A 144,179-nucleotide genomic window follows, 5' to 3' on the forward strand; every position below is an offset into this window, starting at 1 on the left:
TCCACCACATTAAAGGAAGCTTCGGTGCTGTCCTCTCTGACTCTCTCAAATCCATCAGTCAATAGCACCTCCGGCATATAGGCTAATGGAACGCCTATATGGCAATTGAAATGGCAATACTGTGTCCTTCAGGGGAAAGTGATGGAACCAGGATAATTATGCCTAAGTGACTTGAAGACAGTTTAGCTCAAAAGTGGAATATAGAGACTGGAAACACATTAAGTTAAAAAAAATAGCCAGCCTGTCTGGGATATCTTCTGAGAACTATGATGGGTATCGTAGCGGGACAGAGTGGTGAATGCAGTATGGAACTACACCCTGTAGCCATATTTTAAAGCCGATTTTAATTATTAATCACTATTAAAAAGAGAGGGAAGTTAAAAATAAGTTTTCAATGGGTACACAGTAAAATATATGCATAGTGACCAGAAACCCAATTTTTAAAAGTACATTTTAGCATCACACTTTTAATTTTGTTATATATGTTTATTGTTACTAGTGATTTACAAGATTGGAAGATTACAGAAGCACAGCTCCACACTGCACCCACCACCAACGTTCTGTGCCCCCTCCCCAAATAGATATTCTTGTCTCCAGGGTCAGCACTGAGGCTCTGTGCCTGCAGGATTCCTCTACTCCCGAGGTTTCATTTTAGAGCGAGAGAGAAAGATGGGGGGCAGACCGCAGCCCTGCCTGTGACCCTTCCTAGATGCAGGACTGTCACACTGGGGGGGAGGCTGGAGGGCTGAGTGCTTTACCAGGTGAGCCATTCTCCCTCCCCCCCCCCCCCAACACCACATTTTAGAAAAGACCAAGTCTGGGGTGGAGCAGTTAGCATAATGGTTATGCAAATGCAAGTAGATGCTGATGCCTGAGGCTCTCAAGTCCCTGGCTCAGTGCCTCACGCCACCGAAGGGTAGTGCTGAGCAGACTGGGGAGAACACCAGTGAAAAAATAAAATAGAGTAAGAGGTCAGTTTGTTTTTGCAGGCGGTGAGGGAACATATTAAAATAAAAGAAGAAAGTAGATTTTAAAATCCGCAAGGAGCGCTGGTGAAATGCCTCACTTGAATGGTGTGTGGCTTTGCTGTGCATATAACCCCACAACATTGAAGAAAGCGCCAGTGCTGTGCTGTGGTCTCTCTCTCTCTCTGCCTGTCTTTATTGAGCTAAAAATAAAATCAGCAAAGAAACAATGGAATACAACCCTGCAATTTCAGAAGATGAGACGCATCATTTGGAACAAAAATGGACAGAGCTGGAGAAGTGAGAGGCAAACTCGACAGCCCTGCTCGTGGGGACTTACGTGAGCAGAGCACACACATCGACAACAGAAAGCCACGCAGACCGTCTCTTAAAGCTTGTGAGTTTTAACTAGAGGGGGTAGGCACAGGACAGTGGTGGAGGGTATGGGACCATATACCCTTGACTTATCATCCTGTAACCCACCCTTAAATCAATAGCAATAAAAACTATCAACATAATAAGCAACATCACTCAGCAAGGAACAGGAGCCTCCCAGTAGCAGCCCCAACACACCCAGGAGCGCCAGGCCCGGAGACCTGAGTAGCCAGCCCCTCAGCTGTCATTCTCACCCACTTGCTGGGTCGGGGCCCCCAGACCACCACACGGCAGAAACACCCCCACGGCGCTGTGCAGACCCAGAAGCCCACCCAGACCCGACTCTGACCTGCCGGTGCTGCTGGTCGAGGCTGCAGACGCGTCAGGGAGGCCCCGCAGCTGGATGCCCTGGTGGATGCTCAGTCCCGCAGCTCACAAGACCCTCAGCGGTGCAGGTGGCCCAGGAGGGAAGTTCTGAGTCTCTCAGGCTGCAGGCTCCTGGGGCAAGGCCGCCTCTCACCCTGCCATGTGTCTGTGTCCTGGGAGCAGGTCCTCCTGGGGGCAGCTGTTTCAGAGCCCTCTGTGCTAAAGTAGACCAGAGCCTCACCTCCCTCTCCTGGGAAAGACCCCGGAAGCAGATACCAGTCAGAGGACCCCACTCACCTCCCAATTCCAAACACCTGGACTCCTGACCTGGTGTTCCAATGCAGGAGCGGTGGGTGTAAGGTGTGTGGGGGGTTGTGTTCTTAACCCTGCAGCTGCTCAGAAGCCAGCCTGTCTGCTTCCTGGTGAGTCTTTTGCAGAACCTGTTGCTGTCTCCACAGCCCAATGACACCTACCGGCTCTATCTCATCAGGCACTTTGCCCCACTGTCACAAAAGGAAGCAGTACATCCAGCCCAGAATCACTTTATGGACAATTGGCATTAGCATCTTTGAACGTCTGTTGAGTTTCTGAGATATTCCTTTAACCTTTTTGTCTTATCTACCTTCCCCTAGTGTCAGCTCTAAAGAGAGAAGACAGCCAATACGTATTTGTTCAATAACAAGGAAAAATAGTTTCTAGAGGATCAAAATCTCTCTCTCTCTCTTTCTCTCTCTCTCTCTCACCAGAGCAGTGGGCAGCTCTGGCTTATGTTGGTGAGGAGGGATTGAACCTGGGACTTTGAAGCCTCTGGCATGAGAGTTTCTTTGCAGGTGTCTCTCTGTCTCTCTTCTTTATCTTGACTCCTCTCAATTTCTGTCTTTATCCAATAATAAATAAATAAAATTTTTTAAAAATTAAGCCCAGTCTCTGAATTCATTCAGTCTGCAAACTTGAGACATTGAGTGCTTAGACTAAAGGAATATATAGTCTGAACTGGACTTCCTAGCTTCTTCCCACACAATGACCCCTAGATTCATTTGCTCTAGTCCTACATTTGAGTTCTTGTTGATTGAACAATTTGCTTTATATCTTACTTACTTTCAGCCACCAAGTTGCAGACACTAATGTGACACCATCCTGACTTCCCCAGGCAGACAACCTCACCAATATGTCCTGGAACTTCACCTCCCCAGAGGTCTACCCCACTACGGAAAGATAGAAACAGGCTAGGGGCTATGGATCAAACAGCAGGGAAGCAATTACAGAAGCCAGACCTCCCACCTTCTGCACCCCATGAAGAATTTTGGCCAGGAGCGGGGTAGATAGCATAATGGTTATGCACAGAGATTCTCATACCTGAGGCTCCAAAGTCAAAGATTTAATCCCCTGCACCACCATAAGCCAGAGCTGAGCAGTGCTCTGGTAAAAAAGAAAAAAGAAAAGAATTTTGACCAGGCAACCTAAGCCTCAGCCCGTGAACTCTTGTCTCCTGCCTCTCTAGCTCCCGGGAAGGCAGCTTCCAAGAACAGATCCTGTGAACAGACTGGAGACACCCTCCAGAAATAAATAGTCTGGCCACCTTGAAGAAAATCAAGTGGGAAAGGCGCCTTGCCTGTCCAAGGGGGCCAATGTTGTGTTGCTACCTTGTGGACACAGAGTAGAATGCACCTTCCTGGAGCCGAGTCAACCAAATGTCCCCTGTATTTCTCCGAAAATCAACTTCATTTTCTCTTCCTGATACAGATCCAATGAGGAAAACACACAGAGAAACACCACAACACTGCTCAGCTCAAGCTAAAGGTGGTGCCCGGAACTGAACCTGGGGTCCTGAAGCCACAGGCATGAAAGTCATTGGCAGAACATTATAGATAGCTCCTATGCCCAAGGTCTTTTTATGTTAAACATTTGTATTTTATTGTATTATTATATTTAGCTATTAAGAGACAGCAAGTGAGAGAGACAGAAGGACAATGGTGCTAGCTAATAACTTGTCTCCCAACCCATGGAGTTGTTTTTTTAAGTATTTGTATTTTACTCTACTTTGTTAATATTTTCAGTCATGAGAGATAAGTTTAGAGAGAGAAAGATGATAACTACTAGGCAGTCTTTTCTGACCAAGCTCTCCTTTTTCTTTTTTTTCCAAGCTCTCCTTTTTTTACTATTTTATTATAATTTATTTTATTGTTATCTTTAGTAATGAGAGCTAGAGATATACAGTGAGATGGGCAGGGACAGGTATCATAATGGTGATGCAGAGAGACTCTCCTACCTGAAGCTCTGAGGTGCCCTCAACACTGTCACGGAGGGCTGAGCACTGCTCTGGAAAAAGACATCAGAGTGAGAACACGCAGCTCAGACTTACGATGGAGTGTTGGGAACTGAACCTGAAGCCTTGGAAACTCAGGCAGAAAGTCATTCCATAACCATTATTTATCTTCCCACACACCAAGGTTTCTTTGCATCATGAGCTCACAGATTGTGGACTCACACCAAGAATGGAGCAACACTGAGCCACCTCCTCACAGTCCCTCACACCAGGGACTTTTGTTTCAATGAGAGGAACAGCTCAGCGTCTTCCTGAGTCAACAGCTGGAAGGCCAGGCACCCCCTGAAGCAAGGCTGCTTGTGTGACCTCCACCTGGACCCCAGACACTTTGTACAACTTTGAAACTTTGATGCAGTTTCCAATTGCTGGCCCAATCACAATCACCAGCCCTGTTCTTCATTCTACCAGATCAATACCCAGCATCACCTGTTGGGGGGTGTAATTTGTGCTTTGCCCCCCGTTTTGTCTCTGTCCTTCCCTTTTTAAAAAAAATCTTTTTCTCTGTACATTTTTCCCTTTCCATTTCTTATTTTTATTTGCTTATTATTTATAAAAAGGAAACATTGACAAAACCATAGGATAAGAGGGGGACAACTCCACACAATTCCCACCACCAGATCTCCGTATCCCGTTGCCTCCCCTGATAGCTTTCCTATTATTTATCCCTCTGGGAGTATGGACCCAAGGTCATTGTGGGATGCAGAAGGTGGAAGGTCTGGCTTCTGTAATTGCTTCCCTACTGAACATGGGCATTGAAAGGTCGATCCACACTCCCAGCCTGTCTCTCTCTTTCATTCCCTAATGGGAAAGGGCTCTGGGGAAGCAGAGCTCCAGGCCACATTGGTGGGGTTGTCTGTCCAGGGAAGTCTGGTTGGCATCATGGTGGCATCTGGAACCTGGTGGCTGAAAAGAGAGTTAACATACAAAGCCAAACAAATTGTTGAACAATCATGAACTTAAAAGGCTGGAATAATGCAGATGAGGAGTTGGGATTCTCTATTTTGTAGATAGCTAGTAGGCATATTTTAGTTATATTCCAAAGGGCCTGTGGCTATACTAGTTGTTTTTGTTTTTTTTTTCCTGAGCCTGAAATCTGATATGCCGGTGGACCCAAGTTATTGTCTGGGGAGATGGTGTCATGGCTGGAAAAGGACCAGAAAGCTGGATCTGCTTCTTCTTATTATTATTATTTTACCAGAGCATTCATGAGTTCTGGCTAATGGTAATGGTGGGGTGCAGACACTGAAACTGGGACCTCAGAGCCTCAGGCGTGAGAGGGTCTTTGCAGAAGCACTATGGCGGACTCTGCCCCCTTTTCTAGTTTGGACACCACCAGGTTGATTGCTGAGGCTCTGTGCTGGCACCCGGAATCCAGAAATGCAGGTGCCTTATCTTCCCCAACCCCTCCACTTTATTCTTTCTCTTTGATTGTGAAGTACAATGGGAAATTGAGAGGGGAGAGTGAGCTAGAGACACAGAAAAAGAGGACACCCCCACACGAACACACACACACCTGCTTCACCTCTCCTCTCCCTGCATGTGGGGAATGGGCCTCAAACCCTGATCCTTGTGCATGGAAATCTGAGAATATCACCAGGTTCATCACCATCACCACCCAGCACAAAGCATAAGTTTTCAAATCTCCTTTTTCTGAACAAATCTCCTTGTTTGAACAGTGCAGGAGACAGACAGGGACTGACGCAACGGACAGACAGAGGGGAGCAAAGCCAGAGCTCCAGGCCCGTCTGTCTCTGGCCGCCCCAGCAGACCAGGCAGTAGCCTGGTGCCTCCGCCAAGCAAGCCTCCTGCTCTGCTTAGTGAACCCTGTCTCCTGCCTCTCTCCAGCTCCTGGGAAGGAAACCTCCAAGAACAGATCCTGTGAACAGACTGGAAACACCGTCCCCCAAATGAACAAGGAGGCCTCCCCAGGAAGACAACCTCACCAACGTGTCCCAGAACCTCCCCAGAGCCCTACCCCACTAGGGAAAGATAGAAACAGGCTGGGGGTATGGATCCACCTGCCAATGTCCATGTCCAGTGGAGAAGCAATGACAGAAGCCTGAACTCCTACTTTCTGCTTCCCAGAAAGGATGTTGGTCCACACTCCAGATAAAGAATAGGGAAGCTTCCAATGGACAGGATGGGATATGGAACTCTGGTGGTGGGAACTGTGTGGGACTGTACCCCTGTTATCTTACAATCTTGTTCATCATGATTAAATCACTAATAGAAAAAGAAAAAGAAAGGAGAATCAAAGAACATAACAAGCTTAACCCTAGGCACACAGTCAGTGAATGGAGAACAGTAAACAGAAGCACCAAAATTCGAATCCATGGGCATCTGGTAACAAATTCCACACTACACTACAGTACGCTGCTTTTTTTTCTGAGGCTCTACATACATGACTGTTTTAAACGGCTAATCACTGCCAGTGTGTTAAATCTATCTAAGAGTCTACAGTTTCTACCTTTGTATAGAAGTTCTTCATTTTGATAATGGATGAGGAAAGGTAAAAGTCACACAGATAATCTTTGAGAGATTTTTTTTTATTTTAAACATTCATTTTACATGAAAATAAAGTAGAACCACAGTGTACATTATACGTGTGTGGACATCATCAGTACATGTTGCCCCCGCTGCTGTGGAACTTAAACTTCTTATCATGCTCCCTGTGAAAACACCATCCAGGAGGTGTCCTTTCACTCTTAGGCAAGCTCCTTTTCTTCCTTTGCCCCATGTGTCCACAAAGATAAATTATCTGAAACCACTAAACTGAGTGACATGTGACATACGCCTTCTTAGTCGCTGTCTACCCTGTGTCAGTATATTTCAGTCATAAAAGTTAGAAATGTATTGGCTTCACTATATATGTCTCCATGTGCATATATTTCTGTGTAGTATTTCATGATACAGATCTCATTTACAAAACTCTATGTTCTTTACTGAAGCAGCTGAGTTGATTTTAATCTTCCTGAACAGTAAATGCAGCATCTCATTTCCACTTTTGTCCTTTTCATTGTTTGCTCTATACTCACACCATAACAGTCTACTTGAAAACGCTAATATAAATAAAACAGGACATGGTTGTTCAGCTGATTGGCATTTTGCCTAAGATATTTTATAGCACTTGAAAGATGATCCTATTGGTTCTTTCTGTATAAATAAAACAGGACATGGTTGTTCAGCTGATTGGCATTTTGCCTAAGACATTTTACAGCACTTGAAAGATGATCCTATTGGTTCTTTCTGTAGATGACCTACTTACTGTGAATCAACTAGTCTATAGAGTTAAGTCACTTTGTTGTCTCAAGTATAGAAGGCCTAGGACAGAGGCATAACAAGAAAGTGCCAAGATAATTAAAGTAGCTGCACATGAAAATATATTAGCCATAGAGTGTTTTATACCTAACGGGAAAAAGGTGTGCTTATTTTTTTGCGTTTAGCAATAATATCTTAAAGGCAGTCTGCCACTTCTGAAATCACTGTTGGATAGGTTTTACATTGGGGGAAGGATTTATAAAACATCACTGTCCTCATCCAAATTAAAAAAAATAAATGAGCCACTGAAGTATATTATTATGAATGATGGTGACTAAAAAGAGTCCCATTGTCCAACGAGAGACAGAACTAGCTGGATGAAAATGCCATTGTTGGAGTTGTACCCCTCCTACCCTATGGTTTTGTTAATTAATCCTTTCTTAAATAAAAAAAAATGCCATTGTCTCATTCAAGATCCAGACTCTTAAAATCTCATTTGATAAATCAAACTGTATTCTTTTCTGATTGTTTATTCTTCAAATTTGAAAGTGTACCATCTTTTACCTGGATATTAAAAGAAGAACCACTAAATTCTATAGAGATTAATAAACTCTTAAGGTTAGACTGATAGTGGAAAGCATTTGATTGGGTAAATAAATTTCTAAGGATTCAAAATAGTATATAGTAAGGTTTTAAAAATACCTAACTTGAAATGATAAAAAAAAAAGTTATTGAAAAGCTTAAAGATGAGCTTAATAGACATGTGGTTACAAAAAAAAATTGTGAAATTCCATAGAGAAAATGAGATTTTGATCAGTATCAGTATCTTAAAGTGTCTCACATAAAACATTAATCTATTCTAAGTGGTTTGTAGAGTTCAGGTTGGTACATTCTGGCACTAGAGGAAATTGGAAGCAATTCTTAGTCGGATACAAAAGAACTAACACATCTTTGACTTTACTGTTCTTTTCTACACATTTTCCGCAAAACTCAAAATGAACATTTGGTTGTGTAATATAAAAAATGATTTAATCGTTTATATGAGAAGCTTACAAGACTGACTTTTAATGGAAAACAACGAAGTGATTTACCTTATACAGTAATCAGCAAAACTTAAAATCATTTTATTATCTTTGTAAAGATCTCTTATGAATGTAAAGCCCAAAGCGATTGCTTTCTGTGCACTTGTTTGCAGCCGCTGCTCATTTTCAGTTGACCTTCAATACTCTGTACAAGCTGTTCTGAAACACTGTGGTGAAGTAAGGCCTGGCGTCACTGAGTAACATGCTGCACAGGGGGGGATTCGCTGCATTGGAAGGGTCTTCCACGTCCCAAATTTCAAGCATACTACAACCGGGCCTGGAGAAAACAGGTACAGAGACAGCTATTTAAAATACCCATATGGAAGGAAAAACATGCATATTTAAGAGTGCCACCTAGAGTGTTGGAGACCACTGAATACACTACAATTCTTCAAGCATTATTAAGACCGTCAGCATTTATAAAGAATACAATGAAATATCCTTGTTGGATTTTTTTTTTATAATGAGACATAAACAAGGATGCATTCACAAATATTTTCAAAATGAAATATAAACACACATATTTCTACATAAGATCATGACCCAAATGTGAGACAAGTCTCCATTGTTGGTCAGTCTGTGTTGTGTCTTGCCATGTTTTTACCTAGGGTTTGTCCTCACTGTCTTTGTTAAACTTCTCAGATATCGAAGTTACTGATTTACAAAGTTCAGATATTTTGGGCAGTATTTTTACAAAGGTTTTGGATTTTTTTTTCCATCTTAATTTTCTTTATTTCTGGTACTAAGTTCACATACCAATGCTACTAACGTTTCCTCCAGTAATTTCCTACAGTAACATTTCCTCCGTAATTTCACTAAATATCAATGAACCAAAATTTTTTTTACACTTTTTTCTTCATTGGGGGGATTAATGGTTTACAGTCCACAGTAAACTACAGTAGTTGGTACACGTGTAGCATTTCTCAGTTTTCCACATAACACTCTAACCCCCCCCCCCAAGTCCTCCTTTTCCATCACGTTCCAGGACCTGAACACTCGCCCCACCCCAACCACAGAGTCTTTTACTTTGGTGCAACTGTGCTGTAAGCCATTAACCCACCAATAAAATGACAAAAGAATAAACAAATTAGTAAACCAAAACAACATTAGATCAATGAAACTAAGCACAGTTCTTCAAAAGGGTAAAGAAATTGACACACTCTTAGAGGCATACAAGGAAAAAAAAGGGGGGGAGGAGATATCAAATAAATAGAATTATCAATAAAATTATCGTAAAACTATGATTAAAACTATACTAAAGATAATGTGAAGAATCAATATGTTCCTAGTATCATATGGTATATATAAAATTCATCTATCTACAAAAATGGACTCTACCTACATGATAGTATACGTAATTTTACTTTCCTAGATGAGATCGGCCTAAATAAAACATGATGTCAATTTCTTTTCTGAGCTGGAAATGCACCCATTTATTATTTAACTACGCCTAGATGACTTTTCATTCAGACAACAAGGCTAGAAGAGAAACAAAGAGAGAAATGGAGAGACACCACAGAGTCAGTCTCCTCCAGCACTGTGGCCTCTTCCATCTGATGCCAGTGTTCAAATCTGAGCTGTGTGTGTGGTGAAGATATACCCTACAGAGTGAGCTACCTCTCTAGTTCCCTAGGGGTCTAATTTTTATTATTTCTTTTTTAAATAAAATTTCTTCAAAAACCAGATGTACTGTCATCAAGACAATTAGCCTTTAGCAATACATCATGTAAGACAGCACAAGTCTCCTACTCACTTAGATCTCACAACGCACCACGCCTCTTCTAGAACGTAATAATTCACGTGCAACTCCAACAATTTATCTCTGACTTCTTTGGCGGATTTTCGACTATATGTGGAATAAACTATCTTTGTCCGAGCCCTTCAAATTCAAGCAAAAGGTTACATGTTTTAAAAGATAAATTACAATAGAATGGACTAAAGAAATTTGGCTAGCAAATTAAAAAATTTTTTGAAATATTTATCTATTCCCTTTTGTTGCTCTTGTTTTATTGTTGTAGTTATTGATGTCATCGTTGTTGGATAGGACAGAAATGGAGAGAGGAGGGGAAGACAGAGGGGGAGAAAAAGATAGACACCTGCAGACCTGCTTCACTGCTTGTGAAGCGACTCCCCTGCAAGTGGGGAGCTGGGGCTCGAACCAAGATCCTTACGCTGGTCCTTGCGCTTTGCGCCACCTGTGCTTAACCCGTTGTGCTACTGATGGACTCCCGCAAATTAAAATCTTAATGTCCACTGGGTGAAGCACTGACACATATGATCTCAAACAGCAGGAATTGTTTTCTGCATCCTTACTTATATTGTGCATATACCAGAGCTTAAAATAATGTGAATTGTGCACACACGTGTGCGTGCATGCATGCATGTAAAGGCGTATCCTTATTCCTAAGAGTCAGTATAAGTTGTGAAATATGCCTGGCTGAAGTGTCCGGTCAGCTACCAACCTCAAGTCTGCATCCTCATAATGCGGGTGGTTCACAATAGGATGGTGAGTAGAAAGCTTCACACTTGCCATTGTAGGCATGGCGCCTGCAAAAACAGCATCTGAAAAACAAGATGATATTCCACGGTGTTGAATTTTTTTTAAAAGCTGAACGCTGTATATACAGTATTTTGTTGCAAAATGGAAATGAGTTTAGTTTTTTAAAAATGACATCATTCTTTTTATTCCATCATCTTCTACTGTCTACTAAATAGCCAACTTTCGCCATCCCTTGTCTTGGCAGGAATTGTGACAATATTTTATGATCATTAGACTCTTTAATTTGCATTTAATTCAGGAGATGTGTTTTATGCTCTTCATCTTTTGTAGATAAGGATGTTGGTTGACAATGAAATTAAGTGGCCTGATTAATACTGCACAGGTAGGAAGTGTCAGGACCTACCACCTGCCACCTCACTCCAGCTTCCTGCCATACTCAAACACTATGCCAAGAGGAGGCTAAGACACAAGAGAGGCCAAAATAAACAGGAAAAAGTCAGCTCTTGTTCCAGTTCAAAATGATAGGGACTGAGAGACAGCTATAAAGGACAACTCTTATGGTACTTCTTTTAAAATATCTTTTGTAGATTGTGAACTATTGTCTTTCCTCAAACCATCTATAAATATACACAATTAAGATTTTTAGTTTTTGTTGACTTTATATGATTTATATACTTCATCAAATCATTTCAGTACTTGCTAAGTCATACTTTAGGATCTACAGTATGTATAAATTTACTGCCTTTTAGGTATGCTTAGGGATGTATCAAAATCTACTATCCATTTTGTCTCTTAGGAAACAAAAAAGAACAAATATTTATTTGGTGTTTATTTATGCTCTTAGGGTTATTTCTAGGCCACTCCTGGTTGTCTCTTTCCCCTTTCTTTTTTGATTGGTACAGTGAGTAACAGAGAGGAGTGGGGGAAAGAGGGAGAGAGAAAAGAGGGGTAGCTGCAGCACTGCTCCGCCGCATGTAACGTTTCCCTCACGCAGATGGAGGTCATAACTGTTTTCATGATTCACTATGAAAAATGCTTAAGCTAGATTTTCAAGCAAGGGTAAATCTGTTTCCTATGGACATTTTTTACTTGATTCCAGGAGTTATTTTTGGCTGACCCTACAATGGAATGAGAACAGGAGTCTATTGGTAGCTGGCAAAGAGAGAGAGAGAGAGAGAGAGAGAGAGAGAGAGAGAGAGAGTAAGAAGTGTTGCTAAATATTCAGCAAAGTCCAAGACAAGTCCAAGCCTTAACCCTACTAACGGGGATGGTGGGGTAAGTTTGAAAAACCTGATTTTGGAAAAATCCAAAGTCCATGGCCAATGTCAAACAGAAGAAACTAGCTCTTCTGTTCAGAAATAGCTAGAAACACCAAGGAGAAACACTATATAAGTGTGTGGGAAAGACTAAGATTTTAGGGAAAGACTAAGATTTTATCCTACGTATATATGGCACCTTAACTTAGTTAACTGCTTAGTTTATATGTTTTAGGAAAACATATACCTTCTAACTTGACAGAGTAACTACACACGACATGTTAGGCTGAATTTCAGTTCCTAGTTGTCATCTCAACCGAGCATCTTTGTGCAATGTCGCAACTATCAAATACATAGCAGAAAGCGTCTGTGGATAATGTAGGTGTTTCATATGTCTGCTTTTCCACATTTTCTAAAATAAAATTCTTTTCTAATTGCAGACTCTTAAAAGAGGATGAGGAGAAGGAGGAAGAGGAAGAAAAGATTGACAGAACACTTCATGGCCTATGAATCCAAAAAAAAAAAAAAAAGCCTTCAAGGATTCAAATCAAACAGCAGAGAAAATAAAAGTGAAAATAAAGCAATGGTGGTACACCAAAATGAAAAGCTTCTGCACAGCAAAGGACACCACCACCCACACAGAAAGACCCCCAACGGCATGGGAGAAGATCTTCACACAACACGCATCAGACAAAGGGCTAATAAGCAAAACATATAAAGACTTCAGTAACTAAGGACATGGTCAGAAATTTCACTGAGGAAGAGATTCAGAAGGTCAATATATATTTATATGAAGGTGCTCAAAGTCACTGATCATCAGAGAAATGCAAATAAAGACAACCACGTGATACTACTTTACATCTGTGAGAATGTCATTCATCAGAAAGGACAGAAATGACAAATGTTGGAGAGGATACGGAGAAAAAGGGGGACAACTCTTCACTGCTGGTGGGAGTGTACAATGGTCCAACCATTGTGGAAAGCAATTTGCAGACTTACTGAGGCACTAAGAACGGCCCAGCAATTCCTCTCCTGGGGATTTACCCAAAGGAAACAGAAACACGTATCAGAAGAGATCTGTGTCTACCTATGTTCATAGCAGCACAATCTGTAATTGCCAGAACCTGAAAGCAACCCAGATGTCCAACATCAGATGAGTGGCTAAAAATTTATGGTATATATACACAAAGGAATATTACTCAGCTATTAAAAAATGATGAGGTTGTCTCCTTTGCATCCTCTTGGATGAAACTTGAGGACATCGTGTTGAGTGAGATAAGCCAAAAAGAGAAGGACAAATACCAAATGATCTCATTTATTAGAGGGACTTAACAAAGTAGAGAAAGAAGAGTTAGCACAAAGTGAAACATGGACTGGAAATGGTGTATTGCACCAAAGCAAAGGATTTTGGGGAAAGAGGGTCAGGGAAGAGAGAGAGAAAACTTTGGGGACCTGGTAGATAATAGATTGCGTGCATACATCAATGAATCCACTGCAAAGCATTAACGCTCCCCCCTCCAATTAATTTTGGTTTTGTTTTTTAAAGGAAGAAATCAGTGTCAGGTGGTGGCTGGCACACATGGTTGAGCACACGTTGCAATGTGCAAGGACCTGGGTTCAAGCCCCCAGTTCACCACCTTTAGGACATATGCTTCATGAGTGGTGAAACAGTGCTGCAGGTGTCTCTCCCTCCCCTGCTCCACATTCCCCATCCCTCTCAGCTTGTTTCTATCCAATAAACAAATAAACAATAAAACAAAACCAGAAGTTGAAAACTAAAGGGCTGGGTGGTGGCACACCTGACTAAATGAACTAAAAAGATCAATCACCAGACATAGGTTCTCACATCAGCAGCGGCCCAACACTGGAATGAAACAGAAGGAAAGATAAAAACAGCTACTGCATTCGAAATTATTCGTTTGTTTAAGAGAGAGGGCGGTTTCAGAGCATGGCTCCAGAATAGGTACTGCCAGAGAGGAACAGGGGTTGTCCCGCATTTATGTCCTGCTCAATGCAGGTGAGGCAAACTCCCTGGCTGCTAGCCAACGCAACGGAGCCAAAGAGACGGAAGGAAAGAGGAAGGGAGTGTCTACTCTGTACTGCTAAGGGGGAAAAGTCAGTACAGAATGAGCTAAAAACTTCTGACTAAACAGACCAGGCAGATTCGTGATGAAGCACTGTTATATAAAGACATACACCTGGGTATACATGGCCGTGTGTGTTTTGAATCTACATACACGCAGGCATGAGATGACGACTAGTCGGACACAGAGCTTGACTGTGACATACCTGGTCTGGTGTTGTACTTGATCCATTGTATCAGTTCTTCCTGAGGCAGATTATTAAATTCTCCTATGATGCTCCACTGATAATGGAGATTTGCACACCCTTGTATTGACATCACTGTTAAGATGCCAAAGATTAAGTTCTCAAAACGAATTTTGTTAAAAAGCCATCCAAAGAGCTGGAGTAAAAAAAATATTTAGGAGTTTTATGAAGAGTGCTATAGTGTCGATAACAAAATTTCAACTAATTTGATAACAATACACTAATATTATTCAGAAATGTCATTGCCTAGTGTTTAAAAACAGAAACTATCAACACTTTGGCACTAGTGAATCCAGCTAGAGATGGGGTTTTCTTTTGTCTCAAAAAAACAGTAAAGAAGAGCTGATCCTCCCACCACCAATTTGTTAATAACTAGGGTTAAGATGAGCAAATCAAACTTTTGAAGCAATCTATAACTAAGTCCTTTAGTATCTTGTCTGCTTTTATGGATATACTGAATAAGTGAAGGAACCCCACAAGTTTGTATAATCTTCTCAGAAAAATAATCATGGCATTTTAATATAAGACACTGTAATAAAAATTAAACAAGGTATTTCTAGAAGTACAAGCTACTTTGTCTAACTTCTTTTTAATTATTATTACCTTTATTTATTTATCGATAGAGACAGCCAGAAATCAAGAAGGCCGAGGGTGATAGAGAGGGAGAGAGACAGAGACACCTGCAGCACTGCTTCTCTGCTTGCAAAGCTTTCCCCCTGCAGGTGGGGACGGGGGAGGGTCAAACCCAGATCCTTGCACATTATATAACATGCACTCAACCAGGTGTGCTACCACTGACTCCCCTTTTATTCTTTTTTTTTTTTTTGCCTCCAGGGTTATCACTGGGGCTCATTGCCTGCACTACGAATCCACTTCTCCTGGAGGTCATTTTTTTCCCATTTTGTTGTTCTTGTTACTGTGATTGTTGGTATTGCTGTTGTTGTTGTTGGATAAGACAGAGAGAAATTGAGAGAGGAGGGAAGAGAAAGATAGACACCTGCAGACCTGCTTCACTGCTTGTGAAGTGACTCCCTTGCAGATGGGGAGCTGGAGGCTCAAACCGGGATCTTTATGCCAGTCTTTGCACCATGTGCACTTAACCTGCTACGCTACTACCAGGCCCCCTTTGTCTAACTTTTTAGTATATTAAACACTGTAATGATACCTCAGAACTATTGCCAAGAACTAAGAGCCAAAAGGCACAAGTACAATGCATCTACTCTAATAATAAAGGTTCAGGATAGTTCTGATGGGTCAGAATCTCTTATACTGCATGGAGGGTAGATAGCATAACGATTATGCAAAGACTCTCATGCCTGAGGCTCCAATGTCACAGGTGCAATCCCTCACATCACCACCAGCCAGAGCTGAGCAGTGCTCTGTTAAAAATATAATAATAATGACAATAATGATAATGATAAGAAGAAGAAGGAGAAGGAGAAAGTAACAGTGATAATCTCTTGCACGGGCCCAAAATCCATTAAAAAGTACTATGTTATTTCCAACTCTGACACCATCTCCCCAAATAACACCATTTGGCCCACCTGCATGTTAGTTGTTATTGGGCTCAGGCAAAAATTAGTAAAGTCATGGGCCCTTTGGAATAGACCTAAAGTAGACCTACTAGCTTTTTCCAAAATGGAGAGCACAAATCATCTCATCTGCTATATTCTTGCCTTTAGGTTCCTGATTATTAAACAATTTGTTCTGCTTTATATCTTAATGCTTTTCCAGCCATTATGGAAAGACAGAAACAGGTTGGGGTTATGGATCAACCTGCCAATGCCCATGTTCAGTAGAGAACCAGTTACAGAAGCCAGACCTTCCACCTTCTGCTCCCCATAATGTTCCTGGAGCCATAATGCCACAGGGATAAAGAATAGGGAAGCTTCTAATAGAGGAGATGGGACACAGAACTCTGGTGGTGGGGGCTGTGTAGAACTGTATCCTTCTTACCCTCTGGTCTTGTCGACATTTTTATTTTATAAATTAAAAAGTACGTTTGTGGATAGGGCATTAACAGTGAGGAAAGCATGCCTTACCAGTCAGTCATCAGAGAAATGTTACTTAAAACATCAAATACGGGAGTCAGGCAGTAGCGCAGTTGGTTAAGCTCATATGGCGCAAAGCGCAAGGACCGGCGTAAGGATCCCAGTTTGAGCCCCCGGCTCCCCACCTGCAGGGGAGTCGCTTCACAGGCGGTGAAGCAGGTCTGCAGGTGTCTTTCTCTCCCTCTCTCTGTATTCCCCTCCTCTCTCCATTTCTCTCTGTCCTACCCAACAATGAACGGCATCGACAATAATGATAATAACCACAACAAGGCTACAACAACAAGGGCAACAAAAGGGGGGGGGGAATGGCCTCCAGGAGCAGTGGATTCATGGTGCAGGCACTGAGCCCCAGCAGTAACCCTGGAGGCAAAAAAAAAAAAAATCAAATACTTTCCAAAGCACTTGGGAGTTGCTTTTTAAATTTATAGTGCATAATTAACATTTTAAATATTTTATTTTAAAAATCAGCTGCTTTTATGCTTTGGATTACTCAGCAAAGCCATGGCAAGTACCCTCCACCTGCTACAGCTGTCATAGTGTAGTCACACAAGAAGCAGCAAGCACCTTACCCGTCGGGAACAGATCAAGGAAGCCATAATGCACATGTGAGGTGTCAAAAACAGCTTCAGTTTCAAAATCAAAATGGCTAGGATAGTAAATGCGACCAGCTGCAGTGTGTGAAAGATCAGCTACAAAACACAAACAAAATGACAGTGTCATTATACATATTAAATTAATAGACGTGACGTATTACTAAGACCAGATAGTTCATTAGGACAAGTGTCTCTTAATTGAGTAAGATTTAACATCCACTCAATGCGGATTTACCACATGCTTTCTGTGTGCTTCTGTCTGCTATGGGGACTTCTTGGATTACAGTGAGCCATTTCTGAAGTTGTTCAGTTTATGCTGAGCGAGCAAAGATAAGCAAATATGTATATCCATAGCATGGCTTAGTGGGAAGTGGCGTATGTGAGGCTTCAGAAGCAAATGGACTGGGGAAAGGAGAGTGGGGGAGCAGGAAGTGGACTGAGGTCACAAGTGGGTGTTGCAACAACAAATAGAATCACTTGGGGAGGGCACCTCAATGAAAAGGGGGTGTCTGGCCATGTTGCAGATGTCACAATAATGCATAAGGGTCCAGGTTCAAGCCCCGGCTCCCCACCTGCCGGAGGAAAGCTTCCCAAGAGGTGAAGCAGGGCTGCAGGTGTGTCTTTCTCACTCCCTCTCTAGCGCCCCTGCTTCCCTCTGGTTTCTGTCTGTCTCTGTCTAGTAAATAAAATTTAAACAGTGGTATTTGAGCATGACCTGTGCAAAGCAAGGAAATAAGCCTTGAAAATTAAAAAAAAAAAAGAAGATCTATGTCATCAATTTTTATGTAACTCAACCATTAAGAAACTCATAAAAAACCATAAACTAGCTTATTTTGCATGTATTGGAATTATTCAGATGTTTGTACTGATTAGTACCTCAGTTTTATTTTTTAACTTGTTAATTTTTTAATTATCTTTATTAATTGGATAGAGACAGAGAGAAATTGAGAAAGGAGGGGGAGATAGAGAAGAAAGCGACAGAGTGACACCTGCAGCCTTGCTTCACCACTTGCAACGTTTGACTCCAGGTGAGGACCTGGGGCTCCAACCCTGGTCCTTGCAGACTGTATGTGCCACCACCTGGCTCCGAGTATTTTCAGTTTTATCAAGCCGAAGTGTATCGAGCCAATGTTTCAAGCAAAACTTTATTCATAAAATGGCAACCAATTCCTCACTAAGAAACAGATGAGGTCAATGAACAAATAACGCAACCCAAAGTAACAAACACCTAAATAGTCATGTTCTAATAACACACTTATATTCTAATAAATCAAATGTCAAATTTACCATTTTCATTTGTAAGGCTGATAAATATGAATTCATGCTGTTAGAAAAAGGGTGCAGTGGATGTGAGGACGATCTGGCGGCGACATCTGTCACCCCATTGATTGCCAGGGTTGACTCGCTGATCTGGCTGGCTAGGCGGGCGTCCCCTCCCACCCTCCCTCACCACTCCATGTGCGTCCCTCCCTCTGGAAGCTGCGCACTCGCTCAGTGTAAAAGGACGGCCTTCCCTGAATAAAGGTGGACTGGTCTTCTGTCCAGGGTATATGAGCAGCTGTGCTCCCATGCTAGAACCTCCAAACAAGCTCTCAAGAAAAAGGGTGCAGTAAAACACTGTTACATTTACCAGGTATTAAAAATGAAAGCTTTACCTCACCATGTTCAAGGAGATGCTTTCTGGAATAAAACAAGCAAAAAAGGTCCCTGTTTATTGAATGTCCAGTATACTACAATTACATAAAATTAAAGATGTATTTTGTTCTTAAAAAATAATCCTCTATAAAGTACAGAATATAAATGAAATATTAGCTATATCACTAGAAATCATAGCAACTTAAAAGGCATCATTTATAGTCACCCCATTTAAGTTTTATTAAAAAGGCCATTCTTTAAATTTTTATAAAAGAAATCTCTTTGATAGCCAGCAATTCTATCTCCAAAAGGCTGAATTAACAAAAATATATTTGATTAAATATTCAATGATATACAGAATATATATAATACTTTAGAATAGTGATGAATTTTTGAGTCTCTTTTATTTTTCACAACTATAAATAACTTGAAAACCCATGTACAGAAAACTCTGTCAGCATGTCCGAATATTTCTTTAGGATAAATTTCTAAAAGAGATATCATACATAAAACACATATATGTTTTTGTACCTGGAGAGTTACCTAACACATTTATGAAATACTTATGTCTCAAATCTACTTCACTTGTCTGGCACACCAGTTGCCTTCTAGGCACTGTGTCGGGAATACAGTGTGAATAGTCCAGATTTTATTTGTCCTTATAGGGTATATATTAAATTCATTCAAGAGTGTGAGATAACCTATTTTGCTGTTACAATGGAAAAGTTGGATAGCTCTGATTTATTTGAAAAAAAAAACAACCTAAATTTCACAGAATTTTACAGAAAGCATAAGCTTTCTTTTAAATATTTATTTATTGCCACCAGGGTTATTGTTGGGGTTCAGTGTCATGACAAATCCACCACTCCTGATGGTCATTTTTCTTCCCCTCCCCCCTTTATTTGATAGAACAGAGAGAAACTGAGAAGGCAGGGGAGACAGAAGAGAAGAGAGAGACAGAGAGACACCTGCAGTACTTGCTTCACTGCTCCTGAAGCTTCCTTCCTGCAGGAGAGGAGTGAGGGCTGGAGCCCAGGACTGTGAGCATGGTAACCTGGGCACTTAACCAGGTGCACTTCCTCCCAGACACCCCCTCCACGAGAATATATAAGCTATTTAATATAGATTTTGCTATTGAAAAGCAAAGGTAGCCAAAATAAGAAAGTGAGAAATAAAGAAGTTAGAGTACAGACAGAACCACAGATTTTTTTTTTTTCTTTTGAGGAGGAGTGTCCTGTGGAAAACGATCAAGGTTCCTCATAACACTAGACGGGGATCTACCCTATTCACCCAACAGTTATCCAAAGAGATCTATCTGTGTACACCTTTGTCAATAGCAGCACAATTTATAATAGTCCAAACTGGGAAGTAACCCAAATGTCCAACAATAAATCAGTGGTCAAGAAAACCAAAGCAAGAAACTCTGGGAAAAGTGGGGAAGATGGGGGCTTGAAGGGGGGAGAGAGTGGAGTACTAGGTTGGGGGTGAGAGTATTTTGCAGACACTTTTATGATGTGGAGCTGGGAAATGGAGCCCATGTGTAGACGACTGTGCTGTAAGCCATTAACTTCCAAATAAAATGGAATTTCTTTCTTTCTTTTTTAGTAAGTGTAGAGACACCTCTCAAACAACCCAAGAAAAGAAAACAAAAGTTGTGGTAGAGTTGAGGAGACACATAGTGCTGCATGTCTGCGGCTCTGAAGACCCAGGCTCAATCCCCAGCAAAACTGACCAGTGCTTTAGTGTGTCTGTTTCTCCACCCCCACCCCTACCCCTCTCATCTTTCTCTCCTTTTCTCTGCATCTTTCTCTCTCTCATTAACATAAATAACTAAGTTATGAAGCAGCTCCACTTCAGCTAAAATTTGATTTAAATACTGAATGTTCTAGGCAGTAAATAAGACGCACAACGTGTGGACAAGGATGCCACTACTTATAGCGCTGACCGCTGTGAGGAAAGTCAAATAACTACCCACTGATGTGTGGATATGGACGTATCTAGCGGTCAAACCATCTGGCGAGCAATCCCACACGGCCATTATCAAGTATGAGGAAGCTCTGAGCAGTGACAAGAAATACTGTTAAAAATAAGAAGCTACATAATAATACTAGTTCCAGTTTTCAAAAGTTCTTGAATATTTTCTACAGTGATACATATAATGGAATCAAAATTAATTTGGAATACTTCTAAGAGTGGAAAAAATTCCAGCTTCTCTTCTGAATACACTGTTTTGTCTGGGTGTACTGTTCAAAGTACATATTATTATTACTATTATTTTTAAGTAAAGGACACTTCTGCCCATGGAAACACGCATACATTGAATACAGCATTCCCTGTTAGGTATGTAGTTACTAACAAAGCCTTCCTTATGTTGATCTAAGTATCTTCTACCTACTGGTCTCCTCAAGTCTGGCTTCTCCAGATATTTGAAGACAGTTGCCATGCAATTCTCAGTCCTCTACTCCTAAGTAAACATCCAGATGTCTCCAGACATCCCTTATGTAAACAGTCTTCAGAACTCAAAATATATCATTTATAGAATATCAACAGACATGTCCTGGGCTCTAGATGACCAGAGAAAAGTACAGTGCATCTAGTAACATCAGCAGTTTGGAAACAAGATAATCAGATTCACGTCTTACACACAATACTGCTTGCTGAAAATATCACCAGGAGGTACAGTGGTCATGGAGACTTGCATCCACAAATCTACAACTGTCTTAAAGCTTAATTAAGTGCAACAAATGTAATATGCAGTCAAAAAAAAATGGCTTGGGATTTTCCTCAGAATTTTTCTTCATTCCCTGAAGCAATGTGTGATTTGAATCAAGTTCTACTTTTCTCATACATTTTGGTCCTTAGTTCTGATTACTTGACTAAAACAAACAAACAAACAAAAGTGATACAACAAAGATTTTAACAATATTTAGAAAACCAATTTCACCATCATTCAGAGACAAACATCTATGCTTTATCTGAAAATAAAAATTATAAAATTACCAGAATAAAACTTTAGCTTGATTTCTACTGATACATTAAAATTAAAATCAAGTCATTTTATACTTTGAAATAAAAATATAAATATCTCTTAAATAATTTCAGAGAAAAGTAATCCATAAAAATAATGTGACCATCGTCTTTTTAAGAAAACATCTATTGATAATTTTCACTCACACTCACCCTTTCTAATCATGCTTATTTACTTTAAAACAACATTCATTTGAAATTGATATTACTTTAAGTTATTTAGTAACTGAGTATACATACTAGTGCTTTAAAAATATCTATGGTATAATTACCTTAGATAAGTGTTTGCAGATAAGACACATAAAACATCATGTATAGTCTGCAAAAAGAATTAAGTCAAAAACAAACAAAAAAAAGAATTATGTCAATGAAACTTTTCAAGAGAATTATATAACTTTTATGCTATCCTTACTCAATAACATAACAGACTGCAAAGATACATTTTACTGTCAAAATTAGTCCTGTGGGGCAGCTTCGTGGCAGCTTGGTCCCAGACAAATGACTTCTTTAAATATAACTACTTCTCCAATAAATACGAAAGTGTTCCTGGAGCAGGGAGGGTTGCTCGATTGCTCAGTAGCAGAATGTGCATCCTGGGTTTGATCTCCGAATGCCACATGACAGAGCAACAGAGAAAAAAGTAGGTAGCTCTAGTTGTGCCCTTGTTATAATGCACGAGGATCCAGATTTGAACCCCGGTCCTTACCTGCAGGGGGAAAGCTTTGTGAATGGTGAAGCAGGGCTGCAGGTGTCTGTCTTTCTCCCTGTCTCCCCGACCCTCTCAATTTCTTATGGTCTCTATCTAATGAATAAACAATTTTTAAACAAATTTAAAAAGGTAGCTCTTAATGTATGCAGTTCCTTGGTTCTCTCCTATTCTTATAAATAAGTAAAAAAAAATGTTGAAGATTCTGACTCTCATAATAAAAAGTAGTAGTAGGGGCAGGGGTAGATAGCATAATGGTTATGCAAACAGACTCCCATGCCTGAGGCTCTAAAGTCCCAGGTTCAATCTCCTGCACCACCATAAACCAGAGCTGAGCAGTGCTCTGGTAAAAAAATAAAAATAAAAATAAAATAATAATGGTAGGTCTGATTCCCCTTTCTACTGTCTTGGATGTCTTCTCATTGAATCATCAATTCCTACATGAGACCCTTTAACTGATGTCCTGTAAGAATGCCCCACTCCCCCATTCTTTCAACATGAAATAGAAAACAGGTGCCCTGGAGAAATCCTGCCAAGAGGAATCAGCCAGGGAAGTAGATAAGCACACTTGGTTCAAGCTCCTGGCTCCCCACCTGCAGGGGAGTCGCTTCACAGGCGGTGGAGCAGGTCTGCAGGTGTCTGTCTTTCTCTCCCCCTCTGTCTTCCCCTCCTCTCTTGATTTCTCTTTGTCCTATCCAACAATAGCAGCAATAATAATAATAATAATAACCACAACAATGATGGAACAAGGGCAACAAAAGGGGAAAAAACCGTCTCCAGGAGCAGTGGATTCGTGGTATAAGCACCGAGCCCCGGCAATAACCCTGGGGGCCAAAAAAAAAAAAAAAAAAAAGCACACTTGTGCAGCTTTTACTCATTATTATTCTCATTCTATCCATTCTAAAGTTTCCAAGTGGCCACTAGGAAACTGAATCAAGGGCAGGATAAGAGACCTGGAGTAGGAGACATGGTTCCAGGCCGAGAGCAGTCCTTGTCCCAGTCAGTATACCCGCAATGCTAACATAGTTCTTGGTGCATCACAGGTGACTGATTTCTTTTCTAAAATAAGAACGTTACTTAAAGGTCTTATTTTCTAATATGGCTATCTACAAAAATCATAGAATATTAGGTAAGTAATATATGAATGAATATATGTGTATTTGTCAGTAGGATTAACACTGGGACTAAGCGCCTGCATGACAGCTCCACTGCTCACAGCGACCATCTTTTCTTTTTGCTTTCTCCTACAGACAGGGAAAAATAAAGAGGGGGTGAGAGAGGAAGAGAGAATGAAAAATGCCTGCAGGGAGTCGGGCAGTAGCGCAGCAGGTTAAGCGCACGTGGTGCAAAGTGCAAGGACCGGTTAGGATCCCGGTTCAAGCCCCCGGCACCCCACCTGCAGGGGAGTCGCTTCACAGGCAGTGAAGCAGGTCTGCAGGTGTCATCTCTCTGTCTCTCTTCCTCTCTGTCTCCCCCTTCTCTATCAGTTTCTCTCTGTCTCTATCCAATAACAAATAAATAAAAAATTTAAAAAAAAAAGAAAAACGGGGCAGGGGAGACAGCATAATGGTTATGCAAACAGACTCTCATGCCTGAGGCTCCTAAGTCCCAGGTTCAATCCCCCGCACCAACATAAACCAGAGCTGAGCAGTGCTCTGGTGGTTCTCTCTCTGTGTACCTTTCTCTCTCTGAATCTCTCTCAAAAGTAAAATAAATAAAATATTTTTTTTAAAAAACCAACGCCTGCAACACCACTGTACTGCTCACGCAGCTTCCCTCTCCCCACCCCACAGATGGGGACCAGAGAGTTGTAGCAGAGTCTTTGCACATGGTAATGTTTTCACTTACTGGGCATGCCAATTCCAAGCCCCTAAAGAAATACTTAATAAAAACCAAGGTTTTAAGAATAATTCATACCAAAAGGTGGAATTATGAGTTATCTGGATTATATATAACAGTTCTAATCTTAAACCCAAAAGCAAATGAAAAAAATGCAATACCTTTTTACAGATAAAATAGGTAATCATCATAACAACCGGAAGCAAGAATGTCTTTGTATATCTCAACAGAGTCTGAAATACAACAAATTATTGAGAATAGTCTATGTCAAATTGGATGCTACAATAACATTTCTTAAAGGTAAAACTATCTCATTTTATATGTTTTTTCTACCAACTTTCATATTCTGCTAGAGGAATCAAAATTAACTAAAGAAATATCAAAAATTTTAATGAAAACTATTAAGCTAAAAAATAAGGCATGTCTGTGTTTTTTTTCCTCTCACTTGAGTTTACCTTTATTTATATAACACTATATAAATACCAATGTAAATTTATTTACAGGAACCTAATCTCTACAACTGCAAAGTTCTCATTCTAATAAAGAAGAAAGCCCGTCTAAGTAACTGCTGTAAGTATAAATAAGCAACAAAATAAGGCAAGATAAGGAATTCCCGTGACCTATTATTGAGACAGGGCCTGGTCAACCATGCAACTAACTAATGTATTTCTTGAAAGCAAGAACCAAGTCAGTCTTCTCTCTAGTCTCACAGGTAATTAAAGGTCAGGGACACTTTCTGAATAAATGGTAACTGGCTGGGTAGATAAGAGAATGATGTATGGTCACAAGCTTGTCTTTCTTAGCAATACTTTATTAAAAATTACTGGTAATATCTGGGGCAATAAAACTGAATTAATTTTTTTCAAATCATTTAATTGAGTTAATGATCTACAGGATAGTTGGCACATGGCTACAGGCTCAATTTCTTCATACACACACACACACACACATATACACATATATGAATATACAAACACACTTTTTTTTTCTTCTTCCTGAGTGGTTCCAGACCTCCCGTGTCACCTTGACTACTAAAATAATTGAACTTTAAGGTATTTATTTACTATGGATGACAATAAAGTCGGCTAAGCATTCTCCTCAGGTTATCTCCTGTAAGCCATGGCTGAAACCTCTTAAAGGTAGGGACTACTGTTTACTGATTTTACACGTGAGCAAAACAGACAAGGAAAGCCATATGATTAGCCAGTCACAGCACAAAAGATGATAAAGACGGTGTTTCTGCAAAGAGATTCTGAGTTTCCTATTAAAATAAAGAACAAAACGCTGTTATATTTATACAGGGGAAAAAAAAACAAAGAAATATTCATACCGCTTTTTCCATGAAGTCAAATTCGGGAGCACATGTATATATTAAGGTATCGAAGTCTGAATACCTCAAGATTCTGGCTGCTATAAGGTCACTCAAGCGAATCTGGAGGAAAGAGTAAAATACATTGAGACAACACCAACTGCAGCTTGTGAAAGCTGAACAGCCGTAACAGTGACACAGTATATAAATGTAAGGCAAATAAGTGACTCAATAAGACAAAACCAAAATACAGCGAACCGTGTTGTAGGTGCCGAGTCATGGAGAAGACTGACATCTGAGAGGAATCAACAGCAGGGAGTGGTCAGGAGAAAACATGCAGAGACGCTAAGGGAAAGCCTCAGCCCAGAGCAATCCTTTCTGGGTAGAAGCCACCAGGTAGCTCACCACAATTTTACATTTATCAAGAAAAAAACAATTTCGTGTTTCACCCTTTAACCACTGTGAATCACGAATATACTTCCTATATACACATTTGTTTTCACAGAGCTCCCTTCACATGTTGATTATAATTTGTGGTATATTAAACATTAAATATGAGAGCTATACTTCATAAAAAATTACAATGAATATATATTTACTTGCACTTAGTTAATTTATCTCCAAACCTTAAGAGCAAGCAAGCATCACCAACCAAGTGTGATGTGGAGCTCTTATTATCTTGTTCATTATCTATTGTCATTTTTTAAAATATTTTTTTAATATTTATTTATTTATTCCCTTTTGTTGCCCTTGTTGTTTTTCATTGTTGTTGTAGTTATTATTGTTGTCATCATTGTTGGATAGGACAGAGAGAAGTGGAGAGAGGAGGGGAAGACAGAGAGGGGGAGAGAAAGATAAGGCACCTGCAGACCTGCTTCACCACCTGTGAAGTGACTCCCCTGCAGGTGGGAAGCCGGGGCTTGAACTGGGCCAGTCCTTGCGCTTTGCACCACCTGCACTTAACCCGCTGCATTATAGCCCAACTCCCTATTGTCATTTTTCTACTGCATCCTCAGACATACAGAAACAGGAAAATATTTGGTATGATAAAACATCAATTCAACATTCTTTTGTAGAAGCAGAAGTTCTTTTATAAAAAGTTTGATGGTTAACCGGTGGCTTTCACTTACACATGGTTCTCCTTGTCGACAAGTGTCAAGGATAATTTAGAGTGGATTTTATTTCTCTGACTTAGAGTCGATTTGGTGACTAAGGGTACTTTAACAAAACGACAAGTTGAGAACCAAGTGTGGGTTTAAGATTCTGAGGAGAAAAATAATTTTAGAGTGCGGCTGGAGACAAAAATCATAGACCATCTTAGTAGATACATAGCTTAGGAGATCCAAATGTTTATCATAACAAAACAAAAAAGTTCAGGATAATAAAAAGGTTAGGAGCCAAATTAAAATGTATCAGACACATCAATAAACAGCAGCATGAAAGAAGCTAATAAAACTCTACGCAGAACTAATAGTAACTAGTACTAGCAAATAAATGATTAATACTTTGAAATTTTATGTAAGGTGATCATCCAAATATGCAGGCACTCCCTTATTTAACAGTGTGATAGCACTAGACGTAATGAAAAGAAAGTACTGCTGTCTTTTGCTAAAGTTGAGATGATTTCATCAGCATTAAATAAGGACCATTATAGATAGCAGTAGATAAGGTAAATTTCATAGTGACAGAGTATGACACACTAACCCATACTTCTATTTAAGCAGAAAGTGCTCACAAGAAAGAGAACTCTTTTCTATTCACGAAATGATTAAGCATAAAGTTGTGATTTTATGCATTAGACTTAAATACCACATAAAAGTAGTCTCTATATATTTTTGTTGTTGTTGCTATTTTTTTATTTCTTTATTGAGGAATTAATGTTTTACATACAACAGTAAATGCAATAGTTTGTACATGCATAAAATTTCTGTTTTCCATATAACAATACAACCCCCTAATAGGTCTTCTGTCATCCTTCTTGGATCTATATTCTCCCCACCACCCACCCAGAGTCTTACTTTGGTGCAATATGCCAATTCCAGTTCAGGTTCTACTTGTGTTTTCTTTTCTGATCTTGTTTTTCAACTTGTGCCTGAGAGTGAGATCATCTTTGTTGCTATTTCTTACCCTTTTGTTGCCACTGTTTTTTTTTAAGGATTTTCTTTTTTATAATTATTTTCCCTTTTGTTGCTCTTGTTTTTTATTGTTGTAGTTATTATTGTTGTTGTTGTTGATGTCGTCCTTGTTGCATAGGACAGAGAGAAATGGAGAGGGGAGAGGATGACAGAGAGGGGGAGAGAAAGAGAGACACCTGCAGACCTGCTTCACTGCCTTTGAAGTGACCCCTTGCAGGTGGGGAGCCAGGGCCCTTGTTGTTTTTTTTATCATTGTTGTGTTTATTATTGTTGTTGTTACTGATGTTGTCACTGTTGGATAGGACATAGAGAAATGGAGAGAGGAAAGGAAGACAGAGAGGGGGAGACAAAGATAGATACCTGCAGACTTGCTTCACCATTTGTGAAGCAACGCCCCTGCAGGTGGGGAGCCATGGCTTGAACTGGGACTCTGGAACCAGGATCCTTAATGCCAGTCTTGGCGATTTGTGCCATGTGCACTTAACCCACTGAGCTATTGCCCGGCCCCCATCCATGTACTTTCTAGAAGATGAAATGCAAGAGAATTTTAGCAATTTCTTTTTCACATTACGAGCACAGACTAAAAATATCAAGTAGCATCACCAAGCAAACGCAAGGACCCAGGTTCAAGCCCCCCCACACACACACACCTGCAGGGGGAAGATCAGGGCAGCAGGAGGTCTCTCCTTCTCTCTACTTCTTTTTCCGTCTTCTTTAATATTTTATTTATTCATTTATTCATGAGAAAGATAGGAAGAGAGAGAGAACAAACCAGACATCACTCTGGTACAGGTGGTGCTGGGAATTGAACTCAGGACCTCATGCTTGAGAGTCCAATGCTTTATCCACTGTACTACCTTAATTTTACACTTTCATTATAAAAATACTATTATACCTTACTTAGAAAAAATACTATTGAGTTCTATATTTTAATGCTAATGATAATTCATATACTAACATCTACAGTAAGTGAATGATATCAAATAGTTGTATTTTTAAATAAAATTAAATAGTGATAGAAAAACGTGTTATTTTTCCTACAGTGCTAAGGCAGTTCTCATTCACAAACTTTTTTTTTGACTTGTGGAAAAGATAATTGAATTATAGGGTTTTAGTACTAATTTTAAGCAGGTACTTAGATTCTATGGAGTGAAAAGCAAAAGTAGACAGTTTCAAAGTCTTATATTTAACGATTTATATTTATATAAATGTTCCTGTTTTCACTAAAAAATACTTACATGGTCTGAAACACCTAACATTTTAGATGTCAGAAGTTTCAAAATGATTGTTCCACAGAACCAAGCAAAACACTGAATCAGCTAGAAAAACAAGACAAATAAGACATTTAAAAAATTACAAATTCCATAAATGCTCAATTACATAATTAATGAGATGAAAATTTTAATTATCTGAAGTATATTAGTGGTAATATTTACAAAAGGAAGTAACTAGTGAGGAAGTGATACCTTCACTTTCCCTATTGTCATTTTTCTACTGCATCCTCAGACATACAGAAACAGGAAAATATTTGGTATGATAAAACATCAATTCAACATTCTTTTGTAGAAGCAGAAGTTCTTTTATAAAAAGTTTGATGATTAACCAGTGGCTTTCACTTACACATGGTTCTCCTTGTCAACAAGTGTCAAGGATAATTTAGAGTGGGGGAAAAAAAGGGAAAGCTTACTCCCTAGGACTTGAAATGAGACAATGATGTTTACTCTCACTACCACTATTGTTCAACTTAGTTTTGTACATCTTTGTCATGTAATTCAGGCAGGGAAAACACATTAAAAGAATCCATATTGTAATGGATGAAGTGAAGTTGTGACTATATGCAGATGGTAAGACAGTGTGCACAGAACCATAAAGACATGACCAAAACATGCTATAAATCATCAAAAAATTCTGTAAAGTAGCAGATACAGAGTCAATATAAAGAGGCCGGATGGTGATGCACCAGGTTGAGCACATGTCTCAGTCAGTGTGCAAGGACCGGGTTCCAGCATCCAGGCTCCACCTGCAGGGGGAAAACTTTGCAGGTGGTGAAGTAGGGTTGCAGGTGTCTCTCTGTCTCTCTCTCTTTCTCCCTCTCTATCCCCCTCTCTCTATCTCCCCCCTACCCTCTGGATTTCTGGATGTCTCTATCCAATCAACAAAAAATAATAAAAATAAATAAATAAAAACAATCTTTTAATAAAAATAGGGGCTAGATGGTAGTGTACTTGGTAGGGTACACATATTACTATTTGTAAGAACCCTGGTCCAAGCATCCAATCCCAGAAGAGTCCCACTAGGTTCCACTTGGTTCAAACGGGAAAAGATTGATGAGCAGTGAAGCAGTGCTGCATGTGACTCTGCTTCTCCCTCCCTACCTCTCCATTCCTTATTGATTCCTCTACCTGATTCTACCCAATAAATAATTTTAAATTTTTTAGGGAGTCCGGCAGTGGAGCGGGTTAAGCGCACGTGGCACAAAGCTCAAGGACTGGCAAGAGGATCCTGGTTCAAGCCCCCAGCTTCCCACCTACAGGGGAGTCGTTTCACAGGCGGTGAAGCAGGTCTGCAGGTGTCTATCTTTCTCTCCCTCTCTCTCTGTCTTCCCCTCCTCTCTCCATTTCTCTCTGTCCTATCCAACAACGGTGACATCAATAACAACAATAATAATAACTACAATAACAACAAAAAAAAAACAAGGGTAACAAAAGGGAAAACAAATATATACAAAATTTAAAACTGTTAAAAATTATCTCTATTTATTGGACAGAGACAGCCATAAATCAATATGGAAGGGGGAAGTAGAGAGGAAGAGAGACAGAGAGACACCTGCAGACCTGCTTCACCACTTGTGAAGCTTCTCCCCTACAGGTGGGGCCTGGGAGCTCGAACCCAGGTCCTGATGCATTGTAACAAACAGGTGTGCCACTACCCGGTCCCCTATTATCATTTTACTCCTGTGAGCTCAAAGGTCTGTCTCCAGAGTATCTCTTCTCTACTTGTTCTTGTTTCAGATTCATTGTCTTCAGGAGGAGACAATCTTTTTGTATATTCCTTTAAGTCCCTGGGTCCCAAGCCAGACTATCTTCTTAAAAGAACTGGACTAAAACAGCAAGGACAGTTCTGATGCCGTGACTTTATATGTATGTAGAAACATACATGAATGTGAGCGCACACATACTTTCATACAATCAAGAGGACCGGTGTCAAGACCTCGCTCATGATAGTGAGGATACTTAGGTCCCAGATCTCTTTAATTTTTTTTTTTTTTTTTGGTTTTAAGGTTACAGGAGTATAGTTCTCTACCACACACACAACCAAAGTTCTCTGCTCCTCCTCCCCCCCAAAATGAGCATATTTCTCAGAAAATCTTAAGGACTTGGTCCGTCAGCAGTGGATAAAACATTGTACCCTGGAGCACGAGGTCCCGAATTCAATCCCCAGCAGCACTTGAACCAGAGTGATTCTCTGCATCTCTTTCCCTCCTTTTATGTCTCTTATTATTAAGTAAATAATATCTTTTAAAAGCTTATAAAAATCTTATAAACAGTTTTTCAGCTATTTTTTTTTTTTTTTTTTTTTGCAAATTCATGTGTTTTAGTTATATGAGTGAAGTCACCCTAGAGGTGTCTTTGACCTCCTTACTTACTCTGCAGAGATTGCATATCATTTTCATATCTATCATTTCAGGACCCGGGTATTATTTTGTAGATACTCATTCTATACTAAAACTAATTGTAGCTTCTTGAGAATGGCTGATTCTAAGAATGGGGTAAGGGGATACAAAGTGAGCCTGCAGCACCTGGCTAGAATGCAACATTGACTTTCTTGTGAAGTCAACTGGTAAATGAAAATCTCGTAATTGATAATATTTTTTTTGGCTTAAGCGTTTACAAAGAAAAAAAGCAGCTGCCCAAGTTCTCAGAAGTTAAACATCCATGTGTGGAGGCTCACAGAATCTAGTCCTGTCTGTGCATGACGGCGTCCATGACTCTCCTCTAGATGCAGGGAAATGCCTCCCGTGTGAGAAGTGAAGACTCACTCCATTTTTTCTCTTCTGTATTCTAAGTAGAAATCTAACTTATTATTTTACTCTAACTGTTCCACTATATATTATGTAAACGCAGAGATCTTCACCACAGTAGTTTTTGGGTTTTTTTTTTTTTTTTTTTTGCCTCCAGGGTTATCACTGAGGCTCAGTGCCTGCACTATGAATCACTGCTTCTGGAGGCCATTTTTTCCCTCCATTTTGTTGTCCTTGTTATTGTTATTGTTGTTGTTGTCGGATAGGACAGAGAGAAATCGAGAGAGGAGGGGAAGAGAGGGAGAGAGTAAGACAGACATCTGCAAACCTGTATAAACGCCTGTGAAGCGACTGCCCTGCAGGGGCTTGAACCAGGTTTCTTATGCAGGTCCTCTCGCTTCGTGCCATGTGCGTTTAACCCGCTGCGCTACTGCCCAGCCCCCAACAGAGTAGACTTTATGTTTTAATAGAAGAATATATCAAACACCCAAAGAAAACTGAATCTCACCTGCCTGATATTGCCTGATATTATTGTGAGAATTAGTAATGGCAGTATCTATTTACTTTGCCAGGATATAAAACACACATATTAGTAACACAAGTCATCAAACCATGTGTCGAGAAATAAGTTAAAGACTAGTTAGTAGCAAGTTCAATTAGAGGGAACTAGATGATTCTAGAGAAAACAGTAACAAGACAAAAAGGAGTCCAAAGTTGGAAGCAAGATCTATCGACAGATGTGAAAAAAACAAAAGGAAAAAAAATGGGTGAAGAACTAGGAGACTTTTTTGATGGAATGTTTAGTAAATATAAAGAGAGAAACTCAATGAAAGTAGAAATGTAAAAATGCAAGATAGTGTGAGGATAGCACTGTGACAAAAGATTCAGATTAGTGCCAAAATGAATTAATTTATTGAAATTATTTGCTACTAAATACTGTTATTATTTAGTTACTATGTGCTGCTTACTCCCTGATGAAACTAGCTATCCATAAAACTTATAAATTACAAGTCATTCAAAAATTAAGTGTAATCAATATTCAATTTAAAGAAATAAAGAGATTGACAATACTGTCTTTTAAAATGTGAGCCTTACCCAAAAGTTGAGTTCAGATACTCCCATTCTGTGAATTTTATTTCTTTTTAGAATTATCACCTAGAATGCATATGATACAGAATGAAACAATTAAATAAACATCTAGATGTAATAAGTATATTGTTATCAATAGCTATTTTCCTACTTAACTTGATTTTCAAAGTCTGCAATGGCAAATTTCCTTAGGATGAGACCAAAATGCTTTGTCTACCAAAAAGTGCTTCTAAAATCACATTCATTCTGAGTGACCTTATGTGTTTTCTGTAGGGTGAGCCTTCTGAGAAGGGACGTATGTATGGAAGTTCACACAAGTACACATGCAAGTTTCTCAGGGAAACCAGAGAGCCAAATTTTTATGAATATCTTTCCTCTCTGAATTTCCAGATGAAAGACCTTAAAGTTGAAACTCATTTTAAACTGACTGAAGTTGTAAGAAGAAGAGGGACGTGTCACATTCCAGAGGAAAGATGACTTTCACTGGGTGAGAACATCCGGCAATGTGGAAGGGAGACTGGAAGAAAGTGGCAGCCATGCAGTAGTACTAAAAGGGGCAAGAGCGAGAGAAGAATTGAGATGAGGAAAGGTAAGAGCTTGTAACTGGGACTCAGGCAGCTGGGAACTTCAGATGCCTCGATTTTCAAAATCAAAATTTGAAAGTTGGACCCCAAAGTGCTATATTTAAGGTGGGGGCCTTTGTGAAGTACTGCTGGTTTATTGTGTTCTATGCAAACACGCACCATGATTTTTCTGACAGCCCAGAAGGCCGTGAGGGTGAAGCCCTCGTGAATGATATGAGTGTCCTTATACAAAGATAGACTAGAGAGACGATAATCTTCTCCACCATGTGAGCATACAGAATAAACCAAGAATAAAACCACCACTAAGAACAATGTGACTGGTACCTTGATCTTAAACTTACTAGCCTCAAGAAATGTAAGAAAGAAATGTCTGTGCATGTCACCTGCCTTTGTTACTGAACTGACAAAACATTCAATGACTCCCTCGAGGCAAGAAGGTGTTTACTCCCAAATTTAGAAAAGGAAAAAAATTTTTTTTTTCTCAGAGAAACTGAAATATTAAGACCTGCTTATTATTTTGAGTTGATTTAGAATTTTGTAACATCTACCTAGTATAAGAGTGTCCAACATAAACCAGAATCTCTGAGATTCTAAGATAAGAGAAAAAAACAAAACATAGATACACCAGCTTGCACACTGAAACATTGCTGATAAGTGTAAAATGCAGGAAGCAACATAAACTTTCCCAGACACAGGTTCCAACACAGTGGCTAAATTTTATGTGAGCCAGACATCAAGAAATAAGATAAACTATGAAAAAGAATTTTAAAAGCTCTAGAAAATGATGGGGGGGATAGGCAGAAAAATCAACATGCAAAATACTGTCTATAATATGATACCTATCATATAAGTAAGCATTGGTATATTAAATATGGTTTAATATTTATTATCATAAAAGTGAAAAAACAAGGGGGCCAGGCAGCAGCACACCCAGAAAGTACACAAACTACCATGCGAAAAGACCAAGGTTCAAGCCCCTGCTCCCCACCTGCAGGAGGGTACGCTTCATGAGCAGTAAAGCAGGTCTGCAGATGTCTCCCTTCCTCTCTTATCTTTCCCTCTCATCTCAACTACTCTGTGCTGTTAAATGAAACAGGAAGGGGGAAAAATAAGAAGGAAATGGCATCTGGGAGCTGTGGATTCTGTGGGTTCCATCACCAAGCCCCGGCGATAACCCTGGTGGCAATAAAGTAAAATTATAAGACAAATAGCTAAAAAAAAAAAAAAGACTAATTAAAATTTCAAGATACAACAAATAAGGAGGACTGTGTGAAAAGTCAAGTATAGATAATGGGGAGGAGGGGTAGGAGGAAGTGACAACTTCCAAGTATAACTCTTTTGTGTACTTCTTGTTCTTAGAAACATAGTAATATTCACCAAAACATTACTTGTTACTTCAGCCAGGATGGAATTCTGCCCAGGATCATGCTAAATAAGGAAGAACATTTACAGCAACATTGAAGCAAAATAGACTATAGGAGATTTTATTAACAACCACATGCCAATAAATAAAGAAATGGATCCATTATTGGAATCATTAGAAAATTTTTTAAAATCTATTAGATCTACAACTAGTAAAGAAACTAAATCAATGGGGGTAAAAAAAGTTCCTGGCAAAGATAAGAAGAATGGCTTCACTGATAAAAATCAACTGAAAATTTAAAGAGTTACAGTCAACACTTCTGAAATCTTTCTAAAAGCTGGAAAGAAGGGAATTGTTCCAAATATGTTTTAGGGAGCCCAGCATGACACTGAATCCAAATCCAAGAAAGGACACACTGAGTGAACTATAGGCCAGTGTCTCTGGTGAACACGAATGTCAAATTTTCGACAAAACACGAGCAAACTGCATCCAAGAGCAAGTACGATTTGTTTTCGTGATGCTAGGATTTTGACGTAAGTAGATCAATGCACCGTATCTGGGAAGGTGCTGCACTGATTAGCCCTGTGGTTATGATGTTTCTGACTACTGTGGAGAGGGACATCACCAACAGAAAAGAACATTTCAGGTTCTAGTTTATGAACATCACAAGTGTGACCATAAAGTAATAAAACTCAGTTACTTCACCACCATACCAAATCTATGTCCAAACGAGTGTTATTCAAAATGTAAGTCATATGAGGAGGCTATATACCCTTACTCTAGTTATGCAGGTGCTGCTCAAGATGATTTGGAACTCCTTTCTAAACTGCCTTCAGAGGTAATTTCATTAAAGATGTAATAAAAATCAGTAAGATCAGTCTTATTACTTTATTGTCACACCAGATTTTGATCAAATCTAAATTACCCAGTCCAATAACCCACCTTATTCACAAGACTTTGCTCGTCTCCAAAAATCAAATCCACCCTTGAATGATGAAGATTTGTCACCACGGAGGATATTCAAAAGAACGTGACACAGTCTGTGAAGGCAATTCAGAGGAGTTCCAAACACGCTTTGAGCGGGGCAGTGTCACTGCGATAAGCAGTCGGCTTACTCAAGTGACTCAGAAGGGGGAGAAGAGCTCATTCTTACAATACACTATGGATATTTAAAAGTCTTACTGGTAGTTGATTATTTTTAAAAAAATGTTTACTAGAGAAACATGCTTAAAATGTAAATTATAATTCTTGCTTCAGCAGCACATATGCTGAAATCAGGATGAGACAGAGGATTCGTGTAGCCCTTGTGCAAGGATGACACACAGATCTGTAAAGTGGTTCATATTTTTAAGGCAATGGCTTGGTTTACAACATACCATATCTATCTTGATGAAATGTATCCTTAAGGCAAACAGCAATCTTATAAAGCAGTATTTCCTCAACAAAGTGAAACTGGAAAGAAAGAAAAAAGAAAAGAAAAGAAAGGAAGGAAGGATGGATGGATGGATGGAAGGAAGGAAGGAAAAAAGAAAGAAGAGTGATCTGGGAGGTAGTGCAGTGATAGAGCTTTGGACTCTCAAGCATGAGGTCTTGAGTTCGATCCCCGGCAGCACATGTGCCAGAGTGACATCTGGTTCTTTCTCTCTCCTCCTATCTTTCTCATTAGTAAATAAAATCTTAGAAAGAAAGAAAGAAAGAAAGAAAGAAAGAAAGAAAGAAAGAAAGAAAGGGAAAGAAAAATTGTGTGATACTACACACTTTGTCAAGACTGAAATAGAAAAAGAATATTACTTGGGAAAAATTTTTCCAGATAAGTTATGATCAGGAGAGGGCCCTACTTACAGTCTTTATAATTACTTATAGTCCTTATAATTACTTATAGTCCTTATAATTACTTGTAGTACTTATAAATGAGGAAACCTATTTGACAGATAATTTTTTTTTCATGAGCTTAACAAATACTTACCAATGTCGTCAACAAAGATGAAAAATAATAGGAAGACAAATACATTGGGTTTCCAAACATTAAGACAAAACAAAGGAGAATTGAAATCTAAAAATTGAAGACAAGAAACACAGGTTTAATAGTTGTTAGACATATACCATAACACATCAAGCATATATTTCTCTGTATCATTTCTAATATATACTTACAGGCATACGGAATATTAATAAATAGGCCTTATGCCATATACATATTAAAAATGTGAGAATAACATATTAAAATATTGGGAAAGGGGCCAGGAAGTGACTCACCCAGTAGAGTACATGTTACCATCCACAAGTACCTGGGTTCAACCCCCCCCCCCCGTCCCTACCTGCAATGGGAAGCTTCATGAAAGATGAAACAATGCTGTGTATCTCTCTCTCACACACTCTCTCTCTCCTATTTCCCTCCCCTTTCCTTCTCAAATTCTCTGTGTCTATAATAAATAAGTTATAACTAAATAAATAATTTAAGATGATTGTGAAAAAGTACTGGCAAGGATATATATAGAGAAAAAGGAACACTGGAACTCAACAGGACTGCAAACTGGTGAAGTTTTGATGAAAAATAGTATGAAGACCCTAAAAAATAAAAATGGCAATAATTTGCATCCCTTCAATACCACTTACAGGCACACAACCAAAGGACATAATAACACTAAGTTATTCATATATCTAAAGATACATGAATCCCCATGATAGTAGCTGCACTACTGAGTCAACCTAAATGCCTTTCAACTAATGACTAAATAAACAAACTATGGGCCAGGTGGCTGTGCATCTGGTTAAACACACACATCACAGTGTGAAAGGACCCACGTTCAAGCCCCTGGTCCTCACCTGCGGGGGCAAAGCTTCACAAGTGGTGAAGTAGGGCTGCAGGTGTCTCTCTGTCTCTTTCCCTCTCTATCTTTCTCTGTCCCCTCTTAACTTCTCTGTCTCTATCCAATAATAAACATAAATAAATATATATAATAAAGAAATTATGGAAAATACATTCAATGAAATACCACTCACATTAAAAAGATGACATTGGGGGGTCGGGCTGTAGTGCAGCGGGTTAAGCGCATGTGGAGCAAAGTGCAAGGACCGGTGTAAGGACCCCGGTTCAAGGCCCTGGCTCCCCACCTGCAGGGGAGTCGCTTCACAGGCGGTGAAGCAGGTCTGCAGGTGTCTTTCTCTCCACCTCTCTGTCTAATCCTCCTCTCTCTGTCCTATCCAACAAGGAACGACACCAGCAACAATGGGAACCGCAGCGGGGCTACAACAACAAGGTCAACAAAGGGAGAAAAAGATGGCCTCCAGGAGCAGTGGATTCATGATGCAAGCACTGAGCCCAGCAATAACCCTGGAGGCAAAGAAAAAAAAGACAACACTGTAATGCCTGGGACAAAATGGATGGAACCGATCATAGGAGGAGATGGCTATGCTAGACGAAACTAAGTCAGAAAAATGAAAGATCACTCCTAGATGTGGATTATGGATAACTAAAGCAAACCTGCAAATAGCAACCCAACTGATACCCTGAGTCTACGAAAATCACCATGGTGGTTAGAGGGAAGAGGACAGGATAAGAGGAGGGAAAGGAAGAAAGTATTATTTGGTGTAATGCTACAAGAACTTAATTCTAATTGTAATTGTGTGTGGGGTAGGGGGGAGGGTGAGAGAGAGAGAAGAAACTATGCTAACTATGCTCCTAAATTCTTATATGATTCGTAAACCAATGTTAAATCAGTAAGGGGTCAGGTGGTACCACACCTGGAAGAACGTACATGTTACCATGTATGAGATCCTGGCTCCCACCTTCTGGGGGGAAGCTTCACAAGTGGCAAAGCAGTACAGCAGGTGTGTCTCTCTGTTTCTCTCTGCCTCACCCTCTATCACAGAAAAGAAATGAATGGCCGCCTAGAGTGGCAGAGTCATCGTGTAAGTATCTCCCCCCAGTGATAAACTCGGGGGCAAAAACAACAGAAATACATTTTTGAAGGAAAAAGATCTTATCAAGTCCTATGCATTTTAACACAAGAAATTTTGTATATAATAATTTTTCTCTTTCTTTTACTTGACACAATACAACAAAAAATAACCAATTAATCATTAGGAGCAGTATGAAAGAGAAATTTAGTTATAAGCAATAGTCCCTAATTTTATCTTGCTAGATGATTTTATCATTAATGTTATCTTATCTAAAAGACATTTGTTTTTATTTTCTTACAGAAGCTATGTTTTAAATTAAGATAAAAACAAAAAAAATGCAAACATTAGAGTGATGTGTTCATGAAAAGTGTTAAGAATCAGAGGCCAGATGGTGGTGCACCTGGTTGAGTGCACATGTTACAGTGTGTAAGGACCCAGGTTCAAGCCCTGAGTCCCCACCTGTAGGGCACCAGTGGTGAAGCAGGTGTTGCAGGTGTCTCTGTCTCTCTTCCTCGCTATCTTCCTCTTCCCCTCTTGATTTCTATCTGTCTCTAGCCAATAAATAAATAAAATGTTTTTTAAAAAAGAAAAGAAAAATGTTAAGAATCTTAGGACTTATAAAATAGTTTCAAACATAGTGGCAATAATAACAAATCAAACGCTAAAAAAATCCAAAGTTTTAGAGGATGCATAATATTTGTGATTGAATTTAAAGTACGTTTACCATAAAATGGCATTTATAGTGTACATTTCTCATCCTCTTTCTGAATATTAGCAACATCACATCTATTAAACACTACTACAGAGAGGTCATTCTATAAGACAGAATTATTCAATTTACAAACCTTAGCTTTACAAACCCTGAACTCTTATTTTAATATTTTACTGATATGTATTCAAAATGTTACCATGTTCATATAAATGATCTTCTGAAATTTGCTTGGCTCAATGTAACCCACAACATACATGGGAAATAATGAAGCTATCTGAAATTTAAAAAAAATGAAAGAGCAAAAGTGAAAAGATAGTCATTACTCATAAGCAAAGTAAATCTAAGAGAATGCTTTACCTACAATAATGGTAATCAAACTAATTTGAAACAATCTAGTCAGCAAGAAACAGAACAAGGAAAAAACAAATACCTATAAGAAAGTCATAGATTACTAACAAGGTAAAGAGAAAAAAAAGTAAGAGAAAGAATCAACTGTTTGCGATCACTAGAGAACGAACAGAAATCTTCAATAGTGAACACGACATTTTGGATCACTTTGCTTTTTATTTCTGTTACACACTCCCTAATGTTTAGTATCATTACCCACAGACTTCACACTTGGCATACATAAAGAAATTATAAAAGACTGGAAAAAAAATCCTAGCAGAGTCTTAGAAGCCATGATAAAACCAAATGGAAAATTCCTAACTATTATTCATTCCGATAATCAGTATTAATAAGTCAGAAATGAATTTGAAAGCAGGTTAAGTACAGTCAAAGACTCTACTAATTGGGAGATAGGTTAGGACAAAACAAAATAACAAAGGAAGGATAAAAAAAAGGATATAAATGATATACAGCATATGATACAATAATCCAACATGAAACTGTATGTGTCAGAAGATGAAAACATTGGTTAAAAGCTATATTTATAAGTATATAAACTACTTGAAACTGGCCAGGTGGTGGCGCACCTGGTTGAGCGCATTACAATGCATATTACAATGTGCAAGGACCAGGTTCAAGCCCCCGGTCCCCACCTGCAGGAGGAAAGCTTTGTGAATGGTGAAGCAGTGCTGCAGCTGTCTCTCTGTCTCTCTCCTTCTCTATCACCCTCTTGATTTCTGGCTGTCTCTATCCAATAAATAAAGATAATAAAAATAATTTTTAAAAAAGATTACTTGTAACTGAAATAAGCAAATAAAACAGTTAAATAATTTTAAATTTAGGTAAAAATTAATCATGAAGGAAAATTAATTTTTATACTGGTCATGAAAAATGTATCAACTAGATTTTTATTTTATTATTTTATTTTATTTTTGCCACCAGTGTTATCACTGAATTCAGTACCACTGTTCCCAGCGGCACACTTGTGCCACCCCTTCCCCTTCCTCTTTCTTGACAGGACAGAGATAAATTGGGGGAGCGGAGTGAAAGGGAGTAAAAAGGACAGCTTCATATACTCTGGTTTCTCTTCAGATCGTACAAATGTTTCGCCTTTTACTAAAAAGACGGCTTCAGATGCTTCCCCCCCTGCAGGTGAGGACCGGGAGCCTGAACTCATGTCCTTGTCATAGTAACATGTGCGTTCAACTGAGTGTGTCATGACCGGGCCCCTCATATATAGAGTCCTATGTAGGGAAAAACAAACCAGGACAATAGAACAGAAAAATTATACTTCTTTAGACTGTGCAGAAAGAAGTATTCTCCCAGTATGTAGTTCTTTCATTAATGTTACATAAAAGTTAATGTCATTTCAAGAAGTAAATAATACAGCCAAATATGTAAACAACAGAGAAGAGATAAGGCTCCCTAGAGATGCAGTAGAATACTATGGAAAGTATTCTTGCTTTGAAGCTGGAAAAAGCTATTTATTTTTGGGAGAACTTAAGTTTAACATAATCTTTGAGGCACACTGTCTTTTTTTTCTTTCTTTTTTTTTTTTTTTTTTTGTCTCCAGAGTTATTGCTAGGGCTTGGTGCCTACACCACAAATCTTCTGTTTCTGGAGGCCATTTTTTCCCATTTTTGTTGTCCTTGTTGTTGGGTTGTTTTTTTTTTAATTGTTGTATAGCTCTTGTTGTTGGATAGTACAGAGAGAAAAGGAGAGAGGAGGGGAAGACAGAGAGGGGAAGAGACAGATAGACACCTGCAGACTTGCTTCAGCGCTTGTGAAGTGAACCCTCCTGCAGGTGGGGAGCCGGGGGCTTGAACCAGGATTTTTACGTTGGTCCTTGAGTTTTGCACTATGTGCATTTAACCTACTGCGCTACCGCCCAGCCCCCAAGGCACAATGTCTTAATCTATAAGGGGAGTTCAGTAGCATCCACTTGATGGGACTCCTTCAGAATAAAGTTTCTTATACCTTCTTCCCAAAGAACACTATTGTTAAGATAGGAAGATCTACACCACTTTTTTTCTAAAATATCACAATTAAACTTTGGTTAAGAAAAAAAACTTCACAGGTGAAAATGTTTCCCATATTGCTACTTGAATTGCTGAAGAGAGCATTCTCATACAGCTTCCAGCAACAGAGAGACACTCTGTTGTGAAAAATGAAGACAACTAACTTCTATTCTTGCCATCAGAAAGATTTCATCAGCTTATACAGACCGCTTGAGGTTAGTAGGTCTGAGGGTAGATTAACATTTGTTTCCAGGAGACAAAAATAGGGTTCTAAGTTTTTCAAGCCCTTAGATCATTTTTTTTGCTCTTGAAATCAAGGATGAATATATGCATCTTAAAGAAATGTACATTAAGGGCATTAAAGCTATAAAATTATTATATAAGCAGTTTTATTCTCTATTATTTAATTCATGTGTAGATAAAATTTAAACAGTGCTTTAACTAGTGTAGCAACAATCAAACTAACCAGGAAAGGCCAACTGGTAGACAATATTTATTTATTTTTCCAGGGAGATGTGCACTTATTGAGACAAAGTAGGGATAGAAAAGAGAGGAAAATAGGGGCTGGGCAGTAGCACAGTAGGCTAAGCACACATGGGCATGAAGCGCAAGGACCGGCATAAGGATCCTGGTTCAAACCCCCAGCTTCCCACCTTCGGGGGGGGGGGTCACTTCACGGGTGGTGAAGCAGGTCTGCAGGTGTCTATCTTTGTCTCCCCCTCTGTCTTCCCCTCCTCTCTCCATTTCTCTCTGTCTTATCCAACAACAACAAAGGCAACAAAATGGGGGGGGAGTGGCCTCTAGGAGCAGTGGATTCATAGCGTAGGCACCAAGCCCAAGTGTTAATGCTGAAGGAAAACAAAATAAAACAAAACAGAGAGAAGAATGGTGGTTACCAGGTCCTGGGGAAGGGGGCCAAAGTTATAAGACCAGTGTTGGAGAAAGGATACAGACTTGCAACTAAAACATGAATAAAATTTGGAAGTCCAATGCACAGTACAGTGATTACAGTGAATAATCTACTATATACTTGACAGTTGCCAAGAGACTAAACCTTAAGTGTTCTAACCAGAAAAAAAGAGAGAGAGAGAGAGGGAGAGAGAAATACTTGATCTTTGCAGAGGAAGGAACAATGGCAATTATACTGCCATCTGATAATATACAAAACCAGCTCTTTGTATACCTTCTATTTACATAACTTGCCAATTATATCTCTACAAAAGACAAATAGAAAAATAGAATCTTTGTACTTCTTTCGAGTAGACTCTATCTGTAAATCACTTTCAGGTCACCTTCAGAACCAAAAAAAAAAAAAAAAGTTTCATCAGCATCACTGGGTCAAGAGATTTGTTTGAAAAAAAGTAATATGCAGTAGAAATATATTCTACTCTGTTGGCATATGCACATATTGAGATTCATGAAAGCGTTTTTTTTTTTTTTCTTTATTGTAGCCTGAAAACGGAGAGAGTGCTCTCAACTAAGAAGAGGTTGTGAAATTGTTCTGTGAGGCAACTGGCAGCACAACACTTCTTAGGAGGTTTTTCTTTTTAAAAAAAGGTTTATTTTATTTATTTATTCTTGAGAAAGATAGGAGGATAGGAGGAAAGAGAGAAAGAAACAGACATCACTCTGGTCCATGTGCTGCCAGGGACTGAACTCAGGACCTCATGCTTGAGAGTCCAAAGCTTTATCCACTGCGCCACCTCCCGGACCACTGGGAAGTTTTTCTTGCTGCTAATGTAAGTTGATGTCGGTGTTTGTTAGGTAAAATGGAGTGATGATGATAAAAACCTCAGTATCACAACATTTCATCAAAACTGCCCTTTTTAACTCTGTGTTCCCAAGTAAGTTTCTTATTAGTTACTCATTCACTGTCTAAGGAAATGGAATATGGCCTCAGTTCACTCAGGTGATAAACGTCATGATAAGAACTTGCAATGGGATATCCTGTAAGACCTTGCTCTTCAGATAAGTGGAAAACACTTAGCTGGTTAAGAGGCATAATGGGGGTGGGGGTGGGGTGGGGTCAAACAGCATAATGGTTACGCAAATAAGCTCTCATGCCTGAGGCTCAGTCTCAAATTAAACCCCCTGCTCCCCCGTCACATACACACACACACCACCACCACCACCACCACCACCACCACCACCACCACCACAAGCAGGGAAGAAGGGAGAGGAAGCAGCAGCGAAACAAAAGCCAACAAAACCTACAGTAAAGAGTAACAACAGCTCTTAGCATTCTGTGTAGCTTGACACAAAAATTGACTGCGAAGGTTAAAGGAGAAGTCTATACACAGGTTTACAGATCTGATCTCCAACAAGAAGAACACTATGAATTAAAATAATAGGGTGAGAAAGTCAAACGTTGACCATTAATAGCTCTCTCATCGATGTGTCAACAAATCTTACTTTTATGACTTTTCAGAATAATGTATTTCCTCATGCAGGTCTTTGAGCTTTGCGCCACCAGCACTTAACCTGCTGCGCTACTGCCCGACTCCCAATGTATTTCCATACATTTTATTTTGCATTTTGAAAAATCTTTGCAGGGGGGGGCACAAATATCTGAAATTTTTGTAGAAGCAGCCTAGCATGTCTAGCATTTAACTTACATTAGTTTAAAATCATCTTACCTGTGTAAAAAGTATAAACTGAGCAAACTGCCAGGGAAGCATAAAAGCAACGTTGGACAGACAGAGTGAAATAAAAAGCTTCCTATTGATGCTTGAAGTCCTTCATGGAGAGAATTGAGACAAGTAAGTTTTGTTTTGAAAACAGCCTATCACCAAACAGAAAGATAGTTGCAAAATAATAAAATGTCATGATCCCTACCTTCCGCTCAGCCATACTCCCTCCTCTACATCCGAGGTAACACAACAAAATACAGGTGATTTTCAAAGGTTCATTTGAAAATCTAAAATATTTGTGCTATAAAAATGCTCCACAATTAACATTAGAGGTTAAAATAAAAGGTTATATCTAGTTTATCAGTAAATAAAATAGTTTAAACACAAACTTAATTTTCGTCTTAACTATGTATGACATTAAAAATATTTCAGTAAGGTCAAAAACAGACTGTTAACTGAACATGAATACCTCAAGATATTTACTCTAAATAAGTAGCAGTGTATTAAAAAATAAACAGATTTTGTTGTTGCTGCCACCTGAGCACGGTGCCTGCACAGCAACCCCGCTACTGCAGGCGGCCATTTCTTTTCCTTTCTGATAGAAACAAATCAAATGAGAGAGGGGGAGAGACAGAGACACCTGCTGCACGGCTCCACACCCGCCCCCTCTCCAAAGGTGAGGACTGGGGGCTTGAACCCAAATCTTCACGCACGCACAGTGATGTGTGTATTCTGCCTGGAGACCCCCAGCTGGCTCCACAGGAACAACTTTCATAAACCACCATCACTTTCATGTTTACAGACCAAGAAAGAAGACTGGGGAGATAGCACAGTGGTTCTACAGAAAGATTTTGGTCCTTGAGGCACCAATGGTTCTGGGTTCAGTCCCCAGCACCATTAGAAGTCAGGGTTTAGCTGTTTCCTAATAGAAACAAACTAAAAAGGATAAGGAGGAAAACATATATGTTCACATGGTAATTTAATGACTATGAGAAAAACTAAGGAAACAATTTAAAAACAAAAACCCAATAAAGAAAAATTCTTGGATATACTTAAGTAACTATATATTGCTGTATAAAGAAATGGTGCGTGTGCAATATACTGTAGCAGCAGCCATGACTTTGACCATAAAAATGCACCAGTACTTCTTAGTACAAGCAAAATATTTTGGGTAAGTAATAAGACTTCAACTGTTGTGTTTATATGGGTCACAACAAAATTTGATGAATCTTTGTACAGTGGCATATGCATTTTAGAAGAAAAAATTTAAAACGTGCATTTTGTTAAGTGCTAGTAATTATAAATACATCCACTGATTACTCAGATGTCTGTATTATATCAAATAAAAATACTTTTGGCTTGTTACAAAATTTAGCACATGGACTCACAAATATAGTTCTGAATGTTCTCAGTTAGCACATTTCATTCTCTGAAGTCTTGACGAGTTGACTAATATAATATATTTAAAAAATAACAAATAATTGCAAATAAACCATTCTTCTGGAGAATTTAGCTTGGTATGAAGTGGGTTAAATGGGCAACTTCTCCTACCACAATCTTCAAGAGTAGGCAGTATACAGAGTGAAGACATTGACATGGAGAAGATACATAAACTTACAAGCTTTTTTTTTTTTCCTTTCTTTCTATTTCATTCAGCAAGACAGAGAGAAATGGAGAGAGGAGGGAGAGTCAGAGAGGGAGAAAGACAGACACCTGCAGACCTGCTTCACTGCTCGTGAAGTGTCCCCTCCTGCAAGTCAATCCCAAAATGAACTTGTTGTGTAAATATCAAAAATAGGTGCGAGTCTGCCTTTCTCATGATCAGTGGTCACACACACTTTAACACTACTTATACTCTCTAAGCAAATATATAAAAGCTTTCAATATTTGCATAGCAGTACACTAACTGGTCTGTAATTAAAGAGAAAGATATGACTGGTTCCTATTACCAGTGATGTTTTAGTATGTGTGTATACAGAGACATTTGCTCGATTAACCGCACAGTTTTAACAAAGACAGAAGTGATATTATGTTATTTTAATATAGTCAGAATCTAACAGTTATAAGTAAGTTAAACAGGATATGCTCTGGGAACAGGGATGGAAGAAATATTGATATTATTTCCTTATTAAGTTAAACATTGATAGTATTTCACTCAAAAGTCATGAGCATTCTATCAAACATACTCCTACAATAAAGTTTATAGTATTCTGACATCAATGCTTTTTTTGGTTGTTTCTTTGGCATGTTCAATTGCTGAAATGCTTCTAAAATTTCAACAGAAATTTTGTTCACAAAACAACTGATGTAACTGTCATTGAACTCTTAAGAGAATTCAGTTAATTTCAAAAATATTCATAAATAATTGTACATAATTCTTGCACACTGAAACTTATAATTGTAAAATTCATTAGTACAGAATAATCAGAGTCAGATTCCATAAACTCTGAGGGGAAAAGCTAGTAGTATCCTAAAGCCTTTGAGTCCTTGCCATATATATACATGTACATTCACAAGTATTAAGATACAATGCAAGGGAGCTGGGTGTGGTGGCTTAGTGGGTTAAGCACACATGTTGGAAAACCCACAGACCTGCATCAGGATCCTGGTTCGAGTCCCTGGCTCACCATCTGCAGCGGAGTCGCTTCACAGGCGGTGAAGCCGGTCTGCAGGTGTCTGTCTTTCTCTTCCCCTCCTCTCTCTATTTTTCTCTGTCCCATCCAACGACAATGACAGCAATAACAATAATAACAGCAATAACATAGATAAACAACTCGGCAACAAAAGTGAAAAATTAAAAAATAATAATAAATTTAAAAAAATAAGATATCCTGCACTTAGCTAAAATCTGGAACCTAGACTTACAAGTAGAAAGCAGTTTTTACGTAATTGTTTTGGACCTCTTCTTAACATGACAGTCTGTCTTAAAGTTACTTAAACAAGAGTCTACATTTAGTAATATAGTCAAAGTACATTTTAAGAAATTTACATGTGATTCACTTTATCCGTCTTTAATTTATAAATAATAATTACCTGAGGATCAAAGTTAAAATATACATCTCAAGGACAAGAAATGGGTATGAAAAGCTTTCCCGGAGAGGCGGGGTCCACATCACACGTGTAGCCTGAAATCAACAAAACGTTTATTCCACTTGGTGTTTCATAATATGCACTTTTAATACGAAGACAAGGGTGGTTTGGCTTTAATCATCCTATAATGGGCATGTTTATTCTGGAACTTCTGATATAGCTTGTCAGCTTTGGGCACTAGCAGGGATGAAATTATAAGCAGAGTGACGTTAAGTGCAGGTCTAACTATTTAGGGGCCTATCACAGAAAACAAGACAAATCTGAAGCAGACAATTTAATCTCACACCTAGTAAAGGAAACCTCAAAGTCACTAAGTGACGAGAATGATAAAAATTAGATAATGTGGGGGGTCGGGTTAGTTGTAGGTGGCGCAAAGCGCAGGGACCGGCGTAAGGATCCTGGTTCGAGGTCCCGGCTCCCCACCTGTAGGGGAGTCGCTTCACAGGTGGTGAAGCAGGTCTGCAGGTGTCTGTCTTTCTCTTCCCGTCTCTGTCTTCCCCTCCTCTCTCCATTTCTGTCCTATCCAACAATGATGACAACAATAATAATAACTACAACAATAAAACAACAAGGGCAACAAAAGGGAATAGATATTTTTTTTAAAATCTTTAAAAATTTTAAATAATGTGAAAAAGATGAAGAGCTAAAGGCCATAGTAGCTGAACTGATGAACAACACTGAGGGACTCAAACACAGAATGACAGGAGCTGAAGGTCAAGAAACTGTGCTTGAGAATAAGAGAACAAACACCAAGACAAAAAAAAAAAAAGAAGAAGAAGAAGAAGAAAAAGAAACTAAGAGATAAGAAGAAACAGTAAAGACAACATTAGTGATTTATGGGACAGCCTTGAAAGTACTGTTTGCATCAAAGTTTACCCAAGAGAACAGGGTGCGAAGAAAGGACACACATCAATAACACAGAATGTCCTCAAACCTTATGAGGAAAATAGAGATGCAATGAACATGAACACTGTCCAGCAAAATCAATCACGTACACACGTTAAAACACACCATAACTGGAAGGGAGAGAAAGCACAATAGCTAGACAAAAGACGTTCGTGTCTGAGGTTCTGAAGTCAGAGGTTCAAACCCCAGCATGACCATAAGTAGAACTGTGTAGTGCTCTGGTAAAACAAAAACAAACATGAAAACGTAACATGATTCAGTTGACAATCTCTAAAGATTAAGGACCCTGAGGGCAACAAGATTAACAGTCACTTACTGGAGAAACTCCATGTGACGGGGTTTATTCTTTTACTGAAAAGAAACTCTCAAGGAAAGAAGTGAAATGAAAGAGATACTTTTTTTTTTTTTTTTTTTTACAGAATGCTCAATGAAAAAGGATTCCAACCAAGGATACTCTATGCTGCTACATTTTATTTGGATTTGATAGAGAATAAAAAGATTCACAGGCAACCAATGGAATCCACTGAAGAAATCTATCATCACAGACATGCTCCACACAAAGTTCTAAAGGGATTCATATATTTAAAAAATAAAAAACTCCTTAAAAACATTCAATAGCCATATAAAATAAAGGCAATGAAATCTCTTAAATTTATGAATTTCACCAAATCTCAATAGACTGAAATCATCCATCAAACAGCACAGAGCAGATACCCCAAAATGTGGGGTCTTCAGGAGACCCATGTAACTCAGTAAGACGAACATACTATCAATGTGACATGTTGGAAAGCAATCATACAAGCTATCAGGCCACAGAGGAAGGCAGGGCAGTCAGACTTATATCTGACAAAGTAGACTTTAAGGAAGTAAAGCAATAAAAAAATATAAATATGGGAGTCGGGCGGTAGTGCAGTGGGCTAAGTGCACACGGTGCGAGGCGCAAGGACCGACTTAAGGATCCCAGTTCAAGCCCCCGGCTCCCCACCTGCAGGGGAGTTGCTTTACAAGCAGTGAAGCAGGTCTGCAGGTGTCTGTCTTTCCTCCTCCCTGTCTCCCCCCTTCCATGTCTCCCCCCCCTCCATTTCTCTCTCTCCTATCCAACAGTGATGATATCAATAACAATAACAACCACAACAAGGATAAAAAAAACAACAAGGGCAACAAAGGGAGAGAAATAGCCTCCAGGAGCAGTAGATTCATTGTGCAGGCATCAAGCTCCCAAAAATAACCCTGGAGGAAAAAAAATGAAAACATATATATATACTTACTATTGCTAGACTCAAAGAAGTTCAGTTCTATAGCAGGACGGTAATAGTTGAGGATTTTAACATCTTATTTTTCCAAAGAGATCAACTAGACAAAAATTATTACAGAAGGAAACAAGAGCCTAAAATGAGGAAATAGAGATGGTAAGCCTACTAGCCATCGACAGGACTCTTCACTGCAAAGATGTGAAAGCTACATCCTACTGGAGTCCAAGTAGAACACTCTGGAGGACAGACCATACACTGGGTCAGGGAACTAGTAACTCAGTGTCCCAAGTAGAACACTCTGGAGGACAGACCATACACTGGGTCAGGGAACTAGTAAATCAGTGTATCTGGGAGAACTGAGATTATTCTGGGCATTTTCTCAGACCACAGTGGAATTAAACTAATAGTCCATGACAAAAAATAAAGTAAGAAAGACCTCAGGAATACGGAGATTCGAGAATATAACTGTATACAACTTGGGGATCAAGGGGAATGTCAAAGTGGTAAGCAAAAAATTATTGGGAAAGAAGCAAAAATAAAGACACAAGTAATCAGACAGGAAACAATGAAAACAGTAGTAAGAAAATTCGTAGCAATGCAGGCCTACATCAGAAGACTGGGAAAATTCAAATAAATAATCTAGCCTCACATTTGATATATTTAGGAAAAAAAGAGTCTTAAAGTAAGGGGGGCTGGGCAGTAGCGCAGTGAGGTTAAGCTCACATGGTGCAAAGCACAAGAACTAGAGGATTCCAGTTCGAGCCCCCAGCTCCCCACCTGCAAGCAGGGTCACTTCACAAGCACTGAAGAAAGTCTGCAGGTATCTGTCTTTCTTTCCTCCTCTCTGTCTTCCCCTCCTCCCTCGATCTCTCTGTCTTATTCAACAACTACAGCTATAACAGTAACAATAATAAATAAAGATTAAAAAAAAACAAGAGCAACGACAAGGGCAACAAAATGGAAAAAATGGCCTCCAGAAGCACTGGATTCATAATGCAGGCACTGAGCCCCAGCAATAACCCTGGAGGTAAAAAAAAAAAAAAAAAAAAAAGTAAGAGGAGGGAAATAATAACTAGAGCAGAAGTCAATGGCATTAAAAGTAAGAGCCAACAATACAAAGGATCATTGAAACTGACACCTGGCTATTCAAAAAGGTCATCAAAACTAACTCTTAGCCATGTTCACAATGGAAAAACAGAACAAAGACCCTAATAAATACAATGATGATTGAAAGGGGGAGAAAGTACAATGGGTATCAAAAAGAATTCAAAGGATAACACACGAAGTAGAAGTCGCTAACTTGGAGAATCTCGAAAAGATGGATCAGTTCTTAGACTCATGTAACCTCTTAAGATTGAACCAAGCAGAACTAGAAAATTGGACAGGCCAATGACAAGGAAACTGAAACTGTAAGTAGAAGGATTCCTAAAAACAAATTCAGATAGTTCTACCAATGAGTTTTATAAAACTTTCATGGAAGGCTTATTATCTACACTTCTCATACTTCTCCAAAAAATTAAGATACAGGAATATTCCCTAACACTTTCTAAGACATCACCATTACCCTAGTACCAAAAGGTGGCAGAGGCATCGTAAAAAGTAAATTACAACCCGTAATTCTGATGAATACAGATGCTAAAGTTCTCAGCAAACCCGATTCATTATGGAAAATGCTCATAGGATAAATGCACAACGAGACAATCAGGAGATATCATTTCACCTCTTGAGAATGGACAAAATGGGCAAGTGCTGCCTCAAAAAATATGGAAAGAAGGGCCCAGGAAGCGGCACACCCAGAAGAGTGCACACCTCACCATGCTCTAGGACCCAGGTTCAAGACCCCAACCCCTTCTGTAGGGGGGAAGCTTCACAAGCAGTGGTACAGTGGAGCAGTGGCTCTCCTTCTCTCTCTCTCTCTCTCTCTCTCTCCATTTCTATCAGGGGAAAAAAAAAAAAGATGTGGAGAGAAAGGAATACTTTAACACTGTTAGTAAAAACGTTAATTTGTCCAAAACATGTGGAGTACTATTTAAAGATTCTACAAAACATTCAGAACGGACTCACCATATGATCTTACAATTCTTCTTCTAGGTATCTATGCAAAGAATATAAAAACCCTTATCTGAAGAGATATGTGTACAACTATGCTCATGGCAGCACTGTTGGCAACAGCCAAAACTGGACACAATCCAAGTGTCCAATGAAAGATGAGCGGTTAAGGAAGTAGTGGTATCTGAACACTAGGAATCCCACATATCTGTTAGAAATAATGAAATCATCTCCTTTACTCTAAATGGACGGAGTTGGAAGGAATCCTATGGAGTTGAATAAGCCAGAAAGAAGATGATGAGTACTGGATAATCTCACTCATTAGTGGGCCCTATAAAGCAAAGCAAAGGGAAGCTGAACTGTGGTCTACTGCAGCAGACCTGGGGTGAAGCAGGCTGAGGTGTACTGACACCGATGTTGGAGAAATATGGAAATATACCCCTGAGATAACAACCCTGCAAATCAAGTTTCTCAGAAAGTGATACTGAAATTTAATAAAAATCAATGAACCCAATAGTGAGCTCTTCGATAGAATAAACAATACCTTAGCTGAAGTCATAGAAAAATAAAAGAAGGGAGAGAGAGAAACAAACAAAAAAAAAATAGAATCAGAAAATAATATAGTAGAAATTATCACTGACATTACACAGATACAAGGGGTACCTAGCTGAACAACCTAGAGGAAATAGACAATTTCTTAGAATCTATTTCATGACCGAACCAAGAGAAACAGAACACCTGAACAGACCAGTAACAAGTCAGGTAACAGAAGCTGTAACCCAAAGTTTTCTCAAGAGCAAAATGACAGGACAAGATGGTATTATTAAATTCACCAAACATTCACAAACAACCTAATACCTTTTCTTATGAATTTTTAAAAAGTGAAGAAAAGAGAATTCTAAATACCTTTTTTTTAGATCAACATCATCTTGATGACAAAATCAGATAAGAACAACAAAAACACAAAAAGAAAACTATAGACCAAAACTCCCAAAGAACAAAGATCTTTAAAAACATTGTAGAAAATCAAATTATACAATATATTGAAAGGATAGAACATTACAATCAAGTGAGATTTATTCCATGACTGCAAGAATGGTTCAACATACAAAAATTAATTAATGTAACAGACCAACCACATCAACAATGGGACTAATTGATTATATATGATCAAATAATAATTTATAATAAAAGATCTCAATAAAATGAAGAGAGAAAAAAATATATATATATATTCCAACATTATAAAGTTTACACAGGACAAACCCACAGCAAACACTATACTCAATGGTGTAAAAGTGAAAGCTTTCCTTTAATTTTAGGAACGAAATAAAAATGTCTACTCTCACCACTATAATGTAACATTTGTATTGGAAGCCTTGGGAATAGCAATAAACAAGAAAAAATAAATAAAAGAGATCCAAATAGGAAAAGAAGAAGTCAAACTATCATTTCATACAAACAGCATGACAACATACAAGGAAAGCAGCAGAAAATTCCACTAAAATCATCTAGGAAAGCTTCAAGGCTGCAGGTGTCTGTCTCTTTCCCATTCTATTTCCCCCTACTTTCTTGATTTCCGGTTGTCTCCATCCAATAATAAAGATGATAGGGAATTAAATAAAAATCAAAAAGCACTCAAAAATATGCTGTATGTATACCAACTGTACGCTACAGCATGGATGAACTGAAGAATATATTACAAGAAACATCTCAGAAGGAGAAATGCAAATACTCTATGAACTCACTGCTATGTGGGGACTAGGAAACAAAGAAAAGAAGGCATAGAGCAAAACCTGAGCCCTTAGCCAGGGTCTTCAGACCTGAGTAAACTATGGGGGTAGGAATGAGAGGGGGAGGGGCCCAGTGTCTGCAGTGGTAGGAGATTGACGCTGTGTTGGTAAGAAATAGCCACTAGGCTCCCCTCCTGCAGGGGAGTCACTTCACAGGCACTGAAGCAGGTCTGCAGGTGTCTGTCTTTCTCTCCCCCTCTCTGTCTTCCCCTCCTCTCTCCATTTATCTCTGTCCTGTTCAACAACGAACGACATCAACAATAACGACAATAACCACAACAAGGCTACAACAAGAGCAACAAAAAAGGGGGGAGAAATAGCCTCTAGGAGCAGTGGATTCATGGTGCAGACACTGAACCCCAGCAATAACCCTGGAGGCAAAAAAAAAAAAAAAGAAGAAGAAGAAGAACTATATATACATTAGGGGCCAGGTGGTGGCACACCTGGTTGAGTGCACACATTACAGTGCACAAGGACCCAGGTTCAAGACCCCAGCCTTGAAGCTTTCACCCTGTAGGTGGGCACCAGGGGCTTGAACCCAGGTCCTTGCATACTGTAACATGTGCGCTCAACCAGGTGTGCCACCACCTGGCCCCATCTTTTTTTAATCCTCTCACCTGCAGGGGGAAAGCTTCATGAGTGGCGAAGCAGGGCTGCAAGTGTCTTTCTGTCTCTCTCCCTCTCTATCTCCCCCTGCCCTGTCAATTTCTCTCTGTCACTATCTAGTTAAGAAAAAAGAAAAAAAAAAAACTATCCACTAACGCACATTTTGAAGAGGCATAGAATTGTAATCTCTAATTGTATAAGCAGTCTTGTAAGTCAACATTATGTCAGTCTTTTAAAAAGTAAGCAGCCCAAGCCAAGCAAAAGAAAACCAAAAGACAAGATGGTAAGTACAGGAAAAATGAGGATTCTAAGACTGAAAAAAAAAAAATCTACATTCCAGTCTCACATTCAGGTTTCCCTGGACTTTGAGATGTATACATGCCCAGAAAAAAACTTAAGAAATGTCAACTAGGGCGCTCATAAACACCACAAGTGGTTATAAATAATGACTTTTGTGAGTAAGGAAACACACTGTAAGTAATTAACATCTGGGGTCAGGTGGTGGCGCACCTGGTTGAGCGCACATATTGCAACGCTCAAGGACCTACGTTCAAGCCCCTGGTCCCCACCTGCAAGGGGAAAGCTTTGCAAGTGGTGAAGCGGTGCTGTAGGTGTCTGTCTGTCTCTCTCCCTTCTCTCTCTCTTTTAAGATTTATTTATTCATGAGAAAGACAGGAGGAAGTAAGAGAAAGAACTAGACATCACTGGCACATGTGCTCTGGGGAACTGAACTCGGGACCTCTTGCTTGAAGGTCCAATGCTCTATCCACTGCACCGGCTCTAAGACCATTGTCTCTTTTCTTTCTCTATCACCCCCTTCCTTCTCAATTTCTGTCTGTCCAATAAATAAGTAAAGATAATTAAATAATTTGAAGTACTTAGTGTCTTAATTTTAATTTATACATTAATTTATAAATGTGAAATTACTAAATACACCATTAAAAGTGTTAGCCATATTACTGTTGAATGTAAAACATTAATTCCCCAATAAATTAAAATAAATTTTAAAAAGTGTTAAACATAACTACAAACTGGGAACATTAATCAACAGTGTCCTGCATATAATGAAAGCATTAATTAAATTATTATATAGACTACAACCATTTCTTAGGCGTATGAATAAAAACATTAGAGTTTTTTTAATTTTTTATATTTATTTATTAATTTTCCTTTTTGTTGCCCTTGTTGGTTTTTATTGTTGTTGTAGTTATGATTGTTGTTGTTACTGATGTCACCATTGTTGGATAGGACAGAGAGAAATGGAGAGAGATAGGGAAGACAGAGAGGGGGAGAGAAAGACAGACACCTGCAGACCTGCTTCACCACCTATGAAGCGACTCCCCTACAGATGGGGAGCTGGGGGCTCGAACCGGGATCCTTATGCCAGTCCTTATGCTTTGTGCGATGTGCGCTTAACCTACTGAGCTACCGCCCGACTCCCTAGAGAAGTTTTATCTCAAGAATTCTGAGATACTAGAAAGAATCTAACTTTTTTTTTCCACCCTGGTTATCACTGGGGCTGGATACCTTCATAGCAACTCCCCAACTCCACCATTCCCAGCAGGATCTTTCCAAGGATCTTAAAAATGCTTCTCCTCTAAGTTAATAAAATTGTAAACCTTAAAAAGGTAATACATTATTACAAAGTTAACCCAATACATTATTACAAATTTAACATAAAATTTAACCTCAAAGGCCAATCATAACAAGCTTATACCATTACATTAGTGAATGATAATACATGTATTTACTTTAAGTCAGTATATTTAACATATCTACATATCATTTTTATGACTTCTTCATCAAACATATTTGAAATATTAATACCTTTCCCAACAGTAGTGGATAAAGACTTCTACTTTTCATAACCTGTGGCGAAATAGACTACATATTTTGCTTTCAAAAACTAGCATTTAAGTTCTCTTAACTTTGTACCACTATATCTTTAGTATCTAACACAAAATCTGGCATATTTTAGGTATTTAAAACTTTGTTGAATTTACCTATCAAATCATAAGTACATATCTATGATCTCTTTTTAAATTTTGACTTCATAACTTCCACAGTGAGGAAAGCAACTACTTCTAATAAAGTTTGGTAGGAAGAAATGAAATAAATGTCAACTCAACAAATAACAGTATATCTGTTCTATTGTTGTTGTTTTTTTAAGATTTTTTTAAAAATACATTTTATTTTAATGTGAAGAGAGAGACAGAGAGATTGACATACAAAGACCAGAGCACTACACAGCTCAGGTTTATGGTGGTGCAGGGAATTGAACTTGGGACATCAGAGCCTCAGGAATGAAAGTCTATGCGTAACCACTGTGCTATCTCCCCAGTCCTAGTCACTTCTATTTCTTAAAAAAAAAAATGTTCTAGAAACAAACCTCTCCATGGTTGAAAAAGAAGCATAAAACTGTAACTAGACCTCCAAGTTGAGTCCCACTGTAAAAAAAAAGAAGCACACAATCATGATTCATGCAGAATATGGTGACGTTTTCACAAGATGATCTCTTAAGAGTTGAAAATCGTATTTTAAATATCTCAGTGAATGTGGTGGAGGAAGATGTCAGCTGGTGCTGGGTGTGGTGTGCTGACACCTATCACTAGAAAATAAGAGACTGCATATACGTGACAATAACTGTCTTATAAGTTGTTATTTTCCTCAAGTAGAGTGTTTAGAGAAGAGTGACATGGCCTACCTACTCAATTCAAGATTATTTAAGAAAGGAAAATAATATCAATGAAAACAAGAAATGAATCACTCTTGCCACTGAGGAGCATTTAGAACCATGAAAGTAAATGCCAGTGATCTTATTAGCCAAAGTTAGATTTAGAAAATGGCTCTGAAAATGACATTTTTGGAATATCCCTTATGTGTTCTATAAGTCACATCTAAGGATGGGCAAAGACGGTGTTGATTTCTTTTATTAATGTAGCACAAATGGAACTTCCTAATTCCAATACATAAAGATATATATCATATATATATATATATATATATATATGATAGAGACTGAGAAGGGAGGGGAAATAGAGAATAAGAGAAAGACTCCTGCAGCCCTGCTTTGCAAAGCAGGTGGGGAGCAGGGGCTTGAGCCTGGGTCCCTAGGCTTTGTAACAATGTGCTGTGCGCTCAACCAACACCTGGCTCCTACTATTTGTTTTTAGAGTAACAATTTTAAACCCTGTCAACATAGCTTCAAAGTAATCCCTTTCCCTCAGACCCTGCCCAATTACTGTGCAAATTTTCCTACAGAGGACACATACAGGAAAGGTGTATAGAACTTTCTAGATAGTTCCTAAAATAAGTATAAAGTGAATATCCTTCTAATCACTGTGAGTCACTGAAATAAAAAATCCGTGCACCCTAGATCCACGCGTGCTCCCTTGAGACAGCCACTATCCTAGACACATATATGTCAGACTCTAGTGTTTTTTCTTAATATTTATTTTCCCTTTTGTTGTTCCTGTTTTTTTATTGTTGTAGTTATTGCTGTTGTTGTTGATGTCATCCTTGTTAGATAGGACAGAGAGACATGGAGAAAGGAGGGGAAGACAGAGAGGGGGAGAGAAAGACAGACACCTGTAGACCTGCTTCACCGCCTGAGAAGCGACTCCCCTGCAGGTGTGGAGCCGGGGATCGAACCGGGATCCTTACGCCGGTCCTTGTGCTTTGTGCCACCTGTGCTTAACCTGCTGCGCTACCGTCTGACTCCCCTCTATTCTGTTTTCAATCTTTATACTAACAGAAATGTGCAATGTGTATTAATGGACCTGCCATCTTTCACTCACTAAGTAGATGTGAAAATGCTCCTTCAATATGTTTTAAATGTGTTTTCCTGATTATTCACATGTGTGGTTACTTCTATATCTGTTCATTGGCAATCTGGAATTCTTCTGGAAATGACATACGTATTTATCAAAATTATGAATGTAACTCATAGACTCAACATGACAGTATAGCTTTGCAAACATCTTCTGCCAATTTGTAGCTTATCTTTTCACTCTACCAAGTCTTGAGAAAATAAAATTATTTTTTATCCAATTTGTCAGTGGGGGAGGTTTCTTCACAGCTCAATTTTTGTGCTTGGCTTAAGAACTACTTCTGCATCCCAAATTACTGTTCCTATTTTTCTTTTCTTTTTTTAATATTTACTTATTTATTTTCCCTTTTGTTGCCCTTGTTTTTTATTTTTGTTGTAGTCATTATTGTTGGTGTTACTGATGTCATCGTTGTTAGGTAGGACAGACAGAAATGGAGAGAGGAGGGGAAGACGGGGAGAGAAAGATAGACACTTGCAGACCTGCTTCACCACCAGTGAAGCAACTCCCCTGCAGGTGAGGAGCCGGGGCTCGAACCGGGATCCTTATGCTGGTCCTTGTGCTTTGTGCCACATGCGCTTAACCCGCTGCGCTACACCCCACCTCACCCCTGCAGCCAGGTGGAGACCAAGGGCCTGAACACATGTTACCTTACTCATGATATGTGCAGCCAGGTGAAGCCAGGTGGAGACCAAGGGCCTGAACACAGGTCACCTTACTCACGATATGTGCATTGACAGAGTGTGCCATCACCAGGCCCTGTTTGGGTAACATTCTGAACACTCTATAATTTTATTTTTCGTCTTTAAGCTTTCAATGCATTTACTATTTGTCTTACATATAATTCCCACTTCTCTGTCTTTTACATTGATCTACTGATTAGTTCCAGCACCATTTTTTTTTTAATAAGAGGGATTAATAGTTTACAGTAAATACAGTGGTTGGTCCATGTGCAAAATTTCTCAGTTTTCTGCAAAACACTCCAATCCCCAGCCTAGATTTTCCTCCACCATCATCATCCTTTCCATTGGTGCAACACACCAAACCTAGTCCAAGTTCTGCTTTGTGTTTCTCCTTTCTGCTCTTATTTCTCAACTTCTGTCTGAGAGTGAGACCATCCCATACTCAACCTCTTTCGGGCTGACCTCACTTCACACCAGCCTACACTGCCTTCCACAGATCTATATAATCTTCACGACAGCCTTCAGTACATGTTTCTGCTTCAGGGCTCTGCTTTATTCCAATGATCTATCACTCTGTATTTATTGAAGATTCATTTGAGAGAGAGAGAGAGAGAGCGCAGAGCATCACTAACGTATATTGTGCTGGGAACAATCTTGGAATTTTCAAGTTTGCAAACGTAGAGGTCTGCCACTGCACAATTGGCCAGGTCACACAAGGTCTTCTTTAAACTGGTTTCTATCACAAGGTTTTTCTTTAAAAGGTTAAGTTTGGCATTCTTCCAGAATGTCTCAACTATGTTTAGTCCTTTGTACTTTCTGAATTATCTCTAAGCTGATTGACTGAAGTCTACAAAAACAAATGTTAGGAACTCAAAGAATCTCGTTTTAATTAAATTGATAAAAATCATTGATAAAAGTCAGTAGCCCAGAAGACAGCACAGAGACTATGCAACCGCCTTTGACGTCTGAGTCCCGAAGGGTCCTTCCTATGTTTAATCCTTGGCATCACCATAAACCTGAGCTGAGCTATGATCTGGTAAAAAAAAAATAAGCAAATAAAACAAAGCACTTTAAAACCATTAAGACAAAAGACATGTGTCATTTGAGATATAAATTCAGTGATACTACCAAATTTCTCAACATCAATATTACATGTTAGAAGAACATGATATAACATACTCAGAAAGCTCAAAGGTAGAAATAAATATCTTTATATTTTTATTTATTTTACTATTTTGTTTTATTATCTACACTGGTTTAAAGAAAAAGAAAAGCAACTAGAAGGCCTGGTGGTGGCACACGTTAATCCCCCAATACAGAAAGAAAAAAAATAATTAAAAAAAGGAATAGGCATTTCACCGAATCGCATACTGGTGGCAAATGATGGCGTAGAAAGATGCCTTATATCACTGATCACAAGGGAAATGCAGATCAAAATGACTCTGAGAGCTTACCTTCCCCGCGCTGGAAGAGCTGTTATCAAGAAGTCAAGAAACAATGGGTCTGAGAAGGGAGAAAGAAACCCTACACACGACTGGTGCAAGTGTGAGCTGGGGCCCAATGGGAAGGTACCTCAAAAAAATAAAAATGAAAGCAGAGTTGACACTCAGGTCAGTAGTTTCACTTGGCACATTTATCTGAAAAATGTGGCAAGACATACTCAGTCCTATGTTTGTTGCGATTCTATTCATAATCACCTAGACGAGGGGCATCCTAAGCACCTAATGACAAGCACGCATAATGGAATGCTACTCGGGCATTAAGATAAAATCTCACCTTTGACAACAACAGTGGTGTACCTGGAGGGGAATTTGCTAAGTGAAAAAAAATCAGAAGGAGAAAGACAGTTGCTACGTAATTAACTGTGTAATGTAATGGAGCACAGCAAGTTATAAATAAAAAACGAACCCTTAGATTCTGGGAATAGAATGTTGGTTACAAGAGGGGAGGAGGGCGTGGGACAGGGAAAGGGGTGGGATGGTTGGGTGTAGAGAGTGACAAGGTGTCTGGTGATGGGGGTCATCTGACATATGCAATAGTTAAGATGAGAACCTGCACATCTGGAAGCTAGAAGTGGTGTAAGCCAACGTTACACCTCAACAAAAAGGCAGAGGTGTTTGTATCTTCCACAGCTCTTCTAATTTTTTTGGTTTTGAATGCACATGCAGAGATGAAAACCAGAAATAATCTACAAACTACAACCTATTACCCCTCTTAGTGTTAAAATACATCTGTCCTTGAAATATAGTTCTTCTCATGCTACTACTGCATCAAATTTCTCTTTTTTTTTAAAGAAAATGACATGTAGACTTTTTTATTATATTTTTTAAATATTTTATTTTATTTATTTATTCCCTTTTGTTGCCCTTGTTTTATTGTTGTAGTTATTATTGTTGTTGTCGTCGTTGTTGGATAGGACAGAGAGAAATGGAGAGAGGAGGGGAAGACAGAGAGGAGAGAAAGACAGACACCTGCAGACCTGCCTCACCACCTGTGAAGCGACTCCCCTGCAGGTGGGGAGCCGGGGTTTGAACCGGGATCCTTATGCCGGTCCTTGTGCTTTGCGCCACCTGTGCTTAACCCGCTGCGCTACAGCCCGACTCCCTGCATCAAATTTCTAAGCTAATCAACAAGTAGTCCATGTAAAATCACTAAAGCGTCGTTTAATACAGTAGTCTTACCTCAGATACGTGGCATATATGAAGAATAATCCCATCATAAATCCATTTAAGAGAAAAACCACACCAACATAAAAGCAAGCAGGGTCTCCTATTCCTTTGGAAAGACACAGATTATACAATATTTAGTGAGTAAATTACTGTAAAGCAATTGGCCTTAATTATCTCAGTGCTTTGCAGTCAAGAGTTCATGGAATTGCTGCTAAGAATTTACCGTTCAGATTATTGCTCTTTTTAATGGCTGCCTAAGCACTTCTCCTTCACAGGAGGCACTATTAACTTGCATTTATACTTTATTATAGTTGCATTCAGACTTGATTGACATTATCACACCAATGAAATATAACTATACTCTCAGAAAGTGACTGCAGGAAAGGTAACTGAGAAATGTATGGACTTCTGAAATATTCTGGAAGCTGAGTTCACAATATTGGGTAACTGACATGAGAGGGAAGGAGAGTGAAGCCACCTAACACGAGTTTTTAGCTTAAGTGACAGGGTCCTTTTGAACTGTAGGTAGCAAGTACTTTTTTAATATATAATTTTTATTTATGAAAAGGAAATACTGACAAAAACCATAGGCTAAGAGAGGTACAGCTCTACACAATTCCCACCACCAGAACTCTGTATCCCATCCCCTCCCCTGATAGCTTTCCTATTCTTTATCCCTCTGGGAGCATGAACCTTAAGTAGCAGGTGTAAGATGTTGCATCTCGCTGTGAATATTGGCCTGAGGTCCTGACAAATCTTCAAGTGAAGACGTCTAAGACAGGCACAGACTCCTGAGATAAGTTCCCTGCTGTCTGCTTCCAGTCATTTGACTACAGGTGGTAAATGGTGCCACGAAAGTATAAGGATTTCCTTATGGAGGCTAAAAAGGCTGAGGGAAGAAAGTGTTGGGGAGTGGCGGAGGGCTGTAAAAAGGAGAAGTTACCAGAGTGAACTGAACATCAGGAATGCTCAGAGAAATAGAAGAGAGCAGAGAGGTCGGCTCTCAGGTACTGGCTTCGCCATCACTACTGCATAACTTCAGGCAAGGGAAAGAAGTTATGTTCTAGCTTCTCGACCGTCACAGAATGTCTGTGCACGCCAACTACCCTGACTAAATGCGTCAGGAGATTGCCGCGCGGTGCTGTGAAGCACCCAGGAAGCAGTGTATATCTGCACGCCGGTGTGTGTCACAGAGACACATGCTCTGTGTGTGTTAGAGACAGGAAACGCTAACAGATACTGAAATACACGGAGAATCCGGCCGTATGTGTGATTCCAGAGTGAGTTACATGGGGCAGTGTCAGAGCAGGACTGTAAAGTGCTAAACTGGAAGTATCTTCAAGTACAAGCTATAGTTACACATTTTGCAATACAGTGAGATGAACCCAAAAGTCTTTCTGACAAGGAGAACAATGTAGAACCTGCTAATGAACAATGAAGATGGGCCCATCCTTAGGAGTGTTCATTACTTGTGAAAATATAGAAGGTAGAATTTCTAAATCAACTTTATACTGTATATCTGATTTTAAATATTTGTGTACAACTACATCATTATATTAACCTGCATAGTCCACATTTATATATTCAAGAAGCTCAAAAGCCTTTGTCTGTCTTATTCTGAAATTTAGAACAAACATATTTAGCTTGTCTGAGAAGGTTTTTATACCTTCAGAAACAAACATACTAAGGTTAGTCTTCTCAAAAAGCATTTAAAGTGATCTTTTTTTTTTTTTTTTTTTTTAAGCAGAGCACTGCTCAGCTCTGGCTCACGGTGGTGTAGGGGGTTGAACCGGGGACTTTGGAGCCTCTGGCATGAGTCTCTTTGCAGAACCTGCAGAACCATTATGCCAACTACACCACCTCTTCCCCCCTGCATGTGTGAACCCGGGTTCTTGCACAGGGTAACATGTGTGCTTAACCCAGTGCACCACTGCTGGCCCACCCCCAGGGATAAATATTCTTATAGATGAATCAGTTCTAGGATGTTTTAAAGAAAACAAATAACAGTAGTTCACAGTAAGTCTTAAAGTTAATTACAATGTTAAGTTATCTATGTAAGTACTAACAGAAATGGCAATATTTTTGGAAGAAACATGCCTTCACAACTTTGAATTTCATTTAGAGGTGCTACTCTGGTGACATTCCAGCAGACCTTAGTTTCTATCCCAAATAAATTCATCAGTCCCACAAGTATGCGGTAACAGAAGGCAATAGCTACCTAAAAAAAAAGATAAAAACAAAAGAGATAATGGAGGAAAACACATTATCTTAAGTATTATAATAATAATATTCAAAAGTCAACATAATTTTGACCATGGTTTCAGTGTGGAACTCTACTCTGTGATCTTTTAAACCATTACAAATCACTAATAATTTTTAAAATAAAATCAAATAAATAGAGTCAGAGTGTTTTGCAGATACATACTTCAAGAAGATGAGAAACTATACCTGTGTGTGAATGACTGTACTATAAACCATTAAGCCTCCAATAAAATGGTTAAGGAATAAGTAAGTTTTTGGACTGGGTGGTGGCGCACCTGGTTGAGCACACACATTACAGTGCACAAGGACCTGGGTTCAAGTCCCCACTCCCCACCTGCGAAGGGAAAAGTTTCACAAATAGTGAAGCATTGTTGCAGGTATCTATCTTTCTCTATCCCTATCTCTCCCTCCCCTCTCAATTTCTCTCTAGCCTATCTAATAAAAATAAAATAAGTAAATATTTTTTAAAAGAATTAAGAGAAATGAATTTGCTTATATGTAAGTGCTAGCATTTAGTTAGCTCCAAATGCCAACATGTGTTGAATGAGAAAATCTTGTGATGACAAAAACACGATGGACATTTCACTTCAAAACTGAAGTCCTATAATTAAGTCACCAGCAAGCCTACATTTTACCAGTAGGTTCTAGTGACAAAATATAGAAACAGGGGTGAACGACTCCTTGTTCCTCTCTCCGTTTTTCTCCTGCCATTTTATTGGGGAGCTAATAGTTTATAATACAGTCGTTGGTACATGGTTACGACTTATCATCTGCAAAACACCCAACACTCTACCATCTATAGATGTAGACACTTGAACCAAACAGGCAGGAAAATAAAAGATCTAGGAATACAGCAAACAGTTAGACAATAATCTGCTTAAACCAAACAGTGCAAAGAGAGAAAGTGAAGGTCTTGCCTTCACTCATACCAACAAAGGACAAGTAGGCAGTCAAGTAGGTAGTTTAGACCTAACCTTCTTCATCCTTGATTAATCTATCCCCAACATAACCTACTGGGATGGTGTCAAAATTCATTTAAAGCCTCCCATTTCCATGATCCCAGTGGAAATTATGTGGGGAGCCTGGAATTCTGCAAAAACCTACAATAAATTTTCATTTTACTTTCCCACTGGGGAAATGCTAGAGGAGTCAGAATGAAGAGTTAGTACTTTATTCACAACTCAGTAGTAACAAAACCATCTACAGTAAAAGACAGTGTACTAAGTTGGATCTTTGATGCCATCCAACAGTAACAATTCACAGATCTTTTTAAGGATAAACTGACAGTAATAAGATCATGGGTACTCTATCTTTGCTGGAATTGTGCCATAGAAGAATATATACACAAGAGGATTAATTAGATCCAGTCTAACAATATTCAAATGTCTAAATTTCAACTGAGAAAAATCACTCATCACATCATAAATCAGAATGATGTCAAGCTGAGTGAAGAAAGTTAATAAATCTTGTAAGATTTTTGGGGAGTCCGGCAGTATTGCAGTGGGTTAAGTGAGGGTGGTGCAAAGCACAAGGACGGGCCTAAGGATCCCAGTTCAAGCCCCCCAGCTCTTCACCTGCAGGGGAGTCGCTTCACAGGCAGTGAAACAGGTCTACAGGTGTCTTTCTCTCCTTCTCTCTGTCTTCACCTCCTCTCCATATCTCTCTGACCTATCTAACAATGATGACAACAACTACAACAACTACAACAACAACAAAAAATTGTGGCATATTTACATGATGGAATACTACTCATCTACTAAAAATGATAAAGTCATCTCCTTTGTATTACCTTAGATAGAACATTTGAATGAAAACATTTGAAGTGAGATAAGAAAATAAGAGGACAAATACCAAATGATCTCACTTATTAGCTGGACTCCCCGAGGAATTCACCTGATTTAGGCAATGACCACCAGTCTGAACCAGAATGAAACTCTGGATACATCCCTACATCCATTGCAAACTACCTGGGCTGACACTTACCTGCAGGGTGAATGTGAAGACACATCCTGGGCTGTCACAACAGCTCTACACCCAGGAAAACTTCCTAAGCAGAGGAAACCAGGGAAACCTTCTAGGGTATACACCTCAGCTCGCCTTGATGGCAAGTTTTAGGTTCTAGCATCTACCTCCTTCCTACCTGCTGGCCATAGCATAATAGTACTAAAATGTTAAGTATTTATATTTTAGTAATATTACATATTAATGATATATTCAAATGTTATGGTATTAACATAGATACTTCTCTTGATTGATATAGGCACAGTGTATCTTTTCCATTTTATTTTCAACCTGTTTTCATCATTATTTTTATGTATTTTTATAGTCACTTAAAAATTGTCTATATACAGTTGTTTTTATAATATTTATATAATTGTTTATAATTATTTAATAATATTAATAATATTATTAGTGTTATTGCTGGGGCTTGGTGCCTGGACTATAAACCATTGCTCCCTGTGGATATTTTTCCTCTTTTTTTTCTCTTTCTATTTTATCTGATAAGACAGAGAGAAATTGAGAGAGGAGATAGAAAGGGAGAGAGACAGACACCTGCAGACCTGCTTCACTACTTAGGAAGCATCCCCTTGGCAAGTGGAGGGGTAGGAGCTCAATCCCGGGTGTAGGTGTAGTGATAACATGCACGTGACTGGGTACGCTACCACCTGGGCCCCCATCAGTATATCTGACATGAGTCTCTAAAGAAAAGGGTATTTTGATTCATTTTCATCATCTCTGCTTTTAGCTGGTATATTTTATATATTTTTACCACCTTGAAATTAGCATATTAATATAACAATAATGTACTAATGCACCATTAAAGTATGACTTGGGAAGCCTTCCCAAAGACAACAGGCTCAGCCCAAGAGGAGGCCAGTGTCCTTCTTCCTTCTCTGCCACTAGAGATCTGCTTCATTCATCTGCTCAAAGAGGTGAAACCATGTGTAGGTGAGGGCCTGGGGAAGCAGAAGGAGAAGAATGAAGAGGAGTAGCTTTTCAGTTTGATGTAGTCCTACCGGTTTATTTTTGTTTTTTGTTTTCCTTACTGTTTGACTTGAATTTATGGAAAACATTTCGGAAGCAGAGATCGTGAGGTGTTTTCTTCTATGTATCTGACAGTTTTTGGTCTACTGTCCATGCCTTTGATCCATCTGGAGTTGACCTTTATCCCTGCTGATATGTGGTAGTCCAGTTTCATTCACCTACATGTTACAACCCAATTTTCTCAACATAATTTGTAGAAGAGACTCTCATTATTAAAACATTAGAAAGAATGGGGACACATGAGAAAATTTCTTAAAATAGTCAAGTCGAGCAAAAGCTCAATAAGGGCAAGAGACTGGCATACTTTGCTGATGACTCTTTAGTCACTATCAGGACATCCCATCATCTGGGGCCCTAGTTAGGGAGTCCTGAGATTCCCAAACAGACATGATGGGCCTAGGCCTCGAATATTAGATAATAAATTAATAATAATAGTAATAATAATAATATTAATAAACCTTCTCTCCGTTGATACTGGTCATCTCCATCAGGAACAACACAATAGACTCCTTTGTGGGTCCCCATTGGACCTTGCCCTCAATGTGGATCAACAATGGTAGAGAATGTTTCATCCTCCGAAAGGAAGCTGGACAACATACACTATCTTCCACCTGAGGAAGATGAGTCCTGCAACTGGGGCAGCTTGAAACACTCCTACTCATGACTACAGAATGTGAGCTCAGACCTACAGGGATGCAGAGGTCACATAGGCTCCTAAGCTGAATATAGGCCCCAAATCCCCTCAAATCGATGGGGTTTATATGTTAACAATATTTATACCCCTTTCCCATATGTGGGAGCTACTCTTCTCCCCTGATCCAGCTTCCTAGCCCTTTTTCCAGCCATTACAACATTTCCCCTAGACAATAACTTGGGTCCACCTGCATATCAGATGTCAGGCTCAGAAAAACAAAAACAAAACAAAACAAAACAACTAGTACACCCATTTGGGCCGTTTGGAATATAACTAAAATAGGCCTACCAGCTATCTACAAAGCAGAGACCCCCAAATCTTCATCTGCAACATTCCAGCCTTTAGGTTGATGATTAGTCAACAATTTGTTTGACTTTCTATATTAACTCTCTTTTCAACCACCAGGTTCCAGATGCTACCATGATGCCAACCAGACCTCCCTGGACAGACAACCCCATCAGTATGTCCTGGAGCCCACTTCCCCAAACCCCAGCCCACCAGGGAAAGAGAGAGACAGGCTGGGAGTATGGATCAACTTTCCAACACCCATGTTCAGTGAGGAAGCAATTACAGAAGCCAGACCTTCCACCTTCTACAACTCATGATGGCCCTGGGTCCATACTCCCAGAGGGATAAAAAAAAAAGGAAAGCTATCAGGGGAGGGGATGGGTTATGGAATTCAGGTGGTGGGAATTGTGTGGAGTTGTACCCCTCTTATCCTATGGTTTTTGTCAGTGTTTGCTTTTTATAAATAAAAATTTAAAAAAATAATCAAGTCAATATACATCAAACTTACAACGAACATACTCAATGATGAGAAACTGAAAGCTTTCCCTCTTCAATCAGGTACAAGATATGGTTGCCAACTGTAGCCATTACTATTCAACATAGTCTTGGAGATTCTAGTCATAGCAATTAGGCAAGAGTAAAGAAGTAAAGGGGAATTGCTCAACAATTTGTTTGGCTTCGTATGTTAACTCTCTTTTCAGTCACCAGGTTCCAGATGTCATCAGGATGCCGGCCAGGCTTCCCTGGACTGAAGACCCCACCAATGTGTCCTGGAGCTCCGCTTCCCCAGAGACCCATCCTACTAGGGAAAGAGAGAGGCAGACTGGGAGTATGGACCGACCAGTCAACGCCCATGTTCAGCGGGGAAGCAATTAGAGAAGCCAGACCTTCCACCTTCTGCAACCCACAATGACCCTGGGTCCATGCTCCCAGAGGGATAGAGAATGGGAAAACTATCAGGGGAGGGGGTGGGATATGGAGATTGGGTGGTGGGAATTGTGTGGAGTTGTACCCCTCCTACCCTATGGTTTTGTTAATTTATCCTTTCTTAAGTAAAATAAATAAATAAATAAATAAAAGAAGTAAAGGGGAAGAAATACAATTAGAAGAGAAGTCAAACTAACTAGAACTAGAAAAATACCTAAGGTCACCATAGATATATATTGAGAAAGAAGAACAAGACTGGAGGCATCACACTTCCTGATCTCAAATTACACTGCAGAGCTATTGTAATCAAAACTGCCTGGCACTGGAATCAAAGAAGACACACAGACCAAGGGAATAGAGTTTACGTGTCTATTATACTTGCCATTCTGTCCATTTTAAGGCTCTATTTTTCTGAAAAAATATGAGCACAGTTTGGTGGGGAAGAGGGGATCCTTAAATTTAGGCATTTTTAATAGTCTGCTTATTATAAGAACACATACAATCAATAAAACCTAGGGGTTCCTTCCTTTATATGCCATCATTGACTTTAGTATTTTTTAGCTATTAAAAAAAAAATTACTCTATAATTATATGTCCCCACATACTACTCACCTCTGGATAAAGATAGAAGCGTTTCACTGCGTTGATTACAAGTGGATATTCAGTGAGCCTGTCATTCATAATCATCCACAATCCTTCCAAAAATGAAGGTGCTTCAATAATGGTCTTGAAGTAGGAATAATAAAGTCCCTTTTTAAAAAAGGCACATATTGTCAATTCAATCGGACTTGAAATTCTCTTAATTTGTCATTCATTTATTGCTGGAATTGAACCCAGGACCGCTTACGTAAGAGGCATGTACTCTACTACTGAGTCACCTGCCACAGCCCAATTTCTACGAAAAAGTAGGAGAGAGAAAGAGGTGGCGAAGTCACAGTACAGTTCTATCCTCTGTTTCCGCTTCTTTCACATGGTGTAGCAGCTGAAGCCAAGGACTCACATATACCTGGCACACATTCTACCACTGAACTACCTTGCTAGTAAATCCATTTCTTTTTGTAATTCCTTTTAGAACATTTTCTTTTGATTTTTTTTTTTAAAAAAAAAGGTCAGTGAGATTCATAATTATCCTCTGATTTAGTATTTCTGGAATTTGAAAAAGCATATACCTGTAAGTTATCATTGTTCTCTATCTATTCTGTAGGCTCAAAAAGAGTCACAATCTGCTTTTAATTCTTACAGCCTGATTTTGCTGCATACTGTGACATATCTAGCGGTTGAAATCAGATGAGACTCTAGTGTAAACAGAGATATCTTCATATCCTGGTACAACTTTTCAAATAGAAAATAATTCCTTTCCCCAGATTTTACAAAAGAGGATATTGTGTCACCCAGGATAAAATGGAGGGGGCTTAAGGTGATGATGTTTAGTGAAGTAAATAAAAAAAGTAAGACAACAACCACATGGTACCACTCAGATATCTATACGTCTATATGTATCTATATTCTCTATACAGAGAATTGAACCACAGGAACTTATGGAGGGAAGGAAGTAGCCGACTGCAAGCATTAGAAGGAAGCACAGAACTGCTCCAGGCAGCCAGTGGTGCGCTTCTCAAAGGCTGGGGTCAGCCACACTTCTCTTTATTCAGGTCTTATGTCCTCTCTTGGGAGTTTCTCTTTGGGATAATGAAAAGGTCCTGGAAACGGAGAGCAGTGATGGTTTTATACAACAAAATGTGTAAGAATTTAATGTCTCAGAACTATACACTGAGAAATAGCTGAAAAGTTAAAATTTTCTACTTCAAGAATTTTTACATTTGAATTTAGAATTCGAATATAACTACACTTAAAAAAAATCAGTGACTACAGAGTGAGGAGAGCAAGTTTCAGCTGGTTGTCTGTCCTGCACTAGCTGACCTGGGGGGTGACCCTGGTGTCCTGAGTGTCACTCGCCGCCTCCTTTACTCCCACTGAGAAGTATGGGGCACATGGATCACAAATGCCTTTAACTCTATGTTACAGACTAGGTAACAAAAGAATTACAAAATTTAATGAAATCATAATGAAAGTTGTCTGTTAGATTATTTTAAAATCACATGACAACTAAAATATACTCATATAGGGAGTTGGGTGGTAGTGCAGCGGGTTAAGCACATGTGGTGCCAAGTGCAAGGACCGGCGTAAGGATCCCGGTTCGAGCCCCCGGCTCCCCACCTGCAGGGGGGGCTCACTTCATAGGCGGTGAAGCAGATCTGCAGGTGTCTGTCTTTCTCTCCCCCTCTCTGTCTTCCCCTCCTGTCTCCATTTCTCTCTGTCCTAGCCAACAACAACTATAATAATATCTACAACAGTAAAACAATAAGGGCAACAAAAGAGAAAATAATAACTATTTTTAAAAAAACTTAAAAAAAATTAAAAGATATATATTCATATAATTAAAAGTCAAGTAAAACGTGGAGTTTCTAGATCCTGCAAATGATAAAGCTACTTCAGACGCAGATACTCCTATATCAATTTTAAAGGATAAAATTTCCTTGTTCTCCTTTTGTCCTAGCTACTATGACTCATCTCTCTCATCGTATAAGGTTTGCATTTTAAAAAAGGAAGAGTTGTAAAGTTAAAAACAAAAATCCTGCTCACATTTCTGCTTAAGTAATAAATCTAACCTGTAACATTGTGAACAGTGCAGTTTGCCAAGAATCCATTCCAGTCACTCCTATCTCCACTGTCTAGTCTCATTATTCCTTCTCATTTCTCAATTTTATCTTATCTTGCCTCCAGGGTTCTCACTGGGGCTCAGTGCAGGCACTCTGAACCCACTGCTCTGGCAGCTTTTTCCGTTTTACTCGATGGGACAGAGGGAAATGGAGAGAGGAGGGGAAGACAGAGAGGGAGAGAGAAAGACAGACACCTGCAGACCTGCTTCACCGCCTGTGAAGTTTCCCCCCGTGGATCCTTATGCAGGTCCTTGCGCTTAGTACTGTGTGTGCTTAACTAGGTGTCCCACTGCCTGGTCTGCCTTCTCATTTTATTGTTATTTGTCTTCTCTCAGCATGGGGCTTCATCACTCAAGAGTCAGTTTTTCCAGATGGAAGGGAAGGAGTTGACACCACAACAGGGAAGCTCAAACCTGGGTCCTGTACTTGGCAAAGCAGGTACACTTACTGTTGAGCTAGCTTGTCAGCCCAGTCTTACTATTTTTTAAACTAAAAAGGATTTCATTAGTAGACTCTGACCATTTCAGTGCGAAAAGTCATCTCCCGCTCCAAAGATGAGAGGTGAGAAAAATGGCGATCACTTTCAAAAAGTGTTTTCAAATGTATCCTGAGGGGAGGGAAAGGGCACACGATTAAGAACAAAACTAAGTTACAGAGAAATAAAATGCAAAAGCCTTAAAATGGAGAGAGAATTTTTATAATACATACTGAGATAAATTTATAATGTACACACAGGCTTGACTATTCAGACATCATATAGTATATAGCTCATAACTGGAATATCTTTCTTTTTTATTTTTTCCTTTATTGGGGATTAATGTTTTACATTTGACAGTAAATACAATAGTTTGTGCATGCATAACATTCCCCAGTTTTCCACCGAACAATACAACCCCCACTAGGTCCTCTGTCATCCTTTTCCCCAGGACATCATTCAGTGCTTGATTCTTAATTTTAACTGTTTATCTAAAATTCCTGGGGGACTTTCTGTCTCCACTCTAACCACAGATTTTTAACTCAAAGTAGAGACAAGATTTGGTTAGGTCTCACACATAATTCTATTGTTGAGGATTTGAGGAATGTGTCCATAATTTCTGGAAAGCACTGAGAACATAATTTCAAACAAAATCACTTTGAATTATAACAGCTTTCAGAGAAAGCTATATAAGAGATCAACTTTTAGATGCCAAAGAACTGCCTGAGATACTTTCCTAGTGTGACTCATACTGCTGCTGTGGGCAGTGACAGACTCACACAGAATAGGCAAAATGAGTTATGGTCGGCAATCACACTATCCTGAATTGATAGAGATGCTTTCCAAAGTAGAAAATAAAAAACACTTCCATATATTAATCCTACTTTCCACCCATCTTTATTTCTTTTTATTTTATTTATTTTTTTATTTTTATATTTATTTATTTATTTTCCCTTTTGTTGCCCTTGTTTAACATTGTTGTGGTTATTGATGTCGTTGTTGGATAGGACAGAGAGAAATGGAGAGAGGAGGGAAAGACAGAGAGGGGGAGAGAAATACAGACACCTGCAGACCTGCTTCACCGCCTGTAAAGCGACTCCCCTGCAGGTGGGGAGCCGGGGCTCGAACTGGGATCGTTATGCCGGTCCTTGCACTTTGCACCACGTGCGCTTAACCCGCTGCGCCACCGCCTGACTCCCCCCATCTTTATTTCTATGTAGGGCACTAGCCAAGAAATGGTAGGAAATGTTTCTCACCATTACAGTCTCGGTTTTAACATCCAAAATCCCTCCACAGACTAAATAACCAGAACAACTCTTGTCCTGAGAGTAAATGGGACAATTCCCCTATTTCCTGGAGTAGCAATCCCTGAGCTCATGTAGAAAGACAACTATCTACTATGCAGCTATCAAGAACAGGGAACCCACCTTCTCTGACCCATCTTGGGCAGAGCTAGAAGGAATTATGTTAAGTGAGCTAAGTCAGAAAGATAAAGATGAGTATGGGATGATCCCACTCATCAACAGAAGTTGAGTAAGAAGATCTGAAAGGGAAACTAAAAGCAGGACCTGACCAAATTGTAAGTAAGGCATCAAAGTAAAAACCCTGTGGTGAGGGGCAAACATGCGGCTTCCTGGGACAGTGGGGGGTGGGAGTGGGTGGCAGGGATGGGTCACAGTGTTTTGGTGGTGGGAATGGTGTTTATGTACACTCCTAGCAAAATGTAGACATATAAATCACTAGTTAATTAATACGAAAGGGGGAAAATTAATTGTATGTCTCGAAGTTTTTCAAAACACAGACTGAATCTTTTTAATATATAGGCTGCGTATTTGATATGCAGACTCTTTCAAAAGCCTAGACCAAGTAGATCAGAAGCAACCAATAGCACAGCTATATACAAGATACTGGGTACTGTACAGCAAACCCTAACAAAAGGACTTTTCAAAGTTAACCCAATTAATAAATAATGTGATGATAACATTAACTATCGATTGTCTTTTTGAACCCTAAGACAGCAGGAACCTCACATCTCCACTATAGAGCTTCTACTTCCCCCAGTCCTGGAACCCTTGGATAGGGCCCACTTTCCCGTATGCCTCTCCCAATCCATATCAAATAATATTGCATCTGCTGATCACAACCTAATCAACACAACGATTGCCACCTCAACATGCTTCACTTCAGACTGTGTCCAGAGACTTCACGTGTGGAATGACAACTCTTCAGCTTCATTACTCGGGTGATACCTTTCCTTTCATAGTATACTCTAATTCCATCTCAGGTGGTTCACTTTCTAACAAAGTCCCAAAACCTAGATATACACCAGTTTCTGTGAGAGAGAACATATGTTCACACGTATCCGTAAACTACTGCAAAATATATACCTGAAAGCAGAAGCACACTAGAGTTTGCAGTGAGTACCCCCCCAACACTTCCTCTCCACTATTCCAACCTTTGGGTCCATGATTGCTCAACAATTTGTTTGGCTTCGTATGTTAACTCTCTTTTCAGTCACCAGGTTCCAGATGTCATCAGGATGCTGGCCAGGCTTCCCTGGACTGAAGACCCCACCAATGTGTCCTGGAGCTCCGCTTCCCCAGAGACCCATCCTACTAGGGAAAGAGAGAGGCAGACTGGGAGTATGGACCAACCAGTCAACGCCCATGTTCAGTGGGGAAGCAATTAGAGAAGCCAGACCTTCCACCTTCTGCAACCCACAATGACCCTGGGTCCATGCTCCCAGAGGGATAGAGAATGGGAAAGCTATCAGGAGAGGGGGTGGGATATGGAGATTGGGTGGTGGGAATTGTGTGGAGTTGTACCCCTCCTACCCTATGGTTTTGTTAATTAATCCTTTGAAAGAAAGATAACTATCACAGAGGAAAAATATTTTCACATGATCACATAACTTTTACAAGTAAAGTCCATGTGTGTGTGTAGTCAAAGTCTTGGTCATTTAATCCTCTATTATTATTCAGTCTTTATCATCTTTTCTACCTTACAGTTAAAGGATATTACTACTGATTAAACATCGCTTGACTTATGGCACCAATACCACACAATTACTTCATACCATAAAATAAAAAAACAGAATATACAATTCTCAGCATCACCATGAACCAGAGCTGAGCCAGTGCTCTACTAAAAAGTAAATAAACTGTGGTCCAGGAGGTGGCATAGTGGATAAGGCATTGGACTCTCAAGGATGAGTCCTGAGTTCAATCGCCGGCAGCACATGTGCCAGAGCGATGTCTGGTTCTCTCTCTCTCTCCCTCTCCCTCTCCTTCTCTCTCCTCCTATATTTCTCATAAATAAATAAAATATTTTTTAAAAAAAACGAGGGGCCAGATGGTGGTGCACCTGGTAGAGGACACACATTACAGTGTACAAGGATGTGATTCAAGCCCAAAGACCCCACTTGCGGGCTGACGGTTCACAAGTGGTGAAGCAGTGTTACAGGTGTGTGTGTGTGTGTGTGTGTGTGTGTGTGTGTGTGTGTGTGTCTTTCTATCTCCCTTGTCCTTCTCAATTTCTGTCTCTATCCAAAATAAATAGGGGCCTGGTGGTGGCGTACCTGGTTGTGCTGCACATTACAATGTGCAAGGACCTGGGTTCAAACCCCTGGGCCCCACCTGCAGGGGGAGAGGTCTGCAAGTGCTGAAGCAGGGCTGCAGGTGTCTCTTTGTCTTGCTCTCTATCTCCCCCTTCCCTCTCAATTTCTGGCTGTCTCTACCTAGTAAGTAAATAAAAATGATTTTTAAAAAGTTGCAAGATAAATAAATGTAGAGAATGGAAAATATAGAAGAAATAGACAAAATACATTAGAAACGCAGTGAGGAGTATCTTTGGCAAAAAAAAAAAAAAGAAGAAGAAGAAGAAGAAAAGAAAGAAAGAAACCTTCATAATCTACTATTCCCAAGATCAGAAGTTGAAAAACAAGATCAGAAGAGAAAACCAAGCAGAACCTGAACTGGAATTGGCGTATTGCATCAAAGTAAAAGATTCTGGGGTCTGTGGGGGGAGAGGGAGAATACAGGTCCAAAAAGGATGATAAAGGACCTAGTGGGGGTTGTAATGTTATATGGAAAACTGGCAAATATTATGCATGTAGAAATTATTGTATTTACTGTCAAATGTAAAACATTAATTCCCCAATAAAGAAATTTTTAAAAAGCCTACTCCCTTAATGAATCCACTATTTCCTTAATGAATCTAGTCTGCATATGTGGCTTCATATATAAGACTTCTTGAAAAAAGATATATATATATATATATTTATTTATTTATTTATTTGACGACTGTGCAGGCACCTGCTTATACATATGGCAAGTGGTTAACACTTTCATTGTAGGCAGAGATGGTTTTAAACTCAAACGTTTTTAATCTATGAAAGTCAAACTAAAACTAGTCTTACCAGTGTAAAAGTCCCACAAAGATAGCTGTAAAAAAGAAACATTAAAAAATTAATCAATTATAAGCTGTGTTATTATAAAATGCTTTTAGAACAAGTATTTCAAATGCGCTCCCTCATATGCATAAAGAGAGCGAGTGTACAAACTAGCAAGTTGGCTAATTCTGTTAAGGAGCCTAAGAAAAAAGGACATAAACTGAATAGAACTCACCTCTCAGTAGGGCTTGCCCCACACTCCACAAATGATATGTCTGTCAGGGCCAAGTGGTGGCACACCAGGTTAAATGCACACATTACCCTGTGCAAGGACCCGCGTTCAAGCCCCCACTCACCACCTGTGGGGGGGCTTCATGAGCAGTGGAGGTCTGTAGGTGTCTATCTTTCTCTCCCTCTCTATATCTCCCCCCCCTCTCAATTTCTATATATCTTATCCAATAAAATAGAAAGGAAAAAAGGGGGGAAATGGCCACCGGCAGCAGTGGATTCATAGTGCAGGCACTGAACCCCAGGGATAACCCTGGGGGCCAAAAAAAAGTGAAAAATAAAATGATGTGGCTGTGGTGATGTGTGAAACAGTCATCACAGCCCTTGTTCCAAATTGTGATGAAAATCATACCTGTGATGTGCTTGCATTCTGTCTTTATCAAACTGAATTTTGAAGGTGATCCAGAACTTCACTTTTACTGAGACAGAGACCAGCCTGACTGCAGCACTCCAACTGCTCTTATATCCACTTCAATGTGGCTTTTCTGTTTGTTGCTCAAGAAGCCATGAGAAACTCAGGAAATGATGGTGAAACCACCATCTTTCTTGCACATGTGTGTAAGCCAAACACCAAAAAGAAAGCTACTTGGGCTCCCTGAAGAGACCCCAAGCCATCTGATTCTCTGAGAGACAGGAGCATAGTGGTGTGGACAAACATCAGGATAACAAGGAAGACAGGAAAATAAATAGAAATAACTTTACTTTGTTGCCTCAATGCTGAGATAACAGTGAGACACAAATAATGCTGCCTAATTGCTTTTTTTTTTGCCAGATTACTTAAAGTCATAACCTCACCTACGTACACATAATGCATAAATACCTCTTTATCCTAAACACCATCTTTGAACCAGTTTTATCAAAATAGTGGAAGAACTACTCCTGGACTCAAGTCCCTCTGGGACTCTAGTTCCAGTCTGATTCTTTAATAAACTCACCTTAAAAAAATATATATATGCTCTGTTTCTTTTTCAGCTAACATTGCCATATCTGAAGAGGAAATAATCTTTTCTTTCCCAAACTTAATCTCTCAAATTTTGTGCTTTTACTTCTACCTCCTTCATTTTTTTTCTTAGACACAGAAAGACAGAGAGAGAGACAGAAAGAGAAAGAGAGAGAGAGAGAGAGTGGAGGCTGATTGAGATTGATTGTGTGTGTGATTGTGTAAAAGACCACAGCACAGAAACTTTTTCTTACCAGAACACTGCTGAGCTCTGGCTTATGGTGGCACAGAGGATTGAACCTGGGACTCTGGTGACTCAGAAATGAAAGTCTCTTTGTATAACTATTATGCTATCTACCCTGGACCACATGAAAACTTCTTTCAACACTGTGGGTTTCATAAGTAGTGCGTTATCCAGTACAGATACAGAGACATGATAGACACCTACAGCATCCAATACAGAGCTATTTCTCTGGCCTTCTCCCCCAAATTTGTTCCATCAATTATTCCCTTTCTGTGAAACTCAAACTTCCCCTCTCTCCTTAATCTTCCCTTCTACCTTTAATTCTTCGGGGCCTTAAAACATTTTTCTTTTTTTTTTAATTTTTTTAAATTTATTTGTTATTGGATAAAGACAGAGAGAAATTGAGAGAGAAGGGGGAGATAGAGAGAAAGAGACACAGAGAGACACCTGCAGACCTGCTTCACCGCCTGTGAAGCGACTCCCCTGCAAGTGGGGAGCCGGGGGCTTGAACAGGGATCCTAACCGGTCCTTGTGCTTTGTGCCATGTGCACTTAACCCACTGCGCTACCGCCCGACTCCCTGACATTTTCCTTAAGAGGGACACTCTTCATGCATTACTATGTGCAAAGACCTGATTCAAAGGACCTGCAAGAAGGAAGCTTCCTGAGCAGTGAAGCAGGTCTGCAGGCGTCTCTGTCTCTCAATTCTCTCAATTTCCCCTATCCTATAAATAAGTAAACAATAACAACAAAACCAATTCTAAAAAGAAACACTTCTGCACTACTGTCAAGAATGCCAATTCTAGAGGACTCCTGAAATACTAAAAATGGATATACCCAATGACCCTGCAGACCCTCCAGCAAGAATCTACCCAAAGAACACAAACGCATAAATTCAGAGAGATCTGTGCACACCTATGCTGAAAACAGCAAGTTTTTATAATCTGAACATGGAAGCAACCCAGATGCCCAGCAACAGCCAAGTGGCTAAGAAAATTGTAGAAATATTAGTTGGCTGTCAGAAATGATAAAAACTCTTGTTTGGGACTTGAAGGGCTTATATTAGCTGAGACAAGTCAATGTGTTAAGGACACGTCCTGGATAGTCTCACTAGAAGCAGGTGAAGAAATGGAAAACAAGGTGGTGTGTCTTGCAACAAAGCAAAAAATTCTGGACTAGTGGAAGATGGAGGCAGGGTACCTGGTGTCCAGGGCAGGATGGTGAAGAGGTACTGGGGTTAGTGACAGGAGCAGCATGAAGATACCTTCACAGGGATATAAGAAACTGTACCAATATGTCAATAACTGTCCAAGTCACTACTGTCCCCACTAAAATTATTTTTTAAATTATTTATTTATTCCCTTTTGTTGCCCTTGTTGTTTTATTGCTGTAGTTATTATTGTTGTTGTTACTGATGTCGTCATTTGTTGGATAGGACAGAGAGAAATGGAGGGAGGAAGGGAAGACAGAGAGGGAGAGAAAAATAGACACCTGCAGACCTGCTACATAGCCTATGAATTGACTCCCCTGCAGGTGGGGAGCCGGGGGGCTCAAACCAGGATCCTTAAGCTGGTCCTTGCGCTTTGCGCCACTTGGCGCTTAACCCGCTCCACTACCGCCTGACTCCCTAAAATTATTTTAAAACCCCACTTTCTTTAATCAACAGTCTTCAAACTATGGCATAAATTCTTCCCCAGTCACTGACAAGATTTCTGTTGAATTTATTTAATTATTTATTTTACCAGAGCACCACTATGTTCCAGCTTGAACTTGGAATCTCTGGTGCATTAGGCAGGAAAGATAATTTTTACACAACCAATATGCTATCTCACCAGCTCCTTGCTCAACCTTTCTTTTCTTTTCTTTTTTTTTTTTCCTCCAGGGTTATTGCTGGGCTCAGTGCCTGCACCATGAATCCACAGCTCCTGGAGGCCATTTTTTCCCCCTTTTGCTGCCCTTGTTGTAGCCTCGGTGTGGTTATTATTATTACCATTGTTGATTGTTGATGTTGTTCGTTGTTGGATAGGACCGAGAGAAATGGAGAGAGGAGGGGAAGACAGAGAGGGGGAGAGAAAGACAGACACCTGCAGACCTGCTTCACCACCTGTGAAGCGACTCCCCTGCAGGTGGGGAGCCGGGGGGCTCCGCATCCTTAAGCCGGTCCTTGCGCTTTGCACCATGTACGCTTAACCCCCTGTGCCACCGCCCGACCCCCAACCTTTATTTTCTTAAATACCTTCAGATTTTCTGAAATAGCTCATTTTAAAAATTTAATTTACTTACTTATTTTTGCCTCCAGGGTTATAAGTGGAATCCACTAGGAATCCACTGCTCCTGGTGGTCACTTCCCCCATTTTTGTTGCCCTTGTTGTTGTTGGATAGGACAGAGAGAAATGGAGAGAGGAGGGGAAGACAGAGAGGAGATAAGGAAGACAGACACCTGCTGACCTGTTTCAGCGCCTGTGAAGTGACTCCCCTGCAGGTGGGGAGCCGGGGGCTGGTGAGCCTAGCGCTTTGCACTATGTGCACTTAACCCACTGCGCTACCGCCCAGCCCAGAAATCACTTATTTTTAATGATCTTTTAATCAAGTCATGATCAACATCAATGACGTCTTTTACATCTTCATGATTTTCAACCTCTCTTAAATATTTGACCAAGTTTTTCTTTTATTATTTCCTCCTCTGTTATACTTTTAAAAATTTTAAATATTTATTTTCCCTTTTGTTACCCTTGTTGTTTTTCATTGTCGTTGTAGTTATTATTGTTGTTGTTACTGATGTCGTCACTGTTAGATAAGACAGAGAGAAATGAAGAGAGGAGGGGAAGACAGAGAAGGGGAGAGAAAGACAGACACCTACGACTCCCCTGCAGGTGGGGAGCCGGGGGCTTGAACCGGGATCCTTAAGCAGGTCCTTGTGCTTTGCGCGACGTGCGCTTAACCCGCTGCGCTACCGCCCGACTCTCCTCTGTCACATTTTTCATCCCATTTTTCCTCTATTTTCTGACCTCTGTTTTTATACACTTATCTGGTTTTTCATTTTCCTCTTCTCTTAAAAAAAAATAATTGTAAGAGGTTTTCCCAAGTACCTTTATTTTGCCCACTTTTATTTATAAAGTCTCACTCAGTTTTACAGTTAGAATTTTTCTTAGACAATTTCTTTTTTTTACTGTTAGTTTGATAGGATAAAGAGAAACCAAGAGGGTCTGGGTTGTGGTGCTCAAGGACGAAGTTCGAGCCCCCAGTCCCCACCTGCAGGGGGAAAGCTTTGCGAGTGATGAAGCAGGGCTGCAGGCGTCTCTGTTTCTTTTCCTCTCTATCTCCTTCGTTGTTCTCAATTTCTAGCTGACTCTATCCAATTAATAAATAAAGATAATTTAAAAAAAAAAAGAAGGAAGAGCAAGGACAAAGATTAGACAGGAAGTTGAGAGAAGGGCAGCCTGATGTACCGTCAGTGGGAATGTAAACTGGTGCGGCATTATCAGTGTGGAGTGGGCTTCCCCCCTTAAAAAATGGAAGTAGGTATTCTACACAACTCAGTTATCCCACTTCTAAGAACTTATACAAAAGAAGAAACAAAAATACTCACTGTAGGAGACATATACACCCATGTTGATCATAGCATCATTTACATTAACTAAGAATTGGAAACAACCGAAATACCCACCAACTAATAACTGGGTAAAGAAAGTCTGACTTATGGGAGGCGGGCGGTGGCGCAGCGGGTTAAGCGCAGGTGGCGCAAAGCGCAGTGGACCGGCGTAAGGAATCCGGTTCGAGCCCCCGGCTCCCCACCTACAGGGGAGTCCCTTTACAGGCGGTGAAGCAGGTCTACAGGTGTCTCTCTTTCCCTCCCCCTCTCTGTCTTCCCTTCCTCTCTCCATTTCCCACCTGCAAGGGAGTCACTTCACAGGCAGTGAAGCAGGTTTACAGGTGTCTGTCTTTCTCTCCTCCTCTCTGTCTTTCTCTCCTCCTCTCTGTCTTCCCTTCGTCTCTCCATGTCTGTCTGTCCTATCCAACAACAACGACATCAACAACAATAATAACTGCAACAAGGCTACAACAACAAGGGCAACAAAAGGGGGTAAAAAATGGCCTCCAGGAGCAGTGGATTCATGGTGCAGGCACCAAGCCCCAGAAATAACCCTGGAGGCAAAAAAAAAATTTTTTTAATGATGAAACCCTGCAACAACATGATTCATTATAACAGCAGAGAAAGTTTTATGCTTAGTGAAATGTCAGATTGAGAAAGTCAAGCTTCTTATAACCTCACTCATATGAGGTCTACAGAGAAAGTAAACAGACTAAATAAGTAAAAAACAAAAAGTTTCTAGTATAAAATCAGTTTGTGTTATCGCATCAAAGTAAAAGACTCTGGGGTGGGGGGTGGGAGAGAGTACAGGTCCAAAAAGGATGACAGAGGACCTAGTGGGGGTTGTATTGTTCTGTGCAAAATTGAGAGATATTATGCATGTACAAAATACTGTATTTACTGTCAAATGTAAAACATTAATCCCCCAATAAAGAAATCTAAGAAATAAAATCAGTTTGTGGCTACTAGAAGGGAAGGGGGTGGATAAATCAAGACAAAAGGACAATTTTATGATGAGAGACAGAAGTGAACTGGGGGCAGGCAGTGGCACACCTGGTTAGGCACACACTTTACAATGTTCACGGACCCAGGTTCAAACCCCTGGTCCCCACCTCCAGGTTCACCACCTTCATAAGAGGTGAAGCAAGGTTGCAAGTGTTTCTCTGTCTCTCTCCCTATCTCCTCCTCCCCTTTCAATTTCTCTCGATCTCTATCCAATGATAATAAATAAAATTATATGAAAAATAAAAAGAATTAAACTTATGTACACATACTCGGTAATGCCCACCTGACACATACAATGTTATAACACAGTGCTACATCTATAAGACTAAGTGCAAGACATTTAGTGAGTGTACTAAATAGTACTTAATCATTCACTTTAATGTGGTTAATTCTATGTTATGAGCATTTTATTCATCTCATTACTTTTTTATTTAAAAAATATTATCTTTACTCATTGGACAGAGACAGCCAAAAATTGAGAGGAACAGAGAGATAGAGGGAGAGGAATGGAGAGACACCTGCAGCCCTGCTTCACCACTCTTGAAGCTTTCCCCCTGCACATGAGACCCAGGTCCTTACACAATGTAACATGTGCACTCAACCAGGTGCACCATTACCTGGCCCCTCGTTACTTTTTTCTTGTTTTTTTATTTATTTTTATTTATTTATTATTGGATAGAGACAGAAAGAAATTGAGAGCGGAGAGGAGATAGAGAGGGAAAGAGGCAGAGACACCTGCAGCCCTGCTTCACCACTCGTGAAGCTTTCCCCCTGCAGATGGGGACCAGGGGCTTGAACCCAGGTCTATGTGCACAGCAATGTGTGCATGTAACCAGGTGGGCCACCACCTGGCCCCCCTACTTCTTTTTTTCTTAAAGAATAAAAGGACTTGCCACTGAATGAAATTCGAAGACCTTAAACCTAACAGACTCACAAAGCTGGTTCTAGCCAACTTTCCTCTCCTTCCATTTGCTTTTTATCGTACACCTCCCTTCAGCCTAAATTTATGTTTTCGTACTCTCTTGACTTTGCGTACAGCAGTTTTCTCTGTGTACCATAATTCAAATCCCATCTTTTTCTAAAAAGTTTTCCCTGCTCTCACTTACCATGAATGCTCAGGTTGAAATAAAACTTTTGCTCATGACATAGAAGGTCCCCTATGCCTGACTGCATTTTAAAGAAAAAGAAATCAACAAAACAAAAGGGCATTTTACCAAAAGGGAAAAGACTTTCACATGTCATACATCGGACAAAAAGGTTAATAACCTAACTATGTAATGTGATTATAAAACTCAGCAACAACTACAACAGCCCCACTGAGAAACAGACTGACTCTTCACCAAAGAAGATACAAAATGGCCAACAGGCATAGGAATAAAAAGCTCCAAGTCACTGACTATTAGAGAAAAGCAAATCAAGACAACAAGGAATTACTGCCTCACATGTGTGAGAATGTCATCCATTAAAAAGGATAGAAGCAACTAGTCCTGGAGAGGGATTTTGTCACATCATTGATGGGAATATATGTAACTTGGTCCCACCCCCTGCAGAAACAGCTTGGTTAGTCCATAAAACATTAAAAATAGACCTGCCAGGCCCAGGAGGTGGCCTAATGGTTAAAGCATGAGGTCCTGAGTCCAGTCCCCAGCAGCACATGTACCAGAGTGAATGTCTGGTTCTTTCTCTCTCTCTCTCCTTTTATCTTCCCTATTAATAATTAAATAAAATATTTTTTAAAATAGACCTGCCATTTGATGATGATGTCAGTTTCTCTCCTAGGTAGCTATCGAAGAACACAAAAACATGGATCAAAGAATAATGAATGATCTCCCTTATAGGTGAGGCTTGAGAAACAAAGATGGGGAAAATGCAGGGTGAAACTTCTAATTAGGTATGTTCAATTGCTCCTTCAAGCGAGGCTGGAGGAGCAAGGTTCCAAAGGGGGGGTGGGAGAGATCCTAGCACCCTCTGATGAAGGAAGATGACAAGTTGGTGGCGGGTGTGTTGGGCTGATGCCTATCATGGGAACATAAGACACTGCACACAGAACATCGTGTCGGTCAGCATTTCCCCAATAGCGATGGAAAGTTAGAGAACAACAACTTGAAGCGGCCAGGTGCTGGCACACCTGGCTGAGTGCACCTATAGTAACCTGCAGACAGGCACATTTTGGTACATGCCGAGCCAAGGGCGGGGGTGTGAGCCCCCTCCCCACCTGCAGGGGGTAAGCTTCAAGAGTGGTGGAGCAGGGCTGCAGGGGTTTCTCTCCCTCTCTCCCTCTCTGCCTCCCCCTTCTCTCTCAAGTTCTGACGGTCTCTACCCAATAAATAAAAAGATAATTTAAAATTTGGGGGGGGGGTTGGGAGGAGTATTCAGATCCTGGAACATAATGGTGGAAGAGGATGGGGGGGTTAGATTGTTATGTGGAAAACTGAGAAATGATACTCATGTACCAACTACTGTATTTTACTGTCGACAGTAAGCCATTAATCCCTCAAAAAGGGGGGGGGGGAATTTAAAGTTTACAATCTTCTAGAATGACTGAGAAGTCTGTAACGTTAAAAAGAAGGAAGGAAGGAAGGAAGGAAGGAGGGAAGGAAGGGAAGGAAAGAAGGATAGAAGGAAAAAAAGAAGTGGAGAGAGAAAGAAATGGAGGGGGCAGGGAGGGGCTGGAGAGACAGCATTAATGGTTCTCCAAAAGATTTTCATGCCTGAGACTCGGAGATCCAAGGCTGAATCCTCCGCACCACCCTCAGCCAGAGCCGGTCTTACCCTCACTGGCTCTCTCTGGCAAAAAAATAAATTAATAAAGATGGAAGGAAGGGTGGAGGGAGGGAGGGGGCTGGGGAGACAGCATAATGGTTCTACAAAAGACCTTCATGCCTGAGGTTCCGAGGTGCCATGTTCAATCCCCTGCACCATCATAATAAGCGAGAGCTAGTCTCTCTCACAGTATCTGTGCGATCAAAATACATAAAAATAAATCAAGATTAAAAAAAAAAAAAAAAAAAGGAAACCGCTGACAACTGAAGAGCGGATGGGGGTCACAGGAACGAGTCTCCGCTTTCACCCCCGTGGCACCGGAGGCTGTTAAACTGCCCTTGAAGTCCCACCCAAAGCAGCGTGTGCCCGGCCGCCGGCGGCCCGCTCTGCTCACCGACGCTGAGCTTGGTCCTGCCGGAGAGCTGCCGTCTGGGCAGCAGGGGCACCTTCTCGCGGAGGCGCGCCAGCAGGAGGCCCAGGAACTGGAAGCGGCCGAGAAGCAGGCTCCGTGCGGCCCGCTCCAGCCGCGCCCAGCTCTGCCGGTCCAGGGGCCGCGTCCTGCGCTGCACGTAGCCGCGGGCGCCCCCCGGGAGGCTGCCGCCTAGGGGCGCGGGCGGCGCGGGCTGCGGCGGGACGGGCCCGGCCTCCCCCTCGTCCTGCTCGGCCGCTCGCGGCGCCCGGCCCCGCCGCCGGGGCTGCACGGCGCGGACACAGCGCAGCGGCTCGGCCGCCGCCTCTCGCAGCTTCTTCCTCGTCGGCCCCACCATCTTCTCATAGTCCCCGTCCGGCGAGGTCGGCTGCAGCCCGGCTCCCGCCGCAACCTCAACGACCTGCCGCAGCCGCCGTTGCGGGCCTCCGGGTCGTCATGGAGACGGGGGGACCCGGAAGACCCCCCCCCCCCCGCCCCGTGCGCCTGCTCCAAGGGCGCAGCCCCGCGCCCCTGCCCCGCGCGCCCCCCCCGCCCCCGCCCCGCGCCCCCGACCCGCGAGCCTCCCCGCGCGCCCCCGCCCCCCGCGCGCCCCCGCCCCCCGCGCCCCCGCGCCCCCAGAGCCCCTGCCCCGCGCCCGCGCCCCCCGCGAGCGCCCGCGCCCCCCGCGCCCCGCGAGCCCCTGCCCCGCGCGCGCCTGCCCCTTCTACTCCTGATGCTGCTCCTACTCTTGTTCCTGCTGCTGCTCCTGCTGCCTTCTGTTGCTACTTCCATTTCTGTTGCTGCTTCTCCTCTTCTTTTCTCCTCCTCCTCCTCATTTTTCTTCTCTTTCCCTCTTTTCCTTCTCCTCTTCTTCTCCCTCCCTCCTTCTCTCCTCCTCCTCCTTCTCTTCCCTCTCCTCCTCCGCATTCTCCTTACCTTCTCCTCGCCCTTCTCCTCCCCATTCTCCTCCTCCTCCATACTCCCCCCTTCCTTCTCATCTCTCCTCTTTAATATGTCCTCCCTTTTTTCTTTCTTTCAATCTTTTATTTACTATTGGATAGAGACAGAAATTGAAAGGGGAGGTAGATATAGAGAAAGAGAGGGGCCAGGTGGTGCACCTGGTTGAGCGCACATGTTACATGGCTGTCTCCTTCTTCTCTTTTGACTTCTATTTGCTATCAAATAAAGATAATTAAAATTTGTATAAAAAAAAAAAAAAAAGAGAGAGCAAGAGAGAGAGAGACCTGCAGCCTTGCTTCAAGAGAGACCTGCAGCCCTGCTTCACCAATTGTGGAGCTTCCCTCCCCTGCAGGTGGGGATCTGAGTCCTTGTATACTGTAATGAGTGTGCTTAATCAGGTGAGCCAATGCCTGGCCCCTTTATTATTAGCGATTTAATGATTAGCAAGACTGAAGGAGAACAGGGGTTCTCTTACACCAGTTCCAACCACCAGAGGTCCCTGTCCCCATTCCCTCCATTGGAAGCATGGGCACTGTGCTGCTGCTGGCCTCCCAGTCTAAAATTAATTTATTCCTTGGACTCCAGACCTGGCTCAGCTTATGTACCAGAATTTGCCTGTCTCCAGGTTACTAAAGATGAGAGAGGTCTTTCCAAATAATCACAGAAAACAAGGGGAAGCAGAACCTCCCTTTTCAGAGCCCTGACCCTCTAGGAAAAGATAGAACAGGTTGGGGGTATGAATCCACCTGCCAATGTCCACATCCATCAGAGAAGCAATTACAGAAGCCAGAACTCTCACCTTCTGCACCCAATAAAGAATTCTGGTTCATACTCCCAGATGGGGAAAATGATAAGGGGAAGATTACCAGAGGGCTCTGAACCCCAACTTCATCAGAACTCTGAAAGATAAGAGGGAAAAAAAAGAAGATATTCAGAAGTAATAATAGGTGTAAGTGTGACTTGGGTAGGAAGAGAAGATGGAACTAAGGGAAAAATGGGCAAATATAGACAGACAGTTGTAGAAATCATATTTAACCATATCTGCAGCCTTGAGAAAACTGCAGTAGCTTCCAGTGGAGGGCATGGAGATACAGAACTCTGGTGGTGAGGTCAGTGCAGAATTATACCCATTATCTTATAATTCTGTCAATCAATACTAAATCACTAATAAAATTAAAAAAATAGAGGGGAAGAAGTGAGCACCTGTGGTACCGTTAGGATTCACCTGCTTCTCCTCACTCCTCTGAACTCCTCCAAGCCTAGCTGTTGGGTGCCCTCCCTTAGACTGAGCTGAGAGCTGAGAGCCAGCAATGAGGGCTGCAGTGCAGTTAGGTGACGCTTGGGTTTCCCTTTGAAGAATTTAGCTGCATAAAATAAAACACTTTAGCCTACAGGCACTGTGTTGTTAAAATTCGGAGGCTCCAGCTGGCCGGGCTAGCTTCACGGGCGGGTAAACAGAGACTCAAGGACACACGGCTGGGCAGGGAAGCTGTATTTCTTTATTCAGGAACAACGATTCATAAACTAACCCAAACTAATCACCAAACAAAACTCTGTTGCCTCTTTCCCCCGTGGAGGCGCCACGCACTCTCTAACTCTCAACTCTGGAACTCTGGAACTCTCTCGGGGGTTCCTTGGGGCAGGGACAAGCGGCCGCGAAAACCAGCAGGACTGAACCAATTTTCTTGGCGGGGGAGAGCATACAACAGCATTGCTCATGTCCCATGTATGCAAAAGCAGCGCAACAAAGTGTCTGTGCTCTCCATGGATCTTCCTGTCCTTTTCCTGACCTCAAAAATCCCATAACTTTCCTCTTTTTTAAAAAAACAAATATTTATTTATTCTCTCTTGTTGCCCTTGTTTTACCATTGTAGTTATTATTGTTGTCATCATTGTTGGATAGGACAGAGAGAAATGGAAAGAGGAGGGGAAAGATAGAAGGGGAGAGGAAGATAAACACCTGCAGGCCTGCTTCAGTGCTTGTGAAGTGACGCCCCTGCAGATGGGGAGCTGGGGGCTCGAACCAGGATCCTTAAGCTGGTCCTTGTGCTTTGCTCCACGTGCTTAACCTGCTGCTCTACTGCCCAACTCCCTTTTTTTAAAAAAATTTTTTAGTGATTTAATATTGATTTACAAAATTACATGTCAACAGGGGTATAAATACGCCTCTTATCTTCCACTCCATTCCACCACCAGGGTCCTGGATCTTCAGTCTCCCCACTGCAAGCCATCACATGGGCCAGCCAGCATCTCTATAACTATCTGTCTACATTATACATAACTGCCTCCTTTTTCTTCCTCATCCAATCCTCTCTTCCACTCCAAACCACTCCACTGATGACAACATAACTACCTCCATATGTCCCTCTCCTTGCCCCCCCTCCCCAAGTGCTGATGGAGCTGGAGTTCACAGCCTTCTTCCTATCACTTCTTCCCTGCTGGGAGTATGGATCAAGGTTGTTTTGGGGGAGCAGAAGGTAGGGGTTCTAGCTTCTGTAATAGTTTTTCTGCTGGATGCAATCACATAGCTTTTCCTTTTCTGTTCTCCCTGTCCCTCTGAATTCTATCACTTGCCAAGTCACAACTCATGTCTTCAGACCACGAGTCCCCCCCCAAGGCCTAAAATACAGGTGATACAATTCATCTTGTGATTTTAATTCAACTCATGCTATTACTAATATTTAGCTCTGTAAGATTTTATTTTGGGGGCTATAGAGGGTGAGAAAGAAACGGAGACAGGAGTGACACCTGCAGCTCTGCTTCCCTCCTGCAGGTAGGGACAGAGGCCATGCACCTGGTCCTTGCTTCTACATAGTGACATGTGTGTCTTCCCTGTATGACACCACACACTCCTCTGCAAGATTCTTTGTTTAAAGCTCAGATTCCCCAGAGACACACCTTACTAGGGAAAGAGAGAGGCAGACTGGGAGTATGGACCGACCAGTCAACGCCCATGTTCAGCGGGGAAGCAATTACAGAAGCCAGACCCTCTACCTTCTGCAACCCTCAACGACCCTGGGTCCATGCTCCCAGAGGGCTAGAGAATGGGAAGGCTATCATGGGAGAGGGTGGGTTATGGGGATTGGGTGGTGGGAATTGTGTGGAGTTGTACCCCTCCTACCTTATGCCTTTGTTCACTAATCCTTTCTTAAATAAAAAATTAAAAAAAAAAAAAAAAGAATCTTAAAAAAAAAAAAAGTATTTCTAGGGCAGAGGTAGAAAGCATAATGGTTATACAAAGAGACTGTCATGCTTGTGACTCCAAAGTCCCAGGTTCAATCCCCTGCACCACCATAAGCCAGAGCTGAACAGTGCTCTGGTAGAAGAAGAAGGGAGAGGAGGAGGAGGAGGAGGAGGAGGAGGAGGAGGAGGAGGAGGAGGAGGAGGAGGAGGAGGAGGAGGAGGAGGAGGAGGAGCATTTCTACATTTCTGGCACTAGGATTACTTAATTCATTTTCTCAGTTAATACATATAGTAAATGTATGCAAATTAGGAAACTGAAGATCAAGGATGTAATTACTTGTCTGGGTTTTAACAGTTAATAAATTCTACTTATTCAATAATGAGTTTTAAGTTCAAGGTGTTTTGGAATCGTTGATAGAATATATTCACAAATAAGTAGGTAAAACTAAAGCATCTTCTTTCTTTTTGTAACTTTTAAGACTTTAATTTGATGTTCTTTCCTATTAGTTCTGACTTATAGCGGTGCTGGAGACAGAACCTGGGAGCTCAGACCCTCATGCATGAATGTCTTCTTTCACACAAAAAAAGTCTCCCTTTTGGGTCGTTTGTTTTCTGGAGTTTCTAGTTGACTTCTGGATCACTCAATAAATACCCTGGAAGGATAGGGGATTTTTACCTGCCCCACCCCTTCACTTTTTTTTTTTTTTTGCCTCCAGGTTATCTCTGGGGCTTGGTGCCAACACTCTGAATCCACTGCTCCTGTTGGCCACTTTTTGCTTATTTTATTAGACAGGTCAGAGAGAAATTGAGAAGGGAGGAGAGATAGAGAGAGAAAGAGACAGAGAGATACCTGCAGACCTGTTTCACCACTCTTGAAGGTTACCCCTGCAGATGGAGAGCGAAGATTCGAACCTGGACCCTTGTGCTTTGTACTATGTGTGCTTAACTGGGTGCACCACCACCTGGTTCCCAGGTTTTTACCCTTAATCTACCTTATTTTTAAATTACTAATCTGATCACTTGTTATCTTTACAAAATTAATTTGTAAGAATTTTCATTCTATACCAGTAAAAATTAGAAATAACTCTAACGCCAACCAATATATTATAAAACACTTATGCAGGGAGTTAGTGCAACTACTAAAGTCCTTTTGAATTAATATTTAATCAATGGTGAACTACTAAAGGCAACAGGCTCAGTATTTACTGTGGGTTCAGACATATCGTAACTATTTCCTTGGCGTCATTCTAAGTCTTTTACATAGTAAATACATATGGAAGAGTTCCAGTGTGTAACATTGGACTAGTAATTGAATCACTCCATTGTCAATTACCACAATCACATCATCTTTGGACAGGCTGATTGAATGAGGTAATGCTACAGAATTCTTGTCTTTAATAAAGAAGTAATTGTATATCCTGATCTACATTTACCATATTCAATGTATAATGGTATTATTTCCAATTATTACTTTGTTTGCCTGAACTCTTTGTCAACAAGTTATATATTAGTTCTATTTTTGAACAGCAATATGAGTTCTAATTTAATTAGTAAATGAGGAACACTAAAATACAGCTATACAAATAATTGCAAAATTATCTTGCTAAGGAGAGGGATAGATTTGTGCACGTGAGAGAAAACGACTTATTCAGTTAAATGACATGCTTTCCCTTATTAATGAAATTTATAACAGGGCTCACTTATTTTGATCTGCTACTCTGAACAGTTGAGTCAGAACCTAAACCAGTCTGCTTTTTAGTTATTCTATGGTGAACTGACAATTAAAATAATACACTAGAACTTAATATAATGCTATTATTCTCACACTATTTTATTGTATTTTAAGTAGAGCTGTCTGGCAGTTTAGAATCCTTTGTCTTATATAGAGGTTTTCAAGTTTCTCATCTGTGTCTAATTTACCTACTCTTAGGTCTGGGGAAATAGCATAATGGTCAAGCAAAAGACTCTCATGCCTTGGGTCTCAATGTCCTAGGTTTAATCCTCTGAATCACCATAATCCAGAGTTGTGTAGGCCTCATGTAAAAACAAAAACAAACAAAAACTGCCAGTTCTTTTTTTGTCTTTTAGTAAAGCCATCCATTATTATTATTATATTTTTTATAGAAACTGTGACCAGCAGAGGGTGATAGTGACTGGTCAGAATTTAAAATTGAAGGAGTTTTAGAATCAGTTTTATTTACTATTAATTTAATTAATCTTGGTTTAAAATGCTGTAAAATTTGGCGAGTATAGTCTGACATTTCTGCATGGTGGGTAAAACTCACCGCACCCACTGTCAAAGTCTCAGTGGTATCTCCCTGCCACTGGTAATATGACCTCTGAGCAATATATATTCTTCCAACCATTTACATAGGATGGTCTTCTATCTCTTTTTGTCTTCTATTTTTTTATAATGCCTCACAGTTATCAGCGAAAAGATCTTTTGATTCTGTTTACTGCAAGATGTTTTGCTGTTTTTGATACAATTATAAGCAGGACTGTTTTTTTTTTTTTTTTTTTTTTTTTGTTTCCTCTCATTGTCAAAATATATAAAGAACAAATCGTGACACCCATAATAAATCAGCCTTCCAGATATGAAATTCAGAGAAAATCCAAATAACCCCACATAAAAAGTAGTTACATATTTCGTACAGCACAATAATTGGTCATGGTCAATGTTTGATTTTCTGTATGACTCTGCTTTAGTTGATTCAGATAACTTTTCTGTCAAGTTTAGTTTAACTTTGCATCAATACACATATTAAGCCAAGTTGATAGCTAATTACATCTCTATCTTGCTCATTTATATGGAAAGACTGAGGTAATTTTGCAAACATCTTGAAACTATTAGGGGCCCGGCAGTGCACGAGAACTCCAGTTCAAGCCTTGGCTGCCATCTGCAGGGAGAAGGTTCCGGAATGGGGAAGCAAGTCTGCAAAGTGTCTCTTTTTCTCTCTCTCTTTCTATCGCCCCCTTTCCTTTCAACTGCTCTCTGACTCTATCCAAATTTTTTTTTTAAATTATTAATAGGGGCCAGGTTTTGGTGCACCTGGTTGAGTGCACGTTACAATGTGCAAGGACCCAGGTTCGAGCTCCTGGTCCTCCCATGCAGGGGAAAGCTTTGCAAGTGGTTGAAGCAGGGCTGCAGGTGTCTCTTTATCTCCCTCTCTATCTCCCTTTCCCTCTTGATTTTTGGCAGTCTCTATCCAATAGATAAATTAAAATAATTAAGTTATAAAATTAGGCACGAATTTCACTTTGATATTATTATGCATGAAAATTGCTATCATGGAGTATCCTAGCTATGTGTTTTCCCACTGATTTGTACTTTATGGTTTCTGATGTACTCTCCAAGTCTTCAATCTACTTTTTTACTTTTGTAGGGAAATATAGCGGTCTTGCTTCATTTTTGTGTGTGTGTGTGTGTATCCATTTATCTATCTAGTTTTCACACCACCGTTTGCTGAAAAGACTTTCTTCATTTTACGTTTTTGGTTCCTTTTATAAAAACATAACTGTCCATATGTATAAGGTTTCAACTGGGGCTCTCAATTCTGTTCCATTGATGTGTGTGTGTATTTCCGAAACTCAAGTACCGCACTTTTGATCACTTTATCTAGTATAGTTTGAAGTTAGGGGATATGATGCCTACAACTTGTTTTTTGTTGTTGGTTTGTTTGGTTTTATCTTGTTGTGCTTTTTTTTCCTTAGCATTTTGTGGCTCCAGACAGACTTGTGTTGAATTTGTTCTGTTTTTTTCAAGAAAGTGACTAGAATTATGAAAGCGATTACATGGGGTCTGTATGAAACCAGTGTCATTTCCTCTTCATTGTCTTCAGCTATGTTTTACTGATTGTACCCTGAAGGTCTCACTACTCTCTCAGGCTTAGCTCATTTGAAATTGTCTGTGGGAGGCAGAGGCTGATGAATGTAGGACAACCTGTGCTGGGCTGCTCAAAGCAAAACCCTCAGGGTAGAATCAGAAAAATTTAGCTGGAGACGGATGAAGAGGAAAGGAACACAGCTCTACTCTAATTCGTGAGAAGAAGGATAAAGAGTAGTAAAAGGAAAGGAAGGAAGGGGAGTCGGGCGGTACCGCAGCGGCTTAAGCGCAGGTGGCGCGAAGCACAAGGACCAGCCTAAGGATCCCAGTTCAAGCCCCGGCTCCCCAACTGCAGGGGAGTCGCTTCACAGGCGCTGAAGCAGGTCTGCAGGTGTCTGTCTTTCTCTCCTCCTGTCTTTCCCCTCCTCTCTCCATTTCTCTCTGTCCTATCCAACAATGATGACATCAATAACAACAACAATAATACTACAAATAAAAAAACAAGGGCAAGAAAAGGGAATAAATATTTAAAAAGAAAAAGGAAGGAAGGAATGGAGTGAGTAGGGGATAGAGTTTAGCAGTTATGCAAAGAGACTCTTCCAAAGATCCAGGTTCAATTCCCAGCACCATCTTATACCAAAGCTGATTAGAGCTCTGGTAAATTTAAAAAAGAAGTGCAAATGAAACAAAAAAAAATAACCATAAGGAGCACATCAAAAAAAACTCACAAGAAAATAGCTTAGATGACTGGTATTACAACTCTGGAGTGCTTTTGTTTGCTTTGATAGAGACAGGAGATAGGCAGGGAGAATAAAAAGTATTTTTAAAATCTTCCTTCAGCTTAGCAGGGGCCAGGCTCAAACCTGGGTCAAGCACATGGCGAAGCAGCACCCTATCCAAGTGAGCTATTTTGTTGACCACCCCACCTCAGGATTCTTTAAGCATCAAAACAGTTGTTAGTAGTAATCTAAAAAGCACTGAAAAATGGGAATTCTTTTGTCATGAAAGGTTGAGACTGTACTAAATTTTAAAAGGGCACAGGAACATGAAAATTAAAGACGTGTGCTCTTGAACTGAGTCTACACTAAAGGAAAAATATACTATTGAATACAAAGGGCATTGATACCAAGGACTTAATTACTCATAAAGCTTGCATGTATGTGTGTGTGTACTGCTCTGAATTTAAATATAATAAACGATTAAACAGGGAAGAGAGTTCACAATTGGTGTCTCTGGGTCAAAGGTATACAGGTTTGCTTTATACTGTTCTTGCAATTTTTCTGTTAGTTTGGAATTTTAATTTTTTTTTTGGATAGACAGAGAAATTGAGAGGGAAGGAGGGGAGGGTGGGAGAGAGGGAGAGAGACAGAACTCTGTCTCACTGCTCATGAAGCTTCCCTATAGGTAGTCAGGACCTAGGGCTCAAACCCTGGTCTTTAAGCACTGTAATTTGTGTAATCATCCAGGAGAGGGAGAGAGACAGAACTGTCTCACTGCTCATGAAGCTTCCCTATTGGTAGTCAGGACCTAGGGCTCAAACCCTGGTCTTTAAGCACTGTAATTTGTGTAATCATCCAGGTCCACTGAGATAGCATAGTGGCTATGCAAAGAGACTCTCAACCTGAGTCTCTCAAGTCTTAGGTTCAATTCCTCTGCACCACTAGGAGCCAGGGCTGAGAAGTGCTCTGGTAAAACAAAAACTAGCTGTTTAAATCCAAGAGCTGGCACAGTGGCTAGAGCATGGAATTAGAAGCATTAGAAATTTAAAATTAAAAAAATTTTTATTGGTTTTTATTTTTGTATTTTCCCTTTTGTTGCCCTTGTTTATCACCATCGTTATTACTGTTGTTGTTGTTGGATAGGACAGAGAGAAATGGAGAGAGGAGGGGAAGACAAGAGAGGGGAGAGAAAGACAGACACCTGCAGACTTGCTTCACCACCTGTGAAGCGACTCCCCTGCAGGTGGGGAGCCGGGGACTTGATCCTTACGCCGGTCCTTGCACTTCGCAGCATGTGAGTTTAACCCGCTATGCCACCACCTGGCTCCAAAAAAAATAAAGTTGATGTTTGGCATGTGTAAAAAAAAAATAATAATTAGTAGAAAAAACCTTTTATAAGGAATGCAAAGTGGGAGGCCATTAAGCTTTATGGAGTCCTCAGTATCATTCAGTAAAGGAGGTAGCTGTAGAAAGCATCTACTTTACTACACTGAGGACCTGTGGGCTGGATTTTGTGGTGTGTCTATTCTCTGTCTCTTTCTCTGTTATTCACCTTTTTTTTCCCTTTTTCTTGCCTCCAGGGTTATTGCTGGGACTTAGTACCCCATTATGAATCCACTGCTCCTGGTGGCCATTTTTTCCATATTGGGTAGGACAGAGAAACTGAGAGAGAAGGGGGAGATAGAGAGGGAGAGAGAGATACCTGCAGACCTGCTTCACTACTTGTGAAGCCTTCCCCCTTACAAGTGGGGAGCTGGGCGCTTGAACCCAGATCCTTGAGAGAGTCCTTGCAGTTAGTATTATGTGCTTAAGACTAGATGTGACACTGCCTGGCCCTCATTCACCTTTTATTTGCTGAGAGAGAGAGAGAGAGAGAGAGAGAGGGAAGTTAACCCTAAAACCGTGATGGAGGTATAGTTGAAAGTCCTATACACTGTATTCAGGTATCAACAACTGTCCTGTAAACCATTATTTCTCCAACAAAAATTTTTTTAAGGCATTGCATGTAGGAAAATGTTAACTGGCAAGGACTTTAAGTTTTTATCTTCTCTAAAGACTATCAAATGCAACTAAAGAAAAAAAAAATTCTGTGCAGCCATTCAGTAAATGATATCCGGCCTGGGAGGTGACATCTTGAGACCCCTGATTTTAACCTATGCCTCTTTTTTTTTTCTTCTTCAGACAAGAGGTACCAACAGTCACAAATATATAAGGTAATGAGAGGTTTAAATGTGTGTGTACATATCAAAACCACACCATTTTAATAAAAGAAATTAATATCCACACATTGGTACTTCTGTACAATTTTGGGTAAGATATAATTTTAAGCTGTTTACAAATAACATGTAATGCTTCAAATATTACATAATGTTGATAATACATTTCTAGCAGAAATAAATATATTGCACTTAAAAAGAACTTCATTTGATGTTACTTCATAGTCTTGGGCTTATAACTTCTTTCTTCATAAAACATTTCCCATTCCCTCCCCCACAACTCACACACTGCATTACAGTGACTATTTCCACGCAATATTAGTTAAACAAATGAACACAGCAAACGACAGAACTAGGATTAAAGTCCACTAAACAGTCTATCTCCATTCAATCACATCCTTTAGGAAATCAAGAAACTTTTTTAGGCTTCTGAAAAAAAATTAAAAATCAACAGGTTTTTTTTTTAATGTAAATACAACAAAGTGTATTTTTGTCTGGATATACTATATTACCAGAATGGTTTTATTGTTAGTTTCAGAGGGCAGAAGTTGAAAATTGAAGCAGGGCTGGAGAAAGAAATTTCAGAAATTTGTGATGGATCACTTACTAACCCAAGTCTTTCTCAGTGGGCATTTGCATATTCAAGATGCTGACTAAAGTACTAGAGTATTTTGTAACTGCCATGGAACTGCAGTGAACATTTTATGGGGTTTTTTTTTCTAAAGCCTTACATTCTGAAATAATATAAAACTTTTTAAAACTCAAACCTTTGATTTCTAAAACTTGGCTCTCAGAAGAGATCAGCTGAAAATCTTTTCTGTCTAGTTTTCTTTTTAATTTATTTCTGCCTAGTGTTCATTTAGTCCATACTATTTGTGTTGTCAATGATTACCAATATCATACACATCTAGTAGTGAAAACATTTTTCATTATCTAGTTAATGGAAGATTGAGGTGGTTTTTTTTTTTTCTTGCAACATATGACCCCCATACATTACATAACTGATTTTCTTGAACTTTAGTTATGGATAAGCTTGAACCTGCATCCAATGGGGTTGTGAAGTCACTGTACTCATTTTGGTTTGAGGATCATTTTTCCCTCAATAAAATTCAGCTTGAATGCAAGTAGAAAATCCTGAAAAATAAGTCAAATATTTTTAAATGGGATACATATCCTAACAATTCTCTGAAAAATTCATAGACAGCACAGAATAAGTATGTGTATCTTTTTTAAAAAAGAAAAATTTATTTCTTAAAACTTTAGAGTTTCTTGTTTTCTTTGTGGGGGGAAGAGATATTGTGGTTAAGAGGCTCTAGTGAAAGAGATGCGACGGGGTGAGAAAGGTCCATCTAGAAAGGTCCAGAAGTCAGTCACTTCCACACAGTCCTAAACAGGGTTTTTGCTGGATGATGAATCAATTGTTATCTGGAAACTTTTAGTACCTCCTATTCTATGTCCACCTACTAGAAAAGTACTAAGCTTTCCAGACAACACACATTGTTATAATCTCAAAGGACCAATCATGCAATACAAATTAACCTAGACCATACTAGCTAATATGTGGTTTGCTAGACACAAGGTGGATATCTTGACCTGTTAATAGTAGACAGAAGAGTAGGTGAGATTTACTAAGTAAGTCCAATAAGAATTATTATTAAGTAAGTCCAATAAGAATTATTATTCTTTTAATCACAAATATAGAACCTACTAAGTTTACAAATTCTTTCAAATCAGATAAAGCAGGTCTGACAGGGGCTCCTAGTAGCACTGAATATTAGCCATGCTTTTTGATACAAATACTGTACTTGGAGGGAAACCTCGAATTCTTCCCAAATACACTAGAACTCATGCTCTTTATTATTCCATTGACTTTCCTAGTAATGATCTATTATCTGGTTCTTATGATTACTTTTGGCAGAATCAGTTTCAGAGTTTTAAATCTTAAATATCCCAGAAGTTAAGAAGCAACAACCAGAATTTCCGAAGGCTCATGTGTGTAGTTACCCCAATTCCCAGAACTAGAATGATTCTAATTAGGGTTTCACTTCTTTTGTGTTTTTTCTTTCTGGCTCCAATTTTACCAAATAATTTAAACACAGATACAGTTTAGAAGTTCAGTATGATTTTCCAAGAGCATGCTTTGATATCATTGTTTTTCCTGATTACTTATGTTTAGATTTATGTTAATTACACAATAAAGTTATTAAGTCAGGAAATACTCATGTAAAAGCATATTCAAGAAAAATGTACAAATCTACTTGGAGGCATCCCAGTTAGAGGAAGTGTCAGATAACATGAAAATAATGCTTGCATTCTCACTGAGAAGAAAAGTCACCGATTCATTTCAGTAGAAGAGTCATTTACCAAAAAAAAAAAAAAAAAAAAAGTCATTTACCAGGGTACTGGACAGCATCTTGTAAAGCAGCAGCTGCTTTGATCACCCCTGCAGCAAGCAGCAACACACTTGATTTCAAAAGGTGCCCTGGAAACAGGACAACTGTTAAATATCAACCCCCTAGGCTAAGGTGTTTACTTTAAACTTTATTTGTAACTGCTTTTTTCAAAGAAATGCACACTTGTGCCCTGTCTACCTGTAGATTCTGCAGCATAACATGCAAGAAATTAGAAGTTAGCCTGTGGGATCTGCCATAAGACATTGAGATGCTCGGTTAACACAGCCATGCTCCTCCATTTGTACACTTCATAAGACAAGTGCAAAAATCCAAGGGTGGCACAGTCTAAGCAAGCTGTCATTGTGCCTTGCTCCATAGACTGGGATGCCCTTGAAAGGCATCTGCTATGGGAAGATCTCACATGAAAAGAACCATAAAGCAACAATCTACTGGAGACTACTATGATAAGCATATTGCATTTACTCTCAAAGACACCTCTACCTTTAGCACCAAGAGTTCACATCTCTTTGAACAGATCCAATACCTTTGTGGTCAGAACAGAGTAGAATAAGTATTATGTACAAACATTAAATTAATTAAAAGTGATTTGGGGAAGCTTTGTGAAGAAGACACAGTCTTGTAACTAGAATACATTATGTCTGAAGTTGCAGGACAATAAGCTTCATGAAATGTTATTATTAGGGAAAACAAACTATTGTAAAATGCTCAATGTATTAGCTCTGACCATGGATATTTAGATATATACTGCTCACAAGTAATGAAGAGGTTATATACAACTAAAATAGAATTCATTATTATTGTAAATACCAAATGAAGAATTTGGAAGGCAAGAATTAAAAATCAAGTGCTTACTTATATATACTGACGATGTCTTAGGGATTCATTGAACTAACATTCATTTCATGTTAGTGATCAATAATCATAGTAAAAAAAAAAAAACAGTGAATATGGCATAGTAAGGAGAAAAGGACAAACCAGGTGTAAGGACACATTACTCTGCACTAGGATGCAGGAGAATAGAAAGACCATTCATAGATTCTCATAAATCTAATAGTAAAGCTTGATGGAAAATGAAAGTTGAGCCCTGTGAATTTTAGCATCCATAAGATCGCTTGAAACTGAAATGAAAAAGCAATGGCCTTTGTTACCCATGTCAGAGACATTACTTTCTGAATAGGATAGCCACTTCACTACTGTAGCTAGAGGTGAAAATCAGACAGATCTCACATGCCATCCTGTGGAGGCACGAGTGTGTCCCTTTGTGAATAAGAGAGTTTAGAGGGTTTAGAATGTGGCCCAGGAAAATAAAGATTAATCTTACAATTTAGCACATATGCACACTCCCAAATTATACAAGGATGACTTTCCCTGTGAGAATGGCATCAGATTATTAGGAATAAAACTAGCAGGGAAGAAGTAAGTAAGAAAGAGTTTGTCAGGCAGTGGACCATCAACATTACAAAAAGAACTCTGTAAAGTCAGAACCACCGACTCATCTCCAAAACAGAATATACTGACATCAATCAACTCTCCCTCCACCCCCAGAAAGCTAACACAAAGGAGAACAAAACATGCTTTACATTACAGCATCACCACTATTTCTCTATTGGTTCTCATTTTCTACAGAGAAAAATGGCATCAAGTTAGTCATTGTGGTCAATACATTATTGGGGATTCTTTTAACCTGTGAAAAGCAGAAAGAAAACCTATACATACTGATTTTTACATACTGCTTTTATACATTACTGCAGTGATAGAATTTTTGTTTTTTAGCCACTGGAGAATAATGCACCTGAAGATTTATCCGCTTTGTATTATTAAACTTTCTGGGTAAATCAATTATCTTATTAGTTACACTGGCTAAGAAATGTACGATGATTCTCTCAGTCCCAAGAGCTACCCCACAACTATGGATGCATCCTCGTCCATGGTGCCCACCTCAGCAGTAGGTTCTGTTGTGAGCCCAGCTCTCCTCTTTAGTAGGTACTATGTCTTCTGGAGAGCCCCTGCTCCAACACCCCACACCCCACATATCCAACCCTGTCCTACAGTTTCATACTCATCTGCACATTCTAGATCTGGGTTCTGCTATTGCTAGAGGAGTCATACAAACGGTGTCATCACAGCAGAGGAATGACGTAGTCCTTGGATAGCAGCATAGGGGCCCTGCTGAAAGTAATGATGGTACCGGGGCATGTGGAATGAGGGAAAGGTGGGGCCACTTCCCTGCATGGAGCTGGCAATGGCAGTTGGGGTCAGAGGCATCCCAAGCCGGCTATATGGTGGCAGAGAACCCTGTATGGGGTGAGGAATGGGTGTTGCTATGGATGCAGTGCTGGTACCAAGAGCAGTCAGAGACTGTGGGTGCTGAAATCCAGGGAAACTGGATGAAGATGATACCCAGGAGCTAAGAGACAAATTATCTGACGTTGTAAACGCTGACCCTGTAAGGAAAAAACAATCTATTACAATGGAGACACTATTTAAATATGCCAATCTATAAAGTAACTGTAAAGATATATATATTTATAACAGAACTGTATAGGTGAGTACAGTTGACAGGTGAATATGTCAACCAGGAGGCATAGCTACTTTTCCATAGAAGGAGATATTTATATATGGATGAGAACTCTGTGGATTATCTCTAGAAGAGAGTTTGCTAGATGGAAATCTACCTAACTCATTAGACAATCCACATTTTCCAAATACCCCTTTCTAGAGGTAATAGCTTGTTTCCTTCTAAAGGACGCCCCAAGCAGTTCATGTATGTTCTGACCTCTGTAGTATCTCCTATAGGAGACTGGACATATCCCCAAGAAAAGTTATCTAGTTTCCAAAGCCATCATGAAATTCCATTAGTGTAGGTTTTTCTTTACATTGTTAAGCTGCCTTAAATCTTTGTTCAATGTTTAGCAACTTAAAAGCATGAGCGTTCTTGGATCACATTGGCACTGCTTTTTCTTTTAATATTTTATTTATTTATTATTGGATAGAGACAGAGAGAAATTGAGAAGAAAGGGGAGACAGAGAGAGAAAGAGACAGACACCTGCAGTAATGCTTCACCACTTATGAAGCATTTTTTCCCCTGCAGGTGAGGACCAGGGGCTTGAGCCTAGGTCCTTGTGCACTGGAATGGGAGCACTCCAACAGATGCCCCACCTCCTGGCTCTGATGTTGCATTTTCAACTATGTGAGTTCTAGGTGAGAGCAAATAGTATGAGCCTATATAAGCTACTAGTAACTCATTCGAGATTGAGTTTAAAGATATTCTGTGTTTGGTTATGACCCTCCATGTTATGATCATTAAACTATGTGTATGGGAGGGTGTCCAGACACACACATCCCTTTTCCTAGGGTTGGGCACTCTGGTATCTTTTCCTTTCAGGAGAAGTAGGTACACAGGGATCCCCTCACTGAGTCTCACAGAGGTGCTTCTCACTACTCTCCTACTCTCACCACTAAGCCTTACGCCTCTTCATTTTCATTCACAAGAAGAACCCTTATTCTAAATATACTTCCCCATTTTCGTTATTGACCTTAATAAGACATTCCCAGTGTAAATGGAACGGACATATTCCCTGATTTTCAGATTATGAAACCGAGGTTCAGAAAGATAAAGGTTCAGAAAGGTCTCCACAGTCTAGTAGTTATTTGGCAGTAGATCATAGACAACTCCTTCAGTTCAATGTCCTTTCACTGGAGAGGAAAACAAAACAAATACAAAACAAACAAAGGAACAAGAGAAAACACCACAGGAAACATTCAGGCAGCAAAATGACTTACTACTACCTGGAGGCAAAAATAACAAGCTCTGCAAGAACTACCAGCCTGGTGTGTTGTTCTTCCTGAAGAGACTCTGGAACTACTCGGGAGACAATCCCCCAAAACTAAGAGCCTCACCACCTATCTGCCTTCATTTTATGCTTTAAAAAAAAATTTTTTTTTGTATTATCTTCATTTATTGATTGCATAGAGACAGCCAGAAATCAAGAGGAAAGTAGGTGATAGAGACAGAGAAACACTTGTAACACTGCTTCACTCCTTGAAAAGCTTTCCTGCTGCAGGTGGGGACCAGGGAACTCAGGTGCCTGCACATTGTAACGTGCGCTCAACCAGGTGTGCCACCACCCCCGCCTGCATTTTCCTTGGGCTACTTTTTTGCTCATAGCTGTGGCACTTGCTGGAAGATCTCACCTCGGTTTTGTGTAGTCTGACCCTCATCTCCCAGTATATCCTCTTCTCCACCGTAAGTACGGATAGGTGAACGGGCATAGGAGTGCTTTTGAATGAGGCTCTCCACACTTTCCCTTGAGGAGAGAAAGACATATCTTGAGTGATCTCAGAAGTTAAGAACACAGAGATGTGAAAGTTGTTGAGATAATTATTTTCCTAGTCATTAAAACCATGTTCTTAGCCACAAGACCATGACTTTAAGGGAAATCTACCTTCAAAATGTATACTTTTTTTTTTTCTGTTACAGATTCCTCAAAAACATGTCTTTATAATAGGAACACAATATATCGACACTGGGAAGGACAATCCTTGAAATCCTACAAAACAGGGACAGAAAGGTGAGCAAGGAGCTACGAACCCAAATTATATGAATACAGAGTTTGGTGATGTTCAGAGTGTGTGTGTGGATTATTACGAGGAGTAGCAATGAATCTTTTCACTGATTTTACCACCTAAAGATGTAACTGTACTTATTCGACTGCTGAAATGTTGGCAAAAGAAGAAGAATCTGGGGTGACCAGAGCTCAAGTTGGGGGAACATGAAGAGAGGGGGCAGGAGGTAGGGAAGGGCAGGGCAGGTAAAGAGGGCCAGGGAGGGGGGATCTGAGGGGTGGCACATCTGGTTAAGCAGACACATTACAGTGTGCAAAGACCCAGGTTCAAGCCCCTGGTCCCCACCTGCAGGGGAAAAGCTTCACTAATGGTGAAGCGGGGCTGTAGGTGTCTCTCTGCCTCTTACCCTCTCTCCCTCTCCCCTATCCCTCTCAATTTCCCTCTGTCACTATCAGTAATAATAAATAAAAAGGAAAAAAAAACTTGTAGTTGTGATGGGGAGAACACAACTGTGGGACTAAAGAGGTCACTCACTGTGTCAGGTTGTGCTTTACCCAGCACATGACCCAGGTTTGAGCTATGGCACAGACCAGGCTCCATGCTGAGGTTATCTCTCCCCCTTCTGTCTCTTTTTGAATGAAGACGTAGCCCCAAGAAAGGTGAAATCACAGATACATGAGATACAGGCACCACAAAAGTATAATAATAAAATCATAAATATATAAGCTGAAAAACATCTTAATAAAGTAGAAACTATCACAAACACCTATGTTTATGTTCTTTTAGTCTAAGCCACGTTTTCAAGGAATTCAGAAAATAATTAGGTGTTTATTTTCATTTAAAGACGAAGCCTGCTTGAAGTACTCTAGAAATTATTTCCTCTTTTTAAAAACCATAAAGAGTGAGCCTCAGTGGACGATATTAGAGACGTCAGATTCTAATAGCATCCTCTTCCCTGCAGTGCACAGAAGCTGCTCAATTTCAGCCTCTGAGTTCAAAGGCAGATGGAGTATTTGCCTCTCCAAAGTGCCCTCATTCAAAATTATTTCAGCGTATTTTACATGTACAGAAAGAGCATTTTCCAAGTAACATATATGTCACCATATGTGAAACATCTTTGCTTTTTTTCTTTTTCTTTTTTTTTTCTTCCAAGAAATACATTATATTCATTTTGTCCTTTCTAGATTACTGGTATCATTACTTATTCTCATCTCTGGGGAGGTGGGGAGGTGGGGAGAGAGAGAGAGATTCGGTACTTTATCAAAGTGATTTACTTGAGTCAGACCTAGAAGTGAACTGAGAGCAATGGCAGGTCTTACATAAAGGATGACATAATTGAATTACTGCCTTTTAAGTGATTGAAACAGTAGGGCCTATCAGACCCATCACTTTGAAGATGTTACAAAAAATAGACAGCCCATGTTGTTTACTTTATGTCTAAGCCTTGGTTCTAGCAGAGTAAAAAGTGCAAGAATCTGTTTAGTTTGGAAGCCCACTGGGAGTATTTCTAAAATACTGTACCCTAAAAAATAAGGTCTGACTCGCCCACTGAGTTCAGTGATCTGTACTGTAAGGTAGAACACCCTGTTGTGCTTGAGTTCTACTGTTTAGTTCTAGTGTCTACAGAGACACTAGTTTTAGTAGAATTACTTTGGATTTAATAGACATATAAAACAGGTACCGACATGGAAGTTCAGCTTTTTTAAAAAAAAAAATGTAAACTTAAATAATTTTTCTAGGCAAAACAAATAAAAATATCACCACCCAAGAGATCTTTAAAAGGACGCTTCTAATTACTTTATAACTATCCACTCCTCGAATAATCTGCACATGACGGCACAACTATACCCACAGGTGAGCAAGGTAGGGCTTAGCTACAAAGATTTTTTTTCTGATCCTGAAAATGTACTTTTTTCTCTAACCTACCACAGGAAGATAAGAAACTGTACTCGTGTAACAACAGCTGTCTTGCAAAACTTTTTTTTATATTTATTTTTATTTATTCCCTTTGGTTGCCCTTGTTGTTTTGATGTTATAGTTATTATTGTTGTCATCGTTGTTGGATAGGACAGAGAGAAATGGAGAGAGGAGGGGAAAGACAGAGAGGGGGAGAGAAAGATAAGACACCTGCAGACTTGCTTCACGACCTGTGAAGCGACTCCCCTGCAGGTGGGGAGCCAGGGCTGGAACTGGGATTCTTATGCTGGTCCTTGCGCTTTGCACCACCTGCGCTTAACCCGCTGCGCTACAGCCCAACTCCCCAAAACGTTCTTTTTTTATCTTTATTTTGTTTTATTTTACTTATTATTGGATAGAGTCAGAGAGAAGTTGAGATAGAGAGAAAAAGATAGAGCAGAGAGGTAGAAAAAGAGACGAGCAGCCCTGCTGTTCACCACTTGTGAAGTTTTTCCCCTGCAGGTGGGGACCAGGGGTTTGAACCCTAGGTCCTTGTGCACTGGAATGTGTGCGCTCAACCAGGTATACCACCGCCTGGCCCTCAAAATGTTCTTAACTAGTGAAGTTATGTGGCAGGGTTGCACAAACTCTAGTTAAGTTTTACCAACAAGGACACAGGTTTGAGTCCCCAGTCCCCACCTGCAGTGGGAAAGCTTTGTTGAGTGGTGAAACAGTGTTGTAGGTGTCTCTGCACCTGCCTCTGTCTCTCTCTCTCTCTCTCCCTCCCTCTCTCTCTCTCCCGCTCTCTCTCACTCTATTATCTATCTACCTATCTCCTCTTTCTTTCTCAACTTTTGGCTGTTTCTATCAAATAAACAAAAAAATGTTTTAAATACAGATGGGGAGTCGGGCAGTAGCGCAGCGGGTTGAGCGCACGTGGCACAAGGACCGGCATAATGATCCTGGTTCGAGCCCTGGCTCCCCACCTGCAGGTGTGTCGTTTCACAGGCAGTGAAGCAGGTCTGCAGGTGTCTATTTTTCTCTCCCCCTCCTCTCTCTATTTCTCTCTGTCCTATCCAACAGCAACGACATCAACAACAATAACTATAACAGTAATAAAAAAACAAGGGCAACAAAAGAGAAAATAAATAATAATTTTAAAATATTAAAAATATATATAGAAAATCTGTATTGGTAACTAGTATATATACATGTGTCTGATAAATGCCTAAAAAAAAACCCACCAAAATTATATCTTCTGTTGTTGTTGTTGCTGAATGTCTTCCTTAAGCTGTTTATATAATCATTTTAGATGACATTGAGACTTCCAGTTGCTATATCTTATCATATTTATTGAAGCTATCCTATAATAATCATCACAGAGAAAAACAAATACAACTTAAATCTTCCAATTTGAATTTTAACTTCCTCTCCTAAATATAGATCTGGGAAAATTTTATTCAGGACAAAATACCAAATCAATTATGATTTATAGAAAATTTAAAAAATGTTTAAAGCTATTCTTATTCTGACTTTAGTTTGACCTGCCAAGCAAAACGGCTTTTATGCAAGTATGAAAGTTCTTACAGTATCTACTTGCACTGGATATTATTTTGTTTTTATTGTGGTGCCAGGACCTTGCATGTATGATATCACTGCTGAGCAGCCTCTCCAGGGACAGGTTTTTAATTCTCTGTTTTAGAGAGAAGTGGTAGGAGAGACAGACACACCACAACACTGCTCCACCATTCACTGAGCTCCATGCTGTTCATGGTGCTGTCTGGTGCCAGGGCTCAAGCCTAGGGTTTTAGGCATGATAAGAAGCACACTCTCCCAGGTAAGCTAATTCCTAGTCACTGACTATTGATATTTTTTTCCTTTCCTAAGAACCGCTGTGTTCAGATTCCTTATCGTATCTATGCTTTGATTTCTTCTGTAAAAATCAGGTTACAAAAAAAAAAAAAAAAAAGTTTGCAATAGTTGGTGAGCTTGGTTGAATAATCTCTAATATTATGGGTCTAATGACGTGTGAATCTATAAATACATATATAAAAATTAAAACAGCTATTATGAAAGTCTAATTCTAATAAATTGCAAAGAACCCTGAGCTCTACCCCTAAATCAACTTAGTATATGATTCTACACAAACTGCTTGCTCACTTTGGGTCCTTTGCTGTCTCACTGGAATAATGAGAAAATAACTCCCAATTATTACCATGGCCTAAAAATGATCACTTCCTAGAAAGCTAACTTTGGGGGCCAGGTGGTGGTGCACCTGGTTAACTGCATACACTGCACTGCACAAAGACCCAGGCTCAATCCCCTGGTCCCCACCTGCAGGGGGAAAGCTTCACAAGTGGTGAAGCTGGGATGCAGGTGTCTCTCTCTCTCTTTCTCCTTCTCTATCTCCAACTCACTTCTCAATTTCTCTCTGTTTCTATCCAATAATAAATAAAATAAAATATAAATATAAAAAAGAAAGTTGAGTGGGGGAGATAGAATAGTGGTTGTGCAAACAGACTCTCATGCCTGAGGCTCCAAAGTCCCAGGTTCAATCCTCTGTACCACCATAAACAAGAGCTGAGCAGTGCTCTAGTCTCAGTCTCTCTCTCAAAAATAAAATAAATAAAATTTTAAAAAAGAAAGTTAACTTTGTATTTCCTTTGGAAGTTAAATATAAAATTCAAGGGCAGTGGTCCAGGAGATGGCACACTGGATAAAGCATTGGACTCTCAAGCAGGAGGTCCCGAGTTCAACCCCCAGCAGCACATGTACCAGGGTGATGTCTGGTTCCTTCTCTCTCTCCTCCTATTTTTCTCATTAATAAATAAAGACAAAAAACAAAATGGACAGCAGTATTTTAACAAAATAAAATGCGAGGGCACACTTGATTGTATGTAAGATAATTTTTTTTCTTCAGTCTTAACCTGTATTTAAGAAATAACGCGTGGCTGGAGAGAGAGCTCACCGGGCAGGGCGTGTGCCTTTCCGTGAGCACAGCCTGAGGCTGCGTCTCAACACCACATGCAAGGTGCCATGGCACCGGATGAAGCTTCAGTGCTGTAATGTCTTTCCCACCCTCTTTTGTCCTCTCTAGCAAAAAAAAAAAAAAAAAGAAAGAAAGAAAGAGACCTGGAAGTAATGAGATCATGCATATATGCATCCCCAGCACCACAAAAAAAAAAAAGGGAAGGAAAATGCATACTAATAACTTATTTATATATATATTCTTAACATTTTTATTAGAGGAATCAATGGTTTATAGTCAACACATACTAACAATAGCAAGGCTACTGTTATTAGCTTTTGTCATTTGCTACTTCAGTGTTTAAACAACACTACGAAGTAGGTTACTTTTAATATAGTGAATGAGCTTAACATGCAGGATTTTGTTTTTGTTGCTGTTATATGCTTCATTGGGATGATGCTTTGGTTTTATTACATAATTCGCTTTGGAAGAGTTTTCATAACATTTGCATATATTTATACTTCTAAAAGGTTATGGGAATGAGCAAATTATTATGAGCCATAACAATGTTGCTATTTATTAAACTGAGTTGAATTTATTTCTTTTCAGAGCCAGTTCAGCTCTCAAACTAGGGGACACACACATATTGTATTTAAATGTATATATTATATGTCATGTTATACACAAAATATATATAATAATCTCCTTTGCTTAAATCTACACTACTGGTTAACTTCTTTTTTTTTAATTTCTTTTAATTTTATTACATAACAACAAGGGCAACAAAAGGGAATAAATAAATATTTTTTAAAAATTAAAAAAAAACTAATTGTGCTCCAAGCTAATTTTGTTTATGAATAAGATCACTGATTTTCATATTAGTTTTGCATGTTGCAATGTGCTGTTTGTGTAATTTTTTTCAACCATTTAAAAATGTGGAGATCCTCCTTAACTTGTGGTAGTTACCAAACAGGTGGCAGTCAACAGTGTGTCAACTCCTGGCCCGTCCTGTTTGCCTGATTGGAGATAGGCCCCACAGGCCCTTCTCTACTCCTAATTAAAACCTTACTTCCCCAAAGCTCTTCAAGGTAACCAAGAATTTTGACAGGATCTAGCACCATATGTCATCATGCAAAGTCGAGAAAGCTTCCATAAACCGAACTTTAGTAAATTTCCCCAAACACTTACTGCCCATGTCTTGACGTAGATAAAATTCCTATAAATTCCCATCATATTAGATTTACTCCCCCACTCCCCACCCAGGTTTCCTTCCTCCTATAAACTAGTAGAGTGTCTTTACGTTCTGAGCAAAAAGGCTTGACTTCCACTGGGCCTGTGCCCAAATTTCATGTGTCTGAAAGTTTTATTCAAAGCCGGGGAATTTAATACATTTTATAGAGTCTCAGTATGAATTCCAAACCAGTATGATGAAATAAGCCAATGTACTTAATTTTCTGTCCTACTGAAATGACAAGATCAGAAGAAACAAGGGGGGAGGAGGCTGGGTGGTGGCGCACCAGGTTAAGTGCACAAAGTGCAAAGCTCAAGGATCCACGCAAGAATCCCGGTTCAAGCCCCGGCACCCCATCTGCAAGGGGGTGTCGCTTCTCTCCCTCTCCCTCTCCCTGTCTTCCCTTCCTCTCTCAATTTTTCTCTGTCCTAATCAACAATACCAATAACAACAACAACGGGGGGAGGTGGAGGGTGGGGGTTGAGAGGCCGCCAGGAGCAGTGGATTCGCAGTGCAGGGACTGAGCCTCAGTGATAACCCCCCCAAAAAAAGGAGGCAAAAAAAAAAAGAGGAAAAAGAAAAGAGAAAGAAACAGGGGGAGCACAGTGGAGAGACAGTATAATAGTTATTCAAAAAGGCTGTGATGGCCTGAGGCACCAAAGCTCCAAGCTTCCGTTCCTGGCACCACTGTAAGGCAGAGTTGAACAATGCCCAAGTAAAAAACAATAAATATATATTAAAAAATAATAATAAACAAGGTGAATTCAATAAGAAGAATGTAAGAAGTACTACAGTTAAGAATTTAGAATGTGGGAGTCGGGCGGTAGCGCGGCGCAATGCACAAGGACCAGCTTAAGGATCCCGGTTCGAGCCCCCGGCTCCCCACCTGCAGGGGAGTCGCTTCACAGGCGGTGAAGCAGGTCTGCAGGTGTCTGTCTTTCTCTCCCCCTCTCTGTCTTCCTCCTTTCTCCATTTCTCTCTGTCCTAGCCAACAACATCAATAATAACTACAACAATACAACAACAAAGGGAATAAATAAATATAAAAAATGAAAAAAAAAAGAATTTAGAATGTATTATAGAGGTAATTATAAATAAGTAAGGACAGTAGGGGTAGTGCAGCGAGTTAAGCACACGAAAAAGCACAAGGACCAGCATAAGGACCCCAGTTCGAGCCCCCGGCTCCCTACCTGCAGGGGGGGTCACTTTACAGGCAGTGAAGCAGGTCTGCAAGTGTCTGTCTTTCTCTCCCCCTCTCTGTCTTCCCCTCCTCTCTCCATCTCTCTTTGTCCTATCCAACAACGACAACATCAATAACAACAACAATAATAACTATGACAATAAAACAAGGGCAACAAAAAGGAATAAATACAAATGATATTTTTAAAATGGGTTATTATTTAAATAAAATACTGAAAGTTCTAAAGTGCTAGGAAATCTACAGTTGAATATATAATGATACAATTTTGGAGTTGGAAATGCCTTTTTTAGATAGGAAATCATGGAAAAGCATAATATACCTAGTGATTAAATTTTCTATTTATCAAAACAAAAGGAAGTTGCTATTCAAACTTGCTATATGATTCTAACATATATCAACAATAAAATACTAATACTCTAAATACATTTTTTAAAAAGGAGCTTAGCAGTGGCACACCCAATAAAGCACACACGATCAAGTGTGAAGTCCTGGGCTCCAGGTCTAGTTCCTCCTTGTTGGGAGGATGCTTCACCAACAGTGGAGAAGTGCTACAAGTGTCTTTCCTTCTCTGTGCTCCTCTGTTTCTTCTCCTCCTCCCTCTCCCTCCCCTTTTCTCTTCTCTCCTATCAAAGAAAAAAGATAAGTGAGTGGGTGGGGGTGGAAGACCTGGAAGATGCACATTGGATAAAGCCTTGGACTCAAAAGCATGAGGCCTTGAGTTCAATTCCTGGCATCCCATGTACCACAGTGATACTCTAGTGCTCTCTCTTCAAGAAATAAATGAGCTGTGCAATTATGCTGGTACCAAAACCCAGTAATAACCCTGGTAGCAAATAAATAACACATAAGTAACTTTTATAACTACAATGGAAAATGAAAAAATAAAATGCAAGAAGCATAGGTACAAACTGTCTTACAAGAAAATACAAACTCGGCTCCCCACCTGCAGGAGAGTCGCTTCACAGGAGGTGAAGCAGGTCTGCAGGTGTCTGTCTTTCTCTCCTCCTCTCTGTCTTTCCTTCCTCTCTCCATTTCTCTCTGTCCTATCCAACAACAACGACATCATAAAAACAATAACTACAACAACAACAAACACGGGCAACAAAAGGGCCAATAAATATAAAAAATTTAAAAAATAAAATAAAAACTTTCACCCATCCAATTGGCAAAGATATAAAGATGATGATCAGATTCAACAAGAGTAGAAAGAAAGGATGCTCTTGGTCATAACATAGACAGTCTTTTTGAGGTAAACATGGCAATGTACATGAAAAGCCCTAAAAGTATGACCATGTTTCCAATCAGATGAGAAACTGAGACCAGGCAAGAGCAAAGAAAGAGAGCAGAATATACACCGCCAGAGGCTCGCAGTGTTTGCTATAGGTACAGACTTTCTGTTTGGGATCACGGAAACATTCTGGAAGTGGACAATAAGAATGGCTGCACAACACTGAAATATACTTAATGCAACTCACTTGTACACTTAGAAATAGTTAAAAATAGACTATGTTACACATACGTCAGATCAATTATTTTATATAGTTTCATTATGTGACCTTAAATATTTACTGAACTATTTTTCCTTTATTGAATATTTAGGTTTTCCCAAATTTCTAATAATTAAAAATATATATCATTTGATTCAACATTTTAATTTTTTAATATTTATTTATTTACTCCCTTATGTTGCCATTGCTGTTTTGTTGTTGTTATTGATGTCATCGCTGTTAAGACAGAGAGAAATGGAGAGAGGAGTGGAAGACAGAGATGGGGAGAGAAAGACAGACACCCACAGACTTGCTTCACAGCTTGTGAAGCAACTTCCCTGCAGGTGGGGAGTCGGGGGCTCAAACCGGGATCCTTATGCTGGTCCTTGTGCTTTGCATCACGTGCACTTAACCCACTGCGCTACCACCTGACTCCCTATTTTAATTATTTTACTATTTTCCATATGATGAATATGTGTAAAGGCATATATTTCTCCTGCCACTGTTTATAATAACAAAAATTAAGAAACCTATGTGAACTAATATAGTATATATCTAAATAAATGTGTATGGTTGTAACAGAATATTATTGGGTTGTTGGAAAAGTCATGGTGCATTTTTGCATAGGAAAACACAGGAAAGAAGTCCTGACTTTTGTGATAACCCACTATGTGGTCACTACTTTCTGCACCTCATAGAGAATTCTGGTCCATACTCCCAAAGGGGGAGAAATGTTAGGGAAAGATGACTAAAGGTCTCTGAATTCCAATTTCCAATTCCATCAGGACCCTGAGACAGGAGAAGAGAAAAAGAGAAGGACATTTGGAAGTATTAAGAGGTGTAGGCGTGACTTAGAAAGGAAGGGAAGGCAGGACCATAGAAAAAATGGGCGAGGGAGTCCAGAGGTAGCGTATCGGGTTGAGCGCACGTGGCGCAAAGTACAAGGACCCGGCGTGAGGATCCCGGTTTGAGCCCCTGGTTCCCCACCTGCAGGGGAGTCGCTTCACAGGCGGTGAAGCAGGTCTGCAGGTGTCTGTCTTTCTCTCCCCCTCTCTGTCTTTCCTCTCCTCTCTCCATTTCTCTCTGTCCTATCCAGCAACAACGACATCAACAATAATAGCTGCAACAACAATAAAAAAAAAAAGGGCAACAAGAAGGAAATAAATAAATATTTAAAAAACTTATAAAAACAAAAATAAAAAATAAAAATGGGCAAAACTACATAAATATATAAACACAGCTAGATACAGAAATAACAGACAACCCGTATCTATGATCTTGGGAGAACTATGCAGCTTCCAATGGGGGAATGGGAACACAGAACTTTGGTGGTCGTAAAGATAGGGGATTATAGCCCTGTTGTCTTATAATTTTTAAAATCAATATTAAGTCACTCAGGAAATGCTAACTAAACAGAAAGATGACCCATTAAGCATGTAAAACCTTTAAGGATATGAATGAAACCTAGTAACATGAGAACAAGGAAATTGCAATGCCTTTTCAAGTGTTCCAGAAGTGTGCAATTCTAGAAGGCATAATATTCTGAGTTTAGAGGCATAAGGAAAACATTGACTCTAGTAGATATTTCTGTTACTTTTAGGGGTCCCTCACAGTAGTTGTAAATCTGAAACAGGAAACTTGAAACCATTAAGGTCACATATTTATAACATCATATTCAATTAAGTTAGAAAAGTGCAATTTCTGTCATCATGTCATAAAAAGATGTGTTTTTCTCTCAGATCTCCTATAAAGAAAAGCTCCCTATATTGTTACAGATAGGGCTGTTTTCAATCAGTTACAAGGAGAAATTCAATTACTAGATGGTTTAGTGCAGTAACTGACTCCAGACTAATTTCATTTCTCTAGGTCTCTAAAGATCAATTGATCTGATTTGTCCCATCCCTGAAGGCTGTTTAGGAAAAAATCAGACTTAAATACCTGGAAATGTAATCCAAAACCCTGGGCAATTTCACACTACTTAGGTCATCTTGTAAACTTTCAACTAGTCACATCAGCTGCTCTCATGGCCCCCAGACCACTGAGAGCTGCTTAGCTTCATGGGCTTATGAGTGATCTTCCCACATCAGGATGTTTATTTAATAAGTGGGAAATGTAGTTGCATGCATCATCAAATCTGTCATTTTAAAGCACAGTTCCAGATGTGCAACTAAGGATCTACTTTTACTCTAGGACTGTCAAAATTACCCTTAGGGTAAAAGGTGCACTCATCTACGAGGAGAGACTTAAAGTTATCTTACACTATCAGACCTACAAAGTGCTTTCAAAACTGCCTTCTTTCTTGGGTCTCATAATTAAACTAGGAAAGAGCAGTGTTTTTCTCTCCATTTTCTAGATGAGAAACAGAATCAATGGCTGGGTGATTTCCTAGGCTCACTCAGCCTATAAAGGGAGAGCTAGAATTCTATGCTAAACTTTAAGAAATATTTTATTGAGAATTAATGGTTCACAGCACAGTTGTTGACAAATGGGTATAATTTCTCATCTTCCCAAGATAGGTGTCTGCCAAATACTCTCACCCCCAATTCAGGTCCTCTCCAACCTTCATGCACCAGGACCTCAAACGCGTACCTCCCTTCCCTAGAGTGCTTTGGACCAATATTCCACACCTAGTTCAAGTCTTACTTTGTGTTTTTCCTTTCTGTCTTGTTAAGTTCCACCTATGAGTAGGATCATCTGGCATGCATCATTCTCTTTTTAGCTTATCTCACTGAACATGATTCCTTCAAGCTCCACTCAAGATGAAGCAAAAGAGATCACTTCCACTTCCCAACCTACGCTGCTCACTCTAATAGGACATACATTGTAACACACAAAACATCTGCCTGTGGAATACCGCCCTCACTTCCAACTTACACTTGACTGAAACTGAGGGAATCACTCACTGATTATAATCCTGTCTGAATCAGACCAGAGTCACTGGTACTCTGGAAACCCGACCTACGAAAGGTTATGGCCGAATGACAGCAGCCTTTGTGTAAAGGGTGGTCGCACTTGTTACCAGTGCTGGCACCACAATTTTGCTCACTTGTGTCTCACGACTTGTCTGTTCACTTGGCTTCTTTTTGCATTTTGCAATTTTCAAACATAAGCTCGAATTTCCCTCTCTGAACTCAACTGCTTGTCATGTTCCCAAACTAATGAACCTTTCTCTTAGTACTCAAATATCACAGTCCCTGCCTCTCCTGTTGCCATTATATCTGTGACCCCAAATCAAAATGACTTGCTCATACTCTGTGGTTATAAAAGCACTAGGAAGACCAGTCAGCTGTTGCAAAGTAGTGTAACTGGCCCTTAATTTGGGTTGCCAGGACAGTTTGAGCAGAAGTGGTGAGACCAGATTTAACCATGTGATGATTAATGAAAAGTGGAGCAGTTGGCAGGGAAACCACAAAGAAAAAGGTCTAGAGACAAGCCAGAAGCGTGGTGGCAAGGGTTCCTCTATCTGTCAATAATGGCTTCAGGCCGTAGGAAGAATTACGTACAGAAGATGAGCAACATCTAGCATAAAATGGGATCTAGTACAAAGCAGAGTTACTATAGTTGATAACACTATTTGTGTAGCTAAAGTTTGCTGAAAACAGAATTTCAAAAAAAAAAAAATGAAAAGAATAGGGACAGAAAGTGGCATAATATATTTGAGACACAAATAATCAGGCCAAAAATGACAATCATGTAATTTTTTGATAATCATACTAGACAAACTGTGGATATCAATATAGTTATTATATTCACTTAGACAATCTCACACCACATTAACCACTTCTTAATTAAACAGAAAAAGTGGAGATTACATGCACATGATTGTCACTTATATTTTTAAAGGCCCCGTGATGTGAAATGTCTTCTGTTAAATATAAGCAATTCACAGCAAGAATAAAATTATGTGTCCTTAATTAAATTAAATCCCCTTGTTTCAAATTCTAATGACCCTTATTAGTTACTTGCACTTCGGGAGGCAAAAAACGCTATCAACATGAGATTTCCCTGTGGGTTGTCACTAAAGACAGGGACCTCAGTATCATCAAGAGGACCCAGTTTTCTATAAGAATGAAATCCTAGTTTTTACAGCTGAATAAATGTCCTAGTCAGAGCCACCACTTCCCTCAAATACTGAACACGGAATAGATTCAGTTGCAGAAGCTGTCAAAGTTTAATCTGTTACATATCTATAATCAAGGGCAAAGAACTGAAATCTATCTACAGCAAGGTTTTATTTCTTTGACATTGAAAGGAGTTTGTTCTTGCAAACTTGCTCTTCTATTTATCCTATCTGAACAACAACAACAACAACACAACAACAAAAGTAAACAGAGAATTCTCATTACCTCTCAATGTCAGTGAGCCTGGAAGAGTCCCGGAATCCTTTGGCAAAAGGGTTACTATCTATTTTCAGCTTGGTTATCTGGAAAGGGAAAAAGTGGGCACGAAACAGTATTACTTATGGGGTCAAGGAAGGAAGATCAGAAACACAGAGTTTGTTCATCTATATGGCACCTCATGAATGTCTTACTGTCTCTCAGTCTCATGAAAAGGGTGGAGAAATTCATAGGAGGAAGAGACCATAGCTCTGCCCATGGCTGGCTGTGGCTTCAGAGAGGACACACCAGAGGACAGGCTGGTTCTTGAGAACAGACTGGACTGGAGGTCAGTGAAGACAGAAGATGAATAGTGTGGTGTCAGCATGAAACTGTGGGCAGAGAGGCTGCAGTTGACAGTGGAGGTAATGGGGTGAGCTCTCCACAGAGAGCTATCAAAAATGTCAGCATTGGTGAATTAGAGTAAGAATGACACTTCATAATACAAGTCCTCTATGACTAAACTCAGATGTAATAAACCCAGGAAACAAGCAGAATGGCCTAAAGAAGGCACTATGAATTGTCTAATCAAATATTTATTACTTAAGCCTGGATATGCTCCTCCCTTAACCCCTACCTCATAGCCCTCAATCATTTTATCTACTCAAGTAACTACACAAAAGAAGTTAAGATATATCTCCTAATCTCTTCTGACAACATCGGCATTATTGCCACTCCTTGATAATCTTTTTTCTTTTTCTTACATTTTAAAAACCTTTTTATTATTGTATAGAGACAGAAATTGAGAGGGGAGGAGGAGGAGAAAGATATGCTCCTCCCTTAACCCCTACCTCATAGCCCTCAATCATTTTATCTACTCAAGTAACTACACAAAAGAAGTTAAGATATATCTCCTAATCTCTTCTGACAACATCGGCATTATTGCCACCCCTTGATAATCTTTTTTCTTTTTCTTACATTTTAAAAACCTTTTTATTATTGTATAGAGACAGAAATTGAGAGGGGAGGAGGAGGAGGAGGAGAAAGAGAAGGAGGAGAGAGAGAGGAGGAGAGAGAGACAGTCACCTGCAGCTCTGCTTCACCACACCTGAAGCTTTCCCCCTACAGGTCGGGACCAGGGGCTTGAACTCAAGTCCTTGCACACTGAAATGTGTATGCTTAACCAGGTGTGCCACCACCTGACCCAGTAATCTTCAGAAGAAAAAAAGGTATATAAGTGGCCAAGAGATATACTGGTAAAACATATATATCAACTAAAAGACGATTATTATCTCTGTGACAAGCTTTATTAGAATCATCAAACAAATAAATGCAGTAAAACTCAAGGCTAACTTAGATCCCAGTAAAATCCTAGGTGTGTTTCCTCCCCAACTTGAGGCCAGATCCCATAGACCAATTTGAATACAATAAATGACACTCAGTGCTTTAACATCTGGGAGAAAACCCAAGCTTGACAGATAAAAGAAGAGACTACAGTAGAAGCTGGAAAAAGGGAAAAGACTGGCTCACTGCATGTGGTCTCTTTGGTCCTACCAGGCCACCCCATCACCTGCGGCCCTAGTCAGGAAATCCCAGGGTTCCCCCTAACGATGAACTTTTGATCTACTTTATCATCTTCATCATCGTTTTGACTATTGTATTTATTGTTCTTTTCATTACCAAAATAGAAAGACTGTTGGCTCAGAATGTGATGTTTATAGAGTTGGGACAGAATTGTCAGTCTCTGAGCTGTCTAGCTTGCTTTTAGGAATCTAATTCCACTGTCATAATTTTGAAGAAAGAATTCAGTCAACATTTTTCAAGTTTCCATGCAATTTTCTTTCATTACAGAATTTTCTACTTTATATATTTTTTTCTTTAGCAATTCTTTCATAATCCTCCAGGATTATTTATGGTTACTCTTTTTCTTTACATCTTAATACAATCCCACATTAAGGAAAGCTTTTAAAATAATGCAAGGGGCTCTCCAACACCTAGATTTACCAGTCGGTTGCTGAAATAATCTCCCTCTAATGTGCTAGTTACAAAAGAACCATTTTATCTAGTTCCAGGGAAAATAATAATTTTTTGAAGCTGAAGAAAAAAAAGCTGAATGGTTCCCTCATCTCTAAAGTTATAAGGAGGCTCTGATTAACACTATAACCTTGAGCAGTACTTTTGAATTAGGAAGTAGCATCTCAAGGACTGTGGGTTAAGCTTCTTAATGTTATGCTCACTATGGCATCATTAACTCTAAATCTCATAGGATATCAACAAAATCACCCCAGAAATATCTGCTGTAAGAATAAGTAACTTGAAAAGATTTCACCTTTTTTTTTTCCATTTATACTCTAGGTAAAACTATTTTTGAGCTGACATTAATTTCATTTTATTTTGTTCTAATTTTAAGATAAAATGTTTTCAAAGGCAGAATTAACAACAGTTTTAATTTTTCTTTTATTATATTTTATGTCTACCACATCCTTGGTGATGTGTGGTGCCTGCAGGCTTAGTCTACTGCTCCTAATTACAATTTCTTTCACTCCCTCCCTCACTTCCTTTTCCCTCCCTCCCTTCCTTCTTCCCTTCCTTTTGTTCTTTCTTTCTTATCCCCTTCTCTTTTGATAGGATAGAGAGAAAGTAAGAGAGGAGGGAGAGAGAAGGATAGAGAGAGGAGATGGGAGAAGGAGAAAGAGAGAGAGATAACTGCAGACCTACTCCACCACTCATGAAGCTTCCTCCTGCAGTTAGGGACTGAGGGCTCGAATCCTCATCTTTGCGCATGGTTCACATGCACACTCAACCCCATCAGGAAGTTTTTAAAAAGAGCAGGCATGGATTTTGTTCCCATATATACAAAAATGAAAATCAATTAATTATACAAAAAAATGCATTTCTGACTATATAGTTTTTTTAAATGGGATTTGGGATAACAGAAAATATCACAGCTTGAGAACTAATGAAAGAAGAAAGGGTCTGAATCACATAGTATTTTTAGCTGGGTGTCATTTTGCTTGCTCCCCTACAATAAATGCAGCCTCATAAGAGCAGCAAAGATGCTACAGAAAAGCTTAAAAATAAATAGTTAAGTACCAGGGCGGGCTGGTGGCACACCTGGTTGTGTGCACGTGTTTCAGTGCACAAGGGCTGGTTTTGAGGCCCTTGTCCCCACCTGTAGGGGGAAAGCTTTATGAGTGGTGAAGCAGGGCTGTAGGTGTCTCTCTGTCTCTCTCCTTCTCTATCAACCCTCCCTTCTCGATTTCTGGCTGTCTCTATCCAATTAATAAAGAAAGATAATAAAGAGAACATAAAAAAACAGTTAACTACCACTATTAACACTATGTAGAAAAATCCATGTGCAATCACAAGTATCACTTTGTTAAAATCCAAAAACAAATTTTAAAATCAGCACTCATTTTTTGGTTTACTTTATGAAGAGAAATCATAAGTGAGGACAGTAGTATGTGCTTAGGAAATCTTGAGGATTAATATATATAGAAATAGCTGGTTAAGTCAAACCAAACTACACTCGGTTTTTTTCATGTATTTACTTACTTTTACAGAACACAGAAAAATGATTTATTGCCTATCCTAAAAAAAAAAAAAAAAAAGAAAGAAAGAAAGAAAAAGATTCAGTCTTTGTAGTGTAGATCTCTCTATATGTTTGCATGTATAATTAGAGGGCAGACACCAGCCAGAAGGGAACCTTTTCCAGTGGTTATTATTCCTCATGACATCATTGGACTTTGATGCCAGCTGGGATTCTCAGCCACAAGGTAAAATTGGCCCTCAGAGACCAATTCTCCCATTATCAGGGGAAGATCTGTGCAAAGGCATTTGAAAATGAAACCTGACCTACACTTCAACTCTACAACAACAGCCTGCCTGCTGCAAAACAATGTGACCTTTAAATCTTACAGTTTAAAATAGTTTGTTGAAAGTGTAATGCATTTAGCGTTTATTTAATAATGTAAAGAAATGTTAATTGTTTCCTTGCAAAAACCACAGAAATAGTAACCAAAAAAGGGGGGGTATGTGTCATTTCCATTACTTCTAAATAAAACTACTGGCTATAATAAGTGAGTAGCATTTCCACAAATTCTATTTAAAAGTTTAGCTTAACTTGTAATAGATACAAAAGTAACTATATAGCTAAAGTTTGAGATATAGGTCCCGAACTTTTAAATCTTATTATTCCTTTCTTCTTCCTGTGCTTTGTGCAAAAAATCTATAATATGTACTAAAAACACATTTATTCCCCACTTATTGATTTTACCATATTTTGCTATAGAAAAATCAGTACACAAAGATGGAGTAGTGCTGAAAAAGTAATAAATATGAAAAGAACTAGAAAGAAGGCAAGAATAATTTTAGTAAGTTTTATGGAACTGATGAAAATACTAACTTCCAAAGTGATTTATTCATTTAACATGTTTACTGAATAACTGATATATGAATTTTTATTTGTCTGGGCAAGGTAGATAGCATAATGGTTATGCAAAGAGACTCTCATGCCTGAGGCTCCAAAGTCCCGGGTTCAAACCCCTGCACCACCATAAGCCAGAGCTGAGCAGTGCTCGGGTAAAAAAATTAAAATTTTTTTTTTAATTTTTATTTGTCTTCTAAGATTTATAAATGAGATGCAAAACGTGCCTAGTAGTTAATCAAAACAAAACTGTATTTACCGTTGACTTTAAGCCATTAATCCCCCAATAAAGAATAAATAAATAAATAAACAAAATACCATTGCTCCTTTCTCATATTCCTATAAGAGTAAGTGAGAAACTAACTTGACATGATACAGGATGCACCGTAAACAACCAAACATTATCTATTATATTACATAATAGATATATAACTCTTCGGGTTATCATTACATAACATGGCCTGCCAACCTTTGTTCAGGATTGTTTTTGTTTTTCCTCTTCAACTAAACCTAAGGCCTTATACAAAGGAACTTCCTTTACTTATGCTTTGTCTAAAGTATTCACTAAAAAAAAAAATGCAGTTTACTTATTCTTGCCATGGTTCTCTTATATAGAAAATTCTGAGGGGCCAGGTGGTGACACACCTGGTTGAATGCACACATTACAGTGCACACTCACCCAGGTTCAAACTCCCAACCCCCAAACCCCAACCTGCAGGGGGAAAGCTTCATAAGTGGTAAAGCAGTGCTACCACTGTCTCTCTCCCTTGCTATTTTCCTCTCCCTTCTTGATTTTTCTGTCTCTACCCAAATAAGATGTTAAAAAAAAAAAAGTTTGGTTTTTTTGGTATTTATTTATTCCCTTTTGTTGCCCTTGTTGTTTTATTGTTGTAGTTATTATTGTTGTTGTTACTGATGTCGTTGTTAGATAAGACAGAGAGAAATGGAGAGAGGAGGGGAAGACAGAGAGGGGAAGAGAAAGACAGACACCTGCAGACCTACTTCACCGCCTGTGAAGTGACTCCCCTGCAGGTGGGGAGTCGGAGGCTCGAACGGGATTCTTCCGCCGGTCCTTGTGCTTTGCGCCACCTGCGCTTAACCCACTGCGCTACTGCCCGACTCCCAAAAATGTTTTTTTTATAAAAGCCATAAAGTATCTATATGACAGGTTTCTACATAGTTCTTAAATATCAACAGGATTTTTTGTTTTACTATAAATTCAATATTTCATTGCATGAAAACTATAAATTCAACAAGAATTGTGAATTTATTATTTCAGAAATATTTTTTTGATTTATTTATTAATGAGAAAGATAGGAGGAGAGAGAAAGAACCAGACCTCACTCTGGCACATGTGCTGCTGGAGATCGAACTCAGGACCTCCTGCTTAAGAGTCCAAAGCTTTATCACTGCGCCACCTACCAGACCACCAGAAATATTTTCTAAACTTATGATACTTAGATTACTTGTACCCTCAGATAAATTAAAAATGAGATTGCTGGTATCAGTGTTCCAGATTCTCAGAGAAATAGTATGTGTTTCAGCCCTCTCTTAAGTTTCAATCTACTCAGATTTCTAACTTGGATATTCTAAGTTTCCACTCTCGTGATATTGGGCTGTTGGATAAGGCCTGAGGTATTTTTCTATGCAAAACCCCAATGTTATCTAGGAAATAATTGTAAAGTTGCAATACCTTGGTTATGCATTAATATGATTAATAAGATGACATTTATGCACATGCTTATCTCATTAACTATATCACTAGCACTTTCAAAACTCCCAGGTTCAATACATAGCACCACCATAACCCTGAGCTGATCAATGCTCTGTTCTCTTTCCATCTCTATATCTTTTTCAAACACCCGAAAATCCCTAATTTCATCTGCTCTGTTCCTACCTTTGGGTTCCTGTTTATTAAACAATTTGTCCTGCTTTACATCTTACCACCTTTCAGCCACTAAGTTACAGATGCTACCATGATGCCATCCTGACCTCTCCGGCCAGACAAACTCACCAATGTGTTTTGGAGCCCCACCTCTCCAGAACCCTGCCCCACTAGGGAAAGGGAAAGACATGCTAGGAGTATGCATCCACCTGCCAACATCCAGGGCCAGTGCAGAAGCCAGACCTCCCACCTTCTGCACCCCATAAAGAATGTTGGTCCATCCTCCCAGAGGGATAAAAAATAAGGAAGCTTCCAATAGATGGGATGTGACAGGGAACTCTGTTGGTGGGAACTATATGGAATTGTGCCCCTGTTATCTTACAATCTTGTTAATCATTATTCAATCACTAATAAAAAATAAAAAGTAAATAAATAAAATATATTTTGAAAATATTTTTTTAAATGGTGTGTTGTACCAAAGGAAAAGACACTGGGGTGGGGTGGAGGGTTCAGGTCCTGAAGCAGGATGGCAGAGGAGGACCTAGTAGAGGTTAAATTGTTATGTGGAAAACTGAGAAATGTTATGCATGTACAAACTATTGTGTTTTGCTGTCAACTGTAACCCATTAATCCCCCAATAAAGAAATTTTAAAAAAACTACTACAAAAAAATAATAACCCAAATGATGATGAATTCACCTTGGATAACACAGATATAGTCTAACAGTAGTCAAATTCCCTGGTCATAGGGTATCTTACTCATTCCAAAGACATGTGTGTGCAAGGCAACTCATTTGCACTTGTGGCAACTTAAAAATGCTTTGATTAACTCCTAGTTCTGGTTTGTAGGTAAGGAGAATGGCAGCTACAACAGCAAAGTGAACTCTGCTCAAAGTTGTACACAAATTATAGGTTCTTATTCCTTACATATAGACATTGACTGCACCACCTAGCCATACCTCTGAGTTCTTTTTCCTTCTTTGTAGGGCTACCTGAGTTTTCAACTTCATATTTTTGGCTGGCGACTCAAAAACATATCACCCCTTTTCCGGACTCAGAGTCGTCTATCAGGAAGTACTCCAGATTTATTCAATTAGAATATAACAATATCAAATAGATGAGTATCAGAACAAAAGGAGAATAATAGTCCTTGCTACCCATAACGGATCAAATAAAAGCAAAGGCACAAAGTGCTCAAGAGACTATACACAAGCAAACTCACCAGCTGATTCTGGTAGGCAGTCACCGCAGTAAAGACTGTCTCTGGAAAAATGAATGTCCTGAATTCTTCAGACTTCAGATTAAGCAATGAGGCTGTGTGGTCTTTCTTCTTAATGATGTGTACCCGTGGCTGATACTTATGCATTGAGTTCAAAATTATCTACAGCAAAGAGTTGGGAAATACTGAATTTTAGATACATGTCTAAACAAGTCAAATAATGGCAAGGCCAGAAAAACAAAACAAAAACAACAAAAACAAAAATCCTAAGATCTACCATTTCTTAATTTAACTCTAAGATTAAGATGTTTTCTTCTTCCTTCTCCTTCCCCCCATGCCCCTCCTCTCCTTCCTCTCCTTCTCTTTCTTTCTTTCTATCATTCATTCTTTTTTCCATGAGGCTTACTGCTGGCTGCAATAAGTCCACTGTTCCTGGTAGCTTTTAATTTTCCTTCCTTTCTTTTCTTATAGCAACAGAGAGGAAGAGAGAGTGGCAAGACACCTGCAACACTGTTGCAACAATCATGAAGCATAATCCTTGACTTACAGATAATATCAGATACTTTATACATTTTAAAGCCCTCCCCCCATCAACGGAAATATCTTAAGAAGTTTAAACAAAAAGAAGAGGTTATTTATGCCTACAAATCTTTAAAGATCAAGATTTAAAGATATCCTTTCCAGTAAATAAAATAGTAGACAGCTGTTACCCTATTTCCAATACGCCAATCGTACCATAGGGGAATGCCCAGTTAGCCTCGCTACTTTGACCTGGTCATGATAAACAAGGTCTTGTGTGAGCAAATAGATAGTAGCAATATTAGAAGTGATTTGTTGCGTTCTAGGTTCAATCTCAAACTTTTGAAACCATGTCTAAAACTCCCTGGCTTATTATCTACTTAGAACCATCTTTTTGAAGCAGTTTCAAAATGCTTTTTCAAAATTATATAGATAGTAAAAGTTAAAACTTTAAGGTAGTAGCAGTCCTCATAAGAGGTATAAATGAGAGAGTATATCAGAATGTCTATGCTAATGAAAATACCAATGGGTTTTCTGGCCAATAGTAGCATAAAAAGAAACAGTATTCTCCTCATGCAAAAAAATATATATATGATGGGGCCAGGCAGTGGTGCACCTGGTTAAGCGCACATTACAGTGCTCAAGGATGCAGGTTCAAGCCGCTGGTCCCCACCTGCAGGGGGAAAGCTTCACAAGTGGTGAAGTAGGGCTACAGCAGTCTCTCCTTCTCTGTCCTTCTCTATCTCCTCTTCCCCTCTCAATTTCTCTTTGTCTCTGACCAAATAAACATATTAAAATATTAAATAATAAATATTAAATAAAAATTTTAAAAAATTTCTAGAAAAAGAAATATGCAAGCTTATCTGAAGTTTTCTTAGAATAAAATCTAGAACAGATTTATGTAAATTTCCACTTAAGAGCACAAACAGTAAGTGATTAGGTGTTGTCCACCCAGGAATGTGCACATTATCATGAACAGAGGCCAGGGTTTGTCCTTCTGTAGGATGATGGAATAGGACTGCAGTGCTTCTCTTTCTGTCTGTCTTTCTCCCTGTCTCTAAATCTGTCTCTCACCTTCTCTAAAGAGAAAGAAAAAGACATTGAATGCCAGGTGAAGTGGAATCAGTATGCAAGCACTGAGACCCAGCAATAATCCTGGTGGAAAAAAAAAATAAACCAATGAAAACAAAATAAAGCCAATTAAAAAGCAATGAATATTAATAAGCACGAATAAAATCACAGAGAGTTCTTTGGAAATGATCCATATCAAATGTGTAAAGTCCTGTGCCAGTGACTGTTTTTCCTAACCACTGATAATAGTTCACAATTTAAACCTTTCTGTTTACCGATTATGAACTCTTCACTGTCACACAATCAAAGTGCTTTGTTTGGGGGTGTAAGAGACAGGTCACTCAATAAAGCATGTGCCTTACCAAACATGAGGTCCTGGGATTTAGCCCTGATATCATCTGAGAATATCTTAGATAATATCTGCTGAACTCCACGGGTGGTAGAGCTATGCTGAGGTATCACCTCTCTTTCAGTGTATCTCCTCCTCTCCCCGCCCCCCTTCACTCACTCACTCTGACTTTCTAAATAAAAGAAATGAAAAAAAAAAATGAGTGCAAGAGCTAGGGAGATAGTGAAATGGTTATCATATACATGTTCATGCCTGAACAGCGCTCACCTACAAAACAAAAAACAAAAGACGGAGAGGACTATTCAGTAGCATCGTTACTACACAAGATTCATGATTTATTCCCTGACACAGAATTTTGAAATTCTTAATGGTAAGATTTCTCTGTGCTTTCGGTATTCTTATTTTGATGACAAAGGTAACACACAATGACTAAACAAGGCTTTCCCAAAGGTACAGGGATGCAAAACATTTTGTTCTACTGTATCTTACATGAATGTATTTTACAGAACACAGCACTTCATTTACGCTGTGTCATCTCACAAACCACGGACACAAATCAAATGTTTCATCCAGGAACGGTCATCGTTAACCTTCACAACGCATATGCCCTGTGTCTAGATGGTACGTGTGATAAAGCACTGGCAGAAATATTAGAAAACCCATGGTATCAAAGATCCCTGATGTTCCTGTATACATTCCTATATGTGAGCTCTTCTCAAGAGTAGGCATGGCCCTTTGAAGAACACATGCACATTCCCATAGAGCGTCTCAAGAGATGGAGGAGAAAGGGAGGGCTCAGAAGCAGAAGGACAAACTATGGAGAGACCATCCCCCTTCCATTCCGGGGAGCCCACACAGTCCAAGGTGCCGTACTTACATGGCCGTGCTGATCCAGCTCATTGTTGGTAAGTTTCACCTTCTCAAAAGACACCATCTGTTTGAGTAGCTGCTCACCAGTGAAAGGAGAATCTGGGTGTACATACAGTCTGGAATTATGAGATAATTTTATTAAGAGCGAAAAACCTTTATAATAAAAAAGTTTATATCTTACATACCTGGGGGGGGGGGAAACTATTTTTTGTGCATTATAAAACATTGCCATTCTAAGGAAACACAAAATTTTATGTAAATGTTTTATTTAACCTATGTGCCCTAAATTTAAAAACATAGCAATACCAAAATAAACCTAAAATACTACATACTTTCTTTCCTTCATCTTCATATGATCTAAGAGGGGTGAACTGTTTTTTGGGGAGGGCTATTGCTTTAAATAGTGAATTTTCTTCCTTCTTTTTTTTTTTAATATTTATTTTATTTATTTATTCCCTTTTGTTGCCCTTGTGTTTTATTGTTGTAGTTATTATTGTTGTTGTCGTTGTTGGATAGGACAGAGAGAAATGGAGAGAGAGACCTGCTTCACCGCCTGTGAAGCGACTCCCCTGCAGGTGGGGAGCCGGGGTTCGAACCGGGATCCTTATGCCGGTCCTTGTGCTTTGCGCCACCTGCGCTTAACCCGCTGCGCTACAGCCCGACTCCCGAATTTTCTTCCTTCTATCTGATCAACTGCTGTTCTGTCAAACTAAACCTTCCCGATATTATTTTCAAAATAAATTTCCCAATATATATTTTCATAATAAATTCTCTATTATACTTATTTCACAAGTTCCTGAAATGAGCACTGCAAAAAAAAAAAAAAAAAGCAGTTACAACAAAATATTTAAGAGGAAGCAATTGCAGAGAATCTATTTATTTAAACTCAAAGGTGATTTGCTTTAAAGTTTGTGCTTTTATTAATACAAGACAGTATAATTTTAATAGTTACTTGGGGAACTTTAGGTAATTGTTCTTCTTGTTATCCTAAATACTATAATACTATTACTTTCATTACCATCTAAATAGTTAACTGCTCACATGACAAGGAAAAGAAGCTGAAAGAGTTGCAAATTATTCAGTGCATTTATTGTAAATAGTCTAATAAAATGAGAAAATGTCTTTCTTACTTATTAATCAGCTGCTACTGGCAAGACAAGTAACTTATTTGCTCAAAGTTAAATGCAGCCCCTCTGTTCCATATTCAACCATTATACTAAACTCAACTCTTCGTATTTCCTAATCCTAGTATCCACTCAATATAAGTCTTTAAAAAATCAAGAAAGATTACAGAGATAATGAGAGGGAATTCCTTTATCCATGTAACAGGGAATTTCCACATACACGTTACACAGGATCCTTCATACTATAAGTAAATGTAACTATTTTGGTAGAAGCAAAAGCAAGGGGGAAAAGTCACAAAATATTTTCTTGCAACGTTTATGTGAAAAAAAAAAAAGAAGTCTGTGCCATCACCTGTTACATAGAGGACTAAAAAATCGAAAAATTCTTTTTAAAAAATTTTTTAATATTTGTTTTATTTATTTTCCCTTTTATTGCCTTGTTGTGCTTTATTGTTGTTGTAGTTTTTATTGTTGTTATTGATGTCATCATTGTTAGGACAGAGAGAAATGGAGAGAGGAGGGGAAGACGGGGAAGAGAGAAACAGAGAGGAGGAGAAGACAGAGAAAGATAGACACCTACAAACCTGCTTCACCGCTTGTGAAGCCACTCCCCTGCAGGTGGAAGAATAACAGAATTCTATTCTATCACATGCTAAAATTTACAAAGCCTACCTGAAGCAAAGCAAGGGCTCATGTACACACACACACATACACACACACACACACACACACACAACCATTCCTACTAAATTCATAGAAGAAACTCAGACTATTTGTCAGATTTTTTTTTGAGATGCTCAAAATTTCTTTTCAATAAAAGTATTATTTGAAGACACAACTGTAACATGCTTTCAAATGTTATTCCTCTAGGCATGTAATTTATAGGCTTCATTGTTTTACTGTCCTGCACCATATCCTAACCCTCCCCTCAAAAAAAATCCTGAAAATAGTTACATTTTCTAGGAGCCGATGAAATGTTAACCTTTTAAGTATCAATTCGCCATATGTAATCACAACACTTAAGAGATTAATTTCATATCAATCAATTTAAAGCAAAACTAGAAGAGAACATTATTCTAGACCCTGTAACTCTCTTTTTGCCCTTTATTATTAACAATGATATTTTAAAGTATATTTCACTGATGAACTTCCATCTACAATAAAAAGCTTCAAAAATCTAAAACCACAAGCAAAAAAAAAAAAAATCACCCACCCCCTACCCCAGTTCCTCATCTTTCCCTTTTGGAATTGGAAAATAATTAAATTTTATTTTGTGTGTGATAAACACGACAAAGAACAGTTGCTTGAATTATCTATAATATTTCTTTTTTATAATGCACTGGACATATTTATGTAACATCAGTGTAAATAAGCTGAAGTAGGATAAATGAAAAAGTATACAGGAAGCCCCTCCTCTCTGAAGTCCCCTAGGACTTAAAATTCCAGCAATAACTTAAACATGCTGGAGTTAAGATAGTGTATTGGTGGTACGCGCTTTCCTTCTCCAACCAGAACAGATTAGTAACATAAACAAGGCAAGTCATATTTCCAAAGTCCTGCTGGCCTGCACCGGTTCTTTATACCTTCAGATAGGAAGAAAATGTATGCTAAACAAGAGTGATTAACTTCTTAGAGGAAACCCTTTGAAAATATAAAAGGCCATTCACTTGTAAAAACAAAACAAACAACAACAACAACTGGTCAGGAATCCGCTGAAATGCTTCTCCCTGCCTTAAAATAATGTCAGGAGATTTGGAAGTGAAAAAGTAAACTGGTTATTTAATAGCAAATACTAAAGAACACTAAGTTCTAGTCTTTTTAATATCTATTATAAATGGGTGAATTTTATTTAACTTTTAAATGAGTAACAAATTTTCCAAAATGTATTAGTCCTGGGTTGTTTTTTTTTCCTTTAACATATTGATTTATATACTGGTCAGGATAATACCCTACCTAGGGTCTTGTGGGAATGAAAATTCTTAAGGCTCTGCTTTTAATTTTTTTCTCTTCTATTTCTTTACAGTTTCATATACTATGAACTCAATCCTGTGATCACATAGCAAAGTTAACTGTCTATCCAAACTATGTCTGTGTTGATTCTAACTAAATACAAAGAACCAGTTATAATTTAAAAGTTCCTAAATCTGTACATTTAAATGAATTCTTAGCTCAGATATAAACTTTCAATCAGCAACTAAAATTAGTCAGAAAGTAATTTTAAAGCCATTAGACATGGTTTTAGAACGCCGAATATAAAGTCAGCTAATCGTATTTGTTTTGTATTAAAGTCTGCAATTCAATTCTACCACTTCAACTATTACTATCCACATAGGCAAATAAGCTCATTTTCATCACAATGTTCATTGGGACAAAGCATGGACAATAAATATTTCCATGCATTTTTTTTAAACTCCTCCAAGAGCTTAGTACTCCTCCAAGAGTTTAGTGGAAAATTATTAGCAATGAAAAGCGTGCATGCACACATGCACGCTCACATGCACACATGCACACTCATGCACGCGCGCGCACACACACACACACACACACACAACTTAAGCTCACATAGATTCACTGAAATAATGTTTTATGGAAGAGACTATTAACTTGATGTTGGTCTATATTCATCCACTAAATTTATACGAAGAGGAAAATTGTGTTTTTTCTAAAGTCTTTGGTTCTGCATTTCACCAAAATGTTTATTACTTGCAGGCACAACCATAGTGCTAGTAAATATATAATAAGCTGATAGACTCTTCTAAACAGGGTTTTAAGGTGACCAAGTCATAGGTTTAATCAGTTCTGTGTTCAACAGCCAACTAAAAACAACTGCTACCGTGTGGAATGGACTCAGCTTTCTGGTGAGTCCTCAAGTAGAAATCTAAGGGAAACTCTGAAATGCATGGTGATGAAAGATCAAGTTAAAGATGGCATCTAATTTGTGCACACACTCAGCTCCCCTCTGAAAATAACCCATGTCGTGCACAGTTAATCCCAGAGTGCCTGGCTTCACAAAGTTCTCTTGTCAAAGCCCACTGCTTTAAAAACAGACATGTTTAAAATCCAAACAAACAGGACCAGAGAGACTTTCCTAACAGGGATAATGTTGCTCATGCAGAAAAATCCAGAAGCACAAACCTGGCTGGCAGGGGAGGGTCTGCTTTGCCCGCCACGAGCCAGGAAGACCGGTGGTAGGCATAGCGGTATCTCTTGTTGTCCACGGGAACGATGTCCATCAGGACAATGTACTTGGCCTCCGGATCCACGCCCGAAAAGGATACCCGGATGGTAGGAAACATCCTCCTAACACGGGAAGACAAAAATTTGCTGGAGCTCTCACCCGCCAAGGAGTTGGCTCCAATAAAGGACGGAAACAAAAGGTCAGCTTGCACTGCCCCAAGCCCCTTTTCTTTCCCTGTGAAACATTAGTGATATGAATCAAGAGACTTGACTTTCTCCCTAAGCTTAGACAATTTTAGCTAACATATTCATGGGAGATATCACGGGGGGGGGGGATGTTCTTATTAAGATTTTTATTTATTTTCTCGTTATATCTGAAGGTCTGTGCTCTTGGAAAATTCTATGCGTTTTAATTAGCAAGTACTAGAAGCTCCAGGACCCAAGACTTTTGGTAGGAGTGCACAATCCCCTCTCCTAACAGCAAGAGAACCCACTGACTCAGGCCAATGAAAGCAATTGCAGGTTCTTAGGATGGGTTTTTAAGGACTGAGGGGCGAGGGTGGGGGATGTATTCTCTGATGTCTTGAGATCAAGAAAGACCAGTTCCCGCAAGCCACCTAGCTCTTGATCCACAGACCCTGAAGCCAGGACACCCAAGGACTCTCTGCCAGCTCAGCCCAGCTGTCTGCAATACAGACCAAAAAAGCAGCTTTTGCACCAATGCAAAAGCTTTGTTTTGATTTTGTTTCCCAATTTTGTGTGTGTGTGTGTAAGTTCAGGTTTTATTTTTTTAATGGGAACTGAAAGCTTCTGCAAATTGAGACTTACAGAAGTGAAGCTCCCTGTTTCCTGTAGAGAACCACTCACCCAGCATGCATGTGATACTTTCTAGATCCCAACCTTCTACCCCCAACCCCCTCAGAGCTGCAAAGGAATGAGATCTCAGTACCCCTGGTCCTTCTCATCAAGACCAAGCTGGAGATTGCCATGATCAGATCCCAAGAAAACAAAAGCCTGGCTTCTCTATCTTAGTAACTTCTCCAAAGGCAACTTTGAAAAGAAGCCCTGCTAGCCAGAAACATTCTTTCCCAGCTGAGGATCAGGACTAGTCAGTTTCACTGGTCCTAAGACGTGCCCTAAACCACCAGGATGCCTTCCCCTCACCCCACTCCCCACATCGCCCACCCACCCACCCGGGAGCTGACTACCTGCCGGACTTGGTAATGATCATCTCTGTGCCCAGTTCATGAAATTTGTCCCAGAGTTCCTTGGTCTCCAAACTGCAGGCAATTTTGGCCATTTCCTCACTGGGGATGATGGGGGTAGTGGGGATAAGTGGCTCCGTACACAGAGTCGAAGATGGTGGGCTGCTGCCACCATTGCCACCAAACTCCCCGTGAGCATCCAGGCTGGTCAGATCCCCCAGGGGCTGAGTGCAGGATGACTTCTCAACAAATTGTTCTGCAAAGGGAAGGGGAAAATGACAATGCTGGCAAGCAAGGAAAAGGTGTGTGTGTGGGGGGGGGGGGCGCGACACAACCAAAATACGCACCAGGATTTGACTTAAAAAGGGACAGAAATGAAACCCTGTTGACATGTAATTTTGTAAACCAATCATAATCACTAGTAAAATTTAAAAAGAAAAGCTCAAACTCTAGGATAGTAGCTTTAAATCACCACCATGTACATTAAACAGGGAGGTTCCAAGAAATGAGATGCCAGGCAAGTATTGAAGCAAGCGCAACTGTTTCCTCCTCTCCACCACCATTGCTGAAAGCCACCTGGGAGAACAGGAGCTGGTAAAGAAGGGTAGAAAGCAAATATCTCTAATTGTCATCACTCCTAAGTTCTAGGCTTCACAATGTGTAGCGTTTAATTCAGCCTCTTTGACAATCATGAGAGAGTTTTTCTCCCTGGTCACCAGGTCCGTTTCCCTTGTGGACCCAGTCTCTCCGTAAGAGAAAGTGAAGCAGGGTAGAAACAGAGTGGAGAACAGATAGTAAAAATCATGATGGTGACATTTTATTTCTCTGTTCAGCTTGTGGTTTCCCAGGCTTTAATATGCTGGACTGGGGAATTTTAGCAATGTCCATCACAGCCCAAGATCTTATGGCAAACTCTGACAAGAAGCAACCTCTCAGGTCCTTTTTGGGAAAACAGACTTGAAATACTGCTTGTGTTTGTAAGCAAAGGATATAATTCATTCTTTCTCTCTCTCTCTCTCTTGAAATAATGCTTGTGTTTGTAAGCAAAGGATATAATTCTTTCTCTCTCTCTCTCCCTCCCTCCCTCCCTCTCTCTGAAAGTTCTTAGAAGTGAAGAAAAAATTCCAAAACAAGGATGACAGAATATTAAAGTAAAAAGACTGTTTTGCCATCCGCCGACAGGTTAGAATCTCATTACCTATGAACTACACATTCTCTACAACTGATAGGGCCTGGAACTACACCAGTCATTTTGTCAGAATGGATTTGGGTTGGGACACTTCTGTGATTGTTTTAATTATCTTGCATTCCTTAAAAAAGAAACTACTTGAATCTGCTATGTGAAACTAATCTCTAAACATCTTTATTCTAAGAGTCCTCAAAGAATGGAAACAAGTGATAACCGGCTGTCGACACAGAGATGCACACACTCCTAAGCGTATGGGTTTCTGTGACATGTTCATATCATAGCCAGTGTTTGATTTCCTGTACTTTCCCTTGCTGTGGAGCAGACAAGAATAGGAAACTGTTACCTTTTGCAGGATTACTTTACAATGAAAATCCAGTTGATGGCAATATTTTAGATTAAGAATTAACCAAATAATTCTTATATTTTCAAATTCAAAGAAACCTAATCACAATGCAGCATAATCTTATTTCCTACTGACATTTCCAGAAACATGTTCATAGAATGTTTTCATGAAGAAGTGACAAGTCAACTCAGCAATGTTCTTTCTTGCTTTCTGACAAGCGAAAAAGAAAAAGACATATTCCTTCAGTCCCACACTAGCCAGTGTGTATGGGTTGGAGGAAGGAAAATGATACAGGAAAAACTTTCATTCGGTGTTTTATGCCAAGTGCATTTCAATGTTTACATAAATGCTTTTGTGGTGTGAGGCAATTTTCTTTTTTCTTAATCAACTCAGTGCACTTAAACGAAAGATCAGGAGATTTGTTGCTTACAAGTGCTTGCTTCACGGCACCTCATTCTCTCTCCAGAGAACCTCTAGGTGTTTCTCTTGCCAAAATCACTAGTTGAGCTCCGCAGAACTGACCAGTGAAATGGAAGTGTGTATCTTATAGTTCCTTCAAATGCCTGTACCAAGAACCAGAGGAGGAATTCTAATGGTACAAGTCATGTATGTAAGAGGGGGTAAGGGGTACTGTGATACAGATAGAGCTTTATCAGTTAGAATTTAGCTGGAAGGTAGATATCCCAGGAAAAGTGAGAAGGAAACAATGCTGAAATGGCAGTGGGGTGACGGTTGGCATTCTGTATACAGTCTGTAAGGAATCTCAGTCTGACACCCTCTTCCTACTAATGACCAGTGACATGGAGCCCTTTATAAAGTACTGGGAGAGTGCTTAAGCGGAATGGACAATAAGAGGAAGTTCCAGACTTTGCTTTGAAGTGGGTCTATCTGATTGGCTGTTCTCATTTCTTTTGCAGGCTCCAATTTAGATGGAAGGGCTAGAGGCAAAGGGAATGTGGGTTGGGGGTAGAGAGCATTATGGTTGTGCAAATAGACTGTCATTGCCTGAGGTTCAGGAGTCCCATGTTCAATCCCCTGCACTACTCTACACCAGAGCTGAGCAGTGCTCTGGCAAAAAAAAAAAAAAAAAAAAAAAGAGAGAGAGAGAGAGAAAAAAATTAAATTAAAATAAAAATGGAACGTGAAAACTTTTTTCTTTGATGTTTTTTTCCTTTTCTTGGTTCTAAAATGCTACGAGGATTTTAGTTTTCTCTTTGGTGTCTTCTCAATCATTTCATTTTTTTTCATTTTCTTGACATTTCCTCTTTTATATCATTATTCTGATTTTTTTTCTGATGTGAGATGTTAAGTGTTGGAAAAGAGAGAGGGAAGGGAAACATGGGGAGAGTTACTGATAAAATCGTATATTCAGTTTATTATGTACTATTCTCACTGCTTCCTGAGCAATTAAGCAACTATTTCCTGAGGACCAAGAAGTGGTTGTGACAGACAGCATTTCTTTCTCCCTCAATTATAAAGGGACCTTTGGACACTTATCCCCAACAGTTTTTTCCCACACAACTCACTTGGGCTGAGAACATAACCTCTATTTTCCCTAGTGTCTTCTATAAATGGTAAAGGTTGTTGAATAAACAGTATAGCTAAAAGTTGAGGAATTCGGAAAATGGTTACCGGTTAATGTTTTGCCAACCTCAGCCGAAAATGACAGCAGTTATAAAATGATATCTTAGTGGTGCGTAGAGAGTTTCTATGAAGAAGACTGCATGCAGGGGAGGCACTGGTTTATTCTACAGCCCTGGACAGTAGTTTTAAAGGATATTCGAATCAGAGGCAAAGCAAAATTAATCCTGTTTGTTCTGAAGCGATTTGGCGCGTCTCTCTGGCTTCATATACATAAACAAGTGTTACCGGCTTCATAACTCGCGCTGTCCTAAATGACGGATTATTACTATTATATATATATATATATATATATATATATATATATATATATATATATATATATATATATATATATAATCTTGGATGTGTTTTGGCCCAAGAAAGTTTCCGGTACCCGACGCATAGGTGAAGGAGAGACATTCGCTTAGAGGACACTGTGAGAGCTTCCCGAAGCAATTTGGGTGGGAAAGAAAAACAGACAAACAAGTCCCACGGCCCTGCCCACAAGAGACGTGTAAGGGGCTGCGACTTACCCAGTGGTTTGATGGTGTTTTCCGTGGCCTCCTTCTCTTTGGAGCCGCCGCTGGACATGAGCGCGGCGATGGAGAAGGCGTTGGCCCGGGAGGAGAGCTGGGGCTTGGGCGAGGCCGTGAACTCCATGGTCCCCTCCGGTGCGCTACCCTGGCCGGGGACAGGTTTGCCCGAGCGACCGTCCAGTTTCCCCAAGGGGAGACCCAAGACCGAACACGCAGCGCAGCGTCCCAGTGCGGTCGCAGCGGACCCCGCGAACTCCCCGGAGCTGCACACCGACCAGCCTCTCTCCGCGGCACCCACGGCGGACTCTACCCGGCGCGCAGCCACCAGGGCGCCCGGCGGGAGCGCAGACCGCACCTCGGGAAGCCCGAGCTGCACATCGGCGGCGGGAAGCCCCAGGGCCCCTCGGCGTCCCGCTGCCCCCCGGCCGGGCACGACCCTCGCGGGCCTGGATGCGGAGCGGCGGCGGGCGCCCGGGGAGGCGCGAGGGCGGCGGAGCGCAGGGCGGGCGGTGCGGAAGACACTGCGCGGGGCGGGCGCCCGCCTGCGCCTTAAGGTGCCCCCGGCGGCGATCCCCGCGGCCCGCAGCCACTCAGCGCCGCCGCACGTCACCGCTCCCTGCCTCCGCCGCCGGGGGCGGGGCCGCGGGCCGGGGTGGGGGTGGGGACGGGGGACGGGGAAGGGGGCCGGGGTGGGGGTGGGGCCGGGGGCCGGGGTGGGGGTGCGCCCGGAGCGCCGGGCCGCCGAGGCCCGCGGTAGCCGCCGCAGCGAAGGGGTGCCGGCTTGAAGCGAAGCGGGGAAAGGGGTGCCATCCTCTGGGTGTCGCCTCAGGAAACACCTACTGCACCCCCTCCCCCACCTCCATGCGTGGAGTCGGGTTTCTCCAGTCGTGAGGATGGAGTGAGCGCTGTGTGTGTCTTAAGATCCAAGATTCCAGGATTGATCCAGTATGGGAACCCAGAGATAACCCAGGGAGAATGACTCTCCCATGCATTTTTCTTCCTGGGGCTTCTACCACCGCCCCGCTCGCTCCCAAGTAAATGAATCAAAAGTTGAGACGGAGAGATGCAGCGCAAACCGGTCTGCGGAGCCCCCGCACCAAAGGGTCGGATTCTATTCTCCCGGGATCAGCCCGGACTGGGTCCACATACTTTTTGCAACCCCCCCCCTCCACCCCCAATACCTGCTGTATGTCTGAGTTGCAAAGGAGAGAGAGCGCTAAGGCAGGGCTGCAAGCATTTGACAAGAAGACCTATTGGACACCCCGCTCCAGTTCCGTGACCTATTGGACACCTGGGACTCCTGTTCCCGGAAGGATGTCGAAAATACAGGCTCAGGGCAAGGGGACCGGGGGATGAGCCTAGGCAGCGCGAGAGCCCACTGCGCACCCGCACCACGGCACCAAACCCTCCTACCCTAACTAACTAAGCTGCGACCGGGACTTCCCACGGCCCTGTCCAGTTAGAATAACTCAAATTCTCCGAATTCGCAGGGTAATCCGCTTCGCTCCAAGCCATGTAAACTCAGGCTGACACACACACAGTCAAGCCCTACATGTAAATATTTGCACTTCTTTCCAGCCTGGAGGTCTGGCGATTAGGAGTCTCTCCGTGGGTCTTGAAAGTGAGAGATGAGAGAGAGAGAGAGAGAGATCTTCATTTCTCACAAGCGCTTTTTCCCCCCCTTCATTGCATCCCCATCTTTGTAAACAAACTTACTGGAAATAAATTGAACATAAGGCTGTGTGAGCAGCAAGATTAGGACCGGGTGAGCCTGACTTAAGTCTGTCTTGGAGTTCTTGGGCAGTCGTTTCTATCAGGACGCTGCAAGAAAGAGTTGAGACACCTATTCTGATAATACCTTCGGAGGTATTTATGTGAAAATGTTTGGGGACAGTCAGAGAACTATGAACCGGTTCTGGGGTGAGTTTGCATCGTGGGGTAACCCTCCTTCATTTACTGAGAGAGAGCGAGCGAGCAATCTGGAGAGAGTGCAGTTTCCCCCAGCCCAGCCGACTGGAGGCAGGCGGAAGGGCTCCAGACCAGGTCCCCAGGCACAGTTTTGCAGTTTTGTCTGGATAAAGACAGTTAATTTAGCTGTCCCTCTCTAACTTACAAGAAGTCAGATGGTAGGTTAAACCGCACTAACAAAAACACCCAAAAGTCGGTTTCCATTATTGAATCTGTTTTGGTACTTTGCCTGTTTGGAAAAACCCAGTCCCAATATAGATCCCTCCATCCTTAAACTAGTGTCCCCTTCCATCCCCACCCAGTGCAAACGTGTGTTTCATGTAAGGTGTTCAGACTCCGTTCCTGCCCAATAATAAAGGCTTAGGTAAAAAGGAGGATTTCTGTTGAAAAGTTTTTGCTATTGTTTGTTGCTGTGTGTGTGTGGGGGGGGGAATGTCATGGTTTATCTACAACTTGCTATATGCTTTAACAGTATTGACTTGGTCTTGGGTTTCAGAAGCTTGCCCTAGAATTATGTCTTAATTTTTTAAAAAGTCATTGTATTTCATTTAAAAATGCAACATTTTTTCCCAATTACCTTAATGCTTCAAACTAGAATTTGAATACTTTCATGAGAGGGGCATTTTTTTTTCCCAGAAAAATTGACAGTGCATAGGGAAAACCAACCCATCTATCCTCCCAAGTTTCTATTTCCTTTCTCAGGTCCCCACCTGGCCTTTGCCCAGTTTGAGTTCTTTTGTGGGTGTGGAAATCCAACTTTTCATCCCTTTAAAGGTAAACTGAAAGGGGAAAGTAATCTGGTTGCTGCTGTAAACATTGAACTAGAGGAATTGAAAAGGTCACTTAAACCCTGTTTGAGAGGTGAGTCGTTTGGGGATCCCTAATAAGCTATGTATCTTGTTGGTGTTGAAACAGAGGCAGTAAAACTTATGCTGCAACATAATTATCGGGGGGGCACACTGCCCCTACTCCAAGATTTATTGCCTTTGCAAATCAATATGGTGCTATAAAAAACGGACAACCCGTGTTTGACAGAGAAGTGCCGTCAGAGTGATTCAAAGCAGTCCCTAAGCCCAGGACACAATCCTAAGGTTCCTTCAAACCCCCAGCTTTAGAGCTGGCTAGCGAGTAAGGCCACCCAGGGGACTGAAACAAAGCAAACACATCAAGACACCTTCTGGGACCTGCTCAGGCTGAGCACAGGCAGATTGGGGCTGCTTAGGGTACTACGAGATGCCAGGGACTTGAGAAAGACTTTGGACCTAACCTTTTGAATGCATTAGCCCTGAGATGCTGTGCAGGTTGCCTGACTCTCTCGAGCTTCTATTTCATCATCACATTAAAAGAGGACCCATAACTAATTCCTACCCATAAGATGGCTCTGTAATGAATGAGACTTTATGCATAAAAGCAAAGCGCTGGGCATTAGAGTAACTTACATGTCACAGCATAAGCAGAAGGTAAGTACAGAGGTCTGCTCTATCTCGTTTTTGTACTGTAATTTCCTGATCACAGAAATGTGTCTCTGAGTGTTCTGTGGGGTTAATTGTGTAGATAGTTTTGAAATGTACATGGAGGACTGGGATCAAATGGCGGTAAGGGAATATTACTTACATCCTGTTGAACCGGGAGGACATGGCACGACAAATTTTGGTTATAGGTCTGAGTTTTGTTGCACAAAATGTTCTGGTGACACTGAGAACTGAAAGGTAGAAGTCTCCTTAAACCCGGCACCCTTTGCAACCCTCATTTGTAGGCTCCGTATTCAAGAGACAACCTCAAGAACCCCCGGGAAGTAAGTGGGTCTCTCGTTTTGGGCCAACTGCACCTAGGCTTAAGAAACGCGGAGGCAACACCCTACGCTGAAAGTTGCAGGCTGGGCTCCCGCAGGGTCTGGATGAGTGTCAGCAGGAACTAGCGGGGGACGAGAGCTGTTTTGGGGCTGAGAGCCTGGGTGTGTCTGGCCCAGGTGCTCTGGGAGAGAGAGAAAGATAAAGGAGACCCCCTTCTCTGTGAGTCGCAGATACTACCAAACTTAACCTGAAATCCAATCCCCATCCTCTCTTTCGTTTTTTCAGGTGGAGGCTTTGAAACCAGCAGTCATGAGATTCTATGCCTGTGGCTTCCTAGAATTGGTTTATGCAACAGGAAAAGACCCTCCTCAAAACCGTGTATATTAGGGGGGTAGGAGGTTTAAGCCAGCAACCTCAGAGAACAGAGATCACCTCCTCCCACAGAGAAGGGTGCGGGGCGGGGGGGGGGGGGGGGGGAGACGGGGACGCAGCCTGGAACTGAGTGGGGGGTGGTCTGAGCCAAGACTCAGAAGCACTTTCAGGCTGGGGTTCAATTATCCAGAGAAGCAATACCTCCGATTCGAGTAGCAAGAGATTGCCCTGACCCTGTTGGGATTGGCCCACTCCTCGGAGCTCCCTGCACCAGGTCGCTGGAGGATGCTCGCTCCATTTCACTGGAAGAACAAGACAACAATCTGTCAGAGCACAGGGTGTGCACACTACCCAGGCTCCAGGTTCTTCTCGGGCACTGCCCGTACAGCAGAGCTGAGCGGTGCTCCAGTCTCTGGATTTCTCTCCCCAACCTTCCCATCCCCACCAAATATATATGATTCGTATTTTTAAAATCATTGCTTCTTAAAATGGCCCAGCCACGATGTCACCACTAGTTCCCGGGTGGTGTGTTATATAACGTGGCTCCCTCATTGCTGAGGACTGTGGGGGGCATGGAAAATGGTATCGTATGGGTCTCACCCAACTCCGGGCCGGGCCGTGGCCTTAGTGATCAGGGGAAGGGTCCTTTAGCTCAGTCTGTCCTGCTGCTTGGTATCTGGCTGTAGGCTGGCAGGGATCAGCTGCTCTGGGAGCTCTGTAGGTGATGGATACCCCAAGGGGATCCAGGCATCCCCACTCTGTAAGGGCCTGGGAGCCAAGGTGAAGTCTGAGACTCAATGGCTCTCACACAGGCCGCTTCCTCCCACCCACCATCCTCCCTGCTCCTCCCCACAGTGGCAGAGACTGGCCTGCACACCCCTGTCCTCCAGAATCCTGAAGGATCTTGAGCTAGAGCTGAGTGCTAAACTTACAGAGCCAGGCAAAGACAAGCAAAGGAAACATCTCTCCTGCTAAACTTACAGAGCCAGGCAAAGACAAGCAAAGGAAACATCTCTCCTGCTAAACTTACAGAGCCAGGCAAAGACAAGCAAAGGAAACATCTCTTCTGCTAAACTTACAGAGCCAGGCAAAGACAAGCAAAGGAAACATCTCTCCTGCTAAACTTACAGAGCCAGGCAAAGACAAGCAAAGGAAACATCTCTTCTGCTAAACTTACAGAGCCAGGCAAAGACAAGCAAAGGAAACATCTCTCCTGCTAAACTTACAGAGCCAGGCAAAGACAAGCAAAAGAAACATCTCTTCTGAACCTGTGTGTGTGTGTGGGGGGGGGGGGAGTGGTGAAGATATTAAACCCCTACACCATTCTTCTTTTCTCCTCCTCTTTTTAGGATTTCACCTCCTTCCCCCTCCCAAGAGTCTAGTTGCTTGCTAGATCCTGTCTTTAAAACTTAAATAGCATGTGTATCATAGATTTAACACACACAATTTAAAATGTTATTTTTTAATGACTGAGGATTTTCTTTTTCTTCCACCTCCACAAAATTTGGAACTCTCACACTAGTAACAGCCTGTCTAGGAACGTTAGATATTTAGTAAAAATGACTCTGAAAATAAGCAATGGGGCAGAAATTCACACACAAATGTCTAGTTTCTAAGGTGCCGCTCCTGTGGTCAAGGCAAGCACTGGATGGATCAAACAGAGGGATGTCCTACTGGAAGAGAAACAGGGCCAGAAGATGGGTGTCCACAGCTGGGGCAGCCCCCTTCTGGTGCTGATGCAGGGTGAGGGGTGTGCAAACTCAGAACTAAAGGAAAGGACTTTTCTACCAGACAGTAACCACAGTTGTTTTGCCTGTGTCTTTTTTTCCGCCCTGCAAAGTCAGTTTGGAGTTATCACCAAATTAAAGGAGTGTTTGTAACATGAACTGGTCTCCCACCAACCAGCACAGCCCTCTCTGATGACCGCCAGAACCAATCCGTCTGCTCTCCCAAGGAGCTGCAGCCAGCCCTTTGGTGACAACCTATCTGTGTCCTTATCAGGAGGTTTGGGAGAGCAAGATGGGCAAGATCCTGTCAGGAAGTTGTGCTGCAAGGTCTATGCCATCAGTTCCTACTGCAAGTCTTCCCAGAAACCACTGATTGAATCAAAATGCCCCCAGTATGGACCTGGATGTCTGTTCCCAAATGTCAGCATGGTCCAAAGAACTGGAAATGTGAAGCAGCAGTGAATTGAGCATCTAATAAAAGATAAAGAATGCTGAGCATTTGTTTATTCACCCAATAGTCTCTGGTACTTATTCTTGGCAAGGGACTAGCTTAAGTTCCAGAGATAACACAGCAATTAGAATGCTAAAATTCCAAACTTACACAGCATACAATCTGATAGGAGACACCAATTATTAGCATGTCTTAAAAAAAAACCACACAAAAAATAGAAATTATGGTTAAGACTTAAGGAAATGAGAACCAGAGAATTCAGTCTATTTGTGATCATTCTAGAGGAGACACTCACTGGCTTAGTGTAATGGGAATGGGGGTGGGTAATTTACATATGCGCCTTGCCAATCTAACACAATGATAGGAGAAATAATCCATATATTTAATTATCAATATTAAAATAAAGTGTCTTAGAGTGTAGAGTAACTGAGAATGTTAACTACAAATAAAATAGAACAAATAACAGAATGAACAACAACAAAACCTTGTTGAGGAAGGTGTTGAGGTCTAGCATCAGAAAGACCAGTTTGGATCTGTATGAAAAATATAACTACTGATGATAATACCCACACCAACAAGTTTACTGTGAAGACTAAATAATGTAATGTTCCTGTAAGGCAAAGGACTTAAGAGACATAAATAATAATCAGTTCTGGAACCTGGAAAAGACCCTTTTAAATTAAAAAGGAGAAGGAAAGGGAAAAGGAGGGGGAGAGGGAGGGAGGAGGAGGGGGAAGAGGAGAAAGATTGTATATAAATTAGACATAAATTAGAGCTGATCAGGAATTGTGCTCAAAGCCTCACTTTCAAGCTTGTGCTCAGGCATCTGAGAAACAGGCTTCTTTCTGGGGTCTTTGAGACTCTGGGCTGCCATTGAGGGAGGGGTTGTGGTAGAAACCCCCATATTCCTCTAGTGGAAAGAGATAGTTCCCTACTGATGGGCAAACAGACAGTCTCTGCTGTGCTGGACCTTGTTAGAAAGACTGGGACAGCCATTGTCTGCTTTTTCTGCTACATTTGATTCCATTTACTCAAGCTCTTAGAAGGCGAAGGCGAAGGCGTCCAGCTTCCATTTCAAGTCCAGGATGCTAGCTATTCAATGTACTGCAAATAGCCTCTATTGTGCACTTGATAGGAGCCAGGCACTGCACTCGGCTTTCCAAGAATCTATGATGCCAGTAATAATATGGGTCGGATTGCATTGTTATGTTCACTTTAAAGTTGCAGAAAAATGAGATTTGAAAAGCCAAGTCACCTGCTTGCTCAAGAGCACACGGATAGTTTCCCAATTGACTAGTATGGAACCAAGGTCTTTTGGCCCTGCGGTGGATCATAACCTCTACTGGAATCTATCAGTAAGTATTGGCTTCCTGCTCTGGAAGAAGAGGCGGAAGAGGAGGCTGGATTTTCTTGGTCTATTTGTAATTAGCAGTCCGTTGGAGCTGGGAAACAGGTGCAGCAGTAGTCTCTGGTGTCTGCACACTGAGACCTGAAACTGTTCTGCCAAAGGAAGACAGATGTGACTTGCAATTCTGTTTCTACTATCCCCAAATATAAAGACTGAAGCAAGTGGGATAAGAGTAGATCTTTCCCCGCTTCTTGTAGACTGTGGGCCCAGGAGACTTTTTCATATTTAGTGGCCAGGGGAAGGGGTTGGGGTAGGGATAGGGTGAGGTGGATGGAGAGGTCCTTAGTAATCTGCAGGTTGTGTAGAGGCTGAGGTGTCAGTCCTGGGAAATGGAGGAAGAGTGGGTGGTAGGGAGAAAGCACCCATCCATCCTGTGGGCTGGCCTTTTGCAGGTAAACTTTCTCCATATACCTCCCCACCACTATGGAATTCTGGAGGTTCGAAGCCAACTTTGTCTATTTTTTATCTATTCTGAACCTCAGTTCCTGTCACTGTGAAGAGACTCACTCCCCACTGTGCTGCAGAGGAAAGCCCCAAAGTGACTCCCCATACTGGAGATGAGACTATGG

At 40.2% G+C, this 144,179-nt stretch overlaps 2 protein-coding genes and 1 pseudogene across 2 annotated transcripts; 1 reads left to right on the forward strand and 2 right to left on the reverse strand.

The window, feature by feature from the left end:
• Nucleotides 1-8,393: 8,393 nt before the first annotated feature.
• DPY19L2 (dpy-19 like 2) lies at nt 8,394-85,741 on the reverse strand. Its single transcript, XM_007523397.3, has 22 exons — nt 85,361-85,741; nt 76,163-76,187; nt 71,790-71,877; nt 69,163-69,300; nt 63,432-63,552; nt 61,347-61,440; nt 56,545-56,602; nt 47,492-47,583; nt 44,465-44,564; nt 39,620-39,697; nt 36,775-36,861; nt 32,868-32,927; nt 28,990-29,070; nt 25,638-25,739; nt 24,469-24,540; nt 22,035-22,081; nt 18,756-18,780; nt 17,077-17,196; nt 14,418-14,592; nt 10,835-10,934; nt 10,126-10,251; nt 8,394-8,649 (listed from the first exon to the last, which is right to left on the reverse strand). Exons 1-22 carry the CDS (start codon nt 85,731-85,733, stop codon nt 8,499-8,501), a joined length of 2,313 nt encoding a protein of 770 aa, XP_007523459.2. The 5' UTR covers nt 85,734-85,741; the 3' UTR covers nt 8,394-8,498.
• LOC132540051 (U6 spliceosomal RNA) lies at nt 36,057-36,157 on the forward strand (annotated as a pseudogene).
• A 14,665-nt stretch (nt 85,742-100,406) lies between the features above and the next one.
• On the reverse strand, nt 100,407-136,142 carry TBX20 (T-box transcription factor 20). Its single transcript, XM_007523385.2, has 8 exons — nt 135,889-136,142; nt 132,204-132,456; nt 130,954-131,118; nt 126,702-126,810; nt 123,889-124,047; nt 116,387-116,463; nt 102,886-102,998; nt 100,407-101,134 (listed from the first exon to the last, which is right to left on the reverse strand). The coding sequence occupies exons 1-8, from the start codon at nt 136,013-136,015 to the stop codon at nt 100,794-100,796; spliced, it is 1,344 nt and encodes a 447-aa protein (XP_007523447.1). The 5' UTR covers nt 136,016-136,142; the 3' UTR covers nt 100,407-100,793.
• Between the last annotated feature and the right edge of the window lie 8,037 nt (nt 136,143-144,179).

The sequence above is a fragment of the Erinaceus europaeus genome, chromosome 8 (assembly GCF_950295315.1).
Source record: "Erinaceus europaeus chromosome 8, mEriEur2.1, whole genome shotgun sequence".
Classification (NCBI taxonomy): domain Eukaryota; kingdom Metazoa; phylum Chordata; class Mammalia; order Eulipotyphla; family Erinaceidae; genus Erinaceus; species Erinaceus europaeus.

Excerpts from the sequence above, each read along its gene's own strand:
- DPY19L2 (XM_007523397.3), bottom strand. The coding sequence starts at position 85,733 with ATGGTGGGGCCGACGAGGAAGAAGCTGCGAGAGGCGGCGGCCGAGCCG. Across the intron at positions 44,565-47,491 it reads ATTTTAACTTTGATCCTCAG|GACTTCAAGCATCAATAGGA; the intron begins GTAATTATTATT and ends CTCTCCATGAAG. Across the intron at positions 32,928-36,774 it reads CATCTTTGTTGACGACATTG|GTGATAATTCTAAAAAGAAA; the intron begins GTAAGTATTTGT and ends TATGCATTCTAG.
- TBX20 (XM_007523385.2), bottom strand. The coding sequence starts at position 136,015 with ATGGAGTTCACGGCCTCGCCCAAGCCCCAGCTCTCCTCCCGGGCCAAC. Across the intron at positions 132,457-135,888 it reads AAACACCATCAAACCACTGG|AACAATTTGTTGAGAAGTCA; the intron begins GTAAGTCGCAGC and ends TTCCCTTTGCAG. Across the intron at positions 101,135-102,885 it reads TCAGACTACACAAAACCGAG|GGTCAGCGTTTACAACGTCA; the intron begins GTGAGATCTTCC and ends TTTTCCTTACAG.